This window comes from Triturus cristatus, chromosome 12 (assembly GCF_964204655.1).
Source record: "Triturus cristatus chromosome 12, aTriCri1.1, whole genome shotgun sequence".
Lineage (NCBI taxonomy): Eukaryota > Metazoa > Chordata > Amphibia > Caudata > Salamandridae > Triturus > Triturus cristatus.
The window spans coordinates 405,974,744-406,118,922 of NC_140595.1; positions in this window are offsets into that span (position 1 = coordinate 405,974,744).

Here is a 144,179-nt window from a genome sequence, read left to right on the forward strand (position 1 = left end):
TCGTTGGTGAAGAAGGATGTTTGGTGAAGCAAACAAAAGGAAGTTTGATAAATCACCGGAAGCTGAGTTGCGACACTACTGACAAGAAGGAATTTTACTACTTGGCTCTTTTACAGTTGTTTAAACCATGGCGTACAGAGGATGAACTACTGGGAGAATTCCAGAGCTATGAAGATTCTTTTAATGCTTGCAAAGACAGCATACAATGCAGTACATTCTCAACTTATCTGCAAATGTTAAATGAAGAAATTGAACAGGAAACTACAATTGCAGCAGAAATAGCTAGAGATAGTTCTCAGGACAGCCAAAGTTCAGGAACACTCAGTCAAGATCCCCTAGGACAACCAATCGTTGAAAATGAAGCATCAATAGCCATGAATGAAGTGGAAACGGCTATGAATCAAGCTCAAGAAGAATTTATAGACTTAGAAAATTTGGAAAGACAACTGAATCAAGAGCAGCAACAAATTTATGAAGAGATCAAAAACAAAATTGATCACGGATTTCTACATGAAAAAAAAGAGTGCTCATGCACATCATTTCATCCAATCAGGATGTATGTAAGCGGACAAGCTGGAACTGGAAAAAGTTTCCTAATAAAAGTCATCAGAAGCTACCTAAAGCAAAAAACGGATTCTACTTTGTCTTGTGTGGTTACTGCTCCAACTGGGTTAGCAGCATATAACATAAAAGGAATCACTTTACATCGTTTGCTAATGTTACCAGTGGAGCATGAGAACAAAATACAATTCAACAAGCTAACTGGAGAAGCATCCTTGGAAGTTTCAAGAGTATTGAAGAAGATGCAAGTTCTCATTATTGATGAGGTGAGCATGGTATCAAACTTAATGCTTGCCTTTGTGCATTTAAGAATGCAGCAAATTTTGAAGACAGACTATGACATGTTATTTGGTGGAAAACACGTCATAGTTTTTGGAGATCTTTTGCAACTTACTCCAGTTAAAGGACAACCAGTGTTTAATACTGTCACACATGAAGACACGAAGAAGTCATTGGGAAGCATCGGAAATACAAATATTTGGTCCTTCTTTGAGTACAAGGAACTTACTACTAATATGAGGCAAGCAAACGATGAAGAATATGGAAGTATTCTGAAAGATATCAGGATTGGACTACTCACAGAAGTTGGCAAAAAAGCATTACAGAGTCGGCTGCTACATAATTTATTTCCAAAGGAAGAAATAGTTGCAGAGAAGATATACAAGAACATTGCAGAAAACAAAAGTGTCATCTGCTTAATGCCAACTCTACGTGAATGCTCAATATTCAATGAGGAGCTTTTGAAATTGGAAAAGGAAGAGATCAGGAAATTGGAAGCAGTGGACAAAATTGAGGATGGAAGAATTACTGTCACAGTAACAGGCAAAATGAAAAATAAATTGGACTCATTAGAGAAGAACATCTCCAAAACAGCTGGATTAGAAAAAAATCTATATGTTTGCATGAACTGTAGAGTATTTTTAAGAAGAAATTTGGATGTTGAAAAAGGTTTAGTTAATGGAGCGATGGGAAGAGTTGTGGGTTTTATTAATTATCAGAAAAAAGAAGGAGTTGAATGTTTAAAAATAAAATTTGATCAGTTAGAAGAAGTTAAAGATATTTGTCGTTGTACAGTTCGTTTCATGCTTGTGAAAGACTTATATGTACGTAGGAAGCAGTTTCCGTTTTCTCTAGCATATGCTGTAACTATTCACAAGTCTCAAGGATTGACTGTAGATTGTGCATTTGTAAACATTGGTTCAACTGTGTTCAAAGAGGGTATGGCATATGTTGCTTTGTCACGAGTGAAAACATTATCAGGTTTATTCATGATAGACTTTGATGACTCAAAAGTTAGTGCTGATACAAACTGTGTAAAGGAGTATAATAGATTAAGAAGAAGCTATGCTCCTCATTTAGGTCAGTATCCTGTGTTAGAGAAACGTGTAGTTTCTCGTAAAAGAAAAAATGAGAATATCTGTAATGAAGATGTAGAGAAGAGGAAAAAAAAGAGGAGTGATGTAATTGTAAGCAAAAAGAAAAAGGAAAATGAAGAACAGGTTGTATGATGTCATTTTGAAAATAGCTCTGGTGTCAACTGCTACGCAAATGTAGTGCTGAATGTTGCATTTTATCTGGAAAGTTTGCAAGAGCAGATAATAGTAAATCAGGGAAAAAGATTCTGTTCAGAGCTGACTCTCCTTTTTCAAAAGCTAAGTAAAGATAAAACTCAAATAGAAAGTGCTACTGAAATTAGAAAACTTTTAGATGTATGTTCAGGACGAACACAGTTTTCTCAAAATGTACAGCAAGACGCACAGGAATTCTTGTTGTATTTTCTTCAGGTAGTGGAAGAAGAAGGAGTTCCCATTGAAATTTTTTTTGGTCTCTCTTATAAATGGGAACATAGTTGTGAAAATTGTTATAATATATGTGGCTCTAATGTTGATAATGAAAGGTTTATTTATTTGACATTGCCAGAGAGTAAAACAGTTACTTTTGCAAAATTAGTTAAAGATGCTAATCATAGCATGAAATGTGGTGAGTGTAAATCTGACATGTTTTCAACATTAATTTTAAAGGAATACGGACAGTATGTAATTTTAATGATGCAACGATGTAGAGCTGATGGTTCAAAATTGGATACTTTAATAAAGAAGTTTACAGGACAGCAATTATCAATTTCAGGAAAAACTTTTGTAACTGTTGCAATAATTTTCCATGATGGACCTACTGTTACTTCTGGACATTACACAGTTTATCTTAAATGTGAAAAAGGCTGGACACTGTGTAATGATTCCCAATTGATTTTCAAGCAACGTTTGCCTTTTGATTTAGCAAATTCCTATCTAATCTTCCTGAAACCTAAATTTTAGACAGATTTGGCAAGATCTCGACAAAATAATTTTACCATTTTACTGGATTACCATTGCAATTTTATAGAAAAAAGATTTTTTAAATTATCATTTGGCCTAATGGAAGGATAACCAATTGTAATGTGGACTTTTTTAATTTTAAATGAAACTTTGAAAAACCAATAATTTAGAGATAATCGGTAACATCTGCACAATTTAAATTTTGGAATGTTATTGGACTGCCATTGGAAATTTTTTCAAAAAAGATTTTAAAAATGACTATTTGGCCATGCGGAAAAGTAACCAATTCTATTGTGGACTTAATAAATTATTCAAAAAATTTTCGTGAACCAAAATGTTACCGAGAATCGGTGAGATCTGGACAAATTAAACTTTAGAATTTTATTGGATTACCGTTGGAAATTTATTCCCAAAAAAAATTTAAAATTACTATTTGGCCTAAAGGAAATGGAATCAGATGTATTTTGGAGTTATTTGAGATATATTATTGTGATTATACTTCTGAAACAAACATATCAGACGGTATTTTAAAGAAATAACTATTGGTATTAGATGATATTTTGTTAGAATATTATGCATTTCTATAATGTTAAGTTTAAGTAAAAAGAGATTCTGGGCTTTTTTATTACAATCTTTGTGATTGTTATTTTTTTTTGCCCGCTGTAAAATGATGAATGCAATTGCTTTCACAATTTATAGTGAAATGCAATATATTCTGAAAACAGCAAAAATAAGGCAAAAATATTTTTGGGAAAAAATGTAAATATGTGTACTGTATTATAAATTGTTTTAAAATATTAATACTTTTTTCTTTTTTTTCAGATTGATATAGAAAATTTTCGAAAACTAGAACCATTTTTAAAACTATTTTTTAAAAAAACAAATGAATAAATATTTTTTTGAGTGAGTATGGTAAGTCAATAATAATAATTGTAGTCTCTCAAGGACCTTGTAATGTGATAATTGATTGATAATTGATTTTTAGTGTACGGTAAAAAAAAAAAAAAAAAGTTTTTAAAAACATATGTAAAAAAAAGATGAAAGATAAGGTTGGCTCTTAAAAGAACCGTTGTGTTCATGCAGGGACAGAGGAAAGAAAGCATGGAAAAATTATTCAAAGCGACAAGTGTGCTGATCTATTTTGTTGTTCACTAGGGAAACACTGGTCTCCCTATGACAAATTAGATCATGACAAGAGGCACATCGAATATCAACCCTCAGAAATCGAGGGTTAATTTCCAGAGGGCCAGCAGAAGGAGATGCTCCCCCCACAGATGAAGGGCTCACCTGACCTGCAGAAGAAGGAGTCAGCCCTGCAGATGATGGTCCAGGCTGAGCTGCTGTGGATGTACTTGCTTGTCTTTCTGAAGAGTTACCTCCAAAAAGATGACCATGTGTCCTTCTGTGTACATCCTGGAGGTGTCTCTTGATGGTGTGATTCCCAAAGGAATACTTCCTGTCAGGATTACCTCTAGAAAGTACACGCTGACACAGCCTGCAAGTTACTAAGGGTGCATTCACCTTTTGCTGGCCTTCAGGAAAAGTAAAATAATCCCATACATAAGAGGGCTTTTGTTTCCTCGATCTCTGCCTCAAGACAGTGCTGCTAGTGCTAGCCTCACTCTCAGAAGAGCTCTGCTGTTCTGCCATCGTATCCCAAAGACAAACCAGCTCCTTCTCCCAAGGGATCACAAGCAGAAATGAGGGGAATGGGTGTGGTGTAGGAGAGTTCTAGAACTGAAAGTAGTTTCAACCAATCAAAAGTTGTGTTTCATGATCACATGACCTACCGTACGCTTACGGTACGCTTACGGTACGCTTACGGCAAAAGTGCACATGCGCATAAAAAAGACACGCGCTCGCAAGCAGCGTAGATAAATTACGGACGTTGCGTAAACCGTACGCTTACCGTGAGCTTACGGTACGCGTACTAAAAAAAAATGAAAAAATAGAAAAAAAGTACTGCTAATAAATTTTACATGTTTATTTTAAAAAATATATTAAAAAAACAAATTAAAGAATTTTAAAAATTTAATCATAGTCTTTATAAAAGGTAAGAAAATTAAAATAAAAATATGTTAGAAAAAATAGAAGAAAAAAAAAAAAATTAGCATTTAAAAAACCTTGCAAATTCACTGAAAAAAACCATGGGTTTCACACACGTTATAGTTAGGAATTAGCATTTAAAAAACCTTAGAAATTCAGTGAAAAAACCATAGGTTTCACACACGTTATAGTTAGGAATTAGCATTTAAAAAACCTTAGAAATTCAGTGAAAAAAACCATAGGTTTCACACATGTTATAGTTAACTGGACATTTTACTCGTAAAAAACCATTGAAATTGCCCCGTTATAGTTAGTTCAGCTAACTATAACTCGCGCGCCCGCAATGCACTGCTGATGACGTCACATATTACATCACTCATGACATGGTCAGTGACATCACTCATGACATCACTGATGACATCTCAAATGACATCACTGATGACATCACTGATGACATCATCCTTGTGATAGAGTGGCAGACCTCCTCTTCCCCTAATATAACCTTTGATACACACAATCAAAAATAGAAATTAAAATTTTAAAAACAATGGACATACCAATACCAGTTACAACAACCTATACAGTAATTCTAAGATCCAAATACACATCCACTCATTCACTAACAGTCCTATACAGTCACTCATACATGTACTCACTCATCATATGTACTCATACACGTATACATCCTGTTACACAATGCCACTCATCCATAGAGGTACTCACACACATAGTTAGTCATGCTAATAAAGAATCAAACATACATTTACTTGCATATACAGTTATACACACACCACCACACTTACTTCTACGGAAACTTACACATACTTAGTCTTTTAAACAATCACTTATAGAAACACATACTTATTCATACAGGAACTCTTTCAATCTCTCACTCTCACATATACTCACATATATACACCAATAGTCACATATACTAGTTTAAAACATATGTAGTTACTCATAAAGACACTATTGAGACAGTCATTCACTCACTAACACACCCATACATACACTCATCCACCCATACAGTCCTGCACACATGCTGTCTTCAACACATACAAACAATGAGTCACTCATTCATGCACCTATGCACTACGTAATACCCCTCACCGAACCAGACACTCACACTCATACTGATACTCAAAAAACCAACTAATAACCTATTTAGACACTCATGTAGCTACACACCAACCCATGCAGCCACTTATACACAAAGTGAGAGACTGATACAGATATTTACATATTTAAACATTACTCACTATGCCATGTATTCACTAAGATACACTTAATCAGTCAGTAATACAATCAATTTTTCAAAAACAATTCATCCATTTAGATACTTATATACCCATTTATTCTTCCATCGACCTTGAGATATACATATATAAAACATATTTAATTTTCAGAAAAACACACATTCACTGGATGATGTCATCAGTGATGTCATCAGTGATGTCATTTGAGATGTCATCAGTGATGTCATGAGTGATGTCACTGACCATGTCATGAGTGATGTAATATGTGACGTCATCAGCAGTGCATTGCGTGCGCGCGAGTTATAGTTAGCTGAACTAACTATAACGGGGCAATTTCAATGGTTTTTTACGAGTAAAATGTCCAGTTAACTATAACATGTGTGAAACCTATGGTTTTTTTCACTGAATTTCTAAGGTTTTTTAAATGCTAATTCCTAACTATAACGTGTGTGAAACCTATGGTTTTTTCACTGAATATATATATATATATATATATATATATATATATATATATATATATATATATATTCACTGATAAAACCATAGGTTTCAGGGACATTATAGTTAGAAATTAACATTTAAAAAATCTTAGAAATTCAATGAAAGAAGCGATAGGTTTCAGGGACGTTATAGTTAGTTGGATATTTCACTCGTACAAATCCAGAAAAATTCGGCTGTTATAGTTAGTTGAGCTAACTATAACTCACGCCCCTGCAATGCACTGCTGATGACTTCAAATATTACATCATTCATGACATGGTCAGTGACATCACTGATGACATCTCAAATTACATCACTGATGACATCACTGATTACATCATTAAGTGACTGTGTGTTTCTGTAAAGTTTAAATATGTTATATATATATATATATATATATATGCCAAGGTGTATCAAAGTATGAGTGGGTGTATGAGTGTTTGAATGAATGATTTCATAGGTGTGTGACTGACTGTATAAGTGAGTGTTTAAACGTGTCTTACTGAATGCATGGGTTAGTGAGTAAACTGTGTGAATGTCTGTATCAGTCAGTCAGTTGGTGTGTAAGCGGCTGCATGGGTTGGTGAGTAGCTACATGAGTGTCTACATGGGTTATTGATTGATTGTCGGAGTATCTGCATGGGTGCCTGAGTGTCTGTGTGGGTGGGTGGGGGTGTGTGACTCTGTGCATAGATGTGTGAGTGGGTAATTCAGTGGGTGTATAGGTTCAAGAGCGCATCTGTGAAGGTCTGTATGGGTGGGTGAGTATGTGTGTGGGTGTGTTGGTGAGTGAATGGATGTCTCAGTGGCACATGTGTGAGTAACTACATATGTGAAAGGCAGCATATGTGAGTGTTGGAGTATATAAATGACTATTTTTGAGAGTGGCTGTATGGATGAGTGTGTGCTTGTGTCAGTGATTGTAGAAGAGTGTAAGTATGTGTTAGTATCTGTATGAATAAGAGCTTGATCTGTGTGTATATGAAGGCAGATTTGTACATGAACAGTTTTTTGTAGGAGTCTGATAATATGTTATGGAAAAGGTGGATAGCTCTGGGCATGTGGATCACTTATTCTACATGACCTGTCGGTACATATCTGTGTGTATTGGGTATTTGTGTATCTCGGGTTTGTGAGGGTGTGGTTAGATTTCTATGTATATCCAGCATTTCTAGAGCTTACATTCACCTTAAGGTTTCATACCGCTAATACTCCAAGAGAAAAAGAGCCCTGTGCGAACTAACCTAGGGAAAGGTATGGTGGAAATAGTTAAATTTTTATCAAAGAAAAAACGCCAGCTTGTACCAACAATTAGGTGCCATATCAGAAAGGGGGTCTAGTGCTTTTACTGAGGAACTAGAAACAAGGCACACAAGTAAATAAACTCGTATATCAATAAGATTTTGTTGATATATACCGAGGAAATTTGCAGTACAGAAACAGCTGAAAAACGCGTCAATCGGCTTGTGGCCGTAGCACAATTACGTAAAAACAACACTCTGCAAGCCAAACAGCCAGAGGATGGCACGAATGGGTGGGACACGTGGCTGCAATCGAGACCTCATAACCAGCGAGGGTGCCTTATTTTGGAGACGTTGCAGCTACTTTACGGGGTAACCTACATAACTAAATAAAGGGAGTTGTCTTCATTCTCATAATTTTTACCTTCCGTGAGCATTTATGTTTTTTTTTTAAAGTTAAATGTGTTAGTTGCGACCGTGGGAGTGTGTGAGGCATCTGCATTCCCACGTATGTGTGTGTCTTGGTCTGTAAGGTATTATGCCATGAAACATACTTGCATTTGTTAGGAGTTTATGGGAATATGAATATTTATTATTATTATTATTATTATTATTATTATTAAATTTGTAAGGCGCGGCAGCTACCCAAAAAGGGTTTCCCGGCGCCAGAGCAGATAAAAAGAATGTTTCGCAGCTTATTATGTTACTGGTTAAAAAGCCAAGTCTTAAGGGATTTGCGAAATAGTGTGTATACCATTTTGTTTCGAATGGCTGTAGGATGTGAGTTCCATAGTGAGGGACCGAGGTATGCAAACGATCTGCCTCCCATCCGAGATAATTTGATTCTAGGCACAGAGAATTTCTCTTGAGTGGATGAACGAAGGCACCGGGAAGGCACATAGTGGCTGATCAAAGACTGCAGATATTGAGGGGCAAATCCAGTTTTGATTTTGAACATGTAGCTCAGGGCTTTGAACTTGATTTGGTTCTCCACCCTGAGCCAATGTAGGTCCCGCAGATGACTAGAGATGGAGGGAGCTCTAGGGACTCTGCAGAGTAGTCTTGCCGCAGAGTTCTGCACCATCTGCAGCCTGCGAGTCACTTCCTTGTTGGATACGAGGTAGAGAACGTTGTCGTAATCCAGTCTCGAGGTAATAAGAGCTTGGATTACTGTTCTCTGAGTGGACTCGGGCAGCATCCAGATGATCTTTTTTAGCCACTTCAGGATGGTAAAGCAAGTGGTGGTTACCTTGACTGCCTGATGGTGCTTAGAGAGCGAGTCATCGATGATGACACCTCAGTTGCGGACTTGACTAGGGGGCTGAGGGTGTACTCCCATTTCACCGGGCAAGAGTTGTGGGCCCCAGAGATCTTTGATTTTTCCAAGGATCAGGACCTCTGTTTTCTCTCCGTTGAGCTTAAGGTAGTTATTCTGCATCCATGATTTAATTTTACCCAAGCCAAGCTGCAGGGGGGATGGCCTGGCCACACTCCCCATGGAGCGAGAAATAATGATCTGGGAGTCATCAGCGTATGAAAACAGGGACAGCCCTACCTCTTCCGTGATGTCGGCTAATGGTCTCACATATAGGTTGAAGAGTAAAGGGCTAAGGATAGAGCCCTGAGGTACCCCGTAGGGTGAGGGATGGATGTCTGAGCTGGAGATAGGGGAAAAGATTTGAAAAGTACAGTTGGCAAGAAAGGAAAAGAGCCAGTCCAAGGCTGGGCCGCTGATGCCTCGAGATCCTAATGTTTTTACTAGTATGGTATGGAATACTGTGTCGAATGCCACGCTTAGGTCACGTAAAATGAGGGTGACCATATCATCAGTGTCCAGATAACGCCGCAGCCTTTCCGTTACCCCCAGTAAAGTTGTTTCTGTGAAAAAAACAGCTCTGAAACCAGATTGTGATGGGTGAAGGAGTTTATATGTTTCAACGAAATTTGAGAGCTGAGAGTGGATGTGTTTCTCTAAGATTTTGGAAAAAGTCGGTAGTAAGGAGATAGGCCGATATTCGGAGGGTAAATCAGGGTCGGCGTTGGCCTTTTTTAGGAGTGGAATCACCATGGAATGCTTCCAGTCTTGAGGAACTGTGGCTTCCAGTAGGGAGGTATTTAAAAGGTCCATAATGGCAAGCAGAGATGGTAATTCAAGCTGCTTGAGCACAGAGATAGGCAGGGGGTCCTTAGGTGATCCAGATTTGACACTATCTAGGAGTCTGGTAAAGGAGGCTGCATTTAGTAGGGGCCAAGTGTCCAGGTTGTTAGAGTGGGCGCAAGGCCCCGTGTCCTGGCCAGGATGGGTAGAGTCTGCTACGGGTAGTGCAGATACGGTTTGTGGGGAGCTAGCAGGTTGCACAGGAGGGGTGTCGCATCACGAGCTCGCAATATCCAAGTAATTTTTGTTTTACTTTCTGGAAGAAGAAGGACGCACGGTCCTCGCATTGTCGTTTATTGAGTGGGGTGGGCCTAGCTAAGGTGGCAGACCCAGCGAGCTCCTTTACCATACTGAAAAGTGTTTTTGAGCAGCTCAGGGCATCAGAGATAGTTGTTGAAACATACTCAGCACGTGCAGATTTGCAGAGATTGTGGTAAACTTTTTTGGCCTTTTTACAGATAATTTTAGACTCGGGAGCATAATTCCTTCGCCATCTACGTTCCAACGCTTTACATTTGGCTTTCTCTATTTTGAGAGTGATAGTAAACCATGGCGCTGGGGGGCGATGATTATTGATCAATTTTTTAGAAAGAGGAAGAAACATTTCTATGGCATCGAGGAGCCATTTTTGCACAATGTCAGAAAGCATATTCACCCTATGTTTGGTGATGGGCATGTTAGTGCACAAGATTTTGTTTAAGGCAGTCAGGTCAAGTTTTTTCCAATCTCTTGTTAATGTCCTTAAGGTAGGAGTAGTGAACACAGAGTTGTCAGGGGGTTCCAGATTGAACCTGGTGATAAAGTGGTCCGACTAACATAGGGGGAGTGCAGAGGAGCAGTAAATGCTAGGTAGTTTGGAGAGTATAGGATCTAGTAAGTGGTCTGCCTCATGCGTGGGGCCAGAATTGAGTAAGTTTATGTTTAGTCCAGCCAAATCAGAAATGTAATTTATGCTTATTTTACATACTGGGTCGTCCAGGTGTAAGTTTAGATCGCCCAGAATTGAGAAATTGGCGGAGCTCATGAGTAGGGGGTTATAAGGTTGGGAAAGGATGAGGCCCAAGGAGCGGAGGGCCCGGGGGGGGGGGGCAGTATACAGAAGTATTCCAGAGAGGGTAAAATTCGGGGTTAAAGTTTGAATAATGCTGCTTCACAATTCGTAAAAGTTAAAGGCTCGAATTTATACTGAAAATCCTTTTTAAAAATTATGGTTTTGCCCCCACCTATTTTATGGCCCCTGCCCTTCCAGACTATAGCGTAGTTAGGGGGCAGTGCGGCAGCTACATCTGGATCGAAACTCTCATGCAGCCATGTTTCCGTGAGGAATAAGGCATCAGGTTGGTCATTGACCAGAAGTTCGAATATGTCGGTTTTAGGCTTCAGGAGGGACCGTAATTTAGCGCTGAGGAAAGAGAATTTCTTTATGGTTGGTGCGGCAGGTTTATTATAATTTATGTTGCCCTTTAGAGAGGTTGAGGGTCTCTGGGTTGTGTTGAGTGAGAGACCACAGCATTTATGATGTTTGTTTGTTTGTGCTCTTGAAAAACATGACACTTGTTTTTTCCTGACAATTTTTATGCATGTGGATCCGCATGTGTAATGTAGATTTTTGGGGATCATAATGTGTGGTGAACTTTAAAATACATTTTTTCTTCTCTCTCTCTGCAAGAATGCCACCAGATTTGATAATTATTTCTGTTATCTGAATTCCTATGAAGGGTTGTTTTAATCATTTTTGCTAATGCTTTAAAGAATTTCAAGAGTTGTATGGGGGCAACCTGAAAAATCATTATATTTTTTCCAATAGAAACAGCAATCCCAGAGACTTCGGAGGAGTACCTGGAGAAAATAATGCTTCTTAGAACACTCCTGGGCTCAGATTATAGAAAGGATGCATTGCCCCGTTTGCATCATTGTGTATCTTAAATAAGGTGCACCATGTGCAAACAGGTACAGCACGCCCTATTACACATAGGGCCACATGTACAAAGCTTTTTTGCGGTCATAAACAGGCTGATTCACAAAATCATCCCGTTGAAGAATGCAAAAAGTAATTTTGACATGTACCAAACCCAAATAGCGATTAGATAACCTGTTATCGAATCACAATTTGGGTTTGCGATTTGGTATTAGGAAGGAAGGTGTTGAAGGTAATTATTAGATCAATCTCTGTTTTTCTAACTTGATGTGCAATCTTTTTGTGTAGAATTTTCACTGTTTTACTGTTCGAGGTGTTTCATGAATACTTTAAACATTGCTTCTAAGTTAAGCCTGACAGCTCTGTGCCAAGCTTCCGGAGGGTGAGCACATGTTAACTAAGGGTTTGCCTTCTTCTTACCCTTACGAGGATTGTGGTTGCTGCCTTACTCGTGTTCATACACTAGTCAACCAACAACCCAAATTCTAACAAATACATTTCACAACTAAATCATCAAAATTATATCCAACAATATTTTAGTCAACAATATTCTTTACAACAATATTAAAAGCAAGGATAAATGATATACTTACAATCAATATTTATGTCAACAATATTTTTGACATCACTATTTTTTTAAACACTATACATTTTTTCTATTTCTGTCCATATCATGGAGAAAAGGGGCTTTTTCCTTTAAAATTCCACATTGAATTAATTTACTTTTCACAAGCCATCAGTAGAGAGGACCACTTCTTCTTCCTTTTAAAAAGAGTGTTGTTATTTATACTGGACATAAGACTTGAAACAAGGTCTGGTAAATATAATATTCCAAAATTGAGACTCTACTCCAATACAATCTCTGATCTGTAGTGGTACCCTTAACATCTTGTTTGAAAGGTACTTCCAACCCAGCAAGTGACTGGTGGTAAAAATATTCTAGAAACAACGAATTCTGAAACCTACAGAGGGCAATTTTCATTGTCCTGAACATTGGTGTTTGGCAAGTACCTATCCATCTTGTTTCCAAAGTACCTGTGTCCAAGTTATGTTATATATATATAGGTATTTGTAGGAGCGCACGTTCACCGACAGGTCTCTTGGAGCTGAGGATCTGAGTAGAGAAGGTTCAAGCAGGGAAACTTCTAGTTATAAGCCAAAGTGAACAGCCATGTCTTGAGCTGTTTCCTGAACCGCACGTAGTCTTCCTCGAGCCTTAGTGAGATTGGGAGTGAATTCCAGAGCTTTGGTCCCAGAAAGGAGAACTGAGTCCCTCCAATGCGTTTGTGTCTAAATCCGGGCACCATCAAAAGATTCAGATGCATGGATCTCAGAGTACGTTGGGGAAGGTACTTATCAATACGTGCGGAAATTAAACTAGGGCCAGCTCCCTGAATAGCTCTAAAGAGGATGCTGCCAGTTTTAAACATCGCTCTCTGCTCCTCTGGAAGCCAATGTAGATCCTTAAGCAGTGGACTAATATGGCAACGTCTGTCCTGGAGGTAGAGGAGTCTTGCAGCCTGGTTTTGGATCATCTGTAGGCGATGTTTCTGATTTTGAGGGAGATCAAGATAAAGCATGTTTCCATGATCGATTTTAGATAGAATGAGAGCAATCACGATTTGGATACTAGCCTCTTTACTGAAGAAGCTTCTAATCTTACACAGCTTGCGAAGTTGGACAAAGCAAGCAGAAGTGACTGACTCAATTTGTGCACTCACTGAGAGACCCGAGTCAATATGGAAACCCAGACTCTTTATTACTGGTTTAGGAAATGGGGTCGCACCTAGCTCGTAAGACCAGCAAGAGGGTGTCCAATGGGTGAGTTTATTGTTGGGTATGATTATCTCAGTCTTTTCGGAGTTTAATTTTAATTGATTGTTGTCCATCCAATTCTTAACATACCTCATGTAATTCCCGACAAAGTATTTGGATTCAGTGGAATTCTCCAGGGTAAAATGTAGCTGTGTATCATCAGCATAATTAAAAATCTTTACCCCCATCTGCCGGATATTGGAGATTAGAGGACGTATGTATACGTTGAAAAGGATTGACGAAAGAGAAGAACCCTGCAGGACACCACAACTCATTTCTACAATGTTTGATTTGTAGGGAGAGAGCCATACAGATTGTTTGCGGCCCTCTAAGAAGGATCTTAACCAGTCCAAGGCCGATCCCCCAATACCAGCCGCGGCCAAGCGATCCAACAAAAGTTTGGGGTTCAAGGTGTCAAATGCCGCCAACAGGTCTAGGAGGATCAGAGCCTGGATGCTATCAATGTCTGACTGTCCCTTAAGGTCATCCATGACAGAAAGAATCACAGATTCAGTAGAATGCGCAGGGCAGAACCCAGCCTGGTGAATATCCAAAAACTTAGTTGCTTCTAGGAAGGAGCTGAAACATGTGGCTACATGCGCCTCCATCAACTTAGCCGGAAACGGGAGAAGTAATATAGGGCTGTAATTTTCTAGTTTTTTTGGGATCCATGCCCTGCTTTTTTTGAAGCGGGATAACCACAGCTTCCTTATCCCCTTCAGTGCCCATGACGAGCTGGACTCGTCATGGGCTGCGGTGGCGCTGTGCCCATGACGAGTCCAGCTCGTCATGAACTCCGCCAGCTAATAAAAAGCGCGGCACTGGGCGGGGAAAGGGGCGGGCATGCAAGGGGTTAAAGACTGATGGTACAGTGCCATGGGACATGGAGAAATTAAGAAAATCAAGGAAGGTATCAGGAAAAGCCCGATAGATTTCTTTCAATATATTGATAGGACATTCCTCCTTAGGAGAACCTGATTTGATCTTCGCTACAAGATCCAAAAATAGTTTTTTGTCCAGCAAAGGAAGTGTGGTAAGAGAGGAGGGATTGGAGTAGGTCAAACTGTCTTCAGTGCAGCTCATGTTGGAATCGATTGACTTTTTAAAAATGTTTCTACAAAAAAGGAGTTCAGGTCATTACAAAGATCCTGGGTAGCCATAATCTGCGGTGTCACACGGCTGGGATTCAATAGTTCCTCAACGATTCTAAAGATTTCTTTAATACTGTTGTCAGAATCAAGTACCATGTTTGTGAAGAAGGCTCTCTTGGCCTCCAAATGGCATTCTTGTAAACATGCAGGATTGCTGTATATTTCATTTTGTCCTTCACCAGATACGACTTTCACCATTTCCGTTCAGCTTGGCGTACATGGACTTTAAGGATTTTCAAGTGGATTACGGGTATTAGAATCAGACCCGAAGAACTGTCACATATCATCTTGGTACCACTGTTACTGCTGCTGAGGAAATTCAAGAAAATTGTGAGTTTTTCAGATATATCTTGGAGGTCCTATAGTATACAGCATCACTGAACCAAGAAACAATGTCATTTCTATGGCAAAGACAAGTGTCTTGGCTGCTCAGAGGAAATATAATAGAAACATTGGTCCTCCAACTGTAGCCTGGGCCAATTGAGACCTGTTGCAATACACTGTCTAGTATACTCCTTGGGCCAGCATCAGCTCCAGAAACTCCACATAGAGAGAACTAACTGTCCGAAGGTCTCACCAGCTCCTTATATTCGGTACCATTTATTGAAAGGCCCATTTTCCTGACTGAATCTTTGTGTTTTGGTTTCCTTCCTTCTCAGAGGGCACCTGCAATCTATACCCAGATAGCGACAAGTTTGTTTATTACAGCCTTCAGCCTCAGCCAACTGTACAGGATTTTGCTCCTTCTGAAAATCTGCATAGTTAACCACACTGCCTCACCCTAGTGCATTCGACCATTTGCATTTGTGAGTCTGTATCATCTGAGACTTGAATCTAACTGTTGTCCCACATGGGCACATTTGATTAAGATTTCTACATTCTAGTATTGGGTTCCTTTGAAATGGTTACTTCCAGTGGTTTCTGTGGGAACATCTGAACCTATTTGTTAGCATACGGCCTAAACTTTCCTTTTACAAGGCTGGTGTTGTTTTGCCAACACATTTGTAATCATTTATTAAAACTGGTTTGGACTTTGAAGATATTTACTTTTTAACCTCAAGTTTCGTTTGAAGTGCTGTCTCATCATACACAATTCACATATCTTTGAAGAGTAGTTTTCAGCTCAGCCAAGTTCCCAATTGGAGACATAGGGAAGAGTCTTAGTGGAAATTTTTATTTACTCTTGAGGCTCCTTTTTATCAGATTGTGTGGGAGTCACAACTCACAATCAAGACTGTAACATTTTCCCCCTTTATTCTGCCCGGCATCTTCCCAACACTGGGCCATCATGTTGTGCACCAAGACTAATATATCTGAGCCCATGGCGATATGTTTGGATGTAAATTAGATGAATCTCTTATTTTCCTGCTAATCAAAACCTGCCATCTTAAAGATGGAAAACCACAATTTTTGTAGTTTCAAGTTTCATGGGTCAGAGGTGAAGGTCATAGAATCTTGGATTTTCAGGAGTAGCAGATGTGCTGTCTTTTTGGAGGCAATGCATGCACCTACCCTTTGGAGAGCTGTCTACTTTTTTCTGGAGTGCAAGCACTTTCTTTAGGGGGTTATTCGTGTACATCTTTATAACTGCGTAGATACAGTATGTTTACAGTGCTGACTTTTAGAACAGGCTATCATAAACTGCACTACATATGCTAGTATTCAGTAGCACCAGGCCAAGAGCTGTTGAGTCTTGAGTGAGTCCACCTTTTCCAGCAGGAGTCAGGAGCAATAAGCCTTCTTTTGTCTAGCAGAGCCACCTTCTTCAAATGAACTCTTCCAAGGTCACACATGTTCTGAGGTGGTGGTGGTGAAGTGCAAGCCTTATCCTGTGTGTTAGCCAGTGAATGGAGATCTTTGCTACTCGTTCCTGACTACTTTCTTACCCTATGCATATCACAGCTTGAAGACTTCCTCTTCGTCTTACAATAAAATTACCACGAGTCACTGTTTCAAAATGGCAGGATCCTTCAGCCACCAGGCAGGCCTCTCTTCATTTCCCTAGCCACTTCCCTAGTTAGATAAGCTCTCCCCCCACCTGACAGTTTCCAAGTAGGTTTTCTCTTCACTATGGCAGGAGGGCCCTGGAGATAAATAGGAGATGGCCTCTTTATTGTCTCCAACTGAAAAGAAGTGTCAAGGCTGTCCTGTTTCCTGCCAGGTGTTTCTGTCCTCTCCTAGATAGCTAATTTCTGAAAAGTGACCTGTAGTTAACACCACACTGCTCTTCCCATGCTCATATGCAGCCTATTATTGCCAGTTATAACTAATTTTAAGCCTGTTCTAACAGCCTAAAGTACATTTTTATACAGTTATCTCTTACCATTTAAGTGGGGATTCCTTTGCCTGGAGTGATGGTTAGGGGAAAGTGTAAGAACTTCATGAACCAGAATCAAAGGAGCTGATTTCACACACAGAAAAAAGAGCAGGCCCTGCAAAAAGTCACAAAGTGAAGAAGGAAACCCTCTCCGCCTGCGCAATGATTCACAGGACAGACACCACCAAACTATTTCACGACAGCACACTGCGCAGAGGAAGAGACCCTGCATATGCTCAATGTAAAATCACAACATATAAAATAAGGCTTCTTCCTTTGCCTTTGCCAAGACGATGGCTGCAGCTCCAGATAAAACATAACCTGTAAATAAAATATATGGCAAATGCATTTCAACTTTATTGAGTATTTTTCCGGTTCATGTGACACTGTTCTATATACACATAATCCAATGAAATGAAGCGACCCACAGCTGCATTTGATGCCCACCACAAAACAAAAGGAAAAGAAAAAATATAATGAAATTCAAAATAAATAAATTTCATTCTAAATCTGCTCTAAGATGAGTCATGAGTATTTAGCTACACATGTAAAATCATTGACATATTTGGGGCTGCCACAATCCAGTAGCGATCGCTCACTAAGGAGAATCGCAAGACTGGAGTTTAAGCTCATTGACAAGTATGAGGGAAAATCCTTATTCAGTGACCAGAACAAGGGCTCCTCCCCTGACCGCGGGCTTGTGCCTGCCCACACATGTCATATGCCAGGAGAGAGCTGGAGGGTGAACTGCAGCTCCAGGCTACAAGTTCCCAATGGCCTTTTCCATGCAGGCTGAACCAGACCCTTGATTCCTATAGGGGACGACCTAGACGGCAAATGCTGCTAGGGGCTCCGTAGTTGTCACTGCCACTGCCATTGCCACAGACGCTTGAACACATTGCAGTTTTGCTACCTTCCTCCACTCACCATCACTGTTTCTGGCTCGCTTTTAGAGATGGGCGAGTAACAGGTGTACAGCAGGGCGGTAGGGGCAGGGTGGCATTGGTGTCCTTGCTGGTCAAGCTTGTGTGCTGCATTGGTGTTGGAAGGCCCCCTGCTCCGTGCTGCCCACATTTAATGGCCTGCTGAAAAGTTAGGCTCTCTACCCCATTTTTGGCCTGGACTCTAATAAACCGAAAATCAAGCAGCCTCCACATCTATATACTACAGCTGCAGCCTTTTCAGTCCTACGCCATCCACAGCACTTTTCTCAGCCTTTCTCAGTCTTTGTGTGGGTGGAGGCAGCGGCTTAAACAAGACCAGGGGAGGAGGTAAGTGTATAACTGAACAACTGTTGCAGGCTGTTTTGCTACATTCCCAAAAGTACACTGTCGGACCTGTCATCAATCACTTTCCTTGATTGTTATCCCACACCAGCCACACATACAACTTGATTTCTCCAAATCCAAATTTTTTTGCATTGTGGCACCAAGAGGGTGAGCTATTGTGTTGAGGGAGCCATGTGGAGATGTACTCCATTGGGGGTCCTTGTCAGTAATTGAGGTTCCACCACAGCAAAACCACAGCGAGGCCCTCATTTGGCAAGCGCAGGTGCACTTGGGGGGGATGCTAACAACACTCGCTCCCCCAAAACCAATTTTGATTGTTTTGATGCCCCAGAGAGCAATTGGGGTTGTATACACAGATATCGAGTTAACTGAGAGGAGTCTCTCTATCAGCCCCAGAAAGCTTGCACATCATTGCCTGGTCCAAATTAGACTGCCGCGACTGAGAGCATCCATGAGACAGAGGAAGAGGTAGTGTCTGGTGCACTGAGCGAGGCCTCCGTCCAGCCTCCCGGCAACTCGCTCTAAGGGAACACGCAAGAGGACTTTCATCAAGCTGCCAAAAGAGCGAAAAGGATTGTCCAGAAGAAACAAGTGAAGAATTGCACCTTTGTTAACTCACCACCCACCTCCAGAGTACCTACAAACCTCAACTGCACAGCGGATGGCACAGGCCAAAACAAGAAACCTGGTTGGGTGGACAACTTGGTGGGAGAACTGGCTGAAAGGATCAAAAGGATCAATAGAATTGAACTCACACCCATTCTGGCTCGCTTGACAGTGATTGAACAAACACTCAAAGATATCATAAAACCTTTGCCACCACCGCCATCTCAGCCTACCGAAAGAGGAGATCATGCACAACCCCCATCAGCTGTTGAACCAGGGTATGATATGACGAAGGAAACCAATGTGAGTGCAACTACCAATGTGATAAGGACAACCAGCAGCACCAGCACGATGAAACCAGGGAAAACAGGGGATAACCCAGAGACAGGCCAATGTACAATGCAAAATTGTCAACAGGGGAGGCTCCACTGAGTACAATGGGAATGTGGACCCCGCTGAGAGAAACCTGAACCATAAAATTATCAACCTACCCCCTGAGGCATGCCCTTATGTAGCAATCTTGACAGGAGTACTGGGATTGGGTGAGGAGCAAATAGAAACCAATGACAATCTGGCAAGTAAGTGCCTGAACTGGCTCCCGAAGAATAAGAACTTCCCTGCTTCACTCGTCCTTTTAAGTCCAGTGGATTGGGAGGATTCGGAAGGACCACACAGGGACTGTATCATTATCAACTTCAAAGACCTCACACTGGTTTGAAAACTACTATTCGATGCGGCACACATGCAACAGGGGCACACTAACATTAATCTTCTTCCTCTGGGGTACTTTAAAAAGCTGGCGTCATGCATAGGTTGTGTTGCCCTTGCTCCTTCCCCCAATGCTTCACACACAACACACACACCATAGTGTACCCACCATTGGCCTACTCAGGCCTGTAAGGCCTTGATGTGTTCCTGTGTATAACTGGTATGACGCACTTGACCAAGTAGATTGAATTGCTAATAATGAGGTCTCACAGTGTCTGAATCTCATCAAGTATGCCATAGATGGCTGCTCCAAAGGAGGGTATTTAAAAACAGGGGTTCAGAGTCAGTCGGACCCAATCTTACTGATCAATAGAAATAAGCACCCTGCACCTATGGGTGGCCCCTCAGCAGATCCCACTCCTAATGTAATGGGTGTCTACTCCCCACCTTTTCTTGGGCTTCATAGCTGCTGTTCATGGATGTAAGCACTGGCTGTAATGGCCTGAAAGTTTTAGCTATCTTACCCCCTTAAATTTGCCACCAGAAAAGCCTATGGCTCAGCCACAAGACATTCAGTGGAATTAAAAATCAACAAACAGGTTACACAGAATATTTATTTGTTACAATTATATTAAGGAGACTCAGTCGTCCCATGATTTAGGTCCCATCCAATCTATGGGTTGCTTTCATGAGCACAGTTAACCAAATGCTTTGGGGAAATGAAGGTGGACTTGAAATTTGGTGCAGAAAAAAAGTAGAATAAGGACGAAACTGTATTTCGTGGGATTTTTCAGCTGGATTGAAACAGGACATCTTTCTTAAGGGGTATGTTTATCAAGTATTTGAGACGCCCTTTGCACCAAGCAATGGGATGCAGGGACGACACATCTACTAAGTAAGAAAGTTCAAGCCACACAAGGCCACCTTGTGTGGCCTTGCATGGATTGATAAATCCAGAGTAACGCGATGTAGTGCAAATTGCTGCTTTGCGATACTCTGCCCCAGGAAAGGCACTCCATGGGTGCAGCTTTGGTGTTCCCATGCATTCATCCATGGATTTTGGTGCATTCCTAGATTTACCTTTACTGGTAGACCTGGAAATGCATCAAAATGCTATGCCTCCCTAGGTGAGGTATAACAAGGAGAAATATCTTTATTTCTCCTTGTTTCTTCCTCTTTCTTTGTGTGCTGCATACTGCAGAACACATAAAAAGAGGAAAATGCCTCAGAGGATTGGTTTGTGCAGGAAGTTATACCTTCCTGCACAAAAACAATGATGATTGCACCATGGTGTAAGGGTGCCTGCCTTGGTACTAGGCAGCACATTGTTCTTAAATGAAGGGAAAAGACAGGAATGCACCATATAATGATAAATATGGCACATTCCTGCCTTTTTCCTATCATGCAGCGCAGCAAGGTGACTTGATTCGCTGCGTGATTTTTTTTAAATACATGTTCCCCTATGTATTTAACTATTACAGTTGTAGAAACATCATGAAAAAGTCAAACACTATTCCACATCAGTATAAATACAGCTATTTGTTTTTTTATAACTGTTATAAGACAACTCTAGAAAAATTATCTATTTCAAGATGTTGACCTTATTTACCTTCAGCCACTTTGCACGTAAAATAACTGGAGCTGGAGGTAGAACCAGTTACTCCTCGACACATGACGGTTAGCCGGGAGGACCAGTGCTCTGGGAAGAGGAGTGAATGTCGTCCTACGTATGTGACACGTCACACCAGTCCATTGCTTCGATGGTAGAGCAAATGTTGCCACAAGTATAAATAAAAAATGTTTGCCTCCAGCAAATGCCTCAGTACACATGAATGAAGATAATATATTTATAGTATTTAACAATTTAATATAGTGCTCTGCACCAAAGGATATTACAGAAAACTCAATTACTCTTATTACCTAAAAGAAGAGAACATTTTAAACGACTGGATGTAATAGAAGATGAGTATTGCTCTTCAATGGAGCTTATAGAAAAAGCATCTCGACTTGGAATGACATTTTGGTTGTTGGTAGGAGGTTGTAGGAGAGAAGGGAATATTGGCTTTAGAAGAGGTGGCAAAGGTATGTGTTAATGTTCTCTGAAATTGAGTAGAGATGGATTTGTTCAAATGCCAAGAAGAAAATAAATCCATCCAGTAGTTGTGACTCTAGGGAAGGAGTGCCCTCGGGCATAGGAAGTTCTGAACCTTTACACTGCCAATTTTAGGAGCTTTCAGGTACTCAGACATCTTTGGCTGCCTGAGTCAGAAAACAGATCAGATGAATATGTGGGACTCTTAGGTGAAATTGTTAGTTGTTTTTGGTGGGGAATCATTCCTCCATAGAGGAAGAGGGCAGATGTGAAATTGTTTCTGAAGGAACATATCTTGTCCTAAAATAGTGTGGGAATTCCTCACAGTTAGTGGGTAAGGGTGAGAGTTTGGATTGCAGTCGAGGGTTTGTACTTTATGAAATCTGTACGACAAAGGTCTGAGACGGGGTTAGGCAAAGTGCTAATTTCTTTCTGGTATTGTTGAATTTATCGGTTACAGTGGCTTGTTTGTATTTGTCTCCGTTTTTTCAGTTTGATTTATAAAATAGTGGATTTAGATATTCACCATTCATTTTCTGTGACTTTCATTTCTGAAGTTTTTTTAAAGTTTTTTTTAGTTGGAGCAGGGGTCACTGAGTGACTGCCATATGGGTCATATTATTACATTTCCTGATAGTGTTGTGAATGTCAGCTGGTGATTTTCAAGGTTGATGCATAGGCAAGAATGTGGGAAGGAGAAGAGATGTTGCCTGACCAGTAAATTGGGAAGGAGTCTGTGCTGTAGTGTGGATAGGCAAATATGAGATTGGGACGTTTGCCTTTGAAGTGTTTAGTCCGCGCTGTGGGGAGAGGTATGGTCAATTTGAGAAAGTTTCGGATGAAAGAGGGTAAGTAAGTTGCACCATCATTGCTGACACAGTACATTATTTACCTTAGTGAAAGACCCATGTGTTTACATTGTGCCTGCCATCGCGATATGTAGAATCTTAAAACAAGATTTCACTAAAACGAATTGATAACAACTGTAGACTCTAAGGGGCATATTTACAAAGAAAGTGGCGGAACGTGTTGTTAAGCCTAGAAGGATAGCAACATGCTCCGTCACTTTAGAAACGCAGGGCTGCACCATATTCACTAGAATTTTCCCCCTGCACTGGCGATAACTTCCTCTGCCTAGTGCCAACACAGGCACCCTTGCACCAATAGTGCAAGGGTGCATGTGTTGAGGGGAAGATTGTTTATGTGCAGGAAGGTTCCCCTTCCTGCACATAAACAATCTTGAAATGCTGTTTTGTAACTCCATAATGCAGCACACATCGAAGTTGCAAAATGGCATTGTTTTAAAAATGATTGTTTATGTGCAATCATATGCAATTTGCTGTTTCGATGTGTGTTGCACAAGGTAGCCCACATGGAAACAGCAAATACGAGGAGAAATAAAGCATTTCTCCTCGTTTCGCCTGTTTAAGACCAGGGGGCAAAACCTACCGGTCACGCTAGTTAGCTTCAGTTTTCTTACCGCTGTGTACCGCTGAAAACTATCACCTTGCTAGTGACGTATGTACAAGACGTCGCGACATGGCAATATCTTCAGGGATCAGCGGTGAAAACTGCCCCAAACATTAGCGTGATGGCGATAGGAATTCGGGCGTTAGAGGGCGAAAACCAACGAAAAGCCCATTAGCGGCAAAGGAATGCACGTTAGTCAGCCCAACGTGAGGTTTTTTGCCTCTATTTGAATAAATAGCCTATCAGTTGACCTCCAATAGAAAATAGGCAAACAAAACAATGAAATGCAGAATGCAGAATGGAGCAGCCAGGGCCAAGTGCAGCACACATCAACAACCCCCTCAAGCCACCCAACATCCAGGATGACCAGGATGAGAGCCTGGATGCCTCGCTGGACCTGCGTCTGGAGCCTGGATGCGATGCGTTGCTGGACTGTGTCTGAAGCCTGAATGCCTTACTGGATCTGCATCTGGAGCCTCGATGCCTCGCTGGACCTTTGTCTGTAGCCTGGATTCATTGCTGGACCTGCGTTTGGAACCTGGATTCATCACTTGACCTGCATCTGGAACCTGGATGCCTCGCTGGACCTGCATCTGGAGCCTGAATGCCTCACTGGACCTGCATCTGAAGCCTGGATGCCTTGCTGGACTTGCGCCTGGAGCCTGGAGTGGAATGCGGAGGAGCTGTGGAGTCGATGAGCCATGGCTGTATACATTGAGGCGTGGCGATCGCCTGTACCTGGTGGTGTAGTCTGGCCTGTCGAATGGAGACACGTTGCTGACATGTGTGAGAAGACTGCCTTGTGCACCTTGGAGCTGTGAATGGTAGAGGCGCTCCTGCGCACCAACGTAGGGAGGTCCGCATCGCATACTACGATCCACCACTACACCGGGGTGCACAGAGAGGATTACCAATGGTGGGTGGCACCTCTCTGCATCACAGGCCAGATAAGATTGCGCTGGCCGGACGCAGTGGAGGGTGAGGACCCTGAGCTGCGCCAAACTTGTGTTTTGTGAGCGCTGCAAGTTCACGCCTAAGGGGGCCCTGCTGCATCAACTGCCTCGGGAGGTTCACCAGCAGACTTGGCGGCGACTGCTGTACCCATGCTTGTGAAATCCCACCTGGCTGAGGCTCCTGCTGGCTGAATCACAGATTTGGAGAGAGTTTAGCGGATTGCACCATGGTCTCAATGTCCAGGTAAGGAGAAGGTGGGACACGTAGCGATGGAGGCCAGGGGGTCGAGTCGCCCAGGCCTAGCACCAGTAGATGACGCACCCCCAGTATCGGCTCATCCGCTATGGCGGAAGAGCGTCGCTCCACTGCTTCCAAGCAGTGCAAGAAGACGAACAATCATCACATGATGATAACTTCCTGATTTTATTGTGTCATGTTTCCTTTGCGGGCGGGAGGGTGGATAGGGCTGCTCCACTCACAGAGCAGGGCAGGGGCGGTGTGTCATGCCCACTCAAATGCACAGTAACTGTTTGGTCAGCCCGCTCAGGCCGTACAAAGCAGTCATACTCACTGTCCTGTTCGCAATGCTGGCTGCATTACAGTCTGTATAGAGAACATGCCCACACCACCAGACCCTGGCTGAACGCCTCGTCCCAGCGCCAATGACCAATCCCAATGCCGCATTGCAGCTTTGTGATTGGCTTAGGGGAGGGAGCCTGGCAGCCTACTTCCTATCCCTGAAAGCAGACTCAGGAGAGCAGGAGCAACGTAGACACAGGACCCGGCCTCGAGGTAAGATTTCTCTCATTTAAATATGTACAACACCCGCTCACACACACACACCCGCATCCACGCCCCATCCAGTGTTCTTTCCGGTGTTTCCCACCTCCCAGCTGTCCAGTCCCGCCAGCAGCACATTTCAATGGCGGCCTCTGTGCGGCCATGCGCAGCGGGCATACCACTGGTGTGCCAAAGGTATATATGGAGTTACGACGCATACCATTATATCCCATTCCATTACAATACATAGTAATAATAGGCATATTGCAACAGTAGGGAAGGTGATGGATTGCGGAGATGTAAACATTACTATTTCCACTTTAGTGAGTGCAACCCTAAAACTAACCCTTGCACCCCAAAGCAAACCCTGAACCCTAAAATTCACCTTTGAGCCCCCAAAACACACCCTAAAAATCATATTTGACCCAAATGCACACCCCAATTTTCATATTTGACCCACATGCACACCCCAATTTTCATGATTGACCCTAAAACACACCCCAAATTTCAAATGTTACCCATAATACACACCACTTTTCATCTCCGGCACCCGAAACTCATACCCAACCTAAAAATTAAAAATACCCCTTTACTGACCTCACAATGGGGTGTAATGGAATTGCGGCGTAAAGGTACCTGCATTGTTGGATTGGCGTTCTAAAGGCATGGACATCTCCCGTGCCATAGGCAAGCCCGTCCGCGTCCAACTGCCTCTGGACCGCGCTCAGCACCAAGGACCCTTCCTCTTGGACACTCCACCTCTACGGCTCCAGCACCCTCCTCGCCATCAACCCTGGACGCCACATCGCCTGCCAGGACCAACATCTGCTCCGGACCGGACATCGCCATCGCTATCTCTGACAGCTACTAAATCACCCGCAAGGACCACCCGACCGTCTAGGAGGAGGTATTGACATCACCTGCAGAAGCACACTCAGACTGACCATGTACTAATGACCCAACGGTGACGAGGGAACATCTCAACTTCCAGATCTGGACCAAACCCACCCCCATCCTCTGCGGCAACCTCATCTGCAGGCCCTCCGGGCCATGGACTTCCATTCTCCCATACCATTGTAGACCTCATTGCACCCCAGGCTCTCCCATCCACCAAGGCATCCTACTCGGCAAACTCAAGTTCCACCTTGACAACCCCAGTGACCAGAACACTACACCCCCGCGTAGCTCCCCAACATCAGACTCAAGAAGCTGGTCACCGCAGCAAGCCACATAGCAGGACACACGGTCGAGCACGTCTCCTCCGTCATCGGGACCTTCAACTACAGCCACACCTCCGGACTCTCCTGGACCAACCATCATTGTATGCATTACGTCTTCACCATGCCCACCATACACAACCGCCATCATCGCCCCTCGCAGCTGGATCAAGGCCACTGAAGTATGTCTCGTTAACTCCCTCAGTGCCAGCACTCCGCCAATGCTTACAGACCATGACACCCCAGTGTGCAACCGCCATCGAAGGATCTCCCACTGCGCGGACACCCGGGCACCCCTAAAAAACGGCACGGCGTCAGTACCTTACACCTGCATGATTGCAGGTGTAAGGGTTACCCAGTGCCACAGGGATAGGCTGGCCCCATGCATTGCTGGAGTTGCGTCATGGTTGTGACACAACTGCAGCAATGGGTGACTTTAGCGCAGACAGATACGTCAGGATTCCAGATGTATCTGACATTACTTGCGTCATGGAGCACTGTCCAGTAAATACAGCGCATCCGTGGTGTCACAAGAAGGGGGTAGGAAAACGTTTTGCAACGCTTTCTTGTTGCAGTGCTGCAACACGTTTCTTGAGTGAGGCCCAGGAATGCGCACTATCTTCCTGCTCTGTAGTTTTGTCGCAGGGCAGCGCAGCAACATTGCTTGCAGCACGATCCAGCAACAAAACTTGCTGGAATAAGGCCCCAAGGGTTATCTCCATTTTTAAGACCAGCTATTTTCTGGTCTTAAAAAATTGCCTCCTACTGCAGTTAGAGGCAGTTTTTTTGGTCCTCCAAACTTAAGGAATCCCCTTGTAAATATCGCTAAGAGGGGTTAGCGAACGTTTTTGCACGGGAATGCCTCCCTTGCATGTCATTATCGCTAACAGAAGTGCAATCTTCATAATGGACGTTTTCGCCGGAAAACTGCAGCTAACAGAGGTTAGCAGCAGCTTGTACATAAGGCGATAAAAATCTCAACGCAAAACCTTCGGAAAAGTGCGACTAAAGCGGCGTTAACTCCTTGTACATATGCCCCCAGCTTTTCTCTGGTCTTAATTTTGGCACTGCCTCCTATTTACACTGCCCTTGTAAATAGGGGGCAGCATCAAAATCAATGAGTGTTGTGGTGGAACGCCCACAGCAACACTCATTGCCCTCCCCTTTCACGCTAAATACGGCATGAAAGAGTGGCCACTTAAGCCAAGTTAAGTGGCTTAACGCTGCCTTGTAAATAAGGTGAGGCCCCTATTGTGATCACAACATCACTGAATGTGATGTTGTGATGGCGATAGGGACTTGTAAATATGTCCCTAAAAGTCTCACCACGACTAGACCATTAATTTCAGTAGGGTTAGTTACAAAAGTTACCAGACTCATCGAAATTACAAGGTCCATAGTAAACCCTTGGATCTGTTGTTTTTCACCAGAGACTGTGATTGCCCAAGGAATTTTCAGGCTTCAGTGAAACTTTGGGGATCATGAGAAAATAACTGGCTGGATTAGGCCTCACTATTTGGGATTCTGCCAGTTATTCCTCATTTGTGATGGAATCTCTAGGGTCCGCCTAGTAATTTCCTAGTAGCAAATCCCACACAGAGTAAACCTAGGGCTCTGGTATTGTTAAGGCAGGAGATGGGAGGGGGGAGAGTTTATTTATTTCTTTATTTCTTTATTGTAAAGCGCTCAAATACCCGTGGGTGTCTCGGCGCCACACCAAATCGGGTGGAATCTCGTTGAAGCAGAAACGGTCACATTTAATAACAAATTGTCCAAACAAAACCACTTTGGGGACCTTGTGCCTATACCACTCGGTCTGACAGCCCCCTACATGAAAGGGCACCTTCACTGCTTGCCCAATCCATTCTTTTGTCTAGTGCCCAGCGATAGGCTGAGGCACACGGATTAGACAGTTTAGGCCCTTACCTTGGCACTGCCTCTACTACATTGTACTGAGGTGGATAAAACATAAGCAGACATGCACTCCTGCCTCATGTAACCAGGACTTCCGGGACCTAACGCAGGGCCCTGCTAAGGAAACAGACAGCCAATAATGTCACCTACGTATACGATCATCTGCATTTCGATCGGCACAAACAACACCTAGAGAATCTATTATTCATCCAGTGTAGCCAATATATAATTTAAAACAGTGGGTTTTGTCTGTCAAATAAGGTTAGGTCAGCATAATTTTCTGCCTATTACTAATATCTATAACATCTCTGCCTTCGTCAGCCCTTTCTAAATATGCAATCATTTACTGCGTTTGATTATGTGTGTGCGCTCCCAATTTCCAATATTCAACTACTACACATTTTATGCTGACATCAATGGCAAACCATTAAAGGCAGTATTTCATTATTGGTTTTTTCATCCAAAAAGTTATTTACAATCCTATACATACCAAGCACTAATATTAAAGGAAGTCATTTAAATGAGGTGCTATCTGCTTTAACAATGTGTCTGTCAGAGACCGAGATTGTGTTTAAAGATTTTTATCAAGGAATGGTTGTTTGCTGAGGTTATGTTTTGTCCATGAAATATGCATTTCATATCTCTTTCATTTCATTAACATAATTTAATTTGTGCTTTGCATTTTGTGCATAATACATATTTGATTTACAAAACAAATATTTCCATTAGAAAATGAATTTCATGCAGGCAAAAAAGCAGAACCAAATGATGTATTGAAGGAAAATAAGAAGAAATGAAATGCATTTTCTCAGTCTATTAAAAAATCCATGGCATTGACAGAAAGTGCACTTAGTGGTACATTTAAAAAATAGCACATATGTCAATGTATTAACAAACAGAATTGGAAATACACATATTTCTCTATATCAAGCCAAGAATCTCTTTATTTTAATTGAGTTGAGTTAAAAGCCGAACTGCAATTTAATTTGTGTTTCATGATGTGGTAGCCGGGACCACTGCAGACGGACAGGCAGGATGGATTGAATGTCCCTTGCAATAGTGACCCTTAAAAACGAGTTTGTTGATAGGGAGTGATTTAGCGCAAACTGAAAATGTGGTTTTTCTAGTGTTGAACAGATTGTTATCATAAATTGTAAAACCCTAGCACAAAACACTGTCTGAAAATATTAAAAGCCTTTCAGGCGTATTTCTGTCCTAGGGATTGGGGTTTGACCTGCTAACTGAGCTGTATATAAATATGTTGATATGTCATCTGATACTTTGGTAGACTTCTGACCTGGTAAGATATGGCTTTCAAGGCAAATATGTGCACATGATTGACAAGTCTGGATCTGCTCCGGGATGGATTAGGAACTAAAACCAGCAATGGCAGAAATGTTTAAACCAGCCCCGCTCTGTAGGTTGCAGCGACTAGAATAGTGCTATGGGGGGGTAATTGCGGTTGGGTCATGGTAGCCCATCCACTTCTGAAAGCAGCTCCTTAGGTCCGCAGCCACTGGGGAAATGTCAGAGTTGCATAATGGCCAGTTTGCCCATTAATTGACTATCAGGGCCCAGAGGAAACCCACATTTGACTGAAGGCTTGAGGGCACTATATACATTGTGTTGGGGTGTGGATCCTCAGCCCATCAAGGCTTGACAAGAGCTCTGAAGAAGTAGCAACCAATGATGCATGGTCACACACATGATTTGCTGTTGTGGAGAAATGATGCTCCTCCATATTCTGTGGCTTTTCGCCATTATAAATTGAAAATAATTGTGATATGTCATAATTGATCAGCCCCACAGAGTTGGTGCAATATCGAGATGATATTAAAACATTTTCCTGGCTCCTTTTGGCTCCCAGCTGAGCCCTGATTTATAACCAAAAGCATCTGGGATCTGGAATTAACAGCATAAGAAAAAATAGTTTGAGCAAATTTCTCTTTTTCAGGTGGATCAGTCAGATACATGTGCATCCTTTTAGCCTGGTCAGCGGGGGGTTATCTTGACAAGACAACTATGGAACAAATAGCAGGTGCTGTGAACGGTCTTGCAAAAGTAACACAAAAGCATAAGGTAATTTCGTGAAATAATGACACGCTATACCTCCATATAGAGTAAAAGGACATTTTATTAGGACGGGGTTGCAAAACAGTTAATCAAACTTTAACAGAACATCAAAACATCTCTAATACGTAATTCCCTTTTTTACATAATTCTCACTTCTCATCAAACTTACACCCCAATGCCCCATACCTTGATTCATTTATTCCCCTTTCACTCACCCCAATCTCTCTCTCACTTCCCCTACCAAACATCCTCCAATGAAACCTCTTTGTCCTGTTCAAAGAATCCTGCACTCCTTCTTCCTTTGCCTGTGCCCCCTTCCTCCCCCCGAGGGGTGGGTATGCCCGCATGTTACTCTCCACCTCCCTAAATACCGGCTGTATGATAGAGGCACACATGGCTAAACCATCCATGCCTCTACCACGCAGCTCGAAACACAAATGCGTCTTAACCACGCACTCCTTTACCATGCATGCCTTTATCACGCAATTTCATGGTAAGGACATGAATGGTAAAGGGGTATGCATGGCTAAGGTTCCCACAACTCCGGCCCCCTGCCCTAAGCTACAAACACCCTACCACCCTCCCCTGCCCTGAGGCCCAAAACTTTCCCATCTGACCCCGTCCCACCCAGTGCTGTCCCTAAAACTGCCCCAACACCTTCCACTGCCTTAGGTCTAAAACCCTAACCCCTAATACCCTGCCCCCAAGCCTTAAGATTAATCCCTCCCTCTCCCAAGCCCTAAAAACTACCCTGACTACCCATTCCCCTTCCCCTGCCCTGATGCCTAAAACCCTGCCCCTGTAAATACACTACCCTGACCTCCTCCACCCCCACACTATCCCTAAAACTACCCCAAACCCTTCCACTACCCTTAGGACTAACACTCTAACCCCTAATTAAAAAAACTACCTGACCTCCCGCCCTGAAAACTACATCGACTTCCCCCCTCTGATAACTACCCCGACCGCCACCCTGAAAACTATCCCGAGCCCCCAACCCTGAAAACTACCCTGCTAACCCATACAAACCTGCCCCCAGCCCCACTTACCTCATTGCATCCTCTGGCTCTCTTCCTAGTGTTTCTTGCTTCTGCTGAGCCGCAGCCAGCAGCCAGTAGCTAGACCACTCACTGCCTTAACCACACATGTGCATGGTTAAGGCATAGGCGTGGTTAAGGCAAGCATGGTAGCTCTTGCATAGTCGGAACATGCGTGGCTGAGTCTGCGGTGTTCCAACTGTTTCCCCTAAATACCTCCTGCACTCACTGTGCAAATCAATCCTTCCACCAATTCTCCAACTCATTTGGAGTGGGTGGGCGGTCCTCCTCTATCCCCCCATCCCCTGGTGGTACTCAGGAGACAGCAAGAGTCTGGATCCACTTCTCCTCACTCCTTTATATTATCCCTAATGCCCACTCCTTCCCCTAAACGCTACCTATCCCTTGTCCTGGCCTGTTCTTCACAAATTGACCTGGGAGAAGACTAGTCTGCAACTGTCACTTCTGCTGGGTCCCTTCATCGTGAAATATTGACACGCCATACCACCATATAGCATGAAAGGCCATTTTATTAGGATGAGGTTGCAAAACAGTTAATCAAACTTTAACACATAACTTCAAAACCTCTCTAATAGGTCATTCCCTTCTTCACTGAACAATTCTCACTTCTCACCAAACTTTCACTCCAATGTCCCATACCTTGCTTCATTCTTTCCCCTTCCACTCACTGATATCTTCACATTCCCCAATCTCTCTCTCACTTCTCCCACTGCATATCCTCCAATGAAACCTCTTTGCACACTGTCTTCCTTTGTCTGTGCTCCCTTTCCCCCCCGAGGGGTTAATACATCCACATGTGACTCTCCATCCCCCCCAAATAGCGCCTTCTGGGAAAACCCCATAGGGCATTTTACTGACCCTCACCCAGCTGATGCATTCCAAGGAATTCAGGGATATGCCCCTCTACACCAAATCTTCTCATTCCACAGCTTACTCACCACATCTCGCATCTCCACCATATAGTAAGAATGGTACAGCTGTGAAAAATGTACTTCATCATTCCTAAAGAGACACTGCTCCTCCTCTTTCATATCACCGTGGGCTGTCTCCTTAATGTCTCTGGCCATGAGGCACAAACTCTGTCCATACCAAACATGTCCCAGAAAACTTACTGTTGATCGACTTTATGTCCTGCTTTATATGTTGGAGCAAAGTCACCCCAACAACTGGACTAGATCATTCTCCCCCAAATGCACCGGGAGCATATCCGGGCAATCTCTTGGCAGGACCAGCTTTGCCAACAATGGCAAAAAATTGCCCATTGCATCCCACTTTTCCCCCACCATAGCACCTCATGACTGCTGCTGAGCAAACCAAGGCTTCGTTTATAAATCTGCTGGCCTTCATACTTTGCTGTCCAGTGTACAAAAGTGTGTTCAACTATCCATGTCACCAGCTTACTTCTCCCAGGAAACGCTCACGCACCCTGCAGTAAAAAAACAAAGCCTTGGGGTTGACCGCACTCCCCACCCCTGCCTTCGCTCCGAAACCTCTAATTTGTACAAGTGGCATGTCCAACACCTAGATCTCCACCTGCCTATATGTCAGATCTAGCTCAATTCCACCACAAACGCACCACTGCAGTCCCTGCCCTAATCCTAAAGGAGTGTGTCCCGTAAATGGGAGGATTCCACCCCAGCCTATGAAAAGCTAATCTCAACACTGCCAACAGCTGAAAATCAGTTACCCTCCCTCCCTGGTCACTGATCATGACAGAATATAGTCCCCTGCCTGCACCCTACCCAAGCCTGAAACTTACGCCACTCATTCACTGGGCACACCACAGAACTACCCACCTCCTGAGCCATACCCACTTGCCCCTCCATGTCTGATCTATCTTGAATCTTCTCAGCCAAATTCCCATTCAACCCTGCTCCAAAACGTATCTCCCCATTTCGCACCTCGAAGTTCTGTGCAGACCCTAACAAGTCAGACGCTTTGAACACACCAAAAACATCCAAATCACGCGTAACCTGAAAATAGCCACTTCAAAACCATCATAACAACAATTGGACAAAACCTAAAAAAATACCCTACAACAAGTCAAACGTGACAGTATCGTGTAACGTGGGCCCCCGCACCCTTCTCCCTACCCCACCCTTCCAGAATCCTCCCCAAAACCTCATCCCTCGTCAGGTCAAAACCCCATTACAATCTTTCATTAAACAATGCCTGCCAATTTGCCCGCCATAGTCACAGGTGATAGACTTTTGTCAATTAATGACATAAAAAAACAGAACTCTCTCCCTTCAATGTAACTGTGATCCTGTATCATGGCACCCTGAGGGCATCCCTCAAAATCCCCCAACCTCATTCCATGCCATGTGGTAGCTCCTTCTGGTAGACTCAGCTATAGACCTCCCGGCCAGGTCAATCACCCTCACTCCTTACACGCCCAAATGTCTGCAGGTAACGGCATCTTATTGTCCTCTGTTCATGGTGCTAATCTGTGGAATCGGTGCCACAGTGAATGAGATAAAGAGTCTCCTATATCATTATTCACACCTTACACATGTTTGGCCTTGAAAGCAATGTTCAAATGCTAACAGCCTTGCATAAACTGTCTCAACTGCTGCAAAATGCTCAGATCCCTTGCTCTTTATCTTTTCACTAAGTCCAACACTCTCATGTTGTCTACATTGAACATCAGCGTCCTGCTTACCAACTCTCCTCCACACACTGTCAAGGCCACCAACAATGGGAAAAATTCCAGAAAGTCTATGCTCTGTCTCTGCTGCAACCAATGTGGTGACCACTTCTCCGCACACCACCTATCTTCCCAGAACAGAACCAAACCAGGTGCCCCGCTATATCTGAAAAAGATATGTTTTACAGTTCACTCAGCAGATGACACAATAGGTACTACAGTCCACAGGTGGCCAGGCCCGGGGAGACACTTCCGCACGATACATTAGGAAATTATAGGCCAGTTAAATCTGTCAGTTGTGGTAAGCCAATCTAACTATGTTTAAAGGGGAAGAACAACAAGGTTACTCCTGTGCAGCACAGGTAAAGTGCACAGAGTTTAAATGCTAGCAAAAATATGCTCTAGAAAAAAGTGAAAGATCTGGTGTGACCATGCAGAAAAGGCAGATTTGCCACAGGAATTTTTAACCTAAATATATGTTAATGCGGCTTTCATCAATGCACTGCTGTGCTTGGTTTTTTACAGTAATTTGAGGCCATGCATGCATTCAGATTATGTTGTTTAGTCAGTGCCCTACTTTGCTTCCTTTACTTAATATACTAACCCAGTCATTTTACCCAGATTGTTGAGGTTTGACTCAAGGTTTGTCAAGCAAATGGGACAGCTCTGTGTGTGCTGAAGGAGGGTTAGTGGGACGCTAGTCAGGACCTTCGATCTCTGACACAAGGCACCCAATGTCAGTAAAAGAACTGTCTGAGAAACTCCACATTCATCAGCTTTCAGAAAAGTCGGTGATTTAACATTGTTTTCAGTGTTGGGCAGTTAGCACTTCAGCACCAAAAGCTCTAAGGGATCTGCCTTGTGCATGTGCCACTGAGTATTGGTTGGCACTGCAAATAAGATTTGGCTGAATGATGTACACAGGTACCCATGCAATCCGGGGACAACTTCTGCATAGTTCAGAGGACCCTACATGAGATGCTGTCATCAATAAGGAAGGAGGTGCTTATGTGACTTCATTTTTTCAAATAGAGTCTTAATCTAACTTAAACTCTTAGTGTGCTTTTGTAACATGTCTATTATTTTTTGTAGTGTGGATTGTATTGACGAATTCCAGCTACACCATGTGCGGAGCTCTTTTTAGAGGGCTGTGGCTGGACCCCGCACAAGATGGCCACTGCTCCGTAGAGCTCCAAATGGCCCCGGCTCTTCATAATTCTGCATGACATAATATGACCGCTTCCAGAATATAGGCACACTTTTCTTCATAAGACACAAGTGACCTGCTACGCCCTGTGAATTGTTATATGTTGTGAGGCTGCCATTTTACTTCCATGTAGCACACCTAAGGGAATTGGTTTTTTACCACGCATCAAGTATATTTCAATCATATATGCCCCCAGGCTATCTACTACCAGCTCAATAAGGCACAAGTTTTATCTCTTCATGTAAAGGGCAAATATTTATGACAAAATCACCTTTTACTTGTTTTCAAGTTGTGCTCAATGTGACATGCTTGGCTTGAAGTGTATATTTTGAAATGCACCATTTCTAGTGGAATAGTAACTTCTTTTTTTCTGATACCATTTACAGTAAAAACCAAAGGAAATGATGGACAGAGTGTTGAACATTGCAAGCACTCACCCCCAGTCAACTGATCTGGGTTTAATCCATCACCGTTCTTTAGCCCACTCTGCCACCCCAGTTCAGACATGGCCATATGCAAATCAGTCTGACCCTGTGCCTCATGGGAACAGTCCAGCCCGAACTGCCAAGCCATGTCTTCCCAGGACCGGAAACAAGCTTCCTAGGACCGGTTTCTGGCATTTCAGCCGTCTTCAGACAGGCTTGCTTGAATCCAGTGGCAAAGTGAGCAAGGGACTCACGTCTGAGCATACCCTGCCAACTTATGGCGAACAAAGCAAAAACCAAAGGAAATGATGGACGGAGTGTTGAACATTGCAAGCACTCACCCCCAGTCAACTGATCTGGGTTTAATCCATCACCGTTCTTTAGCCCACTCTGCCACCCCAGTTCAGACATGGCCATATGCAAATCAGTCTGACCCTGTGCCTCATGGGAACAGTCCAGCCCGAACTGCCAAGCCATGTCTTCCCAGGACCGGAAACAAGCTTCCTAGGACCGGTTTCTGGCATTTCAGCCGTCTTCAGCCAGGCTTGCTTGAATCCAGTGGCAAAGTGAGCAAGGGACTCACGTCTGAGCATACCCTGCCTACTTATGGCGAACAAAGCAAAAACCAAAGGAAATGATGGACGGAGTGTTGAACATTGCAAGCACTCACCCCCAATCAACTGATCTGGGTTTAATCCATCACCGTTCTTTAGCCCACTCTGCCACCCCAGTTCAGACATGGCCATATGCAAATCAGTCTGACCCTGTGCCTCATGGGAACAGTCCAGCCCGAACTGCCAAGCCATGTCTTCCCAGGACCGGAAACAAGCTTCCTAGGACCGGTTTCTGGCATTTCAGCCGTCTTCAGCCAGGCTTGCTTGAATCCAGTGGCAAAGTGAGCAAGGGACTCACGTCTGAGCATACCCTGCCAACTTATGGCGAACAAAGCAAAAACCAAAGGAAATGATGGACGGAGTGTTGAACATTGCAAGCACTCACCCCCAGTCAACTGATCTGGGTTTAATCCATCACCGTTCTTTAGCCCACTCTGTCACCCCAGTTCAGACATGGCCATATGCATGTTCAACACTCCGTCCATCATTTCCTTTGGTTTCTGCTTTGTTCACCATAAGTTGGCAGGGTATGCTCAGACGTGAGTCCCTTGCTCACTTTGCCACTGGATTCAAGCAAGCCTGGCTGAAGACGGCTGAAATGCCAGAAACCGGTCCTAGGAAGCTTGTTTCCGGTCCAGGGAAGAAATGGCTTGGCAGTTCGGGCTGGACTGTTCCCATGAGGCACAGGGTCAGACTGATTTGCATATGGCCATGTCTGAACTGGGGTGGCAGAGTGGGCTAAAGAACGGTGGTGGATTAAACCCAGATCAGTTGACTGGGGGTGAGTGCTTGCAATGTTCAACACTCCGTCCATCATTTCCTTTGGTTACCATTTACAGTAAAACACATTTTCTGCCTTCCTTTTCAATATACATCACATAGTTTTACCACAATTGTTCCTATCAATTTAATTTGCTGGTCTGGCCTCATATGGTGAGAACTCATAAGCTTCAGAACAGTGGGTAGTCATCTTCATCCTCAAAGGCTGCATCTCCCCTCCGTGGGTTGTGCACTATTACAACAAAATAATGTCTGCCACCAACTGTCACAATGGAAAATGCCTCATAATTATTAAGAGAGAGCTCCTCTTCCTCCCATGTCGCAGGCGCTATTGTGGAAAAATAATCCAACACTGCCTCGGTTAAACGTCCAAGAAAAGACCTTGACTCCCCCTCAAAATCACCTGCACATCTTACTCCGGTTGACGTCCTGGAAGAATTATGAGCCTTAAAGTAATCCTTTTATGATGGATACTCTAGAACTAAGAGTTAGCAACCTTGAAGACTCTACTCCTGTCAAATCTCCACAGACATAGCTCAACTGAAAAGACTTACTGAAAATTTAGCATACAGGAATAGGAGAAACAACCTTCATCTTTTTGGGATCCTAGAGGGTTCAGAAGGCTGTAACATCATTGCCTTTCTGCAAACAGAGATACCTTCAATTCTTCATTTGCCTTCTGCTTCTCCTCTCTCTAACCAGCGTGTGCACCATTTAGGTCAATGGACTTTAACAGGCCCTCAGTCTCGTCCCAGAAGAATTATCATTTTTTTTCCAATTCACTGAGCTGACGTAGAATATATCCAAAGCAAAGAAGGCGGACGCTCTTCAATGGTCAGGTCACTAACTGTTCTTTACACAAGACTTTTCTGGGTCTACGTCCACAACTAACATCCTTGAATATTAGATAAAATTTACTCCATCCTTTCCTCTTCAAAATCACATTCAAGGTTAAATCCTTCTCCTTTGAGGAACCTGCAGACTTACAAATTGTCATCATCATCATCAAATTTACTTTATTCGGTTTATAAACAAACCATAAAAGCATATTAAAAAAAAGACATGTATGTCAATAAAAATTTTAAAACCTTGATTAACATATAAAAACATTAAAAGCATAGCAAAAGCCACAGCAACAAAATCAATTAAATATATTTTTCCTAAAACATTTAGGCAATTCAGGTTTTGCTAATTTTCCTTAAAAGTTTTACAGCCGCAGAGAGAAAACTAGAAACATTAAAAATTTCCCACATATTCGACAATAACTGCAGGCACAGGAATGCTGGCTTGGCTTGCACAAAGCCCTTATTAACTAAGATTGGCAAGATAAAACGCTTCCTGATACCAGTAAGGTGTTTGCAGAAGAAAATAAAGTGCATGGTGTCCTGACCTGAAAAATCATCACATGTGCAGGCGCCTAGGTCTTCCACTCTCTTCCAGCCTGGCGATTTTCCACTAAAAAAGTGGAATTGATTTAATCTAAATCTAACCAGTAGGAATCGGTGGTTTGGGTTCGTGACCAAATCTAAGTATGGTTCCATGGTCACTGTAGTCTTCAGCAATTGGTGTGCCCTTACAGTCGGTTTTACCAGCTCTCTCTCTTCTCTGGCCATAGTGGCTATTCGCAAATATGTTTCTTTGACCCACTTAACATCTCCCCTCACCAATTTTTCGGGGAAGTTGTATAAGTCAGGTCTGCCCAATCTCATTGACATATTATAGACATATTTGAGCCAGGGAATACGGGACCCATAATCAAGGGCCAGGAAATCTTTCAGAATTGCGCGATTTAGCCCTAAATCAGGGTTTAGCCAGGCTACAATCCATTTTAACAGGGGGGCCATAGCAATTAAATCTTCGACAAAACCAACCCCACATTCTTGATGAACAATGTAACTGGCTGTCGATTGCGGAACAGATAATATGTTCCTGAGGAACTTATCTTCAACCACCTGGATTGCCTTCACATTCCTAATGCCCCAAAGGTCAGCCCCGTACATTGCAAGGGAGATACATTTTGCTCTATACATTTTTAGAAGGGCCTTCATGGGTCTAGCTCCTAGTTTGCGTGCGAAGCCTAAGACCGCCAATGTGGCTCTAGTTAAGACATTCCTTTTCGCAAAAATTTGAGTTCCCCACGAGCCCTGGTCATCAAATAACACTCCTAAATACGGGAACGTGGAAACCCTAGTTATTATGTTCCCTTCACAATAAAAGGTTTTAACCCTCGAAGTCTTACAGCCAGTTACCATTACATGAGATTTTGAAAAATTTACAGTAAGGTCCAAAGATCTCATGAAGGCTGCAAACAGGTTTAAGAGTGACTGAAGGCCAACAGCAGTTCTGGCTAGCAGGGCAGCGTCATCCGCATAAAGAAGCGCCGGGATCAAACTTTTCCCGGCTCGAGGAATATCTTTACAACCTGCAATTAAGGCGGAATCAAGGTTGTTGATATAGAGCGTGAAAAGTAGGGGGGCCAAAATCCACCCCTGCCTAACGCCATTGGTAATGTTAATGCCTTTAGTACAGTTGCCCATCTGGTCGTACCTCACGGTGGCTGATAAGTCCCTATGTAGATCTGAAAGGAAGTATACAATACTTTTATCAACTCCTAGATTTAAGAGCATGGTCCAGAGTTTGGACCTATTCACTCGGTCAAAGGCCGATGATAGGTCCATGAATGCTAAGTAAAGTGCACCCTTCTTGGCAATAGTATATTTTCCGATCAAAAGATGTAAATTTAAACATTGATCTATCGTACCCATACCCTTTCTAAAGCCATACTGTAGGGCTGAAAGGGTATCTGTTTCCTCAAGCCATCCCGTGAGTTGTCCTAACACGACCCTACCGAGCACCTTAACTTCAGAGTCGATGAGGGATATCGGGCGATAACAACTAGGATCCCCTCTATTACCCTTTTTGAAGATGGGTATTATTACGGACTCCGACCATGTACCTGGTAGACCTAGCTGAAAGGCATTAACAAAAACATTATATAATATTTTTGACCAGATCTTAATGTCTGCTTTAAACAGGTCTTCCGGGACGCCGTCCGGTCCGGGGGCCTTGTTGCTCGTCATCTGAGTTATTGCTACAGCCACCTCTGACTCAGTAAAAGACAGGGCGTATTTCTCCACATTAAAGTCAGGGTTAATGCTAGTGACTACCCTTTCATAGACTGATTTAAAGTGATTTAGCCACGCCTGTTCCTGGATACCACAGTCAAGTTCACTGTTACTGGATTCCTGAAAAAAGGACTTGTTCACCACTGCACAAAATGTTGCGCTATTATTAACTACATCAACGGAGAGGAGCTCATCCCAGGCATCCTCCCTAATCTCCTTTTTTCAATTCTTCAACGCCAATTTATATGTTTTCCTTAATCCAGCTATGGCTATTTTATCTGATGGAGTGAATTTCAAATCGCCCAACAGGTTCCGATGTGCTACAAAGCAGTTATGATCGAACCACCTTTCCCCTGCCCTATGTTGACCCTGACCTTGACATGGTCGTTTGAGATCCCTGTCAACTTGGGCACAAATTTTAGAGAATGTCCCCATGACTTTCTCGTCCACATTGCCCTCTCCCAGACAAATGGCCAGTTCATCTCCAACCTCGGACCATAAGTTAGCGTAAAACTCCCTTGGTACTACCCGGCACCATTTCAGGCGACGAGCTTGGTTTGTGGGGCATATCTCTATGTTACCCACTGTTCTGTTAGATTTATCCGTTTTCTTTAAGTCATCTACCATAATAAGTGTGATGGGATTATGGTCACTAAAAATGGACCAGGAAACACAATACCCACTTACCCTGTTAGCCAATACAGCACTAATAAAAATAAAATAAATCGATCGTAGATCCTGTTCCCTTGCCTTTAAATGTAGGGACTGACAATTCTCCCGCTGGGTTAATCAAATCATGATCTACCACCAATTCCTCAAGATAAAGACCTTGAGGAGAATGCTCATTGGTCCAAGGCTATCCCAAACGTAGCAATTCTCTTTACAACAATGAACATTGAAGTCACCTAGCACGAGGACAGAATAACTATTTCGGTTTTCTCTGCTATATGACACCAAAAAATCATGCAGGCTAACTAAGTGTTCATTTTTGAAGGATTTTTCAAAAGAGTTATAAAAATTAACAATAAGCCAAACACCTGCATCCCTAGTTGAAATTTGGACAGCCAGACAATATGGTGTACCGGTCTCCACTTTAGTGTGAGTGCCCTCGATTTTTAAAGAGATCAGGGTCAATAACCCGCCCTTAGCCCGCCCCATAGGAGAGGGAATTGCTGGAGACCAATAAGCTGTATAGCCGTCCAGATGGAACATGTTTTTGGTGTTACAAATTGTCATTAGCCAACACAAAACTGAAGCAGTAGAGCTAGGGGCTGTCTCAACACTTTAGTATTTAGGTAATTGTGATTCTAATGTTACATCTTTCATTCCAACTTAGCATTTATCTTTATTTTAATGTATCCTATATTGAATGCTATCCCTTTAGTCTTTTTTTCATTTTCAGATAAAGCACCTTTTGTGGAATCCTCATGTACCCCCCCACTATGTCCCCTCCGCATCATCCCAATTGTATCCCTTCATGTTTTTACTGGTACATCTGATTTTCTTTTCATACCTAATGCCTCATACAAGTGTGTGATGCTGTGAGCCGGTTATGTCGTTTGGTCTATCAGAACTGCTTGTATGTTTTGCACATTATGTTGTTTCCCTCACTATTTGTTTAATAAATAATATCTTTAATGTTTGTGCCAAAGTCACTCTCGCCTGTCTCTCTCAGGTTGTCCACTGCCCCTCTACACTTCGAGGTATCTCCTTTTTCTTTTTTCTCCTTTCAGAATTTGTAGACTCCGGTCACTGTATTGCCATCCATGCGTACACAATTTTTGGAGGTTTTCATCTTCCATTACTTTTGTATCACTACTTTTTTTCTTTCCTTTTTCTTTGCTTCTGCTAACTTGATATGCCTTGTATGTTCCTTGATGCAGCAGTTGTACATTCATTTTTATTGAGGTGCAACTAAGAACCTTTACATGGAATGTCAAGGGCTCAAAAACCCCATTAAAAGCCAACATGTTTTATTTCACCTAGCTCGATTGAAATGTTATATAACTCTGTTACAGGAGACATTAATGATCCAGAGGCCACAAAGCTTAAAAAACAATGGGTTGATGACATCTCTTTTCTCCCTCTATCACAAATAAAAACAGAGATGTTATTCTCTGACATAAATCTCTCAAACTCACCACACTATCACAACATCAATATATGAAGAGTTGCTGGGTACTTGTTACACTTACAAATAATACCACAACTGTTACTAGCCTCAATCTCTACAGCCCAACACATCCAGATCCACATTTTTGGTGGGCTCTCTCACACACTAGCTCTGAGCATGCCTCAGATAATAGAATAGTAATACTGCAATCAAATCTTTGACCCTTTTTTGGACAGATGTTCCACTTCATGATTTGCTCCCCATACCTCCCACAAAGCTTTCAAAAACGTAATTTCTCAGCACTCTCTCCCAGATTCATGTCAATTATACAACCCTGACCTCTTGGAATACTTCTTTTACACCCCCCTAACTATTCTCAGTCTAGACTTGATTGCACCTTTCTGAGTAACAGTTTACTGCAAGATATGGTTAGCTTTGAGATTGGTGCTATCCTGATGTCAGACCATGCACCAGTGATCACTGACTTAGACATCCTCGCTAGCTGATCTAAAACGTCCTCTTAGAAGGTTAATAGTTCTTTACTTTCAGATGCCTCCTTATTGCCTCCTATACTGCGTTCATTGTGGAATACTTCCACATAAGCGACACTGACGAGCTACCCTTTCACTCTAACTGGAACACATTTAAAGCAGCCTGAAGGGTTTCATCATAGGTTATGTTCACTCCAAAAAGAAGGGTGTACTCCAAAATTCTGCTTCTATTCTGCATCTATTCTCACACGTATAAAATCCCTTGAATAGGATTACTATACTCAGAAAACTAGTAAGACACACTTTGAAGCATTGGTCACAGCTCAATAGGAATTTAACAAATATACAACCTGTGCAAGCCTGTGGTACACTTTTTAAAGTAAACACCAACTATTACGGAGGTGATAATAGAAATACAGAAGAGAAAAACAGCTATTAAATCCAATATTGACAGCAATGGTGTAAAACACTTCAGAGACATATATTGCAATATGTTTTGCTTCTTATTAAATATACCTTTTTTACTGCAGAACAAATACCATAAGTAGACTCTCTTAATAATTATATTTCCAAACTTAAACTTAGAGTAATGCCAAAGGTTTACATCTTATCTCTGGACCACCCATTTCAACTTGCACAACCTTACAGGTATTTCCCAAGTGAAAGGCACCAGGCCTGGATGGCTTTAAAGTTGCATTTTATCTTCAATTCACTAAATTCCTTTTCCCCAAATGTTTTAAACTACTTAATAACGTTAAGTTCTGCTTCTTTTGCAGAAGCCATGATATGTCTAATTCCTGAAAATGGATAGGGATCTGACTGAATGCAAAAACTACTGACCCATTTCGTTTATCAACACAGATTGTACAATTTATACACCTTCACCTATTTGGGGGTCACATTTAGTGACAATTTAAGCTGGAGGCCCCAGATCGACCTCCTTAGTCTTAAGCACTCACAATTAGGTGGAGCGTTGTATAAAGAACATAGACTATCTTGCACCAAACCAGTAGCTCCGTTGATCAAAATCTATGGATCTAAAATTATCCCAGCAGTCATGTATGGTGCTGAGTTATGGGGGTTCAGTAAACTGGACCCTCTGAGGGTGGCCCAAAATAACTTTTTGAGGTCTATAGTTGGGCTACCCACATCAGCCCCACGAATTCCCTTGCTATACGACCTAGGATGTCAGCCTATTGAAGATATGACCCGGTATAGGCCTTTGGCGTTTTGGCGACGCCTATGGACCACCCCGGAGTTATCTCATTATGCAAGGGCACTGCTGGAGGTAAAAGACATGGGGGCTCCCATAGAATTAGCTGGTTAACAGAAATTAAATCTATCTTGATAGATATGGGTATGGGCGATCTGTGGTTTAACCCTGTGACGGCTGTTTTTCCCCCTAAAAAAGTCTTCAGGGATTCCTACTGGCTTTGGTCACAGCATAAACGTCTTTCCTCCTTGACTGCCAACTCTTTGACAACATGCTACCTGTCTATTAAGGATCAACCCACTCTTGAGGCTTACTGGGATGTAATAACCAAGAAGCTGGACCGGAAACTGTATCATCAATTCAGAATAGGGTCCCTCCCATTATGCTCTTTCACTTCTGGTTGGTCTATTAACGGCAATGACAAATGCCCAAACTGTAAGAATTTAGTCGAATCAGACGATAATTTTTTATTTGTCTGTCCGCTATATGACCGACCTAGAAGAGTTTGGTTGTGGCCTGTGTGTCGTGAACTAGGTGTAAGATCTGCCCAGGCTGCCAAAAGGTTTCTTAAGACGGATACATCTTCCCTTGTGGTTATTGGTTTAGCTAAATACATTAGATGGGCTTGGCTACTACGGAGTAGGCATAATTCTTGTAACACTTTGCCTCCTACCACAGAATTATAGCAATTGTTACTTTTTGGAGTCTGTTTTAACCAATTCAAGTCGAGTTCTCTAACCATTTAATACCTTTTTATTCCTGTTTTTAAAGAGTTATGTATTTATAAATGGTTTTTATGGAAATGATGTAAACCATCGCATATTTTTTAAATGTATTTTTTATCTTGTCTTTTAAGATGAAATATTCGAAATAAAGACTTTCTTGACTTGACAATTTATGCCAAAGTCGTACCTCTTTGTTTACTCAGTCATATGTCTGATCTTATAGACATACATCAATCTGGATTTATTCCCAATAGGAACGCAGCAAAAAACTCTCGTACTTTTCTAAACATCATTAACCTCTAAGATCAAGGTTCTCTTGGCAGCTTTACCATTGGACGCAGAAAAGGCTTTCAATAAGGTTCATTGGTGTTTTTATCAAAGGGCTTGGAATGGCATGGTCTTGGCCCTAATTTTCATCATCTTATATTCATTCTTTACTCCTTATCACGTTCCTCTGTTTCAACAAAAGGTATTCAATCTCTTTTTTTTCTCTTAATAGGGGTACTCACCAGGGATGCTCATTATCTTCCATATTGTTCATCTAAGCTCTTGAACCTTTTCTTCACCAAATAAGGACTTCTGAGTGATTTACAGGTTTTAAAATCAAAAACACAGACATTACATTTACAGCTTATGCAGATGATATTCTTTTATGTCTCATCCAGACTGCTCGTTTTCTGCCTTTTTTCAGAAACTCCATTTATATTCTGATGTATCAGGCTATAGGCTTAATGAAGTTCTACCACTTAATCCACACTGTCCTGGCTCGGCCTTGACAGATGCAGGCCTATCCTAGAATCCTTCCAAAATTAAATGTTTGAGTATATGGTACTGCCATACTCCTAAATACACACTTAAGACTAATTCAGAAGTTTTATCTCATAAGCTTTTAATCCTTTCTCAGAAATGGTATATGTTATATATATATCCTGGTGGGGTTGCCTAGACACTATTGAGATGATGCTTCTTTCTATATTAACTTCTTTCTCATGATGCTTCCTATTTGGATGCCCAAGTTCTTCTTTGGTTCAATAGATAAGATATTGTCCAAATTCCTATGACAAGGCAAACCATCTTGAATGTCTTGAAATTAAAACTTCCAACATCATTGGGTGGAGTTAATTTTTCTGGCTTTTTAAACTACCACAGGACTTTTGGCATTAAGCTATTACAACCCTACCCATTTACACTGACTGATGTTCATCACAAGCTGTGGCTTTATCTGGAAAAAACATTTATTTCTCCCTTTTAAATTAAATACATTATTTTTATGTCCAATCCCCCAAAATGTTGGTTACCTAGCACAATCTCTCATGCTTGTACTATACTGAAACCATTTTTTCCTCGCACCTCACCCCATTAGCCTCTTCCTCAAACGTCATAGCTGGCATAACAATAGACTTAAGAAACAAGGTATGACTTTGTGTTGGAAGGCTTGGAAGAACAAAAGTATACTTCTCATTTCACAATTATATCATTCAGACTCCCTTATTCCTTTTTCTAATCGTTCATCAACATAAATCACCCCCCTGCATGCTACTCCAGTATCACATTCTTTGTACTTTGGTTCAAGATGTTCTCAAACAGTTTATCTCCCCTGTCATCCCACGTCCTATATCCTCTTCCCACCCAATTGCAACTTTCACCCACCCTAAAGCAGCATGCATATATAAATTCTAAGAACGTCTAGTCTAACTTTTATTGAGACACTGAGGAAATTGGACCTCGATTTTGTATTGCCAATCTCTTCATGGGAGAATTTTGGAGTGCGACACATTCCACTGCACATACAGACAGTCTCAATCAGACCGTATATTTCTTTTATAACAGAATATTTTATACAGTATGACACTTCCTGGCAAAGCCATACCCAGCAGGGCACTGATTTTCATGAGTTTTTTCCTGCCCAAATCTGTCCACTATTTGGTCCTCATTCACCCAGATCTCCCTACCTCTTTCATTTGAGTTACTGTTCTTGGTTAGCTTCCATGAAATCTGGAAAACACACAGAATGCTTGGGAAACTGGTAAATCTTTTGTTTTCTATAGCAATTTTTGTTATTACCTCTAACTGGACATTTTCAGATAATATTACTCTTCTAAAGTAATGGATTTCAGTCTATCATCATCAAAGACTTGACAGTTACAAACATGATTCGATGAAAATCTCCTTCAAGCGTCATCAGCTATGGATGCCACTCAGTAATGATCTATGTGAAAGAAACAATTGATGGATGAAATTCTGGACAATGCAAACATTCACCCCCAGTCACGAGGATCTGGGTTAAATCCAACACTCACTACAACACCCCAGTTTGGACCCAGCCATATGCAAATCAGTTTTGACCCTGTTCCTTGTGGGAACAGTCCAGTCCGAACTGCCCAGATCTCTGTACTGGGGTGAATGTAAGACATTGTTCTGCATTCTGTCCATCAATTGTTCTTTTTGCATTTGTCAGCCCCGAGTGGGACGGATATGTCCAGACGTGGGTCCTGTGCTCTCCATACCACTGCAGTCAAGCTATCCTGGCTAATAAATGGTGAAACCCCGAAACCGGTCCTAGGATGCTTGTTTCCAGTCCAGGGAGGACCTGGCGTGGCAGTTTGGGCTTGACTGTTCCCAGGAGGCACAGGGTCAAGACTGATTTTTATATGGCTGGGTTCAAACTGGAACGGCATGGTGAGCCAAAACACGATGGATTTAGCCCTAGGTCTCTGTACTGGGGTGAATGTAAGACATTGTTCTGCATTCTGTCCATCAATTGTTCTTTTTGCATTTGTTACCCCGAGTGGGACGGGTATGTCAAGACGTGGGTCCTGTGCTCACCATGCCACTGTAGTCAAGCTATTCTGGCTGGTGAGGGGTGAAACCCCGAAACCAGCACTAGGATGCTTGTTTCCAGTCCAGGGAGGACCTGGCCTGGCAGTTCGGGCTGGACTGTTCCCATAAGGCACAGGGTCAAGACTGATTTGCATATGGCTGGGTTCAAACTGGAATGGCATGGTGAGCAAAAAAACGATGGATTTAGGCCCAGATCTCTGTACTGGGGTGAATGTAAGACATTGTTCTGCATTCTGTCCATCATTTGTTGTTTTTGCATTTTTCACCCCGAGTGGGACGAGTATGCCCAGAAGTGGGTCTCATGTTCTCCATGCCACTGGAGTCAAGCTATCCTGGCTGATGAGGGGTGAAACCCCGAAACCGGTCTTAGGATGCTTGTTTTCAGTCATAGGGAGGACCTGGTCTGGCAGTTCGGGCTGGACTGTTCCCATGAGGCACAGGTTCAAGACTGATTTGCATATGGCCGGGTTCAAACTGGAACGGCATGGTAGGCAAAAGAACGATGGATTTAGGCCCAGATCTCTGTACTGGGGTGAATGTAAGACATTGTTCTGCATTCTGTCCATCAATTGTTCTATTCGCATTACTCGGTAATTATCTGTCACGCACTGCAAACGAAATTTAATTTTCTCCTCCCTACTAACTATGTATTGCATTACTTGCTTAAACTCCTTATTAAATGTTTACTTTTATCTTATGTATGTTGTAGTTATTTATTTCACTGTCCTTATTCCTAAGGCTTTTGCTTGATCTATTCCTTGTAGCTTCTCCTTCTAGTCTCTTTCTGTTTTCCTTCTTCTCTTTATTTTTCCCTGTGAAAAACTCATGGATTGAACTTACATTGCCATTCCAGTTCAACTCATTTGATTTTCTAGTGTGGAATACATATACTATATTACTTAACTGTTTAAGGTCACAATTTCGCATCTTTACATATGCAATGTTTTCTAGTGTATTTTGTTCTTTGCTCAATAAAAAGTCTTTAAAAAAAGAGCTCTTTTTAAATATTTATTTGTTAAAATATTAACATCATAGGCAGCATGGCTATTTGGGAATCTGTGCACTTTATATAATGTTCTGACTTCATTTATTTTTTATATGATATCAACACCAAAAACTAAGCCATATTTTTTGCTTGTTGAAAGTCACTCAATAAATGGTCTTGGCCTCAGGGCCATTCATCGTACTGCAGAGGAGTTGGAGGTAGGCCCTTTCCCTACTCTTGTAAAGAGACCTAATTCTGACCTCATGGTGCTCAGCAACATCAGGTCAATTTCAATCCTACCTACAGAATCAATAAAGTTGGAGAATTGGTCAACAGTCAACTTGCCCATTTTCTGTAATTAAAGAATCACCTTCATGATGCGCAATTTGGCTTCAGTGCAGGGTACAGCAACAGAGTTTGCCTTGCTGTAGGTCTTTGAATTCATAACACTCAATCTTGATGAGAATGCTGTGGCTAAGGTAGTCCTTATGGATTTATCTCCAACATTCAATACCGTCTCCCACTCTATTCTTTTAAACAGGCTGAAAAGTATCGGAGTTCAAGGACAGGTATTGGCCTGGCTTAAATCACATCTTGAAGGCAGGTCTCAAGTGGTATTTCTTTTCCCTTTTACCTCAACTGCAAAACCACCCAACTGTGAGGTGCCTCAGGGCTCAGCCTTGAATCCTACCCTATTTAATATATAGCTGGAGCCTTTGGCAAACCTTGTGGAATCTTGCGGCCAGCAGGGGATTTCCTGTGCTGATGATACCCAGCTCTTTCTGTCCTTTTCAGGATAATGATGTAGAGTCTTTCACTTCTTTTAAGCTGTGTTTTAAATCTGTCTGTGAGAGGTTGAATACAAATTGCGTTACATTGAACTCCAACAAAACAGAAATTCTCTTTTTTGGCACCTTTTTTTATCCAGGCTTCCATAACTGGTGGCCTTCGGAGTTAGGTGCCTCCAGTTTCATCTTCAAGTGCGATAAACTTAGTATTCAAATTTGACGCTCACCTGTCTTTTGAACTGCAGGTTATGGCAGAATGTGCAAGTTGTTTTGCAACTATGAAATCTCTCAGAAGCATGTGACATCAGGTACCGGAAGTCACCCATAAGACCATTGTCCATTCTTTGTTTACTTCCAAGCTAGACTATGGGAACAGTTTATATCTGGGCCTGCCATCCTACTTGCAGCAACATCTGCGGATCCTACAAAATGTGGCAGGTCACCTCATCCTAAAAGTTCCGGCACGTCTGTCAGTGTCTGCCTACTTGAGCCAACTTCCCTGGCTTCCTACTGCTTACCGTATGAAATTCGTGGCACTAATCTTTGCATATAGAGCCTTTGAGCAGAAAGGTCCCTAGTACCTAGGAAGCAGGCTTAAGGCCTACTGTCGGTGTAGATCACTGAGATCTAATGATCTAAAGCTTCTTCAAACTCCTAGGGTTCGCAATGACAGAAGAGGGGGAATATTGTTTGTGTTTCTAACTGCAAAACTCTGAAACTCCCTTCTGATTGCACTTCGTTTCTCCTCTTCTGAATCTGTTTCCCGGAAAGCTTGAAGTCAGTTCTTTTCAACACTTAGGTTCTGTGTTTTGAGATCTGGATGTTGTTCTAGTTCTTTCATTACTCTGCTGCTAGCGCTGGAACACGACCTCAGAAGCAGTTGCATGCTTTGTAAGTCCTATTGTATTGTAGTGTATTCCTAAGATTTCTATTTTCGGCTCATTCAGGCTGAGATATTATTCTATATACATACACAGAAATAGACATTTTGGGACATTTTGATTTGCCCTGTGGTACCTAGATTCACTTTCTGAGTATAGGTGATTCTAGGTTTCACTCGAATACATCTAGAGGTAAAGTTGCTGCTGTGTAACCTGTTTGGAGGGACACCTATATGTTGAAAAGTTACAGTGAGGTGGAGGTTAGGGGATAAATCTTTCGTAGGCTGCACAAAACTTTATATTGAGGGAATCCATCTGAACCTTGTTTTATGTGTTGCCTGTGTTTGTGGAGGAATGGTTGAACAGTGGTTAGGTTACTTTAAAAAAAATTCCATCCAAGTTGTTGACATTCAGTCTGAATGTAATTGCCTACATTTTCATAGGTAATCTTGAGCTAAAGCAGGAGTGAGCCACAAATAACATTGTCAAGTGTGATATGGAGTTCCTCTCTAATAGATGCAGCTGTGGCTTATGTTCCCCTCATTGGATTAAAATTTGACTGGTGAAGAAATGTTTTCTTTCCCTTTTGTCTGTGGTTGCCTGAACACTTTTCTTTCCAGGTTTTGCTAGAATTTTAGATGTGTATCGTAAACCGTTAAGTATTCAATGGGGTGCATGACAGTCCACCCCAAGTAATAAAGTCACAAACCTTTTAGGTCCAGGCAAAGATTTCAGAACTTTAAACCTGAGCTCAGCCTCTGGTAGTTATGGCAACGAGCAGACATGCTTACCTTAGAGAAATAGGTAAAGCGTCTAGAAGTACAAAAACATTTAAAATGTCAAAAACACAAGAGACAATCCCATTCCAATAAAAAAATAGAGCATAATTTGTAATCAAAATGAATGACATCAGAAAGAGAAACAAAATCAATAATAAGAACTAGAAATATGAGTTTTTAAAGATTTAAGGCAAAAAACACCAAGAAAAAGTAAAGGGCCAGTCAGTAGTCAATCACTTTTCGAGGTTGGTTGGGGCCTAGATGCAATTTCAAGTCAACCACAATGGAGCGCTGATAGGATGCATCAAGCTGGTTATTCTTGTCAAAGATTTTACCTCTTGATTTAGTCACTGAAATCTAGGTCAAAATCCTTCAGCAGGGCAACCTGCAGTCTCTATCTGAAGATGAGTTCCATGAGTTCAGATAACTTTTCACTGAGGGCCGCTGAGATGGATATATCTCTGTTGAGAAGATCCAAGCAGGAGAATCCTGTTTCATCAGCCCAGCGAAGGCATACCTTGGCTGGTACCCGTCCTCCGACAACTGGAAGTACCACAGCTTTTCAAAGACTGTAGGAGACTTCCAGTTAGACATAGCCAAGAGTCCCAGAACCTTAAAAACAGCTATAATGGTTTAAGACTCTCTCCAATAGTGGCCACCAAAAAAGTCCAGAACAGGTCAAATTGTCACTGGCAGGGTCGGCACTTCAGGAAAAATGCCTCTTGCAACTTGTTGTGTCCTAGTATTCACACAGGAGTTCAGCCAATTGATCCTTGCAGTCCACTCCTTTGCCCTGGGCACAAGTGTGAGCAGGGCCAATTCTTTAGGTCTCACATACCTCAAACAGCAGATGCAGTCCTTTTTCTGTCTTGCACTGGTTCACAAAGGGTTCTGAGAAAGGTGTCTAGGGTGTAGTGGAGACAGGGTTTTGTCTGCATACATTGCTATGTTAGCATAAGCGTTTTAGATGTTAGCGCCATCTTGCCACTTTGCTGCTTTTGTATACTGTTGAATTCAGGTTGATCGGCCCACGCTCTAGACACAACAAGAACACAGCTGCAAATATTTGAAACTCGGGTGCCTTTAATATTGCATTTGCATGCATGATTCAGACACTTGGAGAAATCCTTTCCCGACACAGAGAGCAGCGCTGATCCTGTGATGTGATTCACCTAAGAAAATCTTTGAGGTATGGGGTTCCCCATTCAAACCTAGAGACCTTCTATTATTATATAAAACTAGCTTACTAGCCAGGGGAGGATGGTTCACAAGGTGTTATAGGACCTGTTTCCACTATCATTGCAATATGATTTCTCCCTTTGTTTTTTATGGTATTGTAACAATGCTGATGGTTTTATTTCTAATCATTTGTCTGCTTATGTTAGCCAAAGTACTGCACCTTAGAGCACGTAGGTAAAAATAAACATTTTAAACTTTTTTATGTCTCTGATTAATCTCGTTGTGGACTGATATGAGAATAATAACGAAAAGGTGTTTCTGATTCCCTCTATTCCTGAGAGTATTCTAAGTCGCTTGTTCTGGGTTGTCTAATCATTGGTAGCTTCGAGATGATACGGAGAACGAATGAGACACTGATGCTAGTCGGATAGGTGTTCTGGGTACTGAGGTGAGTTTTTTGGTACACCACAATTCACTAAGGTCCTGGTTTCCTGCGCATAGTTCTGTGCATGAGCAGAATCCCCGCAACATGGCGCACCTAATGTTTTGGTCTTATGATTGAGACGCCTTAGTAGTGCTTATATTTGTCCACAACACCCTCACTCTTGTTTCCGGTTGATGGGAGTGACGGTTTAAACCTGCCTATATAGTTGACTTATAGGTTCAATCAAGCTTGACAATTAAAAAGGTTTCTTTTTCAATTACTGACCCTTTTTGTGCTACGGGTTAATATAAATTGTTTTTCTTCTCTGCGTCCTTATGGCTGAAGTCACTATTGCAGCGCATAGTCACGCACCCCTCCGGCGTCATTTGACACAGTTCGTGGTGCCAGACAATGGAATGTCTATTATCTTTGTAGTGAGTGCCGATGCATCGTTCCCCTATGAGCTGTTTTACTCTTGGGTTACTTTTCCAGAGGTGAATGTGGATGATAAGATGTTTCACACATACACTCCTACGGCAGTTCCTGCTAATTACACACCGTATAGGACGCAGGAGATTCCAATTTCCGCTTGGCAGCATCGTATTTGGTTCAATGGCGCCCTCCCCCACACTGTAACTCTGGTTCCGTTCCATCCCTTGTCCATTCCTGGGCGCCACTTGGCCAGTCTTGGTCGGGTTCATACCTCATCCACGATATTTGCAAGCCCCGGTGGATGACTTATGTCAACTCCATACCGCCTTGATTGCGGTGCATAGGGCTTTAGTGCAATACGTCTCTCGCAATGTCCAGGTGGGGGCACCTCGGGTTGTGACGCAACCAGCTGGACTGGACGGGATTACTATTAGTCCCGTCATGGTTAATTCGGTAATGGGCAAGCGCCCCGAGAATAAGGACGATATGCCTTATTGGCTTGCCGAGAAATTTGACCAGCTGGAAGCAGTATTTCCTAATTCTACTCCTGTGGAGACACACAGGATCCTTACAATTAGTTTGCAGAAAGACTTAGCCCTAGAGGTAACAGACTGTGACAACTGGGGTAAAGGATTTGCAGCAGTCTACGCGAAGTGCTTCGGCACACCGTTTATGACTGTACTGCCATCCGTGATTAGGCGTGTTCAGGATGAGCACGGTCCGGAGTTGGGAATGAGGCTTGTCGGCGTGTTTTCGACATAGTTGCTGATCTCATCCTTGCTAACATCAAGGGAGATGCGGTTAACTTTCAAGTGTCGAATGAGATGCGCCTCGTCGCCGATGTCAATAAACCCCGGCAGTTACCAAGAATTATTGCGGAGGCCTATAAGACCATTGGCCGCAATAGTTTGGGTGTTAAGCCTTTCGCTAAAACAACAGCGCAACAACAAACTCAAACGGTTAAGTCTACTAAAGACGACCGTCCGGCTTTTCCTAAACAAAATTGGAAAACAAAGAAGCAGGGGAAGCAGCAACAGAAAAAGGGGTCTCGTCCCGCGTCACCGATACCAGTGACTACTGAACGCACATATGAATTGCGCGATCGCACTGGAATTAGGTCTCCTGATAGATTTCAGATCTCTGAACAACATTCTCCTCGTTCTTCACAGGAAACATCGGTCTCACAGTCCGGTGGAGGTGAACGTGGCAGAGGTCTGGGTGCCCCACAAGGGCGTGAGCAGCCCCGCCCGGCTGAAGGTAGAGGCAAGCAGAACGAATTTGCACGTCAACAACCTCCGTTTCAGAAAAAGAAAGTTGCTGCACTAACAGTGAGGTATGCCACAGATAGTGAGAACACAGCTTCGAAACCTGACATGGGCACTAACGCTGCTAGACAGCGCAGTGGAGGTTACGATAGTGCGGCAAGTACTGCGTCCATATCTGAAGGCGACAGCAACTGACACATTTCTTACTGTAGAAACTGCTGACACTAGAGTGGCTCCCCCTGACACACTATATGACATAGTCCTTTTAATTGAAGGTGACATACAACGTACCATAAAAGGGATTTTTGGGGAAAATCTGACCTCTACATATGACATTCTGTTAGCAGAGGCGGACTGGCCCCCGGCTTTTGTTTTGGCCGCTCCTAGAGGGGAGGAGGTAATCCTCCCATCTTTCGCGCACACGGTGCCGAAGGAGCAAGCTCAGAACTTTGCAGAAGAGTGGGCACAGGTGCTTGCTCCAGCATTGTACCGTACTCAAGTTGGGTGGGATAAATTATCACCAAGCCATGAGATTCCGTTATGGTCTATGCCACAGCCACAACCCCAATATCCCATGTGCCGAGAAGCTAGATCTAACGTTGCAGAGATCCTTGAACAATTGGAATATGAAGAGATAATTGAAACATGTGTGTCACCTATGAATAATCCTCTTTTTCACTGTAATCAAACCTGATGGGTCGTACCGCCTAGCTATGGATTATCGGCATTTGAACTCTAATTGTCGGACCTGCGCGGTACAGAACACCCACAGTTCTGCCCTTGTTGATAGTCTTGTGAGAAAAAGGTTTAAGACCACACTTGACATCTCCAATGGCTTTTATAGCCATAACCTGTCCTCTATTAGTAGTCAATGGAAGGCCTTTACTTCTGGAGGCAAACAGAAACAGTTTAAAAGATTAGCCATGGGCTATAAAAACAGTCCCGGTGTCTTTGCTGCACGTGTAGTCTCTCTGTTGGAGAGCATTGACCCCGATGCGTACTCGTATGTTGATGATATTTATCTCACAGACGACGAATTATGGCCGCATCTGTCTCGCGTTGACCGCATCATTTTCATGTTTGCAGACTTCGGTTACAAATTTAACTTTGCAAAATCACACATTGCAGAGTATACAGTGTTGTTTTTGGGCTATGAACTCAACGAACGTCGAGGTTTAGCACCTCACTTCCTGGAGAAATGCGCATTTTTGCGTGCTCCAACAACTCTGAAAAAACAACAGTCTTTGCTGGGTTTTTTACATTTCGGACGTACTTACATTCCCGATTATGCCCAGCGTATCAAGCCGCTATATGCCTTGGTACAACCTACTTTTTCCAAATCGAGCTGGCTGCCAGAACATTCAGCTATCCTGCAATCTTTGCAGGCTGATCTTCTTGCTTCTAAATACTTATTGACGCGTGATAACCACACAAACCTCGTAATAAGAATTGTGCCTGGCGCAGTGGGTTTCACGTACTTAACGTTTAATGAGGGAGACACAGTCCCTATTGCTTACAAGTCACACTTGTACACTTCGGCTGAAATGCGCTTTTCAACTGTCGAAAATGTTTTGACAGCAGTGCAGATGGCGATTCTAAAAGAGAGAGCGCTGTCGCAGGGGAAACGCATGTTGGTTGTCACACCGTATCCTGCCCTAGAGGCAGTGACGAAAGCCAGTGTACCAAATTCAAAAGCTTTGCATCCACGTTGGATACAATGGGCCACTTCTTTGATGTCTCCGGATGTCACTTTCATCTTTGATGCCTCATTGCAGACTCAGGAGTATTTGTAGTATGAATTTTTTCATCCAGCTCCTCTGTCCTTGCGCCCGCTTGAGGATTACCAGTGTATCATCTACACTGACGGTTCGGCGCAACGGGCGACGTGTTCTAATCACGCATATTCAGCGGCCTGCGCAATAGTGGCTGGTACTTTTGTGAATGGACATTGGGTGATTGTACCGCCCAGTTGGCAGAGCTTCGTGCTCTGGTGCTTGCATTGGAGTTTGCTGATCCTTGAGTGACTACTCTTATTGTGAGTGACTCTTTTTACTGTGTTCAGTCTTTCCACAACAATTTATTCTTTTGGTCTCAAAATGAGTATCGTGATTCCAAAGGTAGCACAATCAAACATAAAATGCTTTGGGTTCGAGTCGCAGAACTTAAACAGGGTCTGCCGCTTGTGAATGTAATTCACACTCTTGGTCACCAGCGCGTCGGGGTAAACGCTGTTGGCAACAGTTTAGCTGATGAAGCAGCAAAAACAGCAGTGGCAGCATATCTAGTAGAGCAGTTACAAGATCCAAAAGTAAAATTAATGATGACATCTTGGCAGCCATTGCTGCAATAGAGAAGGGTGATAATTACCCTTGAGGTTTCCCTTCTAAATACTCTTATCATTTAAGTCCTGAAAAGGTTCCCTCTGTGAGAATTAACGATGTCGGTGACAGATTGATTCCCAACGCGGACCGCAGACTATCTTTGATAACAGTCGCTCACGAAGGTATGGCCTCTGCCCATGCCGGCGTTTCAGCGACTGTCACTATCTTACAACAACGTTACTGGTGGCGCGGATTGTATAAACAAACTTGTGATTATGTCCTTACTTGTGACATTTTCCAGCAGATTAAACCTTCGACTGCTGCTCGTCCACCTCAAACACAGTTGTACATATCTAATAAACTACTTGGGTGTGTTGATTCGGATCACTGCGGTCCTTTCTCCTCTGATACTGCGTAAAAGTACATCTTAGTTGCAGTGGATTCGTGCACACGTTTTCTATGGGTCTGGCCACAAAGGAGTGCTGATGCTCGAACTGTCATCAGGGACTTGCATGTCTTAGTGGGAATTTTTGCATGTGGTACCTTCCATTCGGACCAGGGTCCAGCGTTCGCCTCTAAGGCGTACAAGGATGCCATGAGATCTTTGGGAGTCCAAGTCAAATTTTCGTCTCCATACCGGCCTGAGGGCAATAGTGTTGTGGAGCGAATGAACCGTGACTTAAAGCAGTCCTTGACAGCTAGTGTTTTAAGTACTGGCAGGAACTGGTTGGCCCATTTGTATAGCGTTCAACGTGCACTTAATAATCTCCCTAGAAGGTCTCTGGGTGGGTGGACCCCATACTAAATGCTCTTTGGCATAAAAATGTTTGTCCCGGACTTTGATGGTCTAGACATGGCGGCGTGGCCGCACCCTTTGACGTAGATGATCATTCTTCGGTGTTACAGAATCTACAAGAGACTCGAGACAGTCTTGCAAAGGAACACTTGCCCTCCACAACTGATGCTGCACTTCAAATTACGCTAGTTGGCTGGCTACCTCGAGTTGGTGACCTGGTCCGTGAGAAGGTAGAGAACAAGAAGGAGTTTGGCCCCTCTTATCGTGCACCGGTTCCAGTGCTTGGCGTGCAGGGTATAAGAACAATCGTTTTACTTCCATTTCCTGGTCGCAAGGATAACAGCTACATCTCCATTGACAATGCCAAACTACAAGGAATGGCCGATTCTTCGTAGTATGACTTCAGCGGTCTCTTGTCCAGCAATGCTGAGAAATTCTGTTTTGGCTCCGGCAAATACCAACAGGCCTGACATTGCCATTGAGATGCATACAGTTACTAATCCTTTATTGACTCCACCAGCTGGTGGTCCTGTTGAAGATACTGAGTATACTTACCCCAAAGATGTGTCGTTGCGTGGTGTGCAATCAAGTGCAGTTGACCTGTCACATTTTTCATTTGACACTAACTCTGCAACATCGAATGCACCATCAAAAATCTCTATTTTTGCTGTATGTCGATTGGATTTGTGGTTGTCTTTTTTCGTCTAGTGAATGGACATTATCTAACCGAAAGATCTGCAATTAGATTCATTGATGGAACTTTGGCACCCCACTCCTCATCACACATCATAAAGAGGGACCAGACTTTTGTTAATATTACTGCCTGGCCTGTGTTAGATGGGATTGTATGGGATGCTGTTAAATTTCAAATTCATGGCCCCACAAAGGTGATTAATGTTCTCAATGTGCTTTGTGTTTCTATGGGGGATGTTGTGAAACACAACATACGCTCTGATGATTGGGATGTCCAAGCCGTAGAGGTTCTTTTTTCTGAGTTGAACTATTATGCCGCTTTTGATGCTGAAGATTAGTATTTAGATTCAGCAAATTATGGAGAGTTGTTTTGCTACCAACACAATGTCCCTTGGTGAATTGCAGTCCCTAATTACTAATACATCCTTTAATATTACCGCCCTGGATCCTCAAGGATGGTTATTATGACAGAAGAGTTCAGATTCATGTCGACATCGTTTTCTGGGTCTGAACACCGGTTATACACAGGTTAGAGTAGACACCCGGTTTGAAACCTCCCATTCGGTTACTACCTATTCTGTAGGAAAATTATGTCAAAATTGGCTGAAACATTCCACTTTGGCGTCAGTTAAACTTCATTTGTCCAACTTAACTGACGATGTAGATATGAATGATTTTGTTAAGGGCCCTGTGGGTGGCAGGTCCAAAAGATGGGTGTATGCTATTTACAACGAAGTTTGGAAACTATCTCAAATTGAAGCTGCTTCTAGATTAAGAGCTATTGATCAAGCAAATTTGGAAAAAGTGCTTGCTGTCATTGATAATAGCATTAACACTCTTTCTTCCAGAATTTACACATTGGATAATATTGTTTCTTCTGTTGTTGATATTGTGCTGGATCATATGTCTGTTTTATATCATGGTCAAAATCAATTGCGTTCTATAATGCAGTTTGCATAGACATTACAAACATTGAAGGCTGGGAAAGTTCCCTGGGACTACATGAATACATCATCTTTATTCCTGCCGTTTAATCTGACTGATAAACAACAGTTCATGTCCATGAAGGATGCAAAATATTCACTATTGCATATTGAAGAGTTGGAACCTTTGCCATTCTCTGTGGCCGAATCGAACCCAGCTGTGTGGCTTATCCCTGGTTTGATCACAATGCCTTTTCCATTGTTTAAGTTTAGTTCATGTATGAAACACTATGCCATGGGTAGATATGAACCACTAGGTACCGCTTTTCTCCATGAAGTTTGGTCACTCCCATTTACTTACAGATGCATGAGAGAGGGTAAAGAAGTATATTTAAAAGGAGAAAATTGCACTTCCACACCTGATCACTCAGTAGTTTGTAGGAACATCCAATTGCATGGTGCTTGCAATGTTCACGCACCAAATTTAGCTTGCATCTTGAAGGTAAATCCTGTGCCGGCAATTACGCCAACTTTCACGTTATTAGATAACGGTAGCTATTTGCTTTTAAATAATGAGGCGTGCTGCGGGATGCTTGCAGGGGTTCCGTACATTGCAACTGTCTCACAACGAGTAGTCTGTTGTAAGAATGTCCTTTTCCCACCCCCGCATGGGAGACTCGATGTATCCATCTGGCCTTCCACACCAACCTTGAAAGCAGAGTTCAACAAGATGAGCAGAATAAGGGCTCTATTGTGTCAAAAAGAAGTCGCCCTGACTTCCTCTCATGAAACGTTTGTCCTTCACGTAGCTAATACCCGCACCAAGGTGCATGCTCTTTTAAATACTGATCTCCCCCTTCATTTCGGTGCTCTGATCCACACTATATTCAATGCCTCGTCAACAACTGGCTTGGCACATTTTTTCAAAGTTGTGGGCTCCTGCCTTGTGACCTCGTTCCAAACAATATTTGGTGTGATACCAGCATTTTTTCATTCTATTTTTTCCAGCATCTTCGGCGGGCTTCCGTTAATTCTCGCCTTGACTGCTGGTGTGCTGCTGTTGGTTTGTTTGCTCTGCAATGGCTGCCTGATCTGTGTCACACGACAGCCTGCCCTGGCTGCTTCAACTGCGCAACCGAATGGTTGAATACTATGGAACACTACCACTGGCCACTTTGAGTGTAGCCTATGGATTATCCTTCCGGTTCTCATACTTTACTTGCGTGCAACCTGTTTTCCATTGCCTAGATTGTCCATTTGAATGGGCTCTGGATTTGTGCCTGTCGAACACGGCGTCTCCTGCCCCGGATTATGATCGACTGATGAGTCCCTTAGTGGCTCATGAGTTAGACTGTTCTGGTATTGGAATTATGGCCTATGCAGCTGCACATAGAATCCTAGGAAATTGGGATATATATGCAGCAGCTCATGACTTCCTGGTGCAAAGTTATCTTGAAGAACACGCACGTTGTCCTCTGATTGTGCTAGAGGCTCCAGTAATCGAAGAACATGTATGTTCCTTTAGTTTATTAGATTGGATGGCTGACTCGTTGACTGAAGATTTCAATGACTTCCTCTTGGAGGCTGTTGCAACATACTGCGCTTATACGTTGATGGATTAAATTGGCTGTTGTCCACCTTCCTCACATACAAGCTGGAATGTTTTATTTTTTATTTTTTGCTCCAGAAAGGGCTATATAGCGCCCCTCATTGTTTTCTTTTATTACTTTTTTCCAACAAAACTTTTCTAACTTTCACTACCAATTATACGGATTGGCAATATATGAACTTGGTTCTGTCTCACTTGAACTTGAACTCTGTGTTCCTACATTTCTTCCATATTTTTCTTCGTGGTCTGATCAAGGGAGGGTGTAGTGGAGACAGGGTTCTGTCTGCATACATTGCTATGTTAGCTAGCATAAGCCTTTTAGATGTTAGCGCCATCTTGCCACTTTGCTGCTTTTGCACACAACACTACAGGTAGTTGTTATTACAAGTAAAACTGCTTGCTTGCTTTTTCTTCACTTGAGAACGGTCTGTTTTTCACATCCCTAGACGTGCACCGTGACCTTAGTCTGAAAACTGTGTGCAGAAACCGTCAAGGTCAAATAACAATGTATGCTGTTAAATTGAGGTTGATCGGCCCACACACTAGACACAACAAGCACACAGCTGCAAATATCTGAAACTCGGGTGCCTTTAATATTGCATTTGCATGCAAGATTCACACACTTGGAGAAAACCTTTCCAGACACAGAGAGCAGAGCTGATCCTGTGATGTGATTCACCTAAGAAGATCTTTTAGGTATGGGGTTCCCCATTCAAACCTAGAGACCTTCTATTATTATATAAAACTAGCTTACTAGCCAGGGGAGGGTGGTTCACAAGGTGTTATAGGACCTGTTTCCACTATCATTGTAATACGATTTCTCCCTTTGTTTTTTATGGTATTGTAACAATGCTGATGGTTTTATTTCTAATCATTTGTCTGCTTATGTTAGTCAAAGTACTGCACCTTAGAGCATGTAGTTAAAAATAAAGGGCCATATTATCAAGAAGGGCGTTAAAATTATCGCCACTTTAGCGGCAGGAAACTGCCGCTAAAGCGGCGATAATGGGCTTGACAATTTGCCCTTGTGAATTCCCATAGAAGCCCATGTTCTGGTGTCCCCAGCAGACCTGAGCATAGTTAGACTCATGCAATTTAACAATCACAAGGAGAAGTTCTGGAGGCATCCCTGCTTCCTTTAGGTATTCCCATAGTTTGTATCGGGGGACTAGATCAAAAGCAGATTTTAGATGTATAAAGGCTGCGTATATGGTTCCACCGCCAAGATTACTGTACTCCAGTAAATCATCATGAATCTAAAGACTTGGTCCATGGTACTAACATGGGGGCGAAAGCCAGCTTGTAGTGTTGATAGGATCTTACATTCACCTATCCGCATATTAATTCGGCTCAACATGAGCCGGGCCATGTTCTTTTGCATCGTGTCTATTAAACTTATTGGCCTGTAATTTTTTGGGCAGGTCCGATCTCCTTTTTTATAGATCGGTATGATCTCAGCTCCACGCCAAGAATCCGGGATAGGTGCCCCTCTAGCTATGGCATTTGCTAAAATATGGATGTATTTAAACCAATTGGCTTTATCGTGTCTAAATAAATCAGCCGGAATACAATCCGGACCAGGTGCCCTTCCGGTTTGGATTGCATACAGGGCTATTTCAACTTCCCTGATCTCAAAGGTCAGTGTCATCGCTGGGACTAAATCTAGGTTTATATTTGAGATGTCTGGCGGGGAGATAAATTGTGCCTGGAAATGAGAAACCCACTGTTCCGGTGCTACATTGTGGACCGGGGTTTGCATAATTTCACCACTTCCCCATTTTACAATCTGCCAGAATTTCTGCATATCTTTCCCGGAGCTTGCTTGCATTAATTTCTTCCATCTTCCTTCCACCTTAATTCATCAAACTCCTTTTTAGCTATGTGTTGGGCTTTTTTGTATGCAGTCCGTGCACTTCTAACATCCTCTATTACCTTCCCCCTTATAGCCTGAGACAAATGCCTATACGCAACTCTACAGTCCTTATTATACAACTTGGCTGATTTTATATTCTTTTCAACTATGTCTTTTCCTGGAGAGGGTAATGATTTCAGATTTTTTGAGGAAAAGATACTATTTACCTAGCGAGATATTAATTCTAGAGATTAGTGTGTGGGATGCCAGTGCTTGGAGAATCATCCTGATGCAAGATGCTAAGCAAGGATAGACCTATAATTTTAATGATATAAGAGAATGCATTGCCACCATTGGTGGGGAATATGTGGATTGTATGATGTTGTATATTATGGATTTTCACAGATTCAGTATCGTTTAGTTGAAGAATATAGATAGATCCTTATAATGTTGTTGAGTGGCATGTGTAACTCTGCTTTTACACTTGTGTGTTAGTTGGCTAACACTGCTGAAAACTACCCTAGAATGATTGATAGCTTTGTTGATGTAAATGAAATAGTATTCACTTTTTACCCTTATGATCATTTTGAAATACCATCTTCTATGTATTTTGCACATTTAGTGCACATGTTTGTTGGACTGGAATTCCGCTCTACTGCTTTCTCATGGAAGGAAGGAAAGATTGCTATTGGACCACCTATAGACCATTTTGTTTTTTTATATTTCTGATGAAGTCAACCTTTTAGGTTTTCTAGCAATAATGAAGTTGAATGTGTGTAAGACTTGTATTGGGTTTGAGTTGTCCTTTCTTGTTATCTAATTATCACCTACTGCATTGTGGAGCTTAAACTCATTCACTTTGTTGAGGTATCTGAGCTGTTCCTGCTCTGCTTAGGTCTTAATGTTCAACATTTGGTATTGAAACAATGGAAAATAATGCCTGAGTGGTTTGATCACAACTGTGGTTGTATAAATCGTTTTCTATGTTGATGTAATGTGCAATTATTATCCTTGGAATGTCAACTTTGTATTTGCGAGGCATTAACTTAACTTATTACAATCAGGAGTATTCAAATTATATTCTTATTATGTTCCTTATCCCTTGTTGTTTTTGTCTACTTGGAGGCTGAAACACCTTTTGGCAACTTTTCTGATCCCTGGATTGCACAAGGTTCACGTTGTGTCTTGGATCTATGTGCATGTCTGTGCTACAAAATGGGATGGATCAAGTTGTCAATGAAAGTGACCAGATTGTCCATGTGCCATAGCATGTGGCACCTGTTCATGTCAATTGGTTCTTGTGTGTTGAAGTATTGTTTGGGAGCAGATTGTGAATGGGGATAGGTTATTACAAAACGAATGCCTTAATTCAATTGCGTGTGTTCAAATGACAGCAATCTCTGGATGAGGTCTGATTCTAATCTGTGTAGGATCACAATTGTCTTTAAACTTTGAGATGAATGAACTATACCAGTAAGAGGATATAATACTTCTACTGTCAATATACATTTTAGGGACTTGGACCTAGTGTGCTGGACAAGTGTTAGACAGTGTTGGCATATCTATCATTAGGTATGTCATTAGTATTGCCATCTTTTCAAACATAAGTTGCTTCAACCTAATGTCTGTAACAATAAAGACCATTATTTCAATCCCATTACTTTGACCTACATATCCAGTATCATTTAAACAACTTTTGTTAGACATGAAAAAGCAAATATCCTTGTCTTTGACCACATCACTTTTTTCATTGTCCTTGACTCGAACACTTATCCTAATACATTTAATATTAAAGATATTTTATTGACTTACAATAAAACAGGGACACCATTCTTAGACCTAACAAACATTTAATATTTAAATATACTGATTTCACCAAATTAAATATTTAGTTATACTGCAACTATTCAATGCAGTTTAAAACTAAAGTAACAAAATGAGTGTACCTTACATCTAACTTTAACACTAAAATTAACCATATCTCCAACTCTAATTAATGGTAAATAGACAGTTATATTCTTATTGTTTAAATAAAAATAAAGTAGGAGAACACTTAGAATTCTAACTCCCAGCCTTAACCCTAACTCTAAGCTAAATCCGTAAATATATATATATTTTTTAATAGTCATTAAATGAAAATGAATAAAAGCACTATAGGGTGCCACATTCCTAACATATATAACACTTCATTATCTCAATATTAACTAAATGAAATAAATACATTTGAACTAGCCAACCATACACCAAAATGAACATAAATATTTAAGTGCCTTTGGAAATAACTCGGTTACATACAGTGTTTGTGAAGGTAATGAACAGCCTTAGTAAAGACAGTCCAAGCAATAGAATTGGTTGAATCAATAACAGAGATGTAATGGTGAGTAGTATTAATGGCAAGACACTATTTATCATTAATGAATACATGGTGATGGTAATATGGGTGGGAAATGTTAGTCTTTTGTCATTTGGTCGATTAATGGGGTGAATATTTCTCTTTAGTTATACATTTCTGGTATCTGTAAAGAACTTTGTGATTCTGTGTGTGAGCTGGAGGGACAACAGTTTGCTATTTATGATGTCTGTATACCCATTTTACTTGTTTTTAACTTAAATGAGATGTTGGATTCTGTTTAAAATGCTTTTATGATCATACTAATCAAAATAAAGTTTTACAAAGTAAAGTTTGCTATTTAATATTTTTCCTGATCTTGGGGCCAGATGTACGACACTAAATTGCAATCACAAATAGACAATTGGCCCGTTTGCGACTGCAGTTTAGGGCATGGCCATGTACAAACCTCATTTCGCGAATCGGAACATTTTACTGATTCGCAAAATGAGATTTGTGACTCGCTATTAGGAAGGGGTGTGCCAAGGGCGTCCCTTCCTAATAGCGGCTCGTGGTTGTATGAATGAATGTTATGCGACCGCAATTGTAGTCATAAAACACTCGCAATTTTCCACCTTCTTCAAGTAGGTGGTACACCATCCGCAACTGGGAAGGGGTCCCCAAAGGACCCCTTCCCCTTTGTGAATGGGTCAAAAAAAATTTTTTAAGGGACCACTGCCTGCCCTTAAAAAAATGAAACTGTAAAGTTTCATTTTTCTATTTCTTTAAATGCATCCCATTTTCCTTTAAGGAAAACGGTCTGAATTTTTTTTTAAAACTGCTTTATTTAAAAGCAGTCACAGACATGGTAGTCTGTTGACCCCAGCAGGCCCACATCCCTGTGAGTGTCAGCCATTCCTAATGGGGTTTCAAATTACGCCTGCCTCATTAATATTAATAAGGCATGCAATTTGCCACCCCATTAGGAATCGCAAACAGTATCTGAGACACTGTTGTACATCCCAATTTGTGAGTCACAAATTGCGAGTTGCAAATGCGACGCAATTTGCGAGTCGCAAATTGGTGGGTCATACATCTGGCCCTTGGTGTTTTAGTGAATGGAAATGGTTAAAATTTCGATTGAGAGAAACATTTTAATTGAAACATATTTTGCCAAAAGCCTAACATTTTTTGTATTTTAGGTTAAAATTGATGCATGAAAACATTTAAGGTTAAATGTAGCAAACGTTTCGAATAGTATTCTTTAATGTCAGTGCTTTAGTATTTGTGGTAAGATATTTGATACAGATCATGAGTATTCTGGGCATAGTACTCTTCACTACCCGTGATTCATACTGTGGTGGCTTTGACAGAACATGACCAAATAAACAGTCATTGTAATTAAATACTTGTTGAATGGTTCTTGTCATGGATATTAGACATATTATGAAACCAGCAGAAGGTGCCCAGTCCGTTGAAGAACAGAATAGCAAAACAATAGTTATTTTAGAGAAAAACAAGAGATCTCTTGTTTTTTTCTCTAAAATAACTATTGTTTTGCTATTCTGTTCTTCAACGGACTGGGCACCTTCTGCTGGTTTCATTGTGTCTATTTGGGATTGGAGGTGTTTCAGTCCTTAAGCCAAGTCCCTTATGTTTTTGACCCTCTTATAAATTTGTTGTTTGGTTATTAGACATATTAAACATAGTAGTCTTTTCCTTCACTAAATGTGTGATAAAATGTTATGTTTAGTTATTGATGCTGTGAATTTTGTAAATAGACTTCATTACTCAGTGAAGTGTTTCAGTAAGTTATATTTTCTACCAATTGCTGCCCAACAAAATATCTAATACTGATTTCCTCTTTCATGATTAGGCATTTTTTTGGTACTGGAATCCACTGCCCCAAGTTCTAAGCAGTGACTAGATACGTAAATGTCTTGCCATTGGTGGATCGAGTTTCCATTGCTTCAGTGAAGTTTTGGTGACTTTCCTAGCTGCTCATGTACTTGCTTCATTCCTGTTTCTCGTTTTCTGAGGATATTTAATAGTACTTTGCATGACAACAAGTTCCTCTGTTTCTAATAGAAGTTCAATAACTGTCAGGTGGAAGTGATAATCTGATGCAATGCAAAAATAATAATTGCGCCAAACAGTGGGGAGGCAATGTAGCAAAACGATTTCCGAGTGGTTTTATTTAAAATTGCACTTTTTTTTCTGAAGTTTTTCAATTACTTTTTTCGTTTGTGATTATCAAAACTGAACAAACACCTCCACTGAATTTTGTTTTGCAAAGCTTGCTATTGTCACGAATATTACTGCTCTATCTCTTCTTACTGTACCAGATTAATTAATAATCTTGCACTATTCTGTAGCTGCCTCACCTCTGCATTGTTCATCATATTCTCCATAATCTCCCCCACAGCCCGATCCTCTTTGACCCCACACCTCCCTACCTCTCACTCCAACTCTTACTCCACTTTCACTGTCTTTATGCCCATCCACACTAACTCTCACTCCACTACTCTTTATACCCTGTTTTCTAACACACATTTACCTCACTACACCACAGACACCCAATCACTTGAACTCTCACACTGGTGAATTGCACGTTTCCCTATGTCGCTTACAGATAGTGAACACTCCATCACCCACATATACCCTTGCTTTACCACTTGCCCCACCTCTTACTCTATCCCATACATCCACTCTATCCACCTCTTACTTTGATATTTACAACTACTGATTTAACAGTTTCTTCTACTTACATCAGCTGTGCCTACTCTCAGTGTAGTACTTACATTAACTCACTGCATCTCTTTCTTCATCACCGTTGTCAGTCAATATACCTTAAAGACACATTTCTACCCAACGCCTCTCTAAACCAACTCTACCTTTTCATCTGCCTTAATTTAATCTCTCGTATCATTTCATCCTGCCACTAATTCTACCCCTTACACCTAGTTACTTCCACTCCCACACTCAACTTTCATCTGTTCATTTCTTTAAAATCACTACACTCTCCAGTGCTTACATTCACTATCTTCACCACTTCCTCCAATGTAAAAACACTCACCCCACCACACACAAGCCAACTCATACTGGGTCACTCACACTAATTACACCATCCATTCCACCACTCATACTCCTTGCCTTTAATATTATCCTCCAAGATAATGCTCTTATCGCCCATACCATCATTGCTCAACCAGCAAGTTTATCTATCAACACTAAAGAAATATCAATGAAAAACTGCATATGTTCAGCATAAACACCAACCCTCTCAAGCAGATAAACCATCATAAGCAAATCTCAGCATCAATGAAAGGAAACCAGTAACATATTTAATAATCATAATGTGTGGGCTGAAATGATAGCATCACTCTTCCAGCTGCCAGAATTACTAGCACTATGGGTATCAGTAATTTGAGATGTGGAAATACAGTGACATTCCAAGTTGTTCCATGAGCAGCCCCAGGAACAAACGAATTACAGATATCTGACTTACTGCAGCCGAAACCCACTGTAATTCTACATTTCTTGGCCATTTCCTATCCAGCAATTTCACCAGCTTTCAGCTTGTGACTTGTGCAGGGGAGGGGGGATTACCATGAAAAGAGGTTTACTGTAAAATGTGTAAGTCCCAATTCAGCCGGAAACTCTCTCGCCAGAAGAAATGGCAATTACTTGGACCTCAGAATGACAGCCTTGTGCCCAGACACTATTCAATTCTTACAGAGCACAGCCTATTCAAGGGAAGAGTTAGCCTTAATGTCATTTACAATCCACATATTATACTCACCAATTCACACTTTATTGTGTTATTAATTAAAATCTTTACAATAATAACATCTTGCAGTATTCTGGCTGATGAAACACTAATCCATAAAATCAGATAATTAGCTGCTATAATGCATGCACAGGGCAGTGGAGGGCCATTTTTAGCAGCTTGGAGTCTTCTGCTGGTGGAGCTATAAAGTGCTTGAGGTGCTTGTTCTCTGAGTAAGAAATCTCTGTGATGGTACAACACACACAGAAGGGGCGATTTGGTGGTCTGGCCCCTGAAATACATGCAAGGAGCGATTGGCACCCAGGTTTCAAAGACTTGGCCGGCCTGTTCGTACACAGGTTTTTATCAATAGCTAGCCAGTTCCAGGGTCTACTATCTTTGCAGGTGAATTGCTGCCTTCATTCACCTCTTCTGTGTAGAATTGCGTGAGACTGATGTATTTGCCAAATTTTGCCAGTTCCATCGGCTTCGTAATAGTGAACACCGGGTGTTTGGCCTCATTACCTGTTCAGGTGCCCTGGGAGAGAAAGTGATTTTAACAGTAGCAGACTTGACTGCAATAACAATAGGTGACTGAAAGACTCGTACGTATAGGCGAAGAGTCTACAGTTGACAGTTTTGATGAGTGACAGCCATCTGAGAGTTACCCCTTGGGGGGCATATTAACAAGCGGTAGCGATAATTATCGCTGGACGCTCTTAGCGAGAAAAATTTTATCGCTGGCTATCGCAGGAAATTATCGCCATGCTAGCGTTGTATTAACAACGCATAGTGCAATGGCGATAATTTCCCAGCGATAGCGATGTTTTCCAAGGAACATCGCTGGCTTTCCAGCGATGTTCCATGTAAAACGGCGATAACCTTGCTGATAGGACCCTGTGGTCGTATCAGCATAATCCACCCCCAATGGTAAGTATAGCTAAGTCTGCATTTTAGCAGACGTTAGTTTTTGGAGAAAACAGCTCTTTTCTCCAAAAACTAACGTCTGCTAAAATGCATGGGCAGCCTTGTATATATCATGATGTGTACATCAGCGATATTTACAAATTTGTACTGCCCAGTGATGCCCACTTTGCATCTCATTAGAGATGCAAAGGGAGGCGTCGGGTAAAAATGTGCTAACATGCGCTAATGCATGTTATCACCCTTTTGTAAATAGGGCGATATTTTTATATCCGCTTTTTTGTCTTTAAAAGCCAAAAAAGCGGAGATATGGCCCTTGTAAATATTCCCCTTAGTTTGTAGTGCCATTAGCCTTGCAGGCATAATTTGTTTGAGACAGCTTTTGCGAAGAGTGCAGCAGAGATATGGTTGAGGTCTGAGGCAATCTGGCTGTGCATTAACATATGATTGCCTCACCGCATGCAATAGCCTTGATTTACTGAGTTTATCTGTATCACTTTGCCTTTGATAGTGTTTGTGTTTGTTTTTTCAGCATGGTTTTGAGAGCGGCACATGAAGGATGTAGGTTGTTTAGCGCCATCTGATCAATTTGCAGTGACAATTGAGCGTTGAAGGTATTGCGAAAAGGGATTTCCTTCTAGGGCAAACATGTGCATGGAGGATGGCTTTCATTATTTTGGGCAGCACTTTTTTAACCCTATAGTAATCATTTATATAGGATGCCATGCTAGCTCATGTTTGGACCTTTAATCCGAATTCCAGCATACCAGGTATCTCTGAAGATGTGATGGTAGTCTGAATATTCTTTAGTATGCTCTTGAGCTAGTATTTGTTCACGGTGTTAACTAACTGTCCCGGATAGGCTTTGTACCATATTTAATTGTTGGTAGAAGGGTTGCTGCTAGCCAATGGGCGGGTTTTCCAAGGAGTTATTCAGTTTGCAGGCACTAATTGTTATTGACTCGACCTTTGCAGCACTGTGCCTCAAGTGTTTTTTGGGTCCTCCTTCTGATGTTCTACAAACACACAGATAATTGTAAGCATCAGCTATTTTGATTTTTTGTGGGCCCAGGCTTCAGCTAAAATATGTTTTTTTGTTTGGGTTGCCAAAGACTAAGACTTTGCCCCTAGAGGCGTTTGCGACCATTTTGATGGCCAAGTTGTATTTGTGCAGGGCGTTGAGGTCTCTCTGTAGGCCTATTAAGAATTATGCCATCGGCATATTGTAGAATTGTAACCTTGGTACTTAAAATTTTCTGGGGGGGTATGGTTCGCTTGTATCAGTGCTGTGCCCATATCAGCAGTGAACAGATAAATAGTAGGGGTGCAGGCAAACAGCCTTGCTTAAGGCCTTTGTACGTCTTGATCGTCCTGGTGACTGCTGTCGGAGTTAGCTTGACCGTAAACCAAGTAGAAGTAAATAGAGATATGATGGCTTGGAGCAAATTGTTCGGGATGCTCCACCTTCTGAGCTTTCTCCATAGGCTGCTTCTATTTACCTGGTCAAAGGTGGCTTAGTAGTCCACAAAACAGACAAAGAGCAGTAGCTGATCTTGCTCTTTGCCCAATGTGTTAGTTGGGAAAGGGCCACAATGTTGTCCCTGAAACATGTTTAGCTGAATGGAATTATGTCCTTCACTACATCCCAGCACTCCAGTTTTTTCATGAGGGCGGAGGCATAGACCCTGGTTTCAATGTCCACAAGGGCAATGAGGTGGTAGTTAGATGGATCTGTCCTGTCGCCCTTCTTATACACGGGGTTCAAGATCAAGCCCCTCCGGCTCTCCGGGACCTGAGTGGTCAATAGACAAGTTCGGTAGAGTGGAGATAATATTGCTGACCACAGGTCGAGATCTCCTTTGAAGACCTGTGTAGGTATATCATTTGGGCAAGGTGCTCCTGTCGATCTAACTTTCTTCAGGATTTTAGAAATGCCATTTTCAGTTAGCAGTGCCCCAAGGTACTGAATATCAATGCAGTAGCTCTGAGCATATGAACATTCATGGGTTGCAGTCTTAGCTGTATATAGGTTTTCTTCATGCAGGATCCACTGTATTTTGGAGATGACGTTAATTCCAGCTGTTGCTGGGCTTGTTTTGTTCTTGAGATTCAGCCATAGGTCAGCGTTTCCCGTTTGACCATCAGTGAATATACGTGCATCCTTTCCCTTGCCATCTATTCCTGCTTTGCAACCCAGGCCATCTATTTATGCTGTTTATTTAGGATATGCAATCCTGTTTTCAGTTGGGCTTTTGTTGTTTTGCGTTCTTTTTGGCAGGCTTTTTGAACCCTATGTATCTTCAGTTTACTAACAGTAACATGTTTTTATTTTTATTATTTTGTTAGAAAGATTGGCAAATGCACTTTGAGGAAGTACATTATTGCCAAACACTTGATGTATTTCATTAAGAATTGTGCCCCAATTTGCCAAGAGGATTTTACCACTTGTGATCTTAAAGTGCGGGCCCCTGGAAGATTCCCATGCTTTGAAGTTTCGTAAACTCACTGCTCTGAATTTTATCCTTCTAATTAGATGCCCGCATCCATCGCCAGTTGAGTTAGATATTACCTTCAGGCATTTGTGCCTGATGGAGCTGAATTTTAAAGAGTAACTAGAGGGAAATAATCACTTTCAGGGCAAGCTGGAATTTTAAGCTTACTAGCACATCTAGGAGTTTTGCTGTGATGAACACATAGTCCAAAGTACCTAGTCCATCAAAGGTTTTCTTGAATTTATGTGTCGAAGGTGTATTTTCGATTGTGTGCTGAATCCATTTTAGACTATGTGTATGGAAGAGCGCTTCAAGCTAACTATTAGCATGGATCCCTTTGGCCAGGTTTGTCAGGTCAGTTCCCAGTTGTCACTGATTAAAGTTGCAACATATGATAACTTCCTGGATGGGTTTTTATAGAGCATGGATTCAAGGGAATCACAGAGTTGGATCAACCTGTCTGTATGTCCTGCTCAGAAACAATTGAAATATACATTAACAAGCAAGGTCTTCAGGTGTTACTCATTTATTCACAGGCCTTCCAGGATTACTAGTTGGAACATTTCATCTTGTGGTTTGAGGGTTTTTACTTTCAAATCCAGACCCAGGCTTATGTAGAATGAGAGGCCACCTGAAGGCCTCTCAAATATATTAGCTCTTGTGGATGCTTGGTGGAATTCGTAATACCCGGGGATTGTGGTGAGGCTGGTTGCCCATGTTTCCTGGAAGCAGAGGAGATCGGTGGCCTGAGTAAATGTCATTATGGTTGAAGATTTAAGTAGCTTTGTTAATCCTGCTACATTCAATGATAAGAGTTTTATATTTGGAATAGGTTTAGGTTTAGCCTTAAGTAGGGGACTGTCAGGGCTAGGAGCAATTTCCTGTGTTACTCAGAAATGTAGTTGATAGCCAGCTCCAATCATTTACTTCTTTTATTTTGTGTGTGTGCTCTAGGGATATTCTCCTTGTTGGACCTGTTTGGTTGGAATAGGAGTATGATATTCTCTGTTTATTGTACAGCAAGTAAGTTGCGAGATTCCTGCCCCCTTTGAAGATGCTGAGTGGATGGGCCTGAAGCCTTGGCTGCTCATCCTAATTCCTTCAATGGGTGAGGCTATTTGTAAGCCAGTGGTTTCTTGATCACTATCCCCCACTCTTCGAAAGTTGCCTTACTGTTCAGGATATCTGATACTAGTGTCAGAGATTTAAGTGTTAATTTTGTTGATTCTATCCCGTTCAAGCTGTTTGTCAATGTTTTAAAATTTGACTCCCAGAATTACTTCTGTGGTTATGTTTGCTAGGTTCTGTATGAATTTCAACAACTTCAGCAGATTAGATCTATTTAGGAAGTCATGTTGGCCCTCAAGGATGTAATGCAGAGTAAAAATCAATCTAGCTAGTGTTCGATCGCTTCTGGGCTCAGTATAGATACTGTTGCTGTTAAAGGAACTGGTCGTGTGGTTCTGATTTTTTTCTTACAAGAGCCGGTTGGGGCTAGTTTGAAAATTGGCCCAGTTAAATGGCTCTTGGGTCTTTTGCGGCACTTTTGAGATCCTTGGCTGGATTTCAGGCCTGAGCCCAAGATGGACATTTATCGATTGGGCAGCCCTTAGCTAGGCTGGTGACACAGAGGAGGCATCCATTGTCTCTTGATTGTACAATGGATTTTCAGGGTGCTCTGATACTGAATGAGGCAATGTGCTGAGTGCCGGGTGTTGGTTTGTGTCCTGCCCACCTGCTACCTTCTTTGGGGTTGAGGTTCCCCAGAAGATAGGGTACAGGCTAACCGAGTTGTCACGTGTTAGAGTTGTCCGAGTTTGAAGCTCAGGATTTTATGGGACTAGCTGGAGTTGTGGTACAGCTTTGTTTTGAGCCTTTTTAAACATTTCCTTGATCTAGTGGAGAATGGTCTGATCCATGGATTGCAAGGCTGAGTTGCTATGTTTTGGGTATCACATGAAATGTGGCTATGGTTGGTAGCCAATGCAAGGTTATTTCAATCAATTGGGTTTGCCCTAGGTGGTCCATCACTAGTTGTGACAGCTTCAGTGACAGAGGTAGTCAGATTGTCCAACTGGGTTTCTGTGCCTTGGGTTTCACATAAAAATTGGCTAAGGTTGGTATTCATTGTGAGGTTATTGCAATCAATTGGGTTTGCCCTAGGTGGTCCTTCTCTAGTTGTGGGAGCATCAGTGATTGAGGTAGTCGGAGATGAGCCTTCATGACCGAGCTGCTTGGGTTACTCCCTAGTAGCTGGTTCGCCTGGTGGTAAACTGCATGAGGCTGCTTCAAGCTTAATTATTGAGGTGGTCAAAACTTGGTGTTCAGATTTGGGGGCTTGATTTAACCGGCCATTGGAAAGTCTGTTTCCAGTCCATTATCATTAGGGCTAGGACCTCCGGCAGGGCGCCTAATTTATGGTTATACTAGCAAGTTGCTCATCTTGTTCCAAAGTGTCTAATTTACACTCCAGCTTGGTTAATGATTTTGCTAGGGTATTAATCATATCCAGTTGATGCTCCAGTTTGTCTCACTGCCAGTCAGGGCGCTTATTGTGGCAACCAGAGTGGAATTAATTGAGGCCAGTAGATTGCCCTGATTGACATAGGAGACTAAAAAGAAGGGTGGTCTGTTTTCATGTAACTGTTGTGTATCTCTGTTTGAAATTCTGCACAAATGTTAATCAATAATTTTGCTGCATGGGAACTTTACTACTTGCTCCACTGTTGGGGCTTGAGGTGGCAGCGCCTTGTTTGGTACAACTGCCCAAGTAATTACAATAGTAAAAGGCCTCTGACCATTCCGGCATACTCCTTTCTAAGTCTAGTCCTCCCTCTGTGGTACTCTGTGGGCGGGCATGAGCTCCACTAGGCTTGGGGTTTCCTCCAGTAACCAGCGCTGTTGTTTGACATGAGATGGAGGGAGCGGTAGAGAGTGGATGCAACTGAGAAGCTACGGAAAAGACTTGATTTCTAGAAGTGATAGTACTGATGTCAGTTGGGAGGTTTGGTCCCACTTTTAAATGGGGTGGAGTTCAGGTCCCTGTTGTTGATCTTGGGCTTGATTCCAATGATGCACTTAGTATGCTTTGTGACGGTCGATTCAATTATTGAATTGCCCCTTTTCAGAAAGGGACAGGAGGGGTTGTGTGTGCCTGGTGAGGTATGGGTGTACACTGAGGTTCAGTGCACAGGGATTCTGTAGTTGCTGTTATTTGTGAATTGGAGGTTGAGACTTGGGAATAGCTATCCTTTTGGAAAAAGAACTCAATTGACATTGCTTTACTAGGGTGTTGGTTGTAGTAGATGGTGGAATTTCCACATACAGCTTTAATGCATGTTCGTCCTTCTTTGAGTTGCCTCCTGTCAAGGAACCCCAAGGGGTGTGCTATCCACTCAGAATGGTTGTTGTGGTTGGTGGCATCTGAGCTAAAGCTGCAACAGCATGTAATTTGACAAGTGCTAAACCCCTCTTTTTGTATGCTCTGCTTCCTTTTCTCTGGGTGAGTTGGTCTCCATGTCGGGTCGCAGTGATGTTGGCGTTATCCAATGGTGCCCCTTGCGCCTTTAGCCCACCTAATTGCAGTGCTTGTTCTTTGTTCCTATAGCCTATAGCCCTCCTGCTGAAGTCCTGGTGGCTGGCACAAGTTGTTCAACTTGGTGGAGGGTGTGGGTACTAACTGCTGCTGTGGATGTCTTAATTAATATTGGTTTAACCATAGCTTTAGCTGTTTTTGTTGTAGTAGCTCTTGTTGTAGCGGTGGTGGTGAGTTAAGCACTACAGTAAGGAGGGACACCATGGGGAAGCACACAGAGTGACACACGCCACACTGGGACCTAGCCCGGCCACCTCCGCACTGCACTGGATCACCCTAGGGTGGTTGCTCTAATGCCACAACCATGCTCTCCACTGGCCAGTCTTGTTTTCCTTCAAAGTGCGCCGCTTTCCTTTTGACTTTCTCAACCTTCTGAAGACTCAAATGGTTGCCACTAGTCACCACTGGTCTTGAGCAGCCTGGGCGCCTAGTATAGATATGTCATATGGACTAGAATGTTCTTGGATTAGAGCAGTTGTGCCACAGTTCCACAGTTATACTACAGTTCCAGTTGAATTTCTTTCAAATGTTGACTTTTTGCCCAGTTTCCTTCAGTGAGGGCTGCTAAAAAAAGAAAAATGCATGTATTGAAAGGCACAGTTGAGTGCCACAGATGCGTGCTGTAGGCTGTTGGCGGGTGTGGAGAGTAGTATGAGTGGAGTACAAGCTGCCAGGCTAACATGTGAATGCCTGGGCCGCAGCATAGCCTGGCGTGGTGCACGTGATGCTGAGTGGATGGAGCTGGAGGTAGGCTGGCGGGTGGGCTGACTGGGCTGATGTAGCAGTGTAGGGGCAAAACGAAAATGGAGCATGCTACTCCTTACCTCTAGCAGTGTTGATGCTAATACCACTACTGCCGCTAGCAGTACCGCTGCTGATGTCTCGACCTCCTGAGGTTGCCTCAAGCGTCCCCTCCAGTGCTTCAATGGCAGTCAGCATGGGGCTTGCTTTCAGCTCCTCTCCTCTCCTTACTTGATCCCTGGCTCTGCTCTGCTCTGCAATGCGGCGTTTGACGTTTGACGTCAGCAGTATCAAAAAGGTCCAACAATTTGTTTTATTGTGTCACCAATTCATAAAGAACATCAAGATACCATGTTGTAATTATATACAATTTTTCATTCCTTCCCCCTTATCCATTTGGTATTTCCCTACCCCCTTTGTTCTTCTTATTATTATTGCCAAGCAGTAGAATCTTTATCCCTGAACATTGCATGCTGGTCAGTTAGAGATCTGAGAGAAAGTCTTGACAGAAGGAAGCAACAACATACCATTCATGGGCACCATCAACTATTACCTGAGGCTCATGAAATCATGCACATATTGTTCCACTTCAGCTCACCATGTACTAAATCTACATTTCTGATTCTCATTAATTATTTTTCCATGGTCAAAATGGAAATGTTTAGCAATCTCACACTCGGATTTCGCCAATGACCGAACTTTTGATCTTCACACTCTACATTCCTCCTTTTGTCTTTTGCCTCTTCAACATTATTTGAAACATGCAGTTCTCATTTTCCTTCCATTGGTTCTATCACAGTGCATGAACTTCTTTGTTTTCTTCATCATACTAATGTTGCAAATTCACCTTCTGATTCTCTTTCAACCTGACTCAGCCGTTTCAATTACCCATTTCTTCTGCCCCAGTTTAGTATTCTTTTTAACTTGTTCTCCATCGTAGTTTATCTTTTCCATTTCTTTCAGACACAATACAATTATCCAGTTCCTTTGAAAATGTTGTTTATATCCATTTTTAAATTCCAAATTTCATCCTCTGAATTTTCTTTAACATTTTTTAGAAACAATTGTCCATTCTAATGTCACCACTTTTCCTGACTCTAATTCTCTTCTATCTCTTGTTCGATATAGCTTTAAATAGGTGCATTTTTTTATTTATTTATTCTATTTATTCTTGACATTAGTGACCCCACAAACTATCATCCCATCTCGTGGCTTCCTCTTCCAGCAAAAATCACTGAAAAGATTATTAATGCAGAATTATCAAAATTCATTTTTGACAACCATAAGTTAGACCCCAGCCAGTTAGGGTTTAGAGCAGATCACAGCACTGAAACTGCCTTTATAAAAACCACAGAAGAGATAAGAACCGTACTTGACAATGGGGGGTCAGTGGCCCTCATTTTGTTGGACGTATCTGCGGCATTCAACACAGTGGACCATAAGCTTCTGGTCCACTGCTTCTATGCCATAGGACGTAAAGATAAGGCCCTTTCAGTACTTTCATCCTTTCTCTCACAAAGGGCTCAAATTCTAACATTGGCCCAATATAACTCCCTACCTTTCACACTGTCTTGCGGGGATCCTCTGGGTTCTTCACCGAGCCCAACCCTGTTTAATATCTATGGTTCGGAACTAGCATCTTTGATCAGAAGTTTCAACCTAAATCCTACTTCCTATGCTGATGACACTCAGCTGGCAGTTTCAGCAGTCAATAAAGACCCTTCAGGTCTATCAAGACTCCATGATTGCATGGTTGCCATCAGCTTATGGATGAGCAAGCATTGCTGAAAACTCAATTTAGGTAAAACCGAGGTAATACTGTTCGGCAACATTTTCCCTGCATGCCTTCTAGCATGGTAGCCGGATAGCCTAGGTCCATCACCTGTACCCTTGACAAAAGCCAAAAACTTGGGCCTTATTATTGATGACTAGCTCAAATTTGGAGCTCAAGTATCCAAGGTAGTTTCATCTTCTTTACACACCATTAGAATGATAAGAAAAATCCTCCCTTTTGTTCCCCAACAATACCAGGAAAACTGTGGTCACAGCATTAGTCCTCTCGAAATTGGACTTCTATAAAGGACTGTACCTGAACCTACAGGAAAAACTGATTAGAGAGCTTCAATCAGTCCAAAATGCTGCAGCTAGTAAGATTCTGAATATTCCTAAATTCCACTGGATTTCTTCAGGTATTTGAAAACTGCATTGGTTCCCGGTCCAAAAGCAAATCAAGTTTAAGACACTCTGTTTGGCTAATAAAGCCCTACATCAGGCAGCACCTGGGTTTTTATGGGAACATTTTAAGTGGTACACTTCCAACAGACATCTGCTTTCGGCTACTGCCTGAATGATTGTCACTACCAAATTCAGGAAAGTGAACTGGGGAGGAAGGAGCTTTGTCAACTGCACAGCTAGGCCCTGGAACACCCTCCCTCAACAACTTAGTGCCATAGCACCCCTGCTCACTTTCAGCAATGAGCTTAAAATGTGGTTGTTCAACATCTAACAGATTCCATCTCAGCATGTTCAGGCTCAGCAAGCGCCAAGACACCCAGGGGTATACGTGCGCTATGTAAATCTTTGTAACATAATATAACAGAACATTTATAGTGCCCACCTGCATTAAATACCTCTTCCTTCAAGCTGTCTTGTCAGCTCTAGACAGATGACCCACCAATTCTTACATATATTTTACATTTTCTTGAACTCTCTTCATCCAATTGTTCGGCAGAAGAAGTTTACTCCAATGGGATGGCAGAGGATCTCCGCCTGCCAAATTAGAATGTCTACTGGCCCTGCAAACAACTCTCTACATTCATAGGAATGGCCATCATGGCGCTTCTTGTCAAAGTGGGAAAATTTTGACGTACAGAACTGCCAACCATGAGGGGCGGCTGTTTTCAAAGGTTTTTGTTTCCCGAACACAAACTCCCAATACATGAGTTTTTTTTTAAAACAAAAAACTAATGAGGCCCACACCATCTGAGTAATCCCCCTGGGTGTGAAGGTCATTATTGTTTTTATCTCTACCTTTGCTGACAGGTTTTTCCTGGCGGTGACAAACAGGAAAAAAAAGACTTTACCATCAACACCCTAAATAGGGCAAATAGTGTAAAGTCCTTCCTCTAATGGCTCCAACTCCATCGGGTCATCAGAAAAAGTATTCCGTCAACAGAGCCAATAGAGTTTGCATTGACACAATACTTATGGCCTGTCCAACTCTAAATGAAATAGGCGGACCAATTGTTTTGATGACAAAGTACTAGTTTGCGTCTGCAATGGAGTACACTGTTTGCCAGACTCTAAATCTGGCCATAACGGTCTACATCTGAACTTTTCTAAAACTGAAATTCTCTTAATTAATTCAAGCTTAAACCTCCCCCATTCCTTGTTTGGTGACATTGCCTTTTGGATGGGAAATATCCTTTGCAACGCAGTTGTAAACACACAGTGCCTTCACGATGCACCTTTTACCATGCAGCCATTTACCACGCATGCATTTTTTTGTGCTTTTACAATGTACACTTTCACCACACATGGTAGCTTAAGTCTAGTTAAGTTAGGATATCCTACGCTTATAGACTTTGATTAAAAAAGCAGCCATTTGAGGTGAGCAAATTTAGAGTGTCGCTGGTGTTGAGAGCGCCTATAGACTTTGATAGAAAAGTAGACATTTGAGGTGAGCAAATTTAGAGTGTCGCTGGTGTTGAGAGCGCTCTATACTGGGGCTGCTTTCCACCTAAACTTGAGAACTACACAGAGTTCTCTGCTTTTTTTGTTGCATATATATATATATAAATATTCACTGAAAAAAACCATAGGTGTCAGGGGCGCTATAGTTAGTTGGACTTTTCACTTGAACAAAACCATTGAAATTCCCCTGTTATAGTTATTTCCGCTAACTATAACTCGCGCACCCGCAATGCACTGCTGATGACGTCACATATTACATCACTGATGGCATGGTCAGTGATATCACTCATGACATCACTGATGACATCTCCATTGACATCACTGATGACATCACTGATGACATCATCCAGTGAATGTGTATTTTTCTGAAAATTAAATTTGTTTTATATATGTATATGATCACAAGGGAACTCCACAGTGTGTGGAGAAAGGAATAAGAGGCGTGGGGTTCTAGGAGCTAGCAGCCTCCACTACTAAATGTTTACCACAAAGAGCTACTCCTAGTGTGATGACCCAAATACAGTTACAAAGACATTGTGAGTATAGGCATCTCACAAAAAGTGACGGACTAATCTCACACACCACCTGGTGTCATGCTTCATCATCGGCCAGTCCTCGCCCTCTAAAACCTTCGTTTGATAGAGGGCGGGCATACACCTGACGACAGGGATGCACTTCTAAATTACTAAGTGGGGGCCCTTGAGAATATGAGTGAGCTTAAAAATCATTATAGTTATCAGGAAAACTATTTTAATGTGACTAATTACTATATGATACCAAAAACATTGGACGGTGAATGGGGTATTTAGTGTCCCCTAGCCATCTCGTGAGTGGTCAACATGTTTCTGCCGTGTCGGGCCAGGTGGGTCCAAGGCATTCATCAGGACCTAATTGTTAAGGGGGGGGCTGCGTTCTTACCAACTGCTGGCAAGAAGCTACCACTGCGCGGGTATGGCAAAGGCCACTGTCCACTTCCTAAATGGCTTCCAATTGTCAAGCCCTAATTGCAATAACTACTTGCCCCATGGGGGGAGGGGGAGGGGAAACTCCTGTTATCCACTTGTCTCAGGAAAGTTTCCCTCATGCTTCCTAGGTGGCTGCTCCCAGGCCTCCCGCAGCGGTGCTTACTGGAAGCACCTGGTGGGCTAGTTGGCCCCCAGGCTCCCTCAGGATTGAAAGGGAATTATTTCCCCAACTTAAAATGCGCCACTGGGCTTGTTTGCACACGTCACCTCAGGCCCCATCCCCTCCCTTCGCCACTGTGTAAACGCGTCCTGTGGCCGTTCTAAGTTGAGCGATTAAGTCCCCTTGAATCCTTAGGGTCCCTAGGGTCAAACTAGCCCACTAGGTACCTCCAGTAAGTGCCACAGAGCTGCGTTGCAGAGAGGTGTAAAAAGGGGCGTGGCCTCAGAACACCTGTCTGCAATGCAGCTCCCTGGCGCATACTGGAGATACTTGTTGGGCTAGATGGCCCTCAGGGACCCTCAGTATTGAAGGGGAATTAATTCGCCAACTTACAACTCGCTAGGGGGCGAATTTGCAGAGTGCTGCATGGAGGGGGCGTGGCCTCCGGCGCGATGCCGGTCTTTTCTTTAATTTTTTATTTTTAAGAAGGGGGGCCACACAAACCCCCTTCTTTTTCCAATTTATTGGCCCTGGGGACCCCATCCCCCAGGGCCTGCACCCTAATTATTTTTTGGAAAAAAACAATTTGGAAGGGGGCCGCTTGGCCCCCCTCCCGAGGCCTTAATCGGTCCCGGGGACCCCAACCCTCGGGGCATGGCCTTTTTTTTTTTTATTCTTTGGGAGGGGGGCTGCGTTGCCCCCCTCCTCAGGCCACTTATGTCCCCGGGGACCCAATCCCCATGGGCCGGCCTTTGTTTTTTTATAATATATTTATAGAAACGCCTAGGACATGCTGGACAAACTGTACGTACCTATCACCATGACGATTTGCGTGATATTCATTAAAAGGCGACTATGCATACAATGAATCCACCTGGAATGTATTTACACCGCTTGTGAAGCTCTGACGTGTCTGACGCCCTACCGTGCCTAATCCCGGCACCCCCACCGGTGGGTACTCTCCAAGTAGACACCCTTGTCGTTTATTTATACAAACATGGGTAGCTATTGACGGGCACATTTAATACACACGCACACCAAGCCATTCACAGGGGATTCGACAAAAATTAGACCAAACTATGCAAGAAACCCCCCTCACTGTTAATAAAACACACATCCACCACTGGATGTGTAATACTTTTTATTTTACTCTCTGGAAAGGAGACTAACCTCACTTGAGAGTCACAGCGCGCTCCTGGCTGAGCCCAATGCTGTGTTACAACCACCAGTGCCCGCCGAGTGCCACACACCTCTGTGTTGTATTCCACCAGCTAGTGCGTATGCTATGACACTCTCTAGCCCATGTGCACTGTAACACCACCCGATAATATGTCATGCCACACTTGCCTTCGCACGGGTTATATTGCTCCATCTAACGTGCCTTCCTCGATGCGTATGTTATAACGCACAGCGCTATGCCATACATATTACAATCTGGGATCCATATCTTTGTCACAGTGCATATGCAACGTTACACTCCCCAGCACATATTTTATATTACAACTTTAGAGACTAGTTAGTTTACACAACACTGCCCTGTGCATATTACACTCCAATGTGCATATCGCATAGCACGCACTAGTGCCTGTGCTATCTCACGCTCTCTGTCTCTTGCACACAATGTATTGCATATTATATTTCACGCCCCGGTTCATCTTATATCACACTTTTTGGTGCATAGTTTATACCATACACTATATCTAGTTTTCATTTTCAATCATGCTCTCAGGACTATGTTCTATATAACACTGCGTCCACCTACCCTTTTCACAGGCATTACATTTTGCGATGGGGGTGGAGGGTCAGGGGGTGTTTCTGCCAAGTGAGCCCGGAGTGACAGTCACAAATGTCCTCTTCTTCCTGAATAAAAGTGAGATTATGCTGCATACTTGTTCATATTTTAAGTAGTTCGCACAGACACACATTTTAAAAACAATAAAGTTCCTAAGTCCCGCCTTCCCTGAACAGTTAGCTAGCTACCCCATCCACCTCCTCCCTATCCTCTGTTGTCTGAATCCATGGACTAGCCTCCTCCCTCCTGCCATGCATGGTCTGATGTGCTGCCACTGCCCTCCATTTAGCATGATGTACCAGTCCACTCCTCCTGCCCTCCATTGCCCAATTCTATGCACCAGCATTGACCTCCTGCTTAGTCTCTGTGCTTAGTTTGCTGCCCCTATTCTCCTTCCCCCTGCCCTCCGATGTCTTTGTGCATGCCCCTGCTCCATCGTTTTTGCCCACCATGTTCCATAGACCTGCCACTCCTATCTACTCTTTCTGTTGAGCTGCCACTCCCCTCCCACCTGCCTAGCATTGTCAGATGAGTGTAACCTGTCCCTGCCACCTCCACCCTGCCTGTCCACATTCCATGCCCCTATCCCCTTACTCCTGTTCTCCATGGTCCATTTTACTGCCACACTCTTCTGCCCTCCCTGGTCTGTTGTGCTGCAACTGCTCCTCCTGTCTGTTGTGAGATCCCTTACCCTGAACTCTCTTGTCTGTGCCCAGGTCCTGACCCTCCCTTCTATCCATGGTCCTTTGTTCATTCCCCTGCACCCTCCTTCTTGCCCATCATAGCCGTTGTGCTGCCACTAACCCTCCTGCTTGCCATGCACAGTCTTCTGTGCTGCCACAACCCCTCCCAGCTTCCCTGTGTGGTCAGATAGCTGCCCTTGACCCCCTCCCACCTTCCCTCCATGGTCTGTGTGTATGCCATCATAGTCTCACTGTTGCTCTCCATGGTGTGTCTTGCGTCTAGTGCCCATCCTGCCGGACCTCCATAGTCATCTTGCTGCTCTTGCCCTGCCCCCTTGCCCCCAGCCCTCTGTTTCCAAGTGCAGACCCCTATTCCCTCCCTCCTGGCTTGTCTGTTCCATTGTAATGCCCCTGATCCGCCCCTCCTGGATTTTATGGTCTGTTATGCTGCAACTTTCTCTCCTGTCTGTCCATTATGGTCAGCTAGCTACCATTGCCTCTTTCCCCTCTGTTCTCTGTTGTCCATGTGCATGGTCCTTTCCCATCCCTATTGCTTTCTATGGATTGTTGTGCTGCACTCCCATCCCGCATGCCCTGTATGGTGTATTGTGCTGCTGCAAACCCTGATGCCTGCCCTGTAGGGTCAGTTTGGTGCACCTCTCCATGTCCCTCCTGTCCTCTGTTATCCAAGTCCATGTCCCTACCCCAATTCCTCCTGCCTTCCATGATCCAATGTACCATTCTTGTGAACATTTTGAACTTGGTAAGAGGTAGATTTTGAAAAGAAACTAGGGTATTGATTTTCCCCTTTGAGTTACATTGAAAAAGAGGAGATTGTAGACAGGAGACAGATCAAATAAAGCCCATTTGAGCTTAAAAACATTGGACGTTTCCTGGCTGAATCGGGTCTGTTGGCATGTATGGTTGTACTACCACTGCCTCTTCCTTCTGCCCACAATGGTCTATTATATTGCCACAGCCTCTCTTGCCAGTCCTGTATTGTTGGTTTGTTGCCCCTACCCCCCTTTCCACTGTCCTCTATAGTCTGTTGTGCTGCCACTGCCCCTCCTGCCTGCCCAGTGTGGTCAAATTGTTGCCTCTGCACCATCCTACCTGCCTTCAATTTTCAGAGTCCGTGCCCCTGGCCTCTGCCTCTCAACAGTATCCTAATGAACAACTAGATTCCTAACATTCTATATTTATTACAAAAGTGTGGAACGCCTGATGTCATCTTGATGTAATCAAAACTGTAATACCTAGAGCATTTCCTTTAGAAATTACATATATGAGAGGGTCTTATTTGCATCAAAATTATGGTTAGTGCTCTAAAAAACTAAAATGAGGACATATTTTCTGAGTTTTCAAATAGCGACAAAGCACTTTTAAATTATTTGTTATCTTTATGTTTTTTTATCCAGTTGACCACTTGATTAAATGTTGCACTTAGTGGAGAGGATGTGGTGTTACTTCCAGAGCTGCAGACTTTGCAACTGGGGAACCAGGTTGGAGTTTCTGCTTCAGCTCGACATTCTGTGATTCTGGTCAAATCACTTAATCTCCCCATGTCTACAACCAAAATGAATTTGTTCTTGTGTGATGTAACCAATGCTCATGTAAAGCACTCCAATACCTGACAAGTGTGCACTATATAAAACTGGGGTAATACTAAGGTCCCCTATGACCACTTATTGAAGCCACAATTCATCCCTACAAAAGACACACGGTTACATGGGCAATATCACACAGTTAGGGTGTCAAATAGTAGGAAAATAGTCTATATGGTGAAAGTTCCTAAATGCCCCCTTGCCCAGGGGCACGAAGGCGGTGAATCACTTCGAAACAAGGCCATACACTCGCTGCGTCACGTTAGGGGATGCAGATCCATCATTAGGGAGGATATTATTAATGCAAGAAGAATAATAGACCACAACTCCCACCTTGATTGCATCGAGTTATTGCTAGTAGATGCAACCCTGGCTGAGAATTTAGTAGCCCTTGAATTCCGAACCTCATCCCCAGAGCACTCGTCTATACAGATCAGGCGAACACCCATTTGGGTTCCATCAGGGGCTAACACTTATGTGACCTCTGGGGGATTAAGGGGCGAGTCGGCCCTGGATACGGTTGACTGACTGTCCTTGGTCCCATGTACTGGTCCTAGTGAGTTTCTTCCCTCTCCCTGCCTCAGTGAACATATTCCTCTTGCTGTATGCTCCCCTCCAGTTTTCAATGAGAGTAGGCTGACCGAGAGGCACCTGATAACTCATGACGATCTGGTAGATTTAGGCCCAATGGATACTTCCAAAAAGAATAAACTTAATATTCTCTCCTGGAATATAGCAGGGTTGGAGAAGAAGTTATTACTCCCGGAATGGAACGCTCTCGTTGGGAAATACGAGATTTGTCTATTCCAGGAAACATGGAGCCTAAAACCCTTATATAAATCAGGTTACACCACCTACTGTTGCCCGGCCATTAGTTCAGGCAAGGGACGGCCATCGGGGGGCTTGCATATATGGGTTAGCACTACTCCCCACATTGATCTTTTCAATGTCTATGCAAGGGGTGTAGGGGGTGCCCAGGGCTCTCCAACAATATCAGCTTTGGAGAACATGTTATCCGATGTGTCCTCCACTTCTTATATCATTGTTGCGGGAGACCTAAATTGCACTTTCGAACCACTGGGTGCAGAGGACTTCCTTGGTATCGCTGAAGAGGATGCAAAATGGGACATTCCTCCCCTTGAGCTTCCCCCCATTAGGAGGTGGTCACAGAGTACCATCCAACTTAATGCCCTCACGCAGGAATTCAATCTTAGAGCCGTAAATGGGAGATCACATTCTGACTCCCATGGGGCTAATACTTTTAACAGGATCTGCTCCCCATCCAGGATTGACTATATCCTTATGGATGTTAGGTTATGGAGAGATCTGCGAGATATGGAAGTCATACCGTCTATAGATAGCGACCATAATCCTTTATGCCTAGAATTAAACAATGTTTGGCAGGCATTTGAAGTCGAGGGCAGTAGTAGACCAATCCTGTCCTCCAGAGAAGTTATTCCTTCAAATTGCTGTAGACGCCTTAAATGGCTTAAAATCGCCAACGAGGAACACAAAATGGGGGCAATCAAGGGCATTTTAAACGCTGAGATCAGCAAATATATGAACATCCATAGAACAATGCAGGCCCAATCAAATTTCCACATAACCTATCAAGAATCAATCGCCATACTGAGTGCATTTCTCATTGTCGAAAAGAAAGCCGACTCTAGAAAGCACTCGGCAAAGCCTAGCAATCCTTGGTATTCCACAAGCTGTAAGGAAAAAAGGGCGCCCCTTTCTCTCGCACTCAGGAATAAAGATCCTGTTGCAGTTGGTATTGCAAGGAAGGAATATACTAGGGCCCAAAGAGAGGCCAAGAAATCCTGGGATGAGAGACACTGGGAAGAATTAAAACAAGCATCTAAGGAAAAAGACTCGAAAGGGTTTTGGGACCTTATTAATAGCAGGGTTAGGAGTACTTCGCCCCCAATTTCTAACCACGTTACTGCCAATCAATGGCAAGAACACTTTGGTAAGTTGTATTCCACGGATGACAACTACTCCCCCACCCTAGCCACTGATTTTATTACTACCCCTGATGCCTCTGTCCACCTTTTAGAGTGTTTTGAATTATCTGAGGTGGAAACAGCAATAAATAGCATTGCCCCAGGTAAGGCGGCTGGCCCAGATGGCCTTCCAGGAGATTTGCTCCTGTACGATCCCAAGACATGGGCACTCTTTATCCTTCTGACGTTAAATTTAATTGCGAGAGGTTCACCTGTGCCAGATTCCTGGAAGGGCGCCGAGGTTGTCCCCATCTTTAAAAAAGGGAACAGGGAGGACCCTGCCAACTACCGACCGATCAGTTTAATCGATGTAATACAGAAAGTGGTTGGCAGGGTCCTCCTTGCCAGGATGGGCACCTGGATGGAAGACAATAGTATTCTGTCCCATTTTCAAGGGGGTTTCAGGCAAAAGGTGGGGACAATTGACCAGGTATTTCGATTCTTTATGACCTATTGGAAGATAGTAATATTAGGGAAAGGCAGTTTGTACTTGGCCTTCATAGATCTGAAAACTGCTTTCGACCTGGTACCTCGGGGGAAACTCTGGCAGACCCTACAACAACTAGGTATCTCCCCTTTGATTCTAGACATCATACAACGTCTACATATTGGTAATTATGCTAGAATCAGATGGGGCTCCCGGGGGCAACTAACGGAGAGGATCGCGGTGAGGGGGGTGCGCCAGGGGTGTGTGCTGACACCCACCCTGTTTTCTTTATACATCAACGGGGTGGTGGATTTCCTGCGGCAGGAGCCGGCGGATGCTCCATCCCTGGCTGGGGAAAAGACACCGACCCTCCTGTTCACCGACGACACTCTTCTCATTTCAAAATCACCAGGGGGGCTTCAGAAACTTTTGAACAGGTTTGACACTTTCTGCAAAACACATGGATTGATAATAAATACCACCAAAACTAAGCTTATGAGTATCAATCCTTCCAAACGTTTTAAAAACAACATTACCCTAGATGCTATCCCATTGGGCATTGTGAAGGATTTTGACTATCTGGGGATCCGCATCTCGAAGGACATGAGATGGGGCCCCCACTTAGCCAAGATGCTTCTAAATCACAAGCGGGTATCAGGGGCCATTCTGAGAGAACAACGCCTATCCAGATGCAGGCCTATTGCCCCAGTGCTTGCTATCTATGATGGTAAAGCTCTCCCGTCTGCCCTCTATGGATCTGAGCTCTGGGGCTTTCAAAATGTTGGTGAATTGGTCAAATCTGAAAACAAATTCATGAGAGATATGACTTCCCTCCCCATTTCGACGCCCTTGAACCCCTATTCTACGATCTAGGTAGACACTCGATCTTAGACATAGCACACCTGCGACCCCTTCTTTTTTGGGCCCGCATTAGAAGGACGGCTGAATTGTCCAACTAACGCGCTTGCACTTGATGAATTGATCCTAGCCGATACAGGGAGTAAGATTAAATGGCTATCAGATTTGCGGAAAATTTTAATTGCTATTGGTTTTAAGGTGGCTTGGGATAGCCAGATCCCCCCAACAAAGCAGGCTTTAAAAAGAAATTACTGGGATTGGGTTCAGACACAGGATATTCAGAATCCCAAACTAGGGAAGTTAACAGAGGGATTTTTCCAGTATAAAATCATCCGCAAGCTAGAACCCTTCTTGGAATTTATCCAGACTCCCAGAGATAGGGCTTTATATATGAAACTGAGATTTGGGACCCTCCCGACCAACAGTTTCATCACAAGCTGGAGAGGTACAAATATGGTATCGACACCTTGGATGTGCCTACCATAATGAGTCTACTGCACATTTTCTGTTCGCCTGCCCAGTTTATAGACTACCCAGAGCCAGGTGGCTCAAACCAGCTTGCCAATTACTAGGGCCAATGAGCCATCGTAATGCACTCCGCATTTTATGCACAGACTCATCAGCCTTATCTCTGATATGCGGGGTGGCTAAATTTCTAGGCTCCGCTTGGCTAATAAGAAACAAGATCCTGGCAAGGAAGTCAACCAACCAAGTTAGTGCAGATGTGAACTGTGATTCGAATCCAGCCAATTCGGGGGCTAAATCCTGTTTGTTAATAACCCTGCCTCTTTCTTAAACAAGTTTAAGCCTAAATTATAATTGTTTTAAATCAAATAACAAAAACAACTTGATGGGAAAATTTGTACTGTACTAACTGTAGTAGACCATGATTTAATCGTATTTTATAATCTTGAAAAAAAATTCTTTTTTTCTTCTTTTCTGGAATTTGTACAGCTTTTATGATGTTTTTATATATCGAATAAAGCTAATACCACTACTACTACTACTATATAAAACTGCAAAAACACAAAAAATTAAAAGTGTTTTGCACACTTCTGTCTAGTAGCTCATTAGATCACTGTAGTAAAGCTACTGCTCACCACGGAAGTCTGCTGCTGGTATTAAAAGTGCATGTTTCAGTCTGCATGTCAGAATTGTTTTATGAAATAGAAGAGGATTTGAGAAGTCACTCAAAATGTGCCCTAAGTTTTTCTTTCTGCAGCACTAATCATACTTTCTATGGCAAAATGAAACCCCTCTTTTTGTTCCTTTTTAAATTAAATGTTTTAAGAGTTGCCACTTTATTCCAATCAAGATGGCTCCAGGTGTGCAATACGTTTGTCATAAGTAGGACTGTTAGTGCTCTAGTTGTTCTTTAGAACACTCTGGGAAGCTGCTGTAGAACACAAAGGAATCAACTGACAGTCTCTGCCCTTGTTGGATGTACATGTTTTACTGAGAATGTCAGACTTCATTCCCACATGACTGTGAAAGATAATGTGAATTTACAGAAAATATGCTCTCAGTTTAGCTTATAGATCACCTTTCCAACCTCTGTGGGAAAAGCATGAGAACATAGTTTTCTCTCAAACATGATTCCTGATATCCCAGCAGAAGGCTTTTTCACATGGTAAAATCACCTTAGAACACACCACAATTCCTAAAATGAGTATGGTACCATCAACAAATGATTTATAATGTAACTAAAGTCTTAAAACCTTCTATTAACATCAATGCTTTTTAATGAGGTGCTATCATGTATATTGGTCCCAAGATGGCTGCCAACACTTCTTGGAGGAAGTGCTGACAGCCAATCAGATCTCACGATGAGATGTGTGGTTAGGCTCCGCCCGGATACATATGTGATTTTACTTTTGATTTTCTCAGAAACTACTGAATGGATTTACACCATTTAACGACTCTGAACCAAGGGCTACCTTTTTGCCAAATTTGGTGTAATTCCATTCAGCAGTTCGGGCTGTAGCTGTGATTAGAGGTTCCTATGGAAATTTGCATGGGGGAAACGTTTTGGGACCCCCCTTTTTTCTCAGCCCCCGCTTGACGAATCACCACGAGACTTCCAGGATAGGAGTGGACTGGAGTGCCCCGCCAGTTTTGACAGTTTCGCGAAGATTCGTCAACCGGTGCCAAAGTTATTCCAAATAGAATGTTGCGGATTTCCCATGGATAATAGGTCCTAACTATAACTGCCTACTGGCGACCGCCAGTAGGTGATATGTATATATATATATAGATAGATGGATGGATGGATGGATGGATGGGTGGGTGGATGGATGGATAGATAGATAGATAGATAGATAGATAGATAGATAGATAGATAGATAGATAGATAGATAGATAGATAGATAGATAGATAGATAGATAGATAGATAGATAGATAGATAGATAGATAGATAGATAGATAGATAGATAGATAGATAGATAGATAGGTAGATAGGTAGGTAGGTAGATAGATAGATAGATAGATAGATAGATAGATAGATAGATAGATAGATAGATAGATAGATAGATAGATAGATAGATAGATAGATAGATAGATAGATAGATAGATAGATAGATAGATAGATAGATAGATTTAGAAGGTTCCACAAGCAACTTGCTGCTCACAGGATGTGTGGATCCCTTTTGTGTGGGTGGACCCATGCTGTAAGTACAATGAATCCCCAAGGATGGCAACGGAGCACTCGCGGGGTCGATTATGATTTTTTTAATCGCAAGTAGACAAGTTTGGGATTACACAGCAGACATTACGTTAAACATAGATTTTTCCACTCCCATTGGACAGTTGATTATAGTGAGCAAAAGAGGACTGCTGCCGTCCCGCTGGTAATGCAATGTCAATGGCAGCCATTCTTGCCTGCTATAAACAATGTGACTCCAAATGGTAACACCACACATTGTGCCAATCATCACCATTCTATTTTCATATGACCCATACAAACATTTCACCTTTCATGGGTGCACAGCGCCATGGTGCTTGTAATCCAGTTGTCCTGCATCAGGCCTATACACACAGCTCACTGTCCATGTCATTCCACTTGATATTCACTGTCAGTCATGTCCTGAACTACGTTACTGTGTCAATTATTACGCTTCGGCAATACTTAGGGCCTCATTACGATGTTGACAGTCGGATTCCCCTAGACTGTGTCAGAACCCATACACCCGACTCAGTTGGAAACAATTCTGACCGACCAATTACTATGCTCGCGGTCGGAAGGCGAATTCCAAATCGGTTCTGACCGGCATTAGGAAAATCCGAGTCGGTCAGAGCCGATTCGTACAGCTCAATGGCCAGTGTTTCCGACCGACCGATTACAATGTTTGATTCCAACAGCCTTTCCGACTCCGTGTGTCCGACACGAAAAGGCTGTCAGAAACTGACTTTGGGGGGCCCCTAGCAGGCCCCCCTTCATCCTGAGTCCTCAGGTTTGGGGTCGAGGGGGTACCCAAGGGACCTCCCTGTAAAACAATGCGCAGTGTGTAAGGCACCATGGGGTGCCCACGACAGGGTGCACGGTTTTCTGCAGACACTCATTTTTTCCATAGGAGTCTGTGTTGTCGGTCAGAATAGAGGCTCCCATTGAAGTCAATGGGATGCCTTCCGAACGGTGTTCGGGAGCATCATAATCTGACGGGCGGAACTCCGACCGTGAGTCGGTCGGTACCAAATCCAACAAGGATTAGTTTCCGCCTGACACCGTAATGAGCCCCTTAATGTGTATGAGGCACTAACATGCAGGAGTCTGTTGAATGGCTATTCATCCAGCAATTCAATAATTGCAGATCAGAATTGACAGGAGTGCCTTTAGAAATCCTTCATGGCAATGGCAATGCAGGCAATGTGCATATTCATTCGTTTAGAAGGCTCCACCAAATAACTTTTGGAAAGGCCAGATTTACTATTTTCACTAAAACCTATGCAACAGTAAGGACAATGTTGGCCTTTAGAGGATTCAGATTTACTAGTCTGACTCCAAATTAAGCAACAGTAGGGAAAGCTTAGGACTTTGGAAGGGTCATCTTTACTAGACCCACTTCAACTTAAAAGTATGGAATGAGTTGGACTTTGGGGTTGGATGAGATTTACTATTTCCACTTCAGCCTAAACAACAGTAGGGAAATATCTCAACTTTTAAGGGGTCAGATTTACTCTTTCCACTCCAGCCTAAGCAACAATAGGGAACATTTTGACTTTGGATGGTTGGATTGACTACTCACACTCCAACCTGATGAACAATGGTGAAACTATTAGACTTCAAAGGGCTGACAGTCACTGTTCTTACTCCAACCTATGCAACTGTAGGGAAAGCGAGGGACTATGTAAGGGTCAGATTTACCATTTCTACTCCAACCTAAGCAACAGTAGGGAAGTTGATGGACCCTGGAGGGACCAGATTCACTATTCTAGCTTCATCCTAAGCAGCAGAAGCCACAGTACTGTATTTTGGAAGGGTCGGGTGCACAATTTCCACTCCAACCTAAGCAGCAGTAGAGGAAGTTTTGGACTCTGGGTGGGTCAGTTTTGTTATTCTTTCTGCAACCTAACTAACAATAGAGAAAGCGTTGGAAAAAATATATAAAGTATGTTTTTTTACGGATTACAAAATTACCAATTAATATAAAAAATTCAATATTCTTAAAAGTGTTAAAAAACTATTTCTATGAATAACCATAGATCCCCTACAACATCACTGAAATAAATAATCTAAAGAAATACTTGTTAAAGGAAATTAGCAAATTAAATATTATTTACAGATTAAACAAAACAAAGAAAACTACTGTAAGAACTCTTCCCACCCTTTCCTCTACAATCCTAACAACATACATAAAAAGTGAAATGCTACAAAAAAATGTACTCTCTCACAACAACAAAAAATCCAAAAAGTCGTAAACCTTAAAAAAAAACATAAAACAGAAATGTAAAGGAAACAATTTAATTTAATGAATTAAAGGATTTACATAATCAGTAACATAAAAGGAAATCATTAAATGATTATTTAGCTAGAAAATATACGTAACTAATAATTTAACAAAGTAAAATAAATAAAGCAAATAACAAGTGTACATAATATAAATTAAATATTATAACAATAAAATAATGTATATACTTATTGATCTAATTATCCAATTAAATGTTATAAATTGTAAAAAAGTAAAACAAAATATATGTATTTAAATATTTTGCCATGCTACTCCCCTGCAAACCCAACAACCTGCCAATAATTACAAAAATAAAATAAAATCATAAACAGTACTTTACAAATACTGCCAAAACTATAAAACAACTACTAAAAAGTCACCAACATTTAAAATTGGCATATAAATTTAAACCCATAAAAAACATAAAATCATAAAACATTACAAAATAAAACAAATGTGATAATATATACAACAGTGTTTTAATAAACAATAAAAACTTTAAAACACAAGCTTCTTACCTACAACACTCTGTACTATGACATTTTTTTCATCATGATATTTTTTGGCGATCTTTGGGGCCCATTACGACGGTAAACGGGACCGACCGCCAGGGGTGCGGCATTACCGCTCTGCCCATTAGAATGAGACCACCACCCTGGCGGTCACATCCCGCATGTTTTACATTGCAGCGGGCAGTGCTGTAAGCAGCACCTGCTGCAATGTAAAAGATGCATGGTGTGCATTGGCATGCACAACATGACAGGCACCGCGCAATGCCTGCCACCTTGTGAATGCCAATGTAGGGGGTACCATGGGTACCCCCTAAGTGCAGCCCCCCACCCCTCCACCCCCCTGGTGGCCCGCAACGGGCCCCCAATGTAAACTCTGCATGTCTTTCCATGGCGGAGTCTCCGCCACGTACATGTATGCACACTGCATATATCCTAATATGGATGCAGGCACCGCCACCATATGATGGACCTTTTCCACCTGGCAGGCAATTGTGATGATTGCCTGCCGGCGGAAAAGCGGCGGACGGTCTTTCCGTCCGCCCTGGTACCCTCCACCATGCTAATGTGGCGGGGGTAAATGGCCATCCGGCGGGGAGTTTTGGTGGGTGGATCGCCACCACCGGTAGGGCGGTGCGATCTGCCCTCCATGCTGATAGGCCTCTTTGTGTCAATGTTTTCAACGCAATATTAATGTTGTGCACCTTTTATGCACACATAAAATGTGCACATCCCAACACCACTTTCACCTGAAATCAAGCATCCTCCGTTTTATCTCTCCAACTCCTCGAGCACTGCCTTTCACCCATCTGCCCCAACCTGAGGACCATCTAATAGCAATGAAACTCCCCATCAACTCCCAACCAGGCTGGTTTCTGGTAAAAAAATATCCCCGAGACTTCAACTTCCCATCTACGCATCCTCTCTCACCTATAAATGCATCCATAGGAATGTATCAAAATGCAACCCTGCACCACAGCCTTGTTCTGTTCTCATCCAAAAAATCCTTACTCAAAATCCCCTGCCCATTAAGTAGCGTAAAAATAGATTAATGATTGGCAGTCTATGGACCCCAGTTATGGAAAACACTCCAGATAATGACCTGCACTGACACCAGTCACACTGCCTTCAGCAAACTATTCAAAACTTGAATCTTGAATCAAGTGCAAATTCAATAGTACCAGACAGCGACTTTAGGCCATGTATTCACTGGGCGAAGGTATGTAGATTCATTCATTCACCAATATCATTTGTAATACATTAGTTGTATTAGTTTCTGAATCATATTAGATTTTTATATCTATTTTCTTGTTTGCTGTTAGAGCTAAATCTCCATCTCTTGACAATGCAGCAATCAGCATGGTACATTGTCCTGATAGATTGTCATTCCACGTGTAAGCATAGTGATTCTCCCCAGCCTATTTCCAGACTCTTGATATTGTTATAGTCATTTTCTTAACTGCTTCTGACAATTTTGTATCAGTGACACATTTTTACAATGAACTCTTGCATTTCATGATGTGCTTCCTTCGAACAGACTAATCCTTGTATTGACCCCCTAGGTTCTCCATTTGTTACTTGATCTTGGATATAAGTGCCTGCATTAACTTGCTTCTTTTTTAGGCTTCAAGTGTAAAGACTGTTCAGCAAGTGTTGAGCCATATTGGAAGGCATGAATTGGGCAACCACGATCCAAAAAATCGTATTCTAGTAAAGTTTTTTCTTTGCATCTCATAGTGAGAAGATCTTGCAAGACCTTCAAGCATTAATACCCAAATTCATTCACCCTTCATTTGTCTGGATTGGGTAGGGAAATATGGTGGAGTTCAGTTCTAACAGGTCATGTACATGTAGAGGTTTACACTCAGAATGTTATATTAGCCAATGAAGTGGATGGCCCAATAGAGCAAATGTGCACACTCTGGGCTTGTGCACCTTAATAGACAAATATGAGATCAATTTTGCGGATGCTCTCAGATGCACAGGGTAATATCAGGCCACAGTCATGCAGGATTACCCCCCAGCCCCCTTCCCACAGTGATAGATGCAGCCCCAGGGCCAGGGTGCCTAAGAGCAGAAAATGTCAGTGAGGCTTCTGGTGTAATAAGAATGCTTGCAAAGTTGCACCATGACATCTAATTTGAATGGAAGCTGTGCTTCTGAATGGGGCAAGGTAGACATTCCCTGGTTATGAACCCCGAAAGAGGAAACCATGAATACCCTCCATGCCCACAGTCTAAAGGCAGCATGGAGAGTTTGTAATACTTATATTACATCCCAATTAGCGGACGGCGTGGGTGTCCCACGATGCATCTTTTTTATCCCTGAGCCAGCTTCAGCATTTTGAGCATGTCCATGGACAAAGAAGATTCTATCATTTACGAGGAGCCGCAACGCAATGCAAACAAGGAACGTGTTCATGCTGCGATTGAGAACACACATTCTATGTAAAAAAATACGTCTTAGAGTTCCTTTTGTGGTAAGACTGTGCTCCCAATGCTGGGTACACTGCCTGAATGTCCGTCTGTGCAAGAGGCACCGATTTATTAATCTGGTCCAGAAATTATTAGCCCAATACTTGCCATGTTACTCATGCTATTTACGTGCAAGTCCCTTGATTTGAAAAAGTATCTGTAAATTGAGGGGAGCAGCATGCTGTGTACCCAACACAGGGGCTTTCTCCTCCCTTCCCTTCCCTTCCAGATATGTCATCTTGAAATATACACGCCCAAGAGATGTTGAGAATTTGATGCCACATAGTAGATCCTGATAAATTACACTCTGAGCCTGAGTCAAACAATTATGAGGATCCTAGGCCAGACAACGTCATATGAGCGTATTCATTTTCTCTCTTGGCATTTGGTAGTAACAATTCACATACTGATGCCAACGTACCTGATAAATTAGCAAAATGGGCTAAGGCATCAATATGCCTTTCAACTCCCCATTTAGAAGAGATTTTGTTAAGGATGTGCTTTATTTGAGCCACTGGTTGCAAGTGGGGTCCACGGTGCTCATTTTGGTGGAACATCACTTTGATCTGTAGCAAGAGATAGACAAATACAAAAGGAGAAAGAAGGAGAAAGAGAAAGATGGAAAAAAGTGACAAAGGAAGAACGTAGAGATTAAAAAGAACCTGAAAGAGTGGGATAAAAAGGCAGGGGGTTTTTGGTAGGGGATTAAAGTGGTATCAGCTGGAATGAAGACTACACAGCCTTGGTTTTTGCTCCTCAGCGTTTGATGCTGTGGGCATTGTAGCAGACCTTTGGGCCCGACACTTATTCTTTTACAAATTAAGCACTGTAAAGAACCATGCAGCTCAGTTTGCAATGTAAGAATTTTCTCCTTAGTAAATGGAGACTGGCCTCCCTAACATCAGGAAGTTGCACATTTGAGGAGGAAAACAACATTGAGTGTGGGGGCCTCATGAAAAACTTTTCAAAAATCAGTATGGTAAAAGTAGAGGAAGACAGGCCCATAACTCGGATACTTAATGGATTCCATGCTTATACTTTTAATAACATATATGTAGAGTGGTCTTTCATATCCTATTCTATGTGCTTTAAAATTAATGTGGGCATTGAGATACACATGGGCAGCAATGGGCTTTCCATAAGTGCCTAAATGCATCATGAATGTGAACCATGTTGTTAAGAGAATTTAAATTTGGGATATATTACGAACACATAGAGACAGAGCATCATTGTTTGTGTAACTCTTAATGCTCAAAAGGCAACTGTTTAAACCAGCCTAGACCAACTATGCTCATCCTGTTTGTCAAGAGGTGGCTGTGAGGGAATAATTGGTGATGTGGCCTGAAAACACATGCAGTACCTCTTTGTTCCACATTCCCAACTCTGCTATAGGCTGCTGTTTGAGGGCAAATATAATGTCCTCAAAACAGATATTCTAAAACCCCAAAGTACACTTCAGTTTTACTCATTACACCTTAATCTGCACATCTGGATCGGTACCTAGAGCCAGAGCTTAATATGAGCCGTTGTTTGCTGGTGGGGGCCACCAGCACTTATTCTGGTAATCAGCGCTTATTTTCCTCATCAGACACTTCCCGAGAGCAAGAGAGGGAAAGACACAGAAAGGGAAGAAAGGAGGAAGCGAAAGATGGAACAACCTTCACAAAGGGAGAAGGCAGGGACCTGCAGGAGAGAGATAAGGGCATAGGGAGCGTCTGGCAGTAGATTACAGAGGCTCCAGGTGGATTCAGAAGCAGTGACATTTAATAGCGCCGGCCACGGGTTTATGAGAACAGCTTTGGGCACCGGCACTAATTCTTTTACAAATTGACCACTGCCCAGAGGCTGATGTTACTCTTGGCACCAGGGTCGGATTGGTAATGAGGGCCTTCGGGAAATGGCCGAAGGGCCAGTAGCCGAGTTCTAGCTGTGGGCTTCTTTATTTGGTGGCCTGGGGGCTGTCTGTGCTATTAGGATGCCGCCAGCTGGCCAGTGGTTGCCTGAGTGGCCTTTCTAGAGGCAGATAGACAGAGGTATCACTCCCTTTCTCTCGCTGGGCCGGCCCATTAATGTATGCTGGTTGAGTGGGGTCAGGGGGCCTGAGCAGAAGTAGTCTCACTTGGATTTGTGTGTAGCTCAGCAGTGTGAACTAATCTGGGCATTTTTTTTTTTATCTAAGTGAAGTTAATAAAACAGACCCCCCACCCCCTTCAATTCAATTCAATTCAATTCCCCACCCCCTTTCTTTTCATAAAACGTTGGTGAAGCAGTGTTTTGTGGAAAGGCTATACACAAATGTGGACCACTTTTTTGGTGTGCCCAGGGCGATTTTTGATCCCAATCCAACCCTGTTTGGCATACCTCCCTTATGCGCGTAGTTTATGTATTTTAAATGGGCAAAGGACGACTCAAAGTCTGGTAATGCTAGCACTGTCCACCCGCCATAATGTTATGTATTTTAAATGGGCAAAGGACGACCCAAAGTCTGGTAATGCTAGCACTGTCCACCCACCATAATGTTGTGTATTTTAAATGGGCAAAGGACGACCCAAAGTCTGGTAATGCTAGCACTGTCCACCCACCATAATGCACATCTCGGTCTCGCTGAATATCACCCCAGGGCCTTTGTCGGCACATGGGCAGTGAGGAAGTGCTCATATCTGCTGAAATCAAAGATACGTCCATGTTCTCAGGAGTAACTGGATTTTTGATACATTAAAAACACAGATGGTGGCACATAATACCCATCTGCATCCCCTGAAGCCCCTCAGGGATTTCTTGGGAGTGAGGCTCTCTTTGCATGTGGCCTGTTGTTACACCTGTGAACTCCACTCTGAATTGCTGATACAGATTGTCCAAATAATTATAGAGGAGATTAATTTCCATTACCAGCCCCATCAAAATTATTGAGTCACCTGTAATAAGGGCATTAAAGTAGCCAACTGCATCCCCTATGGCAAATGTATTCCTCCTGGTGGAGGGCGGGCATACTACTTAAATACCAGGTTCCACATCATACTATTACCTATTCCTACCCCTATTAGCCCTCTGTTACAGGTCCATCAACAGCACCATTAAAATGTGCAGGAACTTAACTCAGCAATGTCACTGTTTCTGCTCCACCAGGGGTGTAGCTTCCATTGGTGCAGCAGGTGCAGGGGCACCGGGACCCAGAGGTCTTAGAGGCCCACTCAACCCTGATTAATGCCAGATTTTATAAGTCAAACAGTAGCCATGGGACCCATAGACTTCTTTGCACTAAGGCCCTTCACACACTGGCCACATTACAGCGCTCCACAGCCACACGCCGCGTGGGACCAGTATCAAAGTGAGGGACAATGTTGGACTACAGGTAACATTTCTGAAGCCATTATAATGCCACTTTTAAGGCCGCAGACAACAACAAAAAACAGGCTACTAGAAGTGTTGCTGAAAAGAAATCCTCCTCTTCCTGCAGAACAATTTCATGATATTAAAAGTTATGGATTTCTTGCACAAGTGTGCCCTGCTAGCTGCAATGCATCCTTTTCCTGTTTCTGCTCATCAGCCCAGCCAACAATGCACAGGAAAGACATTCTCAAAGCGTCATGCAGCATTTTTTCTTTCTTTTTATGGAGTTTCTGCTGAAACGATTCTCCAATTATCCCAGAGCTGCCTGTGCTTGGGTAGGCTGCCATATATTTGTCTCTGAAGCCAGTGCTGCTCAGCATTTAACCAGGATCAATGCCATGTTGTTGCTTCCTTGTGAATGTTAGTTAGCAGATGTCACCCGAACCCTGTTGAAAACTTCAAACAAAAGCGAACCAGATGTGAGTTTTGAAACTTATTATTGTTTTCTTTATTGGGCAAATTATTCACTGCAGCTTGAAATTAATAATCAGCGACACTGGTGGTTTCCTTAAATAGCTAAAGATTTCTTAGGCGCAGAAGTGTGCGGTTTCACGTCGGTGATGCCTTAGCAGAATAACAATGGAGTGGTTTATTTTGTAAAAATGTGGACGCTTTTCCACGACGAAAGCAAGACAACACAGAGCTAGGGCCGAGGAAGCTGCTGACACATTTTTCGGGCTATACATCTGTGTCTGATAAACGCTCAAAGCACCGCAAAGCCTTCCTAGAATGCTGATCGCATTCATATTCAGACAACATTGTGAAACACAGTAAATTCTTTGCACCAGAATTGATTGCACAGTCAATAACGAAACAATAAATTGCTTTTTTTGCCACATAATTTATACATCGCCTGCCCACGTAGCGGGAGGAGAGGCACTGTTGGGATTCACACGTAGCAGCAAACAGAAGTCTTGTTTGACCCTGCTAGAACAAAATTCATGCTTCTTACCCTGGGACCAAGACTTTCTTTTTAAAAATAAAAAAAAAGCAGCATATGGGCGGCCTTGGACTGCTGTTAGTTTATTGTCACTGCATGATAACATTTAATGGAAATAAAAGAAGCGGGCCAAAGAATTTTAATTATTTCTGTGATAAAGTTATATGTTCGGCCTTGGAAAAGTGAAGATAATGCCGGGATTCATTATTATTCTCCGTGTGTTTAAGCAGACGACGCAGAGTGCAAACAAAAGCAGATGAAATTTGAAAAGTATTATCAATAGCGCAGATAGCAGATGCCCTTTCCAATCAGAACAAGCATATCTGGCATAGCAACTTTATGGTTGAGTAGCTTATTCATTTCTATTAGAAGGTTGTACGTTTCTAAAATATGTAGATGCTATCGGGAAAACCAACCAACCAGCAGGGTCATTTTGCTTGTTTTGCTAAATTTATTATTTCATGTTTGCCGGCTTGATGTGAGAAGCATTAGCATAGACGTGAAGGCTCATTGTGTCGGATTCTGTCTTTTCTGTGACCTTTGCTTTGCTTCACAGTGTCTTTTAAATAAAATGGAGCATATTTTTTTTTCTTCTGTGCAGACGACTCACACTTAGGTACGGGTTTAATATGCCAAGCGAACAAATTATTTCCAATTTTTGCAATGTTTAACCACAATTTAGTGACATCCTTGTTCAATACGGAGCCTTATTAGGGTGGTATATCCGAGGATAAACATTTTATTTGAACTGCGAGGCCACGTCCCTATCCATAGTTTGTTTTACGCACGCCTTGACGGTGTCTGGAATTAAATATTTGATTAAAGGAAGCCATCATTCAAGTCAGTGAAACATGAAATCAAAGGAGAAATTATCAAGACACAACTTGAAAAAATAAATTAAATGCATTCACATCGCGTGTTTGAATAGGTGCAGGAAACCCAGTGCTTCCTAGGACCACGACAAGATCAGGAAATGAAGTGTTAAGAGTTAGATGAATGTGCCCAAGGTCACACAGGTCATCATTATGTGAGAATTATTGGTGGTGGTAAATTTCAGTGTGGCCAAGTTTAACGCTTGTCCGGCGGTATTGCAAATTATGCTTTACCGCACAGTATGGAAACCCTGTCAGGGGTAGATTTCACTAGGGTATATCACAGCTTGGTGGTAAAAAATAGCAGGAAGAATACAATTATCTAGACATCGAACAGCTAATAAATATTGTTACTGCTGGGCAGTAAAATTCAGCCTACCTCAAAAAAATATAGAAATTATAGGGGCAGGGAAAGAAGCTCTACAAAATAAAACACTCTTATGGAATTACCTTTATGCTGACTGACCATGCACTATTTGGGGAAGGCTAGGTTCGCCATTGTAATGTAAGCTCAGAGACAATCCATATGTGGGCAGTAAAACCTATCGATTTGGGGCAGTATTCATTTCCTGTAACAGGGATTAGTTATGGTAAGACAGTAAAGGCAGCAGTGGCGGCTCCTCCGCTAAGGCGGTAGAGTGTCACCCTACTGCTTTTAAGCAGTGTTACTAAAGAAAAAATAAAATGATAACAACTCTAAGTTATTATCATTTTATTTTTTCCTTGTGTTGTGGCAGCTTTGCTGGCGGAACAGGGTGGGGCTGCTCTGCTGACAGAGCAAGGGAGGAGTGGTTTGCATTCCCTAAAGTGCGTATGAATGTTTGGCCGGTCCTCTGGGGCTGGCCAAACATTCATGCGCAATTTGCATTACGGGTGAGTAGTCGCGCTTAACAAACACCTGATTTGATTTGAACATGCCCAGCCTCCCATTCTCTGGCTGAGCGCTGATCCATGGCGCTCAGACCAATCACAACGCTGAAATACAGCGTTGCAATTGGCTATAGGGAGGCTGGGAGCCGGATGCATCATGCTTCCTGCCCTAGAAGCGAAGAGGGGAAGAGTACCACGAGGAGGCAACGGCGGGTGACAGCGGCAGAAGACAGGTAAGTGTCTATTTTTTAATTCCCTTCCGCCCCCGCAACCCACCCATCCACAACCTTCAAATACCAGCCGCCACTGAAAGACAGTGGCAATTACAATACCACCAGTGACCATGTACTCCCTGCTTTAATTCAGCATTTTACTACTCATTTTAATAATCTTGTTCTGTTGTGGGCATCGGTTGCCACCTGGCAATGATTGCACAATCCTGTGGTATACCTATATCTTATTTTGTAACAGAGACAACAATAGTTCCGTGCACTTATACAGCAAACTTTAGATAATACAGTCTGCAAACATCAATCACATTTTCATGCGGCAAACCAATGCTAAAAGGCAGGCTCCCTTCTGTCCAAGAAAATGATGCACCCAACTAACTATTGAAAAAAGATGTATGAAAGCAGCCGGGTCATAAAGGACTGCACCACCAGGACTAGTCAAAAATTAAATATAATGTTGCCCACCTGAAAGGATCTGCTGCTTGTAGATCACAAATATAACTATAATTTAGCATACCTATATACCAATAGCACGTTCAAATATTTTTTCACTGTCCCTATGGTGGGTTCACTTAAGACACATAGTTGTTATTTCCAATCACGATGCTTGTGTGACTGCAGTTTCTCATATTAGAACGGGCCTTAACGGTTGCATATACGTGGTTTTTTTACTCTTTTTCTGTTAGATTTCTGATGAAACCCACCTTTTTTCCAAACGTGATTTAGTTGCCACCTGCCTAATAAGCGTTTGTTGTGATAGGCTGCAGGCTCTGCCTTCTCCTTGAAATATTGACTTCGTCTAGTTAGAGCGTAGTATCACATTCTTCTAACATTATGGATTAAAATTAATTATGTTTGCAGAATACTCCGTATTATGCGTACCCACTGGACTTCGCTCTACCATGAGCTGCAACTATGTGTTTTAGGTATGTTGAGCTTCCTCTTAGCTTTTGCTTTTACTTACATCACTGGTTGTATACATATTCATATGGATACTTCTCTCTGGCATTGTTTAGGATTCGTTTTTAATCGTCTTTGACATATGCGCTGGAGGATACGTTTAATTCCTACAGTAATTTTTGGTAAGCTAGTTTTTCTAGCTACATGAGAAATTTGTTGGCACTTTTTGAATTTGGGTGATAAGGCAGCTCTGTGATTTCTTCTTCACCTTCTTTAGATTTTCACTCTTTATTTGCTAATAATTCCTTTTTTTCTTTAAGCATTGCACAGTTTTTATTCCTAACAGGTGTTAGCCAACATTTCACTATTTTCCCCCACTTCACTTTCTCAATAATCCTAAAAATTCTATATTTCCAGAACTTCCTTTTTTGTTTTTTCCTCTCTTTTTAACTCTTCTCTTAAATAAATCCAATTTTTTACTTGTATATAATGTACTTCTCTAGGTCTTTTTCTTCTAAATTCTAAAAATATCCTTAGGCTATATGCCATTACAGCCCTGAAGAAGCCCATGCTTGTGCGAAACGCGTAGGCTGATTGTATTATATGAAGCACAAAAGAGAATGGCTGATTGTAACATATGTAGCACAACAGAGAATAAAAAGACCAGAAAATAATTCATTTGCTAATGCTCTTTATTAATGTATTTTGCTTTACCAAATTGCATGTTCTAAAGATTGCCTCTCATCCAACCAGTTTAAATAACCAACTAACTATTGCTCTGCTAACATAAATTAATTTATTTTAGAAACCGATTTCTTCGCACTCTTGATTTATATAGTGGTACAGTGTTGGGCTTCATCCACTTGCGAGCAGATCATTACAGTAATAGTTAGACTCAAAGAGGGAGAGGGAAGACACAGGTTTGGTAAAGTCCTGGCAAAAAATCTAGGTGGTATATTTGGGACCATTCAGTTCATTCATCAGTCTGAAACTACATTGTTTAATCAAATCTGAAATTCAGGAAAATATTCGAAAAACATTTTAAGAAGAAAACTTTATTTATTTCTGAAGTCATTTAAAAGATCCCCCATCAGACTCCTACGAAAAAAATCTAAGATAATTATGAAACTCTTTGCTTAACAGTGGAGCATCTCTTATTGGGAGAGTGGATGGCACCGACCAGACGAACTTTACACTTGGCAGATGATTTTCAGACCAGACGCATTATTTAGCTAAAGTAACCTATCTTTCTGATAAAGGAAGGAAAGGCCTAGTCACTTAGATATCATGAAGCCCTTTAACCTGGTGGTCTGGAAATTCTTATGGAATGTTATGAATGATATGGGGATCCCATCACCATTCACCAGATCAATCCCAAGACCTCATTTGGGTGCCTTGTTTGTTGGGAATGTGATTAAGGGAGAGAAGAGCTTTGGCAGCCAGGGCACAAGGAAAGGGTGCTCTATTATATCCGCTTCTAGTCACTCATTTCATAGAGCCCTTTGCTTTACAGATGAGTTGTGACTCCCAGATAAGGATCTGGTTCGCGGGGAACTAAAGATTATACTGTACACCTATGATGTTGTACTTTATCTTTCAGAAGTAGAAGCTAACATACAAAGTATGCTTAGCTTGGTAAACCAGTTTTGTATTCTCTCAGATTACAACATCAATCATTCTAAAACTGAATTACTGTTGTTCCAAGCCATCTCAATATCCGTACCAATGAGATAAAAAACTCTAATGTTAACCTCTCGGTTCTATGTCCTGGCATGAAAACGAGCACAGATCTCACCAAACTAATTGAACTAAATACAAGGAATTACTTTCATGGAGTTAGTAGCACTCACAGTTATGGCCTATGTCTTTTCCAGTTAATTGTGTGATATCTAGCTAGAGTTGTTTTAATCATTCATCACACACTTTATAAGAGATGGGAAAAGAAATCAATTTAGCAGGTAACTGATTTGCTGTGCACTGTTCCAGGAAGGGGGCACCCTCTGCGTTGTAGAGAAATGCTGCAAAGCCACATCCCTGAAGTATGTTAATTAATTAATAGAGAATAGGAAGGCAATTTGGATAACTCTATTGTAGCCAAACCTCTTGGGCAGTGTGGACTGACTGGGTTTGCTATTAGATATTGGCATCCAACATTTTTTAAGGAAGTGAGTTTTAGAGTGCTCAAGAACTTCTTAAGAATATACTGAAGATCTTCAGAATGTGCCAGATTCCCAAATTTCATGAATTGACCCACCATGAGCCAATCCCGAAATTTCCTCAAAACTAACAGATGAAAGCAGAATCTGGTTACAGTGAGGAGTCACAACCATTGGAGACCTTGTAATGAAGACAAGATACAGGGCCTAATTACGATGAGGTTCGGACTGCTATCAACGGCTTGTCTGTTGTGTTCTGAACCGCATCTACTGCTGCGGTCTGACCAACGCATTCCGATGTGCGCGGTTGGAGGCAGCAGTCAGAGGACCTGACTGATGCTTTCTGGCGGGCTCATAGAACCTGCTGGTCAGTCGGAAAAGCCTCATAATCCGTTAAGGACAGCGTTGCCACAGTCAGAATTATGATGTCCATTTCCGACAGCCTTTCCATGTCGGCCTTTCCGACATGGAAAGGCTGTCTGAAAGCAACATTGGGGGCACCTAGCAGGGCTCCTTCCAGCCTGGCCCTCCTCATCTGGGCTTGGGGACACCTATGGTGCCCCCTGAACATCCCTGCACTGTGGGGCAGGCACTGTGATAATTCTTCACAGTCAAGCATGCCCAGGCCTTGCAAGGCATTTGGACCCCCTCCCCAAGCCACCATTAGCTCTATGGTCCCATCTCCCGGTGCCCAAAAATATATTGGGGGAGGGTGTGTGCAATCTCCGAGCCGTTATGGGCCCATGGACCCTATGCCCTTGGGTCATACTTTGATTTATAGGGGAAGGGATGTGTGGTATCCCTCCCCCAGCATAAATCACCCCAGGGACCCAGGGACCCAATTTCTGGGTCAAACTTTAATTATAAGGAAGGGGGCACATGGCAGCTATCCATGAGTTATAAATGGCATGGGAACCCCGTCCTTGGGTCCAAATACCTTACTGGTGTGGGGGTGTGGCCCTCTCCCCAAGCCAAATGAGCCTTGGGGACCCCATCCCTGGAACCATATTTTAATTAAAGGAGAGTAGGCCCATTTCCCGGGCCTTAAAGGGCCCCAGGGACCCCATCCTCTGGGGCCAAATGGCCAAATATCATACTATTAGGAGTGGGGAGTTCAGGCGCTTACCTCAAGCCCAAATGAGCCCTGGGGGGCTGTGTTGTAGAGTGCAAATATTAGTAAATTAAGCTTAAAAAAGTTATTTTTTTCACAATTTGAGTTGACAGTGTTGGCAGTGGTAAAATGTTGAACAATTGCTCAAAAATGCATGGCACATGGCCAATCACTGGTACTGCTTCACACCTTCCATAGAAAACAATGGAGGCAGGGAATTAAAATAGAATCATATAGGAACTAGTCTTACATTAATTTAATTTGTTCAGCATGTAACACTTTATATGAGGGAACTTCCTTGGGATCAAATGTGAAGAAAACTTTTTTTGTGTGCCACAATCCCACAGGAGCCTCTCTGGAGCCAGTGCTGCTCACTGTGCTTCTGTGAGAGTCTTAGGGATCACAGGCGGATCCGCTGTCTCCCAAGAGACTCTTGTGAAAGCCCAGTGGTATTGAGGAAATAATTTAAATAATAGGACCGTGCACAGCAGTGTTTGGCCATCTGTAGGAGGGTGGGATGCAGGCATGACTGGAGGCTGTGCCCAGCAGAGGGTTGGATGTAAGACCCAGCCACATGCCAGGTCCTATGGCCAACCCCACGCCATGTAATAGAATCCTACTTTATGTTAATAAAGTGTAGAAATTCACCCAAAAAATAAAGATTAAAGTGATGTTAGAGTTTGGTGGGTTAATAATATCTTAATTTTCATGAAAAAAAACCTTCAGAAATTCACTGAAGAAAACAATGGTTAAAGTGCCGCTATACTTAGGTGAAAATGTCCATTAAAAGACAATATTTTAAACTAAACAAACACTGAAATTTACCACTTACAATTAGCCAAAGAAACAATAACGTGTGTCCTTGCCATGAACTGCTTATGACCTCACATACTGCATAATTTAAGAAATGTTCTATGACATCATTGATAACATCAGTGATGACATCTGAAATCACATCATTGATGATAACACTGTCCATGGTGGTGACTGGAGTTATAGTTTCTTCAGTTAACTATAACTGGTGAATTTCAGTGTTTTTATTTAGTTTGAAATGTGAAATGGGACTCACCTAACTATTACTTCTCTTCAGCCTATCACAAAAAAAGATAAAGTCACAAGAAAAACTAAGGAAATAGATTATAAAAAAACCTTACAAATTCACTCAAATACCAAAAGGTTAAAGGGACGTTATAGTTCCGCTCACATTTTACTCATACAAACCAGTAAAATTCAGCACTTATAGCTACCTGAGCTAACTATAACTTACACCACTAAAATGCACTGCTTATAACCTCACATATTACATCACGCATGATATGGTCAGTGACATTACTCATGGCATCACTGATGACATCTCAATTAACATCACTGATGACATCATCAAGTGAGTGTAATTGTTTCATAAACATTTCTGAGACTTAAAGGTATATACTAAGCTACAGTATACGTTAAATTACTATTCTTTCTGTACTAGTAATTGTCATACTATTTCTAACAGATCTCATTTGAGTAGCTTGTGACTGTCTGTATCAGTGTGTGAGAGGATGCCTGAGTGGGGGTATGGGTGTGTGAGTGATGTGGTAGTGGCTGTATGGATGTGTTAGTGGATATGTGAGTAGCTGTGTGGGTGAGTGAGTGGCCTTGTGAGTTGCTGTATTGGAGAGTGAGTGGGTGTGTGAGTGACTGAGTGGCTGTTTGCGTTAGGGACTGGGGGTGTGAGTGGCTGTATGAATTAGTGAGTATCTGTTTGAGTGTGTGTAAAGGTAAGTGAGTTGCAGTATTTGAGAGTAAATGTGTGAGTGGTTATAAGGGTGAGTAAGTGGTTGTGTGGATGTATGAATGGTTATGTAAGTAGTTCTGTGGGTATGTGAGTAGCTTTATTGTTGAGTGAGTGGCAGTATGAGTGGCTGTATAGGTGAGTGAGTGGGTACACTAGTGGGTGTATGCATAAAAGAGTGACTGTGCATGGTTGTATCAGTGAATGAGTGAATGTGTGAGTGGCTGTATGACTGAGTGGGTATATGAGTGGCTATGAGTTATTGGTTGTGTGACTGGCTGTTTAAGTGAATAGGTTTTTAAGTGGCTGTATGGATGAGTGACTGGTTGTGTGAGTACATGTATGGGTCTGTGAAGGGGTATGTGAGGGATTATGCGGGTATGTGAGTGGGTATATGCGAGGTTGTATGGGGTGTTAGGGGTTTTGTGGATGTTGTCATCAGTGATGTAATTATTGATGTCATTTGAGATGTCATCAGAGATGTGATCAGTGAGGTCACTGACCATGTCATGTGTTATGTAATATGTGAGGTCATAAGCAGTACATTGCAGGGGAGTAAGTTATAGTTAGCACAGATAACTATAACTGCTGAATTTCACTGGTTTTGTTTGAGTGCAATATGAGCTAACAATAAAATCCCTTTAACCTGTGGTTTTTCCAGTGAACTCCTAAGGTTTTAAAATTATTTTTCCTAGCTATAACGTCCCTGTAACCTGTGGTATTTTTTGCGAATTTCAGAGTTTTTTTAAACTTTGATTAAAATTTTCATCTGTAACGTTTCAGAGTGGCTGTGTTAGAGCTTCTACTGGTTGGTAAGTGGACGCATGAGTGGCTTAGAGGATCTAATGGTGGGTGAGTGAGTGCTTGTATGACTGAGTGAGTGGTTGTATGCGTGTGTGTATGAGACAGCGAGTGGCTGTGTGAGAGACTGTATATTTGATTGAGTTGATGTGTATGTGTGCTTGTGTACGATAGGAAAGAAAATACTAGTCACAGGCACTATAGGTCTGATTCCACTGCAATAGATTAACAATGCATTTAAATCTAGTAAGGTTTTCAGAGTGTTTTTCAACAAGAAATATCAGATGAAAGACACTTGCTTTTTATTCACTAAAAACAAGATATTAGTATTATTTGTAGTTTGCAGAAGTGTGGTTTGAGCTGTGTCATCTGCTATGTTTGTAAATTGAACTTGTTCTCATTGACATTTCATTTTTATGAAATGAGCATCAGAGGCATAATGATTTCAGGTTTTCTACATGAGCAGTCCACAGTTTCTTTTCCAAAATGTGTTTGTAATGGTGGTACTTTATTCTACTTCACAATCTTTCTTTATTTCACTTTGGTTCTGTAGCATAAAAAGTACATACATATAAAAACAAACTTAAAATATACACAGATTTACTATTCTATTGTACAACAACTCTAAAAAAATTAATTAACTTCATATTATACAAATTTAAATTAGAAGTGAAGAGCATGGGTTGGCAATCAATTTAAAAGTAACTCCACCAATTAGTTATGTGATAAAAACTAAATTGAAATCATAAGAGATAAGAACAGCTAACAAATCTAGTAAAATACACTTGTCTAGAATACAGATAACACTTTACTCTCCCAAAGAACTTCATGAATATCCACGATAAATTCCCTAATTGGAAAGCTCACTTTATCAAACAACATGTATCATATACAAAGATAACAAACATTACACTGCCATTTCCACAGTAAATAAGAAAGCCTAAGCTTCAAATTTTCCCAAACAAAAGAAGTAAAGGCAAAACACACCAAAGGGCTGTTGAGCTGTTGAGTGAAACATAAAGCAGGTCTACAATGTCCAAAATTAAACCTATGTAAAAGAAGAACAATAAATATCTTCCTTGGAATACAAAAAAACAAACTTCAGATCTGATTGAGTCGACTGGCCATCACATGGACATAAGCTGAGCTCCCTCAGTGAAAAACGATTTGCCAGGAAGGCCAGCATCAGTGGAATATAATTTAAATTAAATCTGGTTAAAGTGAAAGGATGCTGCAGATTCTGAATAACAACGCATTCAAATTTAGTAAGGTTTTCAGAGTGCTTTTCAACGTGGAAAATAAGATAAAAGACACTTACACTTTTTCTTCATTAAAAACAAGATATTAGTATTATTTGTAGTTTTCAGAACCGTGGTTTGAGCTGTAGCACCTGCTATGTCTGTATTTGGAACTTATTCACATTGATGTTTAATTTCTATGAAATGAGCATCAGAGGCATAATGATTGGAGGTTTTCTACATGAACAGTCCACAGTTTATGTTCCAAAATGTGTTTGTAATAGTTGTTCTTTATTCTATGTAATTAGTGGATGCCACTGCTTTGGGTACATTTCTAATCCGTACTTTGTACTACAAGTGGATTTGTGGTCCATGAGGTAATGTTTGAGGTCACATTGTGTGCAATTTATTATTTGTTTTACAAATGTGCTTTTGCAATTTACATGTGCATCTTAAAATTTGCAGGCTTTGTTGTGTTTTAAAAAAAACTTTTTTGAGAAATTCACAAATTCTTCTCAAATTGTTACGATACATATTATCTGGTCCCGTGCCAAGTTTGTGAAACTAGCCTGATTTTTTAAAATACTTAAAATTATACATAGATATAGTAAAATGTATACCTGAAGTAAGAGGTTTACTAATTTTATGTTTAAATTTATGTAGTCAAAAGAATTTTAATGTTATACGCATGTTTTCATATATATTTCAAGATTTGAGGAGACAATCTAGAGCGCATCGGGACATCATCGGGAATATCATGTGACACATGAAAAAAGGAATATGATTGGTTGAAATAGTTTTCATACCACTATTTTTGCATTTTCAGAAAGGGCTACATCCACATCCAGTGATCTACAAGACTCAGACCAGACATGTTGGAGAGGAGGAAGTGGTTGCGAAAAAGGTTGAAAGTATTGGATTGGGCATTTTTTCCATTCGTTCAGGAGAGAAGAGGGTCGTGGCACGGGAGGTGAAATATAAAATCTGCTGCAGAATTTACATAGAGACACAGCTAAAAAATATAGCCATGGCACTACTTCACTGTTCATGCATCTACAAACAATCCAACCATCTGACCTCTTAAAAGCTGAAAAAGAACGTGAGCTGCCAGAGCACCTGCAACAGGAGAATTAAGAGACTGTGATACTTTTGCTGTCCCTGGCACCAAAGTATTCCCTGCAGTAATTCCCAACCATAAGGATATGGGCACTCTCTGTCGGAAGTGCAATACAGTTACATCTGTGGGTGAACAGTCACTGTCAGCCATTGTGAAAGCAAAAAGGTGCCACAAATGTTAATTGTCTTTTCTTTTTCTTTGAACCTGCAGCACAGTGTTTGTGCATAATGTGTTTTTAGTTCTCTTTTTCAGTTGTCATTTTTGTAAATGAGAATTACACACAAAATAAATAAACATTTTTCAAAACAACAAGACAAATCAAAAAGGTGTTCTAAAAAAGTTCTATTAAGAACATTTGGCTAAATGGGGAGTGGGTGGGTATGTGACTGGCTGTGTGGGTAAGTGAGCGGGTGCGTGAGGAGGTTTATGGGTGAGTGCATATCTCAGTGGTTTTATGGGTGAGTGAAATGCTGTTTTTTGATTGTATGAGCATGTGAGTGAATGTGTGAGTGGTTGTATGGGTAGGCGAGTGACTGTGTGAGTGCCTGTATGGGTGAATGGATGAGCATGTGAGTGCATGTATGGGTGAGTGAATAGGTGTGTGAGTGTCTGGATGGGTGAGTTTGTCTGTCACTAGCTGTGCTGGATCTTTGAGTGGGTGTGTAACTGTATAGGTGAGAGAGTGAGTAGGTGAGTGAGTGTTTATATGAGTAAGTTAGTGTGTGTGAGTAGGTGTTTGAGTGAGTACATGTGTGAGTGGTTCTATCGGTAAGTGAAAGGGTGTTTTTGCTGGTTGCAAAAGTGACTGGGTGTGCGAGTGGCTTTGTCGGTGAATGAGTGTGAGTCTAGATGAGTGAGTGCATGTGTAACTGGCTGTATTGATGAGGAAGAGGGTGTGTCAGTTGCTCTAGGGTGAGTGAGTGGGTGCATGAGTGACCGCATGGGTGAATAAGTGGGTGTGTGCGTGACTGTATAGTTGCGAGAGTGAGTGCATTAGAGACTGCATGGGTATTTGGGTGTATGTGTGGGTTACTGTATAGTTGAGAGACTCAGTGCATGACTAGTTGTATGAGTAAGTAAGTGGGTGTTTGTGTTTCTGGATGGGTGAGTCAGTGACTGTGTCAGCAGCTGCATGGGTGAGTGAGTGGGTGCATGAGTTGGTATATGTATGAGGGAGTGACTGTGTACATGGTTGAATCAGTGAATGAGTAAATGTGTGAGTGGCTATGTGGCTGAGTTAGTGGGTGTGTGAATAGGTGTATGGGTGAGTGAGTGCATGTGTGAGTAGTTGTATGGGTGAGTGAAAGAGTATGCTTTTTCTGTATGAGTGAGTGAATGGGTGTGTGAGTAGTTCTGTGGATGAGTGAGTGGGTATGTGAGTAGCTATATAGATGAATGAGTACATGTATAACTGGCTGGATGGGTGAGAACGAGGGTGTTTCAGTTGCTCTATGGCAGTGAGTGGGTATGTAAGTGACTGCATGGATATTTGAGTGTGTGTGTGAGACTGACTGTATAGTTAAGAGACTCAGTGCATCAGTGGTTATATTCATGAGTAAGTGGGTATGTGAGTTTCTGTATGGGTAAGCGAGTGACTGTCTTAGTGGCTGTATGGGTGATTGAGTGGGTGTGTGAGTAGTTGCATGGGTGAATGAGTGCGTGTGTAAGTGGCTGTATGGGTGAGTGCAAGGGTACGTCTTGGCTGTATGGGTGAGTAAGTGGGTGTTTGAATGGTTGTATGAGCACTAATCAATTGCATAAGAGTTTTTAAGCATCCTGTCCTGGCAAAAGAAAACGATAGCAAAGTATATCAAGTACTGTTTTTGCAGGAAGAATCTCTACATAAGTATGTCAAATATGTATTTCTCTGATAGTGCACGTACGTTCACACATCTAAAGGCATATCAGTGCAAACACTGCTGTAAAAGAAAAAGAATAGAAATATGAGAGTATTTCATAAAACTGTATAAACATAACCGTACACATTGGTTATGATGTAACACTGTTCACAATGCAGTAAAAATATAATGTTCATTTTTTTTCTCAGCTTTCATACTTCTTTACTGTAAATGATGGTCTGTATAAAGCATCCTCCTTGAACACAGGAGAGAAAAAACAATCAATGGATTATAAAAAAAACGCATTGCTCCTCAATGTAAAAAGTGACACTATGCATTGCACTCACTACAATTGCTAATGAGTTGCTTTACCTACACTTACTGCACTACTGTAAAGAAAATGTATCCAAAAACATTTTGCATTCTCATAATACCTGGTACACTATTATGAATAGATGTAAATCACAGCTAATTTTTGGCGATACGTTTGAAAACATCATCCCTAGTAGGCCAAATGAGGTGTAATAGACTAATTAACCATTTAGATGAAATTCAAAACATTTTTTCTCATTTCTCATAGATGGGACATAGAACTTGGGTAGAAGGAAGAAAATGTGCCAATCTCATACTTTGAAATGCATTTTTGGAGTCAATTAAAGACTACTTTGATTCTATTCTGTCGGTGCAGTTTCCGTTTTTTACCTATACAATGTAGTTATATTAACTCATTTGTGGTATGTAAAAGGATTCTTACATTTTGCTCTAATTGTTAAAGACATCACTCCTAATAGACTGAATGATATATGAAACAATGACAATCCAAGTAGAACAAACTTTGTTTATGACTTTTCCCCCAAAATACTCCTTAGAATTTTGGTTGAAGAAAGAAGAGATAAAAATGTGTACTTTGAATGGGACTTTTGATTTAAATTTAAGGTTGCTATCTGTAGTAAGTAGGACGTGGGGTGATGATGGTTGGTAGAATGAAAGCTTTATTTAATTACAAGTGCTGTGCAGCAGCCAGCAGAGGCAATGGTCAGGCAGCAACTGAACTCGTAAAATCAAACCAACAATCTACGTTCTCAAGTAGAATGCTCTCAGCCAGAACACCCTGGCGCGAGCATCCTGTACAACTAAACATGAGGAGCGGACCACTACATTATCCTCCTCCTCATAAACAAACAAAAGAAGAGAAAAAGACACCAAGAAGGAAAGAAAGAAGAAAATAAAGCACAAAGAAAGAAGAGAATAAACATAAGACATGAGAATGACAGACAAGCAAGAAGAAACAGATAAAAAGAAACAAAAGAAGAGATTAGAGGTATCTGGCAGGAACAAAACGTTGCCTGTTGCTCCTGCGTAAACAGGACAGCAGAGAGTCTCTAGAAGAAAAAGACCCATCTTCATCACTTCGTTCGCAATGCAAATTATTACTAATACGACCTCCAGAATTTCTTACAATTCTTGACACATTCCACCAATGTTTGTTATTAACTCTGACAGCATTACCACACATTTTATCTACAACTAAAGGATCAGTGAACTTCAAATTCCCCTTCTTGCTGTGAACAGGAACCTTCACATGTACCACATCACCAACAATACAAGAGTGGGGAACAGATCTTTTCCTGAAATTGAAATATTTTTTTGTCTAGTTTGAGCTTGTGAAACATTCTCTCTGACAGCTTCATCCATGTCGATCACAGAGTCCATCTTCACCCACTTCGACATCCATCCGGGGCACACTTTAGAACATGGTTTCCTGCCTCGCAGAAGTTCATAAGGAGACACTTTTGTAGATGAGTGGGGTGTGGTACGATAGAACCAAAGCATGGATCTAACAGCATTTTGGACATTGCACTTGCCTGCCAGCGCCAAGTGCACACAGTTGTTGAGCACCCTATTCATGCGTTCCACTAAACCGATAGTTTGTGGGTGATAGAGAGAACTCCTGGAATGAGTTATACCTCCTTGCTTAAAATAAAACTCAGACTCTTGACTGACAAATTGCACACCATTATCACTCACTATAGTGGAAGGAAATCCTTCACGTAGAAAAAGATCTTTGAGGAAATCGATCACATTCTTTGAGTTAGGCTCACTAAGGAAACGCACTTCAGGCCATTTAGAATAATAATCGATGGCAACAATTGCAAACCTTGAAGAAGCAGGAAGGACATTGAAAGGACCAACAAGATCAATACCAATTTTCTCCCATGGTCTGGCAGGTAACTCAATGGGTTGAAGGGGCGGAGTTCTGATATTGAAATCCATTTCAGCACTGGAACACACCACACACTCACCCACGTACACATCAGCATCTTTGTCCATCTAAGGCCACCAAAAATATTCTCGCAACTTCCTTTTGGTAAGCATCTTACCCAAGGGCCTCTCATGTGCTCCTTTGACCAATCTCGCTCTCAGCACATCTGGGGGAACAAGCCTGTCACCGCACACCAACAAACCATCTTCCACAGAAAGACCTTCACAAAAGTTTGTAAAGAGTAGAACACATTTTTTTCTCTCGGCCAACCATCCTTGACATATTTGACAACACAGCAGACTAAGGCATCTTTTGCAAGTTCGTCTCTCCATTCTTTTTCACTCAAGGCACACATGTCATTCAGGACCACACTTGCAACCAAACAGTCCTCCTTATCGTCTTCATCAACTTCACCATCATCTTCAACTGGAAACCTAGAAAAATAATCAGCTGTTCCATTCTTGTTACCAGGAATGTATGATACTTCAAAATCGTACTGCAATAGCTTAGTGGACAAACGAGCGATTCTAAGAATGTGTTCTTTCAGCCTATCCCCTGAGAGAATAGAGAGAGGGGGACTGTGATCAGTGCGTAGTTGAAAAAGTCTACCCCATATGTAGGGATTAAATTTCCGGACAGCTCACAAGCACGATAGGAGCTCTCTCTTGATTACAGAAAAATTCAGCTCAGCACCCCGCAAAACCCTAGGGAACAGCCCAATGTGTGCTCTGTCCCATTGACACATTGTGTGAGAATGGCACCCAAGCCGATCCCGCTGGCATCAACAGTGATGGTGCACATTGCATTGGGATCAAAAGGTCTGAGAACTTTTGGACAAACCAATTGAGCCTTGATCCACTCAAACACATCCTGACAACGGTCATCCCAAACAAAAGAAACACTCTTCTTGAGCATGTTAGTGAGTGGCTGAACTCTAGCAGCATAGTCGGGCGCAAATCGAGAGTAGAACTCACAAAGTTCAAAAATTATTTGAGACCAACCTTGTCTTTGGGGGCTGGGCTGTCAACAGTGGCTTTGACAAGACCAGGTCTGGGCTCAACACCATGCCCCTAGTATTCTACCTTCTGGACTTTAAACAAAAACTTTTCTTTCCTCAAGACAACCCCACTATCCTGCAAAACGTCAAGAACATGATACAGGGTTTCGTCATTCACTTGAATCACCATAGATCAAAATGTCATCTTGAAAAATGACAACACCTTTGATACCTTTAAGCATGCAAGACATAATTCTCTGAAAAACTGCGGCTGCGGAGGCCAGCCCAAAGGGCATGCAACAGTATTGGAAGGAACCAATAGGTGACACAAATGCAGTGAGATGTCTAGAAGCAGGATCTTAAACAACCTGGTTATAAGCTGATGCTAAATCCAGCTTGCTGAACCACTTGGAACCACTGACCATTGACAACATGTCAGAGATCTTTGGAAGAGGATGGGAATCCACCCAAATGTTCTTATTAAGGCTGCGCAAGTCAACACAAACGCGAAGTTTGCCATTTTTTTTCTTTGCGACAACCAGAGGAGATAGCCAAAGAGAAGATTCTATTGGCTCTATAATTCCCATTAAGCTCCTGTTCCAATTGGTCCCTGACACTGAACGGTACATTTCTGAGCCTGTGCTTCACAGGTATGGCACCATCCTTAACTCTGATGACATGAGTGAAACCTTTTATCTGGCCCAGTTCCTTGCTAAACACAGAGGAATAATGCTCAGACACTTTATCAACAAAATCATCAGAGCGAATAATTGAAACCTGATCTTTTGTACCAGGTCGAAGCACCATTTTGAACACACCCTGGTGAAACCATCCAAGGATGGACAATCCTTTGATCGCCTTATACACCATGCCATGTATTCTTCTGCTCCTGAACTCCAGGATATCTTCAAAATATCCAGCCAATTCGAGTCTCCTCCCTTCATATGAAAAAGGGGACCTGTCTGGTGGCATCAAAGAACGAGTACCCCAAACCTTACCAAATAATTCCTGGGTAATCATCGTTATCCTTGCTCCTGAATCAACTAATAAACACACACTCTTCCCTTCAATGTCAATATCCACATAAGGGTCAACACACTCAAAAATGTCACCTTCACAGCCGTGCATATCACTAACAACAACGACCATATCCTTCAGGTCATCTTGTATACTACTGTAACTTTCATCGCAGTGATCTGCCACGGACACATTCACAACAGGAGAAGAGACTTGCTTTGCATCAGTAGTTGTTAATTGTTAATTGATATTTATATAGTGCTAATCACCGGCGGGTCTCTAAGCGCTTTAAGGGGAATAGCCAGAGGACGTGGGCAGATGAATGGTCCATCAGCGTGGTGTTTTTAAACATTATCCAGTGCTACCCTAAACAGGAGCGTTTTAAGTTGCTTCCTGAATAGGAGGAGAGCCGGTTCTTCTCACAGGTGGTCGGGCAGCTGGTTCCAGAGTTGTGAGAGCAGTACGGAAAAGGCTCTGCCCCCTTTAGATGCAATGTTGCATCTTGCGGTGACCAGGTGGCAGGCCTCAGAGGACTGCAGTGTGTGTCCTGGAACATATTTCCTCAAACGTTCCTTGATATAGGCCGGGGCTTTGCCATAGATCGCTTTATGGGCAATGCATAGGCCCTTGAATTTTACTCTCTGCTTGATGGGGAGCCAGTGTAGTTTGTTCAGTAGAGGAGAGGCATGGGGCCGTCTTGGTAACTTATAGATCAGCCTAGCTACATTGTTAAGTAGCACTTGTAATTTATTAATAAGCTTTTGAGGGAGGCCTAAATATAGAGCATTTCCGTAATGGAGTCTGGAGACAATAGTGGCTGACACAATCATTTGTAAGGAGGCAGTTGAAAGGAGAGGGACAAGTTTCCGTAACTTTCTCAGGAGCCCTATGCAGGTGCCTACCACTGCACTAACTTGGTTAGCCATGGAGAGCTCTGAGTCAAGTTTAATGCCTAGGCTTTTCATGGCAGTTGCTGGGGTGGGGGTGGTACCCAGTTCCTGGGGCCGGAATTGATCACTCCACGGATTGCCTTTTGTAGGGATGACAAGAACTTCCGTTTTTTCTGGATTGATTTTTAATGAGCTTGTGGTCATCCAGTTTACAGTAAATCTAAGGATATTTTGCACCGTTTCCTGGGCATGGGTGGAGTTATCAATCCGGAAAATGAGCTGAGTGTCATCTGCATAATTAAAGACACGGCAGTCCATATGGGCAAGGGCCGACACCAGAGGCTGCAGCTAGATGTTAAAGAGGAGCGGGGATAGGGCAGAGCCCTGGGGGATGCCGCAGGTGAGGGCGCCACTATCTGATACCTCTTTCCCCCAACTGAATCCTCTGGGATCGCCCCGTCAGGAAGGATTCCAGCCATCGGTGTGCCGGCCCCTGGATCCGCAAGGCCATTAGTTGATCCAGTAGCCGGGCATGGCTGATCGTATCGAACGCTGCTGATAGGTATAATAGGGCGCTTGGTTGTTTATTATCAGTCATGGTTCTAAGGTCATCCAGGACGGAGAGCATCACCAGTTCGGTACTATGGTGAGCCCTAAAACCCGCTTGTTGTATTTGAAGTAGTTGGTGTTCTTCCAGGAAAAGTGAGAGAGTTTTCAGAACATGTTATTCTACCACTTTCGCTAGAAAGGGAATCTGGGAAATAGGCCTATAATTTTTGAGGATGGCTGCGTCCACTCCCGGTTTCTTTAGAAGGGGGATTACTCTAGTAGTGGAAGAACTCCAACGCTTTCCAATTAGACAAGCCTTTGCGAAATGTCCTAATTTCCCACACACTCTGCAAACAACATTTTTTGGAGGACAAGGTCGCCCAGACTTGAAATGTGAAAGATTACCACAATGGTAACAAACATTAGATTGTTTGAGAAATGTGTTCTCCGGACGCAGAACAACACTGTTCTTCATATTCCTTGTGCGAAACACAGTCATGGTTTCATTAGTTGAGACCTTTTCATCCAATTCTTTCACAGAAACCTTCAAAAGTTCAATGCTTTTCGCAGTACGTATTGTCTCATCAAGAGAGGGATTGCCCATGGATAGCAATTTCTGCTAAATATTCTTGTCAGAACATTTACATATGTATTGGTATCTAATCAATTGCTCTGTAAAAGCTTCAAATTGACAGTCTGCACTCAACTACCGCAACGCAGAGATGAAGGTATCAACGTCCTCTCCAGGTCTTTGTTCACATTTGAAAAATGTGTGCTGATCAATACAAGACTGGGCTTAATGTCAAAGCGTAATTCTAATTTATTGACAGCCTCTACAAATTCATCTAGTTCTTCTTCATCTTGGGCACGTACCAAGGCAGGCAAATGTTTGCACACAGACCTTCCTTCACAGCCCAAAGAATGCAGCAGAAGAAATGTTTTTCTTTCAGCTCTATAGCGTGATGCACCAATGGCGCGAAAGTAGGTTACAAATGCGTCGTACCAATTCTTCCATGAGATTGGTAGATTACCTGGTGACTCAAGAAAAGGTGGAGGAGGAGATACAGATTGATTTTTTTTAATAAACAAAAAAAAAACTATATACTGTAATGAACGTTGAACACTACCAATTTTTAAAATCTCCCCCAAAAAATAATATGTAGAGATCTGAATGCTTTAACAGAACATCATTGAAAGTATACACTTACCAACCGTACGTCATATGCTAAGAACATTACAGTGCAATCTTCGTGTTTTCGGTAAATAAAAGGAATGCATACAATGTGTATGGCACTGAGACAAAAGAAGTGCGTGTCTTTGATGTGAGCAACAAACTGGAATGTGTGAACCTTAATGACACGCCAGGTGTGCGTGCCTCCGATGAGAACAGTTGACAAGCACACTTGGTGTGCATGCCACCGATGTGGAAAAAATGTGCATTAAAAAATTACTTGAGCTGGCACTCCGGTAATTCATTTGTACACAATGTATGGGCTGTGAACTGACACACTTGGTGTGCGTGCCACCGACGTAGAGATAACTGTGCAGTAAAATTCTTGTGTTGACGGACCAGTATTACGAATATGGGCTGACAATAAACATGGAGTGTGCGTGTCACTGTATTTCAACACGCTAGACTGAAAGAAGATGCAAGCGCCTGCTTGCGGTGTAACTTTGTAGCCAAGCTAGACAAAAACAGATTTTTAAAAAAGTGGGCGTGTCACTGTACTAGTCACGCTCATGACTGGAATGAGGTTCAGTCTCCAGTTTGCAATTCAGCTTTGTTAATCCTCGTTATTCAATAAAGTTTAGTATTTCTTTCTACCATCAAAATGACTGTGCGTCTTGCGTAGACGTTTCCGTATTTCCAATGCGTTTTCTACTTGTAAAATGGCTGCCATGTTGTATGTTTAGTGGAAATGACAACACATAGACAAGACGTGCTCTCATTGCATTCCGCCTATCCAGTTTCACTCTTTAGATAGGCAATGTAGTGTCCAGGTAATATATTAACCTCTTTGTGAAAGATACTAGCTATAGTAGAATAAGTTCTTCCAGATATCAATATGTGTCCTGCTTTGAAGTTTGAAAATTCGGTTTCCAGTTTAGATCCATTTGCTCTGCATCATTGTAACATTAATATAAGGTATTTCCCAGTTATTTGTTATTGCAACATAGATATAACATCAGACCTGCAATTTGGGCAAGACATATTTAGTTTGCATTTTTAATCATTCTGTCAAAAGTCACAGTTTTACAATATGGTAGTGTTGACATCGCTCTAAATTTATTTGAATAGAGGATGTAAATGAGCAATCTTCACAGCCATGCTTCCATTTGTAACTGAGTCCAATAACTTATCAATATGTACTCCTTCTTCCTATAGTACTCCAAGCATGACCATTATAAATTATTGTGTGTCTTGTTGAGTGTTGAGAGTAAATATCACTGATCCACTACATCTAAAAGGACTTGAATACCTGAAGTATAATGTATTAAAGTTCGGCCACTCACTAAACGTTGGATCAATGATACAGTGGAGAACAGAACCTTTTATCAGATTTTTGTTCAATTTGATTAAGAAGAGGTGGCAAATTAAACATTACATTGAGAACTATATTTGCATATCAGTTGATACCTGAACTGTTTTGCAACAGGTATCCTACAATATCACCCACTGTATCTACTGTTTTCTTCTGAGAATATTCTATGTTGTTTTGGTTTACTTTGTTTTCTTAGACATCAGTTGAATCTTTGATTAGTTTCCATTTTGGACAGAGTATCTATTTCTCATAAATAGGGAACTGGCCTAAATGAGGAGCATATAGATTTCGTAATTGATTATATTCTCTTACACAAATTACATCAGCACTAACTTTCTTGTCATCAAATTCAATCAAGTAAAAACCAGACAATGTTCTTACTCGAGACAACGCAACATATGCCATACCTTCTTTAAGCACACTACAACCAATGTTTATAAATGCTTCATCTATACTTAAACCTTGAGGTTTGTGGATAGTTACAGCGTACGCTAAAGACACTGGGAACTGCTGTCATCAGACCTACAAGCCTTTTACAAGGAAAAAAGGTAGAATACATCAACTAATCTGCTTGATGCCATCAATCTGATCAAATTGTATGGTGAAGAATTCAACCTGATCCCTTTTTGGAAAATTAATAAAATCAATAACTTTACCCATAGCAGCATTACATTCAAATTACACCTTAAAATAACTTGAATCCATTTTTGCTAGTATTTTTTCCGTTAGTGAGATTGTATCTTCCTGGTGTGTCATTTTATCAATAGCTGTAATTTCGAAAATATCTTTTTTTTTCTAGCTTAAGTAATTGTTTGTTGAAGTTGGAGCATTCTTGAAGTGTAGGCATTAAACAGACTATGGATTTGTCTTTTCAATGTATTTGTACATTATTTGTGCTGCTGTGTTGTCAGGTGAAAATGATTTCTTTATAAGTCGACTTGCCAAAAGACGTTTACCCTCCTTTGTCAGAAGTCCTACTCTAATGTTCTTCAGAATACCTCCACATCGGATGCTTGAAGCAAATTCTTCACTAGTTACGTGTATCCAAAGTTTAACCAAATATTTACATTGTCAATTACTTCCCAAAGAATTTCTTGTTTCATTACGTGTCTTTTATGGGGGTAAGTTGGAGAAGGCCGGCGAAAGACAATTAAATGCTTTCCTCCAAACAGCACATCATACTCTGGTTTAAAATCTGCTGCATTCTTAAATGTACAGAGGTAAGCATTACGTTTGAAGTCGTGCTCACTTCATTGATGATCAAAAGCTTCAGTTTCTTCAAAACTCTCGCTACCTCAGGACAAGCGTTACCAAATAACTTCTGGTATTTCCACTTATTGTAATGTTCAACTGGCAGCATAAGTAGACGGTGTAAACAAATTCCTTTAATGTTGTGTGCAGCTAATCCAATTGGTGCTGTCACAGCACATGATAAACTTGATTCTGTAGTCTTCTGTAGATAAGCGGTGAGTACTTTAATTAGAAAGCGTTTCCCAGTGTCAGCTTGACTACTGAAGTTTAGTAGGTTTGGCTTAAATGAAGAGCATTCACATTCTTTCTTCTTATGCAGAAATCCATGCACTATTTGAACTTTTCCTTCAATATACATTTATTTTTGAACGTCATTTAGTTGTGGTACTAAGTGCTCAAAATCAACACTTAACTCTCTTGCTTGTTGCATTGCAGTTTCCACCTCACTCATAGCTATGGCTGCTTCATTTTGAATAATTGGCTGTCCAAGTGGTTCTTGATTCAGTGACGCAGAACTTTGGCTGCTTTGTGAACTTCCTTAGCTACTTCAGCAGCAATGGTTTCTTCCTGTTCAATCCCCGTTTTCAACATTTGCAAATAGTTTCAAAAGACTGGCCACTGAAGGCAGCATTCAGTCTCCAGTAGTTCCAAGTAGTTCTGATTCAGCACGCCAAGGCTTGAACAGTTACAGAAGTTCCAAATAGACAAACTCTCTTCTGTCTGCATTTTGGCAGCTCATTTTCTGTGGTTCATAAGATTTCCTTTGCTAAGTCTCACCAACCAACCTTCACATCCAATTACCACATATGTTTCTTCTTCTATGTTTTCTCTCACATTTCTTTTGTGTGTGTTGAAGTACTTTATAAAGGCACTTGTCTTCTAGATGTGCACTCCTTCTTGGATAGTGTCTATCCAACACATTTGTCTTCACAATGCCTGTACTTTCTGGGTCAAACTCCACTAGATACTAAATTTCTGGAAAAAACTTTAACACTCTATTCCATGTACTTGCTATGCCTAGACTTACCCAAACAGTTTTCCTTGACTCTGAGAACAAACTAGCGGAGCTCAGAAGGTCACAGCACTCATATGGGCCCATATATCTATAGGAAAGCATTTTCAAGCTGAAGCTATACCATTTCTTAGATGGAGTCTCTTCTGCAGAAATCTCCTCCCAGCAATAGAGTTGTCTGCAACAAATTGTAGATCAAAATTCTTCAGAATCACAGGGCTGTAGTCATTTATGTATTTGGAGGCCTCTCTTCTTCTCAGGTTGTATGTGTTTTTCAGTGATTTCTGTGTTGATGTATGTCTGACTGCAGACATAAAACTGTTCACTCTTCCTTGTGAAATCACAGGTTGTGGGAATCCAAATTGGCATCTTGTGCAAAATTTCCCTGTTCATCTGTATTTTCAACAACAGTTCACATCTATGAGTTTGAAACCGTAGAACTTGTTGTCTCAAGCACTTTTTACCACTGTCTCTTGAGATGGCACATGTCACATACTGTTGTATGAAAGACATCACAGACTCATCACTGTCTGTTCAAAATTTCGGTGTATCCTTTATCCATAACAGCATGTGAATGTAAGGAGCACCTTTTGCTTGGTACTCTTTGAGCCCCAAAAAATGTGTTTTCTTCACCAAGAGGAAGATTAGTTTTGTTACAGATGAAAGACATCATGGATTGAAACCTGTAGTTAAAATATCTGCAAACATACGCAGGATCCAAGCAGCAAGGATCTCCTGCTGTCTTAACTTTGATGTCTTTTATGTTTGAGTTTGCTTCTCACACAAATTCTAGCAGGTCACCCCAGGAGTACTCAACATAACTGAGTGTCAATCACAAAGTAGGTGCACCAAGATTCCTCAACATACATTTCAGTTCTCCATGACGATGATACCAATATTTGCTGGTGGCATGTTTGCACGCCATCTAATTAATCAAGTTGTTCTCCAAGTTTTCGTTCTTCCCATGGACTTTGTCAATGAATTCCTTTGCAAACAGATTTTGAAGATTAACAGCATATGAAAGTGCAGACAAGTCACTCTTAAACAGAATATGAAATATGTAGGGAACACACTGTCGAAAACTTGGATCTTCTGAGTATAATCTTGTTTACCGGTATTCAGCTGGCAGTCATCAAAGCGCCCACATTCTCCAGTGGGAAACAGCCATGGAAAACAGCGAGCTTCTAAATGTTTCTCCTAGACACTCATGGGCGTTTAATTTGAAAGAGATCAATAGCATCACCAATCACTTCTTTAGAAAGCAGAGGATGGGTTCTGAAGTGGTCATACATTTCTTCTGATCTGGATCAAGCCACTTTTTCACTCTGTCCACTTGATGGTAATGTTTCATACTCTACATATGTCACATCTTGAACAGACTCAACATTTTTATAATGAACATTCGCTGTACATACACTAAATCTTGCCATATTTTTTACTCTTGGTAGGCACACCATTTATCTGATTGACAAGTGGTTTGTGATCCTCTCTGTGTACACCAACAGTGTCAATATTGTGTTTAAAATCTAATGGTAAGTAGACAACTCTTCCTTTATGGCCTTTCTGAAGGCCAGTTGGTGGCAACTTCTCTGTTTTAAGGCTCCATACGAACTATAGGCTGAAATGGGTGTACACATGGTTCGAGAATAGACTCATAAACATTTCAATCTTTTAGTTATTGTGGAATAGATACTCATTTTAACTTGTTATGTACCACTCTAGCTGGCATTTTATTATCTTCTAACTTATCATAGCAGTACTTACATATGATTTGTCGTATCGACAAATCAAAGCTTTGGTCTAGAAAGACATTTTTGCCACTTTTCATTGTTCTCTTGTTCACTTTTTGAGTAGAGATGCACATTATAAGTTTGGCTTTTGGTATGGAGTGCGTCAACAACAAATACAAACACAGTTGGTTTCTCAGAAGAAACTGTGTTAAACTTCCTAATCTCTTCTGTGAAGTTATCAATACTAATGTATGTGCCATTTTCCTCTTCACCTCTACAAACCAACTCCTCATTTTCCCTAGACTCTTGTTCAGGACCCAAAGAAACAAAAATGAACATCTTCACAAACGTTTTCTACCTCTGCCACTGTACCATACAAAAGAGATCTATTAATTTCTCTTAAACATAGGGCAGGAGATTTGACATAGTAAAGCTTCCTTGCTAAATTTTGTATTTTAGAGTGGTAAACTGCTAACATTTTAAAGTGATGAAAGGTGCTTTGCCACACTTTCTTTGATAGACATGCTAGTGAATGTCCCTGTAGATTTGTATACTTCCTTACTTTGCATGGATCTAATCCTTGCAAAAAAAAAACTTTCTGTTTCAGATGTTTGCTTGGAAAGATACGGTGAAATGTTTCAATAGATTCCTGCAGAACACTGCAAATACTGCTGCAGTTCAATTTGTATATAGGGGCCTGCTTACGCCTTCCGTATATCTATTCAGGTATCACTTCTTCAACATTCCTAGGAACAATTTCCTCTTTTGGAATAGCAGTACCATCTTTCACCTCATAACGTCGACCAGTTGTTTCAACTACATACACTGATGTGTTCTCTTGGAAGTAGTTTTCTTCATTAAAGAAAGGCTCAGTACTGGAAGAATGCTTCCATTCGCCACTGAAATCTTTCCAAAAATGACTTCCATTTACAAGTCTTTTCTTTTGGCTTCTTCTCCTCAAAGACAATACTATTTAAACTCAATGTTCTCATTCTGCCTAGAATCAAAATAATTTGCTTCCTCTTCAGGACAAATGCTGTATCTACTACAGTTTCAACATGTTCCATTTGTTTGAGTGCTTCTCTTCTTCTATTATACTGTTTCATAGTACGTATGAGATTCTGAGTTACTCTACTACAGAACATTCTGACTCTAATTTATTTAAATTAAACTTTCTCCTTTCACATGCAATTTTATACTCTTACTGTCATTTATTTTTGTCCTTTCTTAGCTGATTTGAGACAACTCAGTTTATTAAGTTGGTTTGCGCAATTTGGAATTTACTACATACTATTTTAAGAAACTTCTTCGTTTTCTTACCAATAGCTCTTTTTTCTTTTAACACATTCTCCATATTCTGTCCCTTATGTTTCTCTGTTGTGAGGACATAATATCCTTTCCACTCTCTATTTTTTCCTTCAGTTTTTGATGGCGTTGTAATTATGTTGTTTTAAGTAGATATACATGTCCGCAAAAAGAAAAAGAAAGAAATGAACACATTTATGTTTCTTTTCTAATATTAAATTACATTCTTAAACCATTTACCTAAAAACGTAAAGAGTTATATTAGAATAGAATAGCCACTCTAGCTCTTTTACAGAAGCAGGCCTGAGACATATTTGAAGTTGTTTTTGTTTGGATGGATGAGTTGCTAGTGCCAATTCTTCAGTACATATCTTGAATGACTATCTCATTCCCTGTGTGCATGTATCATTGGAAACTGAACTAACTATGTGGGGATATGGGTGGCTCTGCTATTGACTGTGAATCTCAAAATGTAGATTATGTTACTTTGCGTGCAGCTGACTCTGTTAGTGCTCCATACATAACTACTGTTTAGGTGAGTGAGTGGATGTGTAACAACCTCTGTTTCAGTGTGCCTGAGAGTGTGAGTGCCTTTACGGTTTTGTAAATAGCTTTATGACTTGCACTCTGAGCGAAAGAATGCATAGATAAGTGGACATACAGGTTTGTCAGTGCACATGAAGCTCACTAAAATTTCCAACCACATGTCTTACCTTCTTAGCACTTAGCACCCTGCTCTATGGTTTACCTACAGCCTACCTTATAGGTGCGTTATATGTGGTTGAATTGAAAGTTTAAAGCTTGGTAAGGAGTTTTATATGGCAATTCTACCAAACAGTAAACCTGGACACACAGGCGCTGCAGTAGCAGGACTGTGACAAGTTTGAAGGGCAACATTGTTGAAAGGCTCCTTCGGTTGTGTCAGTATTGGAGAATATTTCTGAGTGAGTGTACCATTTACCCCGAGGATGTGCCTCTGGATATGTAAATATCTATGTCTTCATATGACTACCTCTCTTATAAACTGAACGAGTCTCTAATTGTTATGTTAGTACCTACATGAATACATTACTGTATGTATTGGTGATCGTTGAGGTATGTAACTGTGTGTAGAAGTGACACTCTTAGTGCTGCATATATAACTGCTGTGTAGGGGAGTGACTGGATGTATTAGTGCTCCTGTCTTTCTCTGGCTTGGAGTGTGAGTGCCTTTATGGTTAGGTAAATAGGTTTATGACTTGCACTGTGAGTTGGAGACTGGATGTAAAAGTAGTGATACAGGTTTCTTAGTGTGCATTAAGCTCTGTAAAACATGCAACCACATTTTTTACCTTCAAACCATATAGCACTCTGCCCTATGGCCTACCTACAGCCTACCTCACAGGTGTGTTATATGTACATGTAGGGAAAGGTCAAAGCTTGGCAATGAGTTTTAAATTCAAATGCCAATTCCATTTAGCAGTAGAACTGGACACACAGGCTCTGCAGTAGCAGGTCTGTGACAATTTTGAAGGGCAACTTGTTGGAAAGGCTCCTTCGGTTGTATCAGTATTGGAAAACATATCTGAGTGAATGTACCATTTCCTCTGTGCATGTGTCACTGGCTATGACACTTGCAATATTGTCATATAACTAGATGTTTTACAAAAGATATGTATCTCTAAATGTGTATGGTAGTGGCTGCATATATTCATTAGTAGTTGTATTTCTGTCTCTTGGGGTGTGTAACGGGTGTGGAAGTGACTCTGCTAGTGCTGTATACATAACTGCTGTATAGGTGAGTGAGTGGATATGTTAGTGACTCTTTATTTCTTTGGCTTGGAGTGTGAGTGCTTTTATGGTGTTGTAAATAGGTTTATGACTTGCACTGTGGGTTGGAGACTAGATGTAGAAGTGGATGTACAGGATTTTTAGTGTGCATCAAGCTCCTTCAAACTTCCAAGCACGTCTTTACTTTGAAAGCACATAACACCCTGTCCTATGACCTACTTATATCCTATGTTACAGGTGTATTGTATGTAGTTGTAGAAGGTTTAAAGCTTGGCAAGAAGTTTTAAATGCTAATTCCACCTAGCAGTAGAAAAAGACACACAAAGGATTTGTGCCTGTTGATATCCAAATTTGCTTTTCTGTTAATAACCATAAAACTACTGAAAAGATTTACACAAAATAACCAAAAGTTTGATCTGCAGAACAAAATCTACTTTTCTGCTGCTTCACGGATAGCCCTGAAACTTTCCATGCACCACTAGAATGAACGGCACACTTTTTGGGGGAAATTTCGCGAAGATTTGTCAAACGGCAGCGAAGATATAGGCAAGTCAACAATGCTTTTCCATATAGAATCATGTTCTTAACTACAACTACCTACTGGCAATTGCCAGTAGGTAATAAAGATATATATATATATTCACTGAAAAAACCATAGGTTTCAGGCACGTTATAGTTAGGAATTAGCATTTAAAAAACCTTAGAAATTCACTGAAAAAACCACAGGTTTCAGGGGCGTTATAGTTAGCTGGAATTTTCACTCGTACAAAACCATTGAAATTCCCCAGTTATAGTTAGTTCAGCTAACTATAACTTGGCCGCCCGGAATGGACTGCTGATGACGTCACATATTACATCACTGATGACATCTCCAATGACATCACTGATGACATCACTGATGACATCATCCAGTGAATGTGTGCTTTTCTGAAAATTAGATATGTTTTATATATGTATATCTCAAGGTCGATGGAAGAATAAATGGGTATATAAGTGTCTAAATGGATGATTTTGTTTGTAAAATTGATTGTATAACTGACTGATTAAGTGTATCTTAGTGAATACATGGGTTAGTGAGTAATGTTTAAATATGTAAATATCTGTATCAGTCTCTCACTTTGTGAATACGTGGCTGCATGTGTTGGTGAGTAGCTACATGAGTGTCTATATGGGTTACTAGTTGGTTTTTTGAGTATCAATATGAGTGTCTGTATGGTTCGGTGGGGAGTATTACTTAGTGCATAGATGCATGAATGTGTGACTCACTGTATGTGTTGAAGACAGCATGTGTGCAGGACTGTATAGGTGGATGAGTGTGTGTATGGGTGTGTTAGTGAGTGAATGACTGTCTCAATAGTGTCTTTATGAGTAACTACATATGTCTTAAACTAGTATATGTGAGTATTGGTGTATATGCGTGAGTATATATGAGAGTGAGAGATTGGAAGAGTTCCTGTACAAATAAGTAGGTGTTTCTATAAGTGATTGTTTAAGAGAGTAAGTATGTGTAAGTTTCTGTAGAAGTAAGTGTGGTAGTGTGTGTATAACTGATTATGCAAGTAAATGGATGTTTGATACTTTGTTTGCATGTGTGACTATGTGGGTGAGTAACTCTATGGATGAGTGGCGGTGTGTAACAGGATGTATAGATGTATGAGTACATATGATGAGTGAGTACATGTATGAGTGACTGTATAGGGACTGTTGGTGAATGAGTGGATGTGTGTGTAGATCTTGGAATTACTGAATAGGTGTGTTGTAACTGGTGTTGGTATGTCCATTGTTTTGAAAATGTTAGTCTGTATTTTTAAGTGTGTGTATCAAAGGTTATATTAGGGTGAGAGGAGGTCTGCCACTCTAACACAAGGACGATGTCATCAGTGATGTCATTTGAGATGTCATCAGTGATGTCATGAGTGATGTCACTGATCATGTCATGAGTGATGTAATATTTGACGTCATCAGCAGTGCATTGTGGGCGCGTGAGTTATAGTTAGCTGAACTAACTATAACAGGGGAATTTCCATGGTTTTGTACGAGTGAAATGTCCAACTAACTATAACACCCCTGAAACCTATGTTTTTTTCAGTGAATATATATATATATATGTATATATGGGGAGAGAGAAAATAGGTGTGTGCATGTGATTTTATTTTAAGTGATACAAAATTTGATATAATTATGGATTTTTCTAAAAAACTAATAGATACAATTTGTAAGAATTTATTTAAAAGTTGTAGACGTTTAAAAAATATACAAATATTTAAATTAATAAAAAATATAACTTTTAACAAAGTTGACTAAATATTAACTAAAGATACATTTTTTACTGGGTTAATATTTTTTAAAATATTTTTTAAAGTTACACATTTCTAAATTAAATTAATATATTTCAATAATTATCTTACTACATATTTATTTTGATTAAAGCGCTTTAACATTTTGTTCTATGAGTTCCAGGTTATTAATAAATATTTAAAATTAATTTACAATCATATTATAATTTTTTTAGAATAAACCTTTGCTACACTCCCCTATACTTTAATAAACGTTTTCTACACTTCCCTATACTTTCCAATACGGACAGCTCAACCAACGGGTGAAACGTTACAGGTAGAAACTTCACTATCATACATTCTGTTCTTGCCTGCTGTTTTTCTTTGATGTCATATCTCACCCACAAGGCCTGTGGAAAACATATGAGAAGAATAAACATAATCAACACTTACCTAGACTTTGGAATACGTTTTTGGTATATATAAACGGTGTGTACTGGACTTCTTAGTGTGCTTCGATAATTCTTTTCTACAAGTTTGCCATTCTGAGACTTCTGTTCCAGGTCGGCCTCTTCACCCTTGGTGGCAGGGTGAACGTACCAGGAAAGCACCAACATATGGACAACTACCATCAATAGCAACTAAAAATCACAGTACCCTGACTGATCTGCATCTGGATGTACAGACATTGTACCATAGCCATCACTTAGGTGTAATTCTCCACTTAAAAATGGTGAATACTAAAAAAAGTGGAGAGTTACACCTGTTGAAGGAGCAAATATACACATGAGTAAAGACAGTCATGTATATTTAACTTTGTAACTTGGGCTCCAAGTCTTTACACTTCTTTCAGTAAGGCCATTATAAGGGAAGGCAAGAGGGATAATACATCCACAACCCTGCTTTTTGTGCAAAGTTCTCAAGCTTACAAAACTTGAGCATAAATGGATGTTATAAAAACATAAGGCCTAGTTCCAACCCTGTAATTATATCCACATACGTAGGATAAGGAGAGGAATACATTAATTTTGCCATTGCTATTTGCCTCAGAATTTAAACATGTACATTCTACCCTGGATATTATATTTATAATAATAATAATAATAATACACATTTCAGCACACCACTGGATTCATTAACTCAAAAGACATGAACTTTCCAGATTTTGCTGCACATACTCGTGAAGAACTGTGTGCAAGGCCAGCATTGCCCTTTTCCTAGACTTCAAAGGTGCTGAGAAACATTAGAGGTCGAAGTAAGCAATTGAAGATCTGACTACATGAAATATGGTCAGGAAGAGACCTAAGGTAAATGTGTTTTGCTAGTACACAATTTAAACTTTTGCTTTTAAAGTTTGTGATTCTGATTGTTAGACCTGGCATTCTTTGCATGATTTCCCCCTAACTTTTTGACTTAAGACCTTCTGTTTGATGCCTTCATTTTTGCTGGCTTTAGAATTTTGCGCACTTTACCACTGCCAACCAACGTGCTTTTACTTTCTCCTTAAAACATGGTAGAATTGTCTCATCTTCAATTGGCACATTTAATTTACTTGAAAGGCCCTAGTAAAGTGGCACTACCTATGCCCTGGGTCTATAAATTAAATGCTACTAGTGCGCCTGAGGCACTGATTATGCCACCTACTTAAGTAACACTTTAAACCTGTCTCAGGCCTGCCATTGCAGCCTGTGTGTGCAGTTTTCAACTTTCAATCTGGAAAAATAAACCTTCTTGCCAGGCCCAAACCTTACTTTTAATATATTTAGGCCATCCCTAGGGTAGGCCCTGAACAGCCCAGAAGTGCTTCGCAAACAAATGATGGACGGAATGCTTAATAAATCATACAATCCCCCCCAGTCAAGAGATCTGGGTTAAATCCATCATTCTTTTGCCATGTCACCTCAGTTTAGACCCAGCCATATGCAAATCAGTCTTGACCCTGTGCCACATGGGAACAGTCCCAGACCGAACTGCCAAGCCAGGTCCTCCCTGGACCGGAAACAAGTATCCCGGGACCGGTTTCTGGGTATTACCCTTCATCAGCCAGGCTAGCTTGAATTCAGTGGCACAGTGAGCAAGGGACCCACGTCTGGGCATTCCCATCCCACTTAGGGTGAAAAGTGCTACGGAGAGGGAGTACCTGGCCTGGCAGTTCGGGCTGGACTGTTCCCATTGGGCGCAGGGTCAAGACTGATTTGCATATCGCTGGGTCCAAACTGGAATGGCATGGTGAGCAAAAAAACGGATTTAGGCCCAGATCTCTGTACTGGGGTGAATGTATGACATTGTTCTGCATTCTGTCCATCAATTGTTCTTTTTGCATTTGTCACCCTAAGTGGTACAGGTATGTCCAGACGTGGGTCTCGTGCTCTCCATGCCACTGGAGTCAAGCTATCCTGGCTGATGAGGGCTGAAAGCCCAAAACCGGTACTTGGATGCTTGTTTCCAGTCCAGGGAGGACCTGGCCTAGGAGTTCGGGCTGGACTGTTCCCTTTGGGCGCATGGTCAAGACTGATTTGCATATGGGTGGGTCCAAACTGGAATGGCATGGTGTGCAAAAAAACGATGGATTTAGGCCCAGATCTCTGTACTAGGGTGAATGTATGACATTGTTCTGCATTCTGTCCATCAATTGTTCTTTTTGCTCTGAACAGCCCAGAAGGCAGGTTGCAATATATTTAAAAAGTAGGACATGTACTTTTAAGTTGTACATGTCCTGCTAGTGAAAACTCTTAAATTCTTGTTTCACTACTGCAAGACCTACCTCTCCAGTAGGATAATATTGGGGTTACCTTATTTCTTCTGATAAGAGGTAACTTCCAAATAGGAACAGGCAAATCTTTAATGTTTGTTGTCTTTTTGAAACTGCAATGAAAATGCAATTGCGATGAAAAATCCTAACTAATGGTGAAGTCAGATTTTGGAGTATAATTTTAAAATGACCACTTTTAGAAAGTTGCAATTTCACAAAGCAGTAAAAAAAGTTGCTTCCTTTAAAGTTCGCACAGAAACGGACCGCATCGCGTCTCTTTGCAATCGGCTGTGAAGGTCATCTAATGGCGTCTCAGTCCCAGTTTTTCTCTGGAAGCAACTATTTTTACCGCTTTGTGAAATTTGCAGCGGAACGGCGCTGTTCAAGCTATATGTTCAGCTATTGAACTGACTGAGAGCTGAAAGGCAGCATCAAAGAAAACATCGCCGGCATGGCGAATGTCATCAAACCAATGTACAACTAGGTTTCCATTTAACCAACAGCAAGCATTCTTATACCTTTTGTAAAAGTACCGCCCTTCTGGCACAAATCATGCCATCCACATTTTAACCTGCCTGCAAAGTGCACATTTATTTCTATATTCAATCAGATAAACCAGTTCACGGCCTGAAGAGAATCCCACAAACCACCTTGGAAATCGAAACGCGTCGGCATTACAGAACGCGGGGACTTTCACTTTGAATTAGGTTTCCCTCAGTAGAAATGTTATTTAAATTGTCTCACTACTGAGCCTAATGTCTCATTTCCCCGTGGGTAGCAGCTTCTTGAATTTGTTACACAATGTGGATGCTAAAGGTTGTCCTAGTAGCTGCTCCATTTGTGAACTAAGACTGGTGATATAATGTTTAGATAATTGTTATGTATCACGCTTCATGTATTGTTTGTTACATCACCTTACTTCATCACTAAGTCTGTATGTCTTTGTATTATTTGTTGCCTTAATATGTATAATTTTCTCTTCACTGAAACTTATCCACACTTACCTGACCCATGATTAAATGTGGAGTAAAGTGTACAGAACGAAGTAGCAAATACATGCTCCAAACCCATATCAATTTAATTGGTCTGTTAAATTGGTATAGCAGCATTTGAATGTGACAGCTCGGACCCCTCTTTTTTCCTTAGTTTACTATGGCCCGTCCAGCCACCTAGGGCCAAACCCCTTGTTGCTTTTACACTTTTAGAAAGTTAGCATTTTCATGCCTTAGCCATTTGGTGCCTGCAGTCTGTCTCTGGTTAACATGACTTGGTGTAGTTGGCAGTTGGGCTTTGTGTGTTCCTCCAAGACAGCCACACACTAAGGACATCATATCCCCTGTAACTAGTCTTGAGAAAGGGCATGAAAGCCAGGGCTCCTGTGCACTTCAAAGGCGAGCCCCTAGAAGCTTCTCCCACTTCAAAGCCAAAACTGGGATAAGTTTGGACCTCAGACACCAACTCTATAGTATACTTCTGTGTTTGTGGATACTCTGCCAGGAAGAAGGACTGCTGTGCTGCTGAAATGACCTCCACTCTGCTGCCCTGCTGTGGTAACCTGCTGCCTACTGCCCTCTTGCCTGGGTGAGAAGGACTAGACCTGCATCTATTTAACCCAGGATCCAGAGAGACTCCAACATTTAATTGGCTGTCCCCTTACTCAAACTTCAGGGCAGAAGGCTCCAAAAGTCTAAATCCCAACACCAGGACTCTATCTTGCCAAGTGGTGCCACCCCAGTCCTGGACCCTTGGACGTGGGCCTAAGGTATTTTGCCATCCTCTGTGGATCCAGCAGAACAGATGCATCTTCTCTGCTGCATGTCGCAACCTCAGCAAAACCGAGGCATCACCGCCGCTGCGTGGATCTTCCCCGTTACAAAGACCAGCCTTATATTGCATTGAAGCCAACCGCCTAATCTAAACTGCCACTGTGCGATGCACCTTTGGGGCAGGCCCTCGCACCCCTTGTCAACGGCAGCCTCGACGATGATGCTGGACTCCGCATAGCAGCCTCGCAGCTGCTCAGAACTGACACATTGCCCCGACTGCGCGAAACATCCTTGAAGTTGGACTTTGCATTGCAAGCCCTCGTTAACAGAATCCTCTATGACAATGCAAAACCTTGCACCGCAGCACCGCCACATCTCACAAACGAAGCATTGTTTGTGCTGCACAATGCATCTTTGACACAGATCCTTTCAACACTCCGCATAACAGGATTTAAGGTATTTTGTTCAGTAGACTAACTGGGTCCCTATATCCGGCCTGTGCTCCATCGCTGTAAGCCTGAACTTGTGACTATGTCCTGGTCCGGCACGACCAGATAACCACAGATAGAACTTTGTACTTTTTGGATATATTTTCACTAGTATCTTTAAACTTGCATATCTCTGCTGCTAATGATTGGGTTTTTGTCATTTGGTTCTGTTTTCTTTATTTAAAACTACTCTATTTTTCTAGTTTGGTTTGGGATCCTTTTTGTGTTTTTTTCTTTTAATTATTATTTGAAGTGTTGCACAAATACTTTACACATTGCCTCTAAGTTAAACCTGTCTGGTCTGTGCCATGCTACCAGAGGTTGAGCAAAGTTTAATTTAGGGTTGGCTTGTGCCTCACCAACACCAGGAGTTTTGTAACTGTTCACACCCCAGTCATCCAACAACCCAGTGTCTTACATGATATATTTAAAGAGTATAAATCAGACCCAAATTGATGAGCATCGGAAGGATTATGTATGGTTTCTGGTTCAGTAATAGAAGAGAGCATGGCAGACTTAAGGTGCATATCCAATATAATAAAAGGTTACGACAGGTACAAAATGAGGTGCATTATACAGCTGAATTATTTTTGCTTTAAAAGCAGGCCAGTGCTGACATGGCCATGGATGCTGGAGGTCAGTATTTAGGTGCCATATCTGGGAGTTGTGTGAAATATGTGTGTGACAGCCTCAGTGCTAATTGCAAGTGTTCCTATAGGTCAGGGTGGAGGTACATTACCAGGACTATGTGTGTCACCTAGTATTACACATCTGAGTCTAGACTGTTACTGGAAGAGTAAAGAATGCTCATGGTTAATATTGAGATACATTTGAAAAGAGTATATTGCTCTGAGTGCTGGAAAGCAGGGTGTGCTGCAGGTCAGCATTTAGGTGCACTAGCCAAACTGCTGTGCATGGGTCTCGGGCTAACAATGACTGAGGATGCTGCAAGTTGGATGAGAGGTGCTTTTGAAGAACAGTGTGTTGTACCCAGTCCTGGGCTAGCAGGGGCTCTCCATATTAGAGATGGTGTGAATTGGCAGATAGGGAGTGGATTCGAGGAAGGATTTACCAAGGGGTGCAGGAGGTCACAAATAAGGTGTGTTGGTAGTGTTATATTAGATTACAGCAGTACATGATTGAAGTGTGCTAGCAGAGATTTTGAGTCTGGGTCTTGGTACTGGAAAAACAAGGGTTTGCCTTATATTATGATTGAGGTTATTTGGAGTGTATGTGTAGGGCTGACAAATCAGTGTGTGATTCTCAGGAATGATATAGCAGAGGGTGTCACCAATCAGTTTCAATGTGTGTGTTTTTTTTGTGTGGGCAATTACCTGCAGTCCACTCAACAGAGGTAAACAAGGTTCGCTAAGGTTTTCTTTTCTCAACTTTGGCAGCTAGGCAGAACCACCAGTTCACCCCCATACAAAATACTTGAAGCAATATCTATAACAGTACAAAGAACCACAGCATTATGAAATAAAGAATGTAAGGGTCCAAATGGAAAGAAGTAACTAGACAAGACGTCATTTAAAAATACTTTAAACTGGTAGGAATAGGTTCAAACATTGTAGCATTGCAGTTCATGTTGTCGCTATTTGAGACTCACTATTTCCACAAGCTATATTTACGAGACAGTATTCAGTCGCATCACAAAAAATGGTTTTGCGAGTGACTTTCGTACATTGCGTACGACCGATTTAGCATGCGCAAATCAATTTGCGACTGATTTTGAATTCGCAAAATGGTCATACATCTGGCTCTTAGTCCCTGTGCCAAATAACACTGACATTACGAGTACTTTGAGATCAGTTATCTAAGATAGTCGAACATAGGTTTCAATATGAGGAGCATTATCTATTCTGTCACTGCCACCTACTTCAGACCAGTTCGGGCAAGTATACTTACTTAGGGATTCTAGCACTCTCTGCCAGTAATATGCCAGGAACTCATGCCCACTCTGAATCTACTAGAGACTTCCTCCAGAAGAGAAACAAAGTGATCTGATGTATGCTCCTAAAAAGTCTGTCAGTGCGCCTCTTCCTCTTTTCGGGCCATTGCATGTTCTCCTTTGCACACATGTATGTTAGAAAGGTTGTCATAAGGCTTTACATTAAACCAGGCTTTCTGGGTGGAGGACTGAAAGAGTTATGAAAGTACAACACAAGAATGCACAATGGCATGACTAGACATGCAATTTTCCATGTCTTAACTAAACCTACGTAGCTCATACGCCATTACAGAATTGGTGTTTCCATGCCAAATATCATTCAGCATATAATGTTGATGATGTTTACAATGTCAAACCAGAAATAGAAAGTGATCATGAGACAACATTTTCCTTATCGAGATATATGGTCTGCAGCAAATGCTATAAGATTTTCAGTCCGGATTACAAGCATCAAGGTTTTCAGACAGTCCAGTACTAATGATGCAGAGTGAAAAGGAGTAAGTCATTAATATATTGCTAGATATCAGTGTCAGGCTGGTGCCCTTACAAAAGGTAGTAGTAACATGCCTACCATACCAGAAATATAATGCGTGAACTAAAGGTTTCCTTTTTTATTTAACACAAGAGGGTTATGTCAATTTACATGACAACTGGACTGCCATGTAGCCATGGCGGGGTGAGCCAGATTGAAAGGGCTACCCTTTCGTCAGCAGAATCTGTTTCAGAAAAGATACAAGAGGAACTTTAAAGGGTATGTTGGCCATTGTTGTGCTGTTGTGTGTAGATTTAGATTCCGTATATCGGTTTCCCGATTTATGCCCTTATATAGGTACAATTCATATTGCCCTTATTTAGGCATAGAAAATCCAGCCCTTATTTAGGCATTGTCCATGCTAACCAAATACAGGCATGGTCTCCTACATCCGTCCATCCACGACACAACAAGTTCTTGGAAAACCAGACTCTTAAGCCTTTAGGAATTTCCCTTGCTTGGATATTGATTTCTCCAAGAACTCATTTAGTATGCTTGAACATCTATTTCTTAGGGGTTCATTCATGACGTTCCGATGCCCGACTTTTACGTCAATGCAGGCATTCCTAAACACCTTCAGGGTATAAATATACCTGCACTTGCCCTGGCAAACCACGGTTCCGCTACAGTCCAGTTCGACTGCCTACTTGTGGTTCGCCACAGCATGTTCGGAAGGAGATCGAGTTCCCGCCTGATGCACTGACCAGACACTGTCATCCTCCTCACAGAGAATCCAGCTCCAGTATTTTTGACTCTCCTTGCGGGGTGTTAGATATCGAGTCCCGGAAAGAGATTCCAACCTCACACATTCTAAGGTATGGAGCAGACTGGAACTTAAATAAACTTTTGGCAACTCTTGGCAAAACTAAAACTATAGCTAGCTATACTTTAGAAAACAGCACCTACTTCTTACCTCGTACTACACTTAGGTTAGGTACACTGGGGTTCTACTATTTGGAAGCATCGGATGAGTATTCACATTTTAGCCTGTGTTATTTATGTATGTATTTTATGAATATATGTCATAGCTACAAACCATGCTATTGCAGTATTATTTGTATCTTACTGCTAACTCTGTACGTAGTATACTTCGCATCCTGTCTTACGATTGTAGCAGTTCATATCTCTTGCATGAGAAATAAGACTGTTCAATAAACCCCTATTTCTGTGCAACTCTGTAGAATCGAAGCATGCACAATTGACTGAGTGAAACTGTTATCTATTGTTTCCACAGTTCTGAGATTGTTCCGATTCTAAGGTAAACAAAGTTGTCATGTTTATGCGGTTGTCAGAAACTAATCCCTTCTTGTATATTCTAGAGTGACCTCTGAGTTAGCTGGCACACACAAGTAATTAAGTTTAATGTACTCGATAGAGACATACTGACCTCAGTCCTATGTCAAAACTATAGTGTATATAATTCCAATGCGCAGAGCCTATCAGGGATATAGGAACTACACTACAGTGCCATCCAATGTTGGACCTGTGGGGTGGGTGGTACTCTCACTTCCACAGACTCTTGGAGTCTTGCCAACTAAGACCTAAATGACCCCCTAAACTGAATGTATTTCTTATTGTACACATCTTGCTAATCGTTCTTTGTTTGAAAAGTAGAGTTTCAAGAGCTCTTACAAATTGTTTGAAAGAAGGAAGATTTGGGAATTTGGTCCACATATTAAGATAGTTAAGATGAAGTAATTTACTCATTTCAAAAGGATGTTCTGCTTTGTGGTCCGTGAGTGAATAAATGCAGGCTTCTGTGTGGCTTTGTGGTCTATATAAACCAAGAATTATCAGGTCTATCAGTTAGAGTAAGAAAGAGTACATAATAGGTAATGTCATCCCAAGTGACATTCTTTAGTTTAAGGTTATCGTGATTAGCTATGAAGGATTGTTTGGTACCCGCCTGGATTGTAGTCTAGAAGACTATTATATCCATGAGGCTGCAATAGATTTAAACAATAATCTGGCATTTGTCAAAGCACAACTGGAAACTCACAGTAGAGGAGGCTGGATCACAGGTGATTTACTCACCAGAGTAGCTAGACTGCTACCAATGTTTATGTGATTCATAATGTTGGATGCAGAAGTCTATCAAAGATTTGCCAGTCAAGTCAAGAAATTACCCTAGTAAGGGCACTACAGTATTTTTGTATGGAAATGAAGCAGGCTCTTGCTTCGTTTGAGGTCTGGAGAGTCTGCACCCATACGTTCACAACCACTGTGAGAACTTATATGTGATGAAGAGGCCCATATCAAGTAGGTCACAGTATGTGACACAGGTAGTGGAAATCCAAGCTTTTGCTTCATAGTACATTGAAATCTAATATCCATCACATCAGTGTTGTCTCAATTAGGATTCACCAGTTCCCCATCCAGCCCTCTAGGATGCTACGGTCAGCAGCAGGATCAGCTAAATATCGCAGCACCACAGAGTCTTAGAGAAAAAGGCAGACTGTAGATGTGTGTCATTAGCACATTTATGACAATGTAACCATTACCTACTGATGCTTTCCTTTAGAGGAATAACAAAATGGTGGATGAAGGTGAATTTGGCGTTGCCTGCAAAGGACCTCTGAGGATGATGATGGCATTAACATGTTGCTGCTGGATAAGTCACTCAATCATCACAAAATACACCACACGTCCACCGTCAACATCCCAACCAATACACAATATTTAATTAGTCATTGCTGTTGCAAATATAATAATGATAAACAGCATTATAATCAGCAGCTCTTTTATGTAGCTCTTCAAAACCAAGAGGGCTTCTAAGAGCTTGCAATATAAGAACCCCACAAAATCTATATCGGAAAAGGTGAGCTTCCAGCACAGGCCTAAACAGCATAAGGACAGATTGACTTTGAAGGCTTTCTGGAAGGTCATATCAAGCTTTAGCAGCTATTATCCTGAAAGCTTTGCCTACTCCTTAGTTTGGGGATGGCCATTAGATTAGTATTACCAGACAGAGGTACTCCGCAGCATAGATAAAAGATGTCCTTGGTCTTTAGTTCATGGTTTGCTAGCGCTCATTGCATTACTACTGCAAGTAGATGCCCAGATCACAAGAAATCTGACAACATATAGCAAATATAGAACAATATGGCTTCCACAACATGCATTTTGATTTGATAAATATTGACTTAAACCTAGAGCTGTTGGAATCCTTAATTGAGCAAGTATGCATCCAGAACTCATTACTGCTAGAAGTGAAAGAGTTCCTGCTGATTAATGTTCTCTAGCAGACAATCACAATTTCATTGATGCAATATCCTATGGCCTCAATACAGTCATGGGGCTTATGTCAGTGAAAGTAAAGTGAACTATGCTTTAACAATTAAGACTGATAACATCCAAGACTCCTTGCAGACACCCACTGGAAGCATTACCTAGGTTGATTATGGACCATGTCATAACACACCACAGGATCATGTCAAAATGCAAGTAAAAGAACCACTGAGGCACCTGAGCTCTCGGTTTCCTGCTGCATATGTTTTGTGCCACGACCACTAGTATTCCAAAACTTCCCTTCAACATCTTCATTGATAACAGGCAGGGTGCTAACCTAATTTAAAACACCTAAGTCAAGACATTGCTAATGAAAAAGCTGGAGCTTAATCCAAATGACATCAAGGAATAAGAATGGAGCAAATTTGTGCATTAACAGCGGGTGCAAAGTTTCTTTAAAAATATGGGTTTTGTGATTGAAATTATGGTCATATGATAATAGCAATATGTACAATTACATCTTCTCTAACTGGTGTGCCAAATAAGTATGGAAAGGAATGATGATGTTCCTATTTTGTTTTCTTGATGCCTCTATATGCTGATGTATTGCTTGAGCACGAGTGGTTTGTGGCAGTTGCAGTCTTCATGTTAACATTACTGGAAACACACTCTCAAGAAAAGATTAGGTCATCTCTCATCATACATTCTTGTATCATGCGTGCAGCTTAGCTCTGATAAACCACAGCTGGTGGCATACACATCTAATACACTCAGAAAATGGATGCAAATGAAAGTTCCACAAACAAAAGACTCGAGACCACACTAATATCGTCCGGAGAGAATTATGTTGCTGACTTATTTGGTAAGGAAATTGGTTAATCTACTGCCAAACCAAGGGCAGCCAGCAACAATATGGCCTAAGTTGCCTCCCCAGCTGTTTAGCAAACAAGCACCAGGAATATACAACATTGAGTACTAAACCTTTGGACCCCATAGTCTAGGAAAATGAACTCATGCATAGAGGTTGAACATAACCAGGTAAGCCCTTGGTTTCTCAGGTTTACAACTGCCCATGGGAATAATGGGGTGCTGTTGCTTTTCTCCCGGGCCCTGCCATAAGGACTCATGGGGAATTGGCTTGCAGCCCCATCTGAACTCGTTCTTGTTTTTGCTTTCTGCACCAAAGTAATTTGGATCACCCCATGCTTCTGCCGAGTCTCAGAGATGGTGAATGTCAGCACTTAGCCTTCCCCGATTCTATATATTGTTATAAGACCTGCATTTATTTCTTATTGCTCCATTTGCCAATAGTTTTGTTGTCACCAGTAGGTAGTTTGTTCTGTTTACATTGGTGTGCACTTCATGATGCATTGAAAGTGCGTTTTTTTAAAACTGTAGCACCTGTATCTCCAGAACAGGTTGCCTGTACACAACATTAGTGCCCTTCTACTGTTACTGGAAGTGTGAATCTCCTTTACAAGCAAGAAAAGTATGTATGTTCTTTATGTGCAGACACGGTGGCATGTCTGCGACAGCAGCACAGATTGCCTGGATGCAAGCATTTGCTCCTTATTTTTTTATTTGTTTATTTATTTTTGGCAAACTCTTTACAGGGCACCAACATGGGAAATGCACTGCTTTGCTTGGAGGAAGATCCTAATAACAGAGCAGATGTCTGTCTTATGGAATCACCACAGTATCCATTTCTGCCCTGTGTATCATTACTTTGTCAGAATACAAATATTGATACGACCTCTGAATAGTCAATTACACTAAACAAACAAGACGCCTGGTTTATAAGCTTACCCAAGCTTCGCTATCATTAATTTTATGGGTGCTGAATTCAGCTAATTATGAACCCATTTAACCCTATTTTGAGCTTGTCTCACCAAGCAACCCTGATACCTCCTCCTTTCACACATTCTGAGACCTTTAATGTCTATGGGGGGAACCTCAAGACAGCAAACTCCATTTTGTAGACCCAGCCTCTATGTGCCCGAAACAACCCAGTGAGCAAATGACAGACAAGGTGGTAAGAACACAGACCTGTGCTGTGTATTCTCGAATCTTAAACCTGTTTAAATTGAACTCTTGCTTTCTTTTTTTTGTACGTTAAAACTGCTGTTT